This window comes from Pinus tabuliformis, chromosome 4_1 (assembly GCF_031772625.1).
Source record: "Pinus tabuliformis cultivar Carrire ecotype Pingquan chromosome 4_1, CPIR1, whole genome shotgun sequence".
NCBI lineage: Eukaryota > Viridiplantae > Streptophyta > Pinopsida > Pinales > Pinaceae > Pinus > Pinus tabuliformis.
The window spans coordinates 772,995,129-773,139,307 of NC_142303.1; positions in this window are offsets into that span (position 1 = coordinate 772,995,129).

A 144,179-nucleotide genomic window follows, 5' to 3' on the forward strand; every position below is an offset into this window, starting at 1 on the left:
CAACACAGTTACCCCTGACCAAGGCTGCACTGGTCTCCCAAGGAAGCATTTCAACAAGGTTTCAAGCTAGGAAACTTTCATGGATGGAAGCATTCAATTTGATGACTTGTCTAGGGCATGTAACAATTGATCTAAGGTTTGATGAGCCCTAATTGTACTGATCTAATCATCGAGAGTGATGTGCCCAAATAGACTTATAAAAATCAATCAATTTTTTAGGCTTTTCAACTATGGGAAATTTGAATGCCTTATGAATTAATTATGTTATGGTTTCAAGAATATTTTCTCCAGATGAAGATATGATGAAATTTCTCCGAAGTGCTAGGAAATATGTAAGCCAACTTGTGAATTTAGGAAAATTATAAATATTCAGCCCATTGGTATGGTAGAGACGTGATTGAACAAAGTGGAGGAGATCATTGGACTCATTAAAATGGTTAAGGGCATACTGAAGGATTTCTAGGAGGTCAAAAGGACAGTGAGGGTCATCAATTTTAGCCTCTTAGTCCATTAACGGAGTAGGACCAGGTGGGGAAGTGGTTACAGGGATTTTAGAAAACATTTGAGCTTTCTTCATGTTTACAACTCAAAGGAAAGGTAGGACCAAGATATGAGAAATTATGAATTACCCGATAAGTAAAGGCATGACGTGTGAGTATTGATGTGGAACTCGCAATAGATGACTTATATGCCTACTGTTATGAACCTGCGAACAAAACTAAAATGAAGGGGGGTCGAGAGAATACATTTTTAACTTCCATGGGAGAGGCAGGAAAAACAAAAAGTTTGATGATGTCGCAGGGTTGAGGTAAACTAACACATCAATGGGTGGCAGCTAACTTAGTAAAGTGACATGGGCTTACTCGCTTAATTAGATCACTTGCATGGATTTCTGGTTGGTGTTGCTTTCATGAAAATATTAATTTTCGGCATTCTATTTGAATATGTGGATTTTAAAAATCATTTTCTTCTTTGCGATGGGTGCCTCTGACAGTTTTTGGAAATGTGGGGGTAGCCGTTGCATTGAATAATGGTCGTAGATCTTTAGCTGGGTGGTTTCATTATTTATCTTTGTGACATGTACCTCTCATTTAAAATTCAATGGTGAAGACTCGTCAAAAACCATTCAATTCGCTCCTTTGTACTAATGTACTGTGATCCCACCATAACATGCATGCACTTAAACTTTTTAACTTTTGGGTGGGCCTCGACCCTCTATTCTATAGTTTAAGGTGTTGGCTTATATGGGCCTGACCCAGGTTCAGAAGAATTATTAGGCCAAACAAATCCCGCAGCTACCAGCCCTTTCGGCAATAGTCCGCGGAACACAAACTGAGGTCTCACCCGAGGTAGCAGGGGAGGGTGCTGGAACCAAGTTTTTGCACCCTTGGGATGTTTGGATGTGGTTTGGAGGGTTCGCGCTCCATTCTGTAGCGTCGCGCTGCCCTGTTTCGTGCAGATCCGTTCCCAGAATAATCTTTACTAATTATTAGCACGTTGTTTACAGATCTAACCTATTTGATGAAGTATTGCAACTCAAATCTACTTTAAAATGGTCTTTAAGCAAACATTTATCACTTTTATTCAGTTCGTGTATTAAGACTAAGCCAGATTCACAAGTATTTAATAATCAATGCGCATAGACCAAAATAGCTTTATTCACCATACAAATTGCCAGATTCGTGATAATTCAGAGAACACAAATATATTTCAGAATGAACTTATCTTTATTTCCACTTCACACTAGTACAACCAACTCTGCCCTGTGCACTCAGCTGCAGGGGTCCGCGCACATAGCTGTGGACTCTTCCAGGCCTCTACGCACACAGCTGCAGAGCCTCTATCCTCTACCCAAACCCTCGACTCAGACTTACAGATGCTTTCAAACTGATTCTCTCAAAAACCCATTACATATCAGATCTCAAGATTATCCAACAAAACTTAGCTTCTCTACCCATAGAGCCTCGCTCTATTTATACCTTTCCATGGACCGCCATCCATGGGTGGGCTGACTCAACTTACATTTCTTTACATTATTTTTGGGTGGACTACCCCTTTTACTTTGACTCATTACAAATCGCACTCCGCACATCCTGCGGAGTCTTTACCCTCTCTTTCCCAAAAAAGCGGGCTTCGTGCCTCATGACCGTTGCGCAGGGCTTCCCCCCTACCCAATAGTCCCCCAACATAATCATCATGACTCGTCCCAAGTCACTCAGCTGGTGCGGCCAACTTTGCACGGAGATCGGTGAGCATCTTATGTGCGTCGCTTGTGCTAGTACCAATTTCTTCCGCCAGGCACTACATCTGTTCTACGTGTGTCGTCGACACCTCTATCCCTGTCTTTTCTATCTCCATAGTGGCATACTTAGCCTGCATGTGGGCTACCTTGTGCTCGAAGGTGGTGGAAACCCAAATGCCTCATCCAGCCATGGTGAGAGATGGGCTTTAACCACTGCTTCCTTCTATCTAGCGGTATCGGCTTTGATTTTCAGGTCCTGTGCCTCCCGCATCTTATCCAAGCGCTACGTAATAGAAATGGTCTGCGCGGTTCTTCTGAGATGATCGTAAGCTTGGTGGAGTTCCCAGGCCTCGGTTTCCAATCAGCGAAGTGTTGGATCCTCCTGAAGGGCGGTGAGCATAATAATTGACTGAGTTAGCAACTCAGTACATTCCACCATTGAACGTGTGAGCATCGCGTGCCCCATAGTAATAATGTTCCTGCGTTGCTTTAGGATCTCTGGTGGCATTGGTGGTGGAACCTGTAGTTGTAATTCCGCGATCTGTGAACTGAGCTCCCGCTAGATCCGCGCGGCCTCCTCCTTTGTCTTTTAGAACCAAGTAGCCACTTTATGGATCTATGTCTCAATAGGCAAATCCTCCACAATTTCTAACTCTTGGGCACTCGAACAGGCTTCCGCTACTAGCTTCTCCATCTGCTGCTTTTGTGTGACTGCCTCGTCGCGTTGGAACCGCAGTTGTTCAATATTAATTTTCTACTCCTCGAGTACTTGATCGGCATGGCCGGCCCTGGCATGGAGTTCGATTGTGGCGCTGTCGTGGAGTTGTTGCAAACTTTCGCGTGGTAGAGCAGCCACGTTTAGTCCCAGCCCTGTAAGTCGTTCTAGCACAGCTCGGTCCTCCGCCTATGTGGTGATCAATGCTCCTGCTGGAATCGGGATAGAATGAGCCATTTGGGCTTTTAACAATAGTGTCATAGTTTTCATACTAGAGACCCCTGGAGTAGCGCTGGTGCGGTGTGATTCTTGTTCCCAGTTCATGTAGCTATGTGCAGAGTTCCCCCAACACAATTTACTGCTCCGACATGGCTTCATCGAATGCCTCCCGAGCGATGTCCCAAACAGTTTTTTCTATATCATTTAGGTCCCCCTCAGTTAAGCTGGTCACTCCATTGTTCGTTTTGGACGCCTATGCCTTCTTTTGTGGCTTCGACCGTTCTTGTTGCATTGTCTGCTTCAAAGTTGAATCTGTGCCAGTTGCTGGTGGCTCGTCCACGGCCATCTTTCTGGGTGGCTTCTGACTGCTTTTGGCTGTTGTTAATGTAGCCCCTCCTAGTGGTGTCTTTCCTACTGCCGCCAATGTCGCCTCCCAAGCTGCCTGAACTTCTGCGCCGATTTGTTCATTTCGCTTTTGTTACATGGCACGGTTAGCTTCCTCCTTTTGCCGTCGAATAGTGGCCTCGTTGCGCTCTACTACCTCTAGTCCGCGCCACGCTGGTGACCAGGTATCCACAACCCCATCGACAATGTCATCAACGGAAATAAAGCGGTGTGAGGTCCATGCCTGTGTCGGGTCCTTGCGTGCCCGGATGTAGATACGATGCATGTCTTTTTTAAACTAGGCAATATGCTTCATGCTTTCATAGATCCCGTCGGATAGGCAAGGTAGCACATTAATCCATTAGCGCATAGTCGCGTCCATCAATATCCAAAAGATTTTTATGTTTCAAATTTGTCCCGTGTCCCTTGTTTCCCAGAGGGAAGCATATCGGGCGGCTTTAGCCATTCCGAGTCCAAGACCAGAAACTAGCTTTCATTGGGTAAGTCAGTGGCGACCTGCATGATGGACAAGAGCAACCACACATAATGGAAAGTCTTGCCTTCCTCCTGCACTTCACTGTAGTTGGTCAAAAACTCTTCACAAAGCAACTATGACCAATTGAACCATACGCCGATTGTGCATTCCTCAACGAATGGAATAACTACGGCTAGAAACTCAGTGCCACGACATTTCCTTATTACTTTCCCTACCAGCAACTGAGTGGCGACATGGATGGTGTTATCCGAGATACTATCAATGATGTACCCTCATTGTCCCTTCACGAGCTGATACTTCTTTTTCAGTCGCTCTATCATTGTGACATCATTACTTCTATCAGTAATTTCCTAAGGGTCCCTTCCATCGCAGGGAAGGTGCGAGACCCGATGAACAAGTTTAGCTATGATACAGACGGGTTTGCCGACCCATAATATTTCCTCATGAACTAAATAGAGCAACTGCTTGATGACCAACATGGTGATAGGAGGCCGAAGGAAGTGAGGAATAGACAAAAGGCAGAGAAACCCGACTTTGTCCACCTTCCGCAGCCACTCCTTTGGCTATAGTGTTGTCACCGTCCCTTCTACATTCTGCTCCATCAATGCATCCGTCGCCAGGTGGGGAAATTTTACTATATCTGCGAGGTCCCAATCTTCGAATTTCATTGTCGCAACACGGCCAACCACCGAGTTTTCCACTGGGACTGCTTTTGGTAGAGTTGCGGTATCGAATGCAGTGTCGAGTTCATCTAGGTTTGCAGGTACCTTCACCTTCCCCTTGCTTGGAGGCACATACTTGGGTTGTCGCATTGGTTGTATGGGATTTTCCTCAGGGTTTACTTCTTCAATATATGTGGGAGACTCTTTTGCTTCCTCATCGCTGTCAATTGTAATAGTTTTACCCTTTTCCTCCATTGTGAACTTGCCAAAGTGCAGGTGTCGTGGCGACCTTCTCACTGATTCTGGAACCTGAGGGTCCTTCCTAGTCCTTGGTGTCTGGGGTGATTTAGGGAGCTCGACTACTTGCGGCGAAGTTTGCTATGGATTATTGGTGGTAGGGTTGTATGCTTTGAGGATTGCTTCTTGGTAGTGCTTCGGAAAGGCCTTGAACCACGAACTTTCTTCAAATTGCTTGTCGTTCATCTTGTGCTTTTTTCTAACCCAGGGTGGATTTCTTGTAGGATGGTAAGGCGAGGGGGGTGTGACCCTTACTATGCTTATATATGATAGGAAATTTAAAATCGGTTGTTTGCCCTTACGGCCACTCATCAGTGCGATTTTGGCAGTTATTATTCTATCTTAATTTCCCGCCGCCCACTCCATTGTGCTTTAAATGGGCCATCATATCATGAACAGTACCTACAACGGTCGCTTTCCGTCTTTCTTTCGTGGCAGCGAAACCCTAGGGTCGCAAGTGCGGTTTTTGTATGTATGCTGTGGCCATATCACACAGCTTCGCAGCAGCCTAGTTTATAGTCTCACGCCCTCTTTCAACTGCATGGGGTGCTAGGACTGGTCCTCCTACGGATAGTCAGGTGGGCAAACCCCTCATGTGGGTCTTCCGTTTCCCGACTAGCCCGGGCTGCGAGCACCTTCTACGTTCCCTTGATTCTGCTAACGGGTTGCGATGAGTGCGGTCTTGTTCTTTCTGGTGCCAGCACAACCATGCTAGCGGGGCCGCTGCTTGTGGCAGGGTAGGAGAGCTAGCCATGTTCGTTTCCTTCATTAGCTCCTTCGCATAATCTGTGTAGGTCTTGATACATATATAACAAAAAAATTATGATAGGGTTATTTCATAAAAAGTATTTCAAAAAAAATAAAAAAACCCATACACAAAATTGCCTTTTATTTTCTTTTTATTTTTCTCCCTCTTTTTTATTTTAAATTACTTTTACAAAACCAAGAAGAAACTTGTGACTACAATAGTTGCTAAGCTCAATGTGACTTATATGTGATCGTAGTTGATAATTAATGAGTATTCTCTAAACAAGTTTAATAGTAGACTAGGATGGTATAAATAGCTAGCATGCATTTTTGCTAAGTCATGAATGATGTGTGAATCAGTGTTGGGGATCATTCCCCTTTTAATGTCTCTGAGTCCATTTTCATTGAGGGTGAAGAGGTGCTCACTCTTATTTTTGTTGGTTATTCACCATCAGGTCTTTTGATCTTAGGTCCTTATTCTTTGATCTAGATATTTGAAGTTTAGCTTATTACTTTTTTGTAATCATTGTTGGTAAATGCAATTGATCTGTTTTTTGGGCCTGTAGCTGTGAGCACTCTAATTCAATTGGATTGAAGAGTAAATTTAAAGGAGCTAGTTCTAGTATGACATATGCATGGACCCAAACTCTCTAACCTAATTGGAAGTGGGGCATATATTGGAATGAGTCGAGGACAAGATGACGTGTGTGTATCTCAGGCTGTCAAATTAATCTCGGGAGATGCATGGTTAAAATAACTGTTAATGTTATGATGTATTCATAAGTGGCACCTTGCCACAATGACATTGGTGATCCTTGGTATTGCATCAAGAATGTTGCAACTCCCAAGGGTTACTCAACTCAAATTATCAACCCGGGGTTCATACAAACTTCGAGATGACAGTTCTATATGCACAGCAGATATGATTCCACTCATGCCACCCTCAGTTATGACATTAGATCAAAAGTACTCAGAGATCATTCCTCCTACTGAATTAGAATGAAATATTTCTCATAAGGTTATAATTAGAAATTACTTCTAGCTATGAAAGTGGAAATGCCATTGACTCAACTTGTAAATGCTAACTAATCAACTCATGAAAGGAAAAAGGTTAATCTACTTGCAGAAAGAAAGCTATTTTACCTTGCAAACTCCATCAAAATACCAAATCTACTTTCAGAAATGAAACTATTTTTTCTTGCATAATTCATCAAACTATCAATCAAAATTTCATGTACCATCTACCTATTTCACACTTGCTTGTAAATCATTAACATTCTTGCATCATACTTGTGATACAAAAAACTAAATCTACTATGTTTTTGCAGTGAAGACTCAAGTAATGCTTGAGTGGCCTACGAGCTTCCCCTGATCATAAAATCATAGTTGGGGGTCATCATTCATATAGACTAAGTCAAAGTTGCAATGGGGATCAAAGCTGATGAAGGAAAGTGATGTTACATGTTTACTACAGGCGATTTCTACAGGGGGCCAATAATGTTACTAGAAGGCATCCAAGTGGTTTTTAAAGGTGAAAATGATGTCTTGAGGGTATGGAGAGGTGGATGGAAGTTTAAGCAAATGGAGGGAGTTTGGTTTCAACCACTAGCCAAGCTCAGGACCTCTCAGAGGCCTGTCTTGCACTAGGATTAGTGCTCTCGGTATACTAGAAAAAATGACCTATAAATCAATGTTTTGGGCCAAAATCTAGAAGTGGAAAGAGAAGATGAATGATCTCAAGATGGAATTGGTAAAGGTTCCCTTCCCTGCAGATCAACCAACCCTACAATAAATCACATGCATGCATCCATTTATCATTAACAAAATTAAATAACTTATGATGGAAAAGATGAGTTGAATTTAAATAACATCTCATTTATGCCATAACATTGATATGATCACTAAACTAACTTCTAAGCTACAAAAATCAAATGTAAAATAGGACAACTAACGCTAATCTATTTCCAAGAAATAGTAAACACAATATTTTTGGAACATGGTTGTGAATGCTTCCACTCATTCTCCGACAAGAGACCTAATGTAGAGGCTTCAACCACATGATTTTATAGATTAATATCTACTAAAATTCAAGAAACTATGAACTTCTTTGAATCAACAAGAAACATAAATACAGGAAGAGGGACCAAATCCTCTGGGTTGGGCCTAAACCCAAGGGTTTCCGCCCTCTGAAACTAACTCATATGCATCTTAAAATCCAACTTCTCATTATCAAAAAGTGCAGGTCTAATACATCACATAAAAGTTTAAAGTAACAATGTCAAGCTTGAAGCAAAATAACTACACCTAGCTAAACAAAAACTTTGAATCCTAATGCACTCTTCTTCTAGTTTATTTATACAAAAGGGAAACTGAAGCATCTCCCTTGAAAGTAGGATTGGTTCCATCCTTGATCTTGAAAATGGTGGATCATGTCCCTCTTGGTCTTCACTTGGACTAGGAGTCACTCGGCTACTAATGAATTTGAACTGGTGAGACAGGATATTATGATCCCAAGTCGCATTTAGGGAGTTAAGGAGGTGGAAAAACCCCCTAGATTCTCTCCTAATTGTCTCCATCAATCCCTTGCATAATAATAGCCTTAAAAATGTGTCATTTCCTACAATTACACCATATTAGGACACATACTATGACAAGCACCTTTTACTCCTCTTACTAAGCATAATATAACAAAAAATGTGAATTAATGTAAGAGAAGGATAGTTTTAATGCTAGAGGATGGCATAATGATCTTCAAAATGTACCTATTTATGGGAGTCATCATTGCCCCACTACTGAAGGTGTTTCTCATCCTCTGAGCAACTTTTTCATCCATGTGAAGCTCTTTCATGGCCCTTGTGGCCTCCCTGACATCCCAAGGTTCCTCAAATGGCATGCCCTCTTGTGGGTGAAGACTTGTATTCCTCTCTATCTTTATCCACTCATTTATCTCTTCTACTTTATCTCTTCCTTCTTGTAATCATAGCAGCAAGGGTGGACTGAGTTTGAGACCTATCCACCTGATTTTCATCCTTTTCCCTATACTCTTGTACAATGGTGTTCTTTCCAACAAATTCCTTAGCCTTTCAAGAGAGTGATATTCTGTAATCTATAGGATGTGGGGTAAGGCATGCCATATTCTCTGGCAGGCTTGGATACTTTTTGTACCAAACATCCTAAATGTGCCTTCGAATTCTAGAATGTCTTGCTCCTGGGTAGCAATATATTTGGGTGCTAAAGTAGCATCATTAGATATGAGACTATGATTGCTAATGACATCCTTAGGGCTCACTAGCTAATGGTTCCTTCTCCTCTTTTTCCATTACCTTTTTCACTTCCTCGGTTCTTGTCTCCCCATGAGTCATATAGCATGCTAAAGCCATTAGTTGCATATCTCCCAATCTTGAATTGGGATCCTAGAAATTCATATTTCTCAAAATGAGGTTGTGATATAAAATTCATCCAATTTTTTTATTTCTTCCATGTTAATTTGGTTGCAAAATTCAATGAACTTCTTGTAGTCCTGAAAAGGCAGAGATCCATATTGTGACATAGTTTTGATTTGGAACTACAACCACTATTATTTCAGAAACAGGGCATAATAATTTGATGGTTGTTTTCATTGCAGGGCTTCCATGGAGAGACTTTCCATTGTGTAAAGTTGTGTTTCTTTCTCCTGGAGCCTCTCTCTCAATCTCATGTTTTATGCCTGTAGTTTCTTCTTCATCATAGACTCTATCATTCTCAAATCACTTAACTATTTTCCCATCTCAATGATTTCTCTTCAATGAGGCCTACATCCTCTACATTCTTAGATTTAGAAATTTGCATCCACCTGTGGGTTCTACCTCTTTCTATATCCAGCTCATAAAGGAGTGGGATTGCAAATGTTTCAGGGATAATCCTTCCTCCTTCAATGAATTTGTAGTAGGATCCAAAGCTAGGTTGTGGGCTAGGTTCTTGGAGCTCTTATATGTCTTTTCCAATATCATTTGAGGTGGTGGGTCCATTCTGTAACTCTTTTTTGTGCTCCTATAGCTTCCCTTGTCCTACCTATAGCAAACTATGACCCTCCTGTACAAAATATTGTGTCTCCTATAGCAAACCCTCATCCTCATCTAGTTTCTCCTTTTCTTCTTCCTCAAAGGTAGATTATGTCCTTGGCTTCTTGAAGGTGACAAAACTAGTGGTAGATGTTATCACCAAAAAATGATCACCCAACCATTTTTAACTAGGTGGATTGAAATACACCATGTAGGATAAATTTTACCATTAAAAAAAATCACTTTCACTATGGAAAATAATTTAGTAAACCGCTTTTATTAAAAATATTTTCTGATTAAAATAAATAAAAAACCCCATGAGAATAATTAGATAAATCATTCTTTATTTAATTTTCTCTAGGAATAATTATTAAATCATTGTTTAAATAATTATTCTTTGTCACATTTGACTAAATCCCATAGGAATAATTAAAGAAATTACTATTTATTTATTATTCCTTATTTCCATTATGGGAATAATTGTTAAATCACTATTTTATAATTGTTTCAATTTCACACCATTCTTAATCCTTGTGAGATAATTAATAAACCCTTTTATTTGTTAATTACTTCTTGTTGGCTTAGTGGGTCTTGACCCAGGTTCAGAGTTAGTTGCGCCAAACAAATCCCTACACTAATGGCCCTTTCGGCTTCAATCCGCAGAGTGCGGACTGAAGTCTCACCCAAAGCAATCTGGGGCATGGTGGAACCAAGTTTCCGCACCCAGAGATCAGTGTGATGACGTTTTATGCCCTAACTTCACCTTCGCGCAGATCGATGAGCCTTTATGTCTTATTGATATAACTCCCTTTAATCATCCTCTACACCTCCTCAAAGGTCTACGACTGTCTTTCGCGAACCTTGGATAGACTAATTAGCGACTTACGTGAATCAAATATTACTCTTAATCCAGCAATTACTCAGATCGGCCTAAGTGTTTGATAACTTTAGCATACAACAAGATAGTCTTCACGTAAACAGTCAACATCAATTCCGTTCACATAATAATATAAATCGTGTAAAGTCACAAATCAATACATCATTATTTCATAAACCCATCACAACATAAAGCGCATTCATATAAACAAAAGTAAAGAGATAAACATAGGTATTTTTGCAAAAATCTTCTTTATTAATACTCAGTTTAGCTTATAGACTCAAACTTCCCTGCACACTCAGCTGCAGGGGTTCACGCACTTAGTTGCAGACTCTACTCTAGGCCTCTGCACACATAGCTACAGAGCCTTCCTTCTACTCTAAGACTTCTATGATCTTCCTTCTACTAACGCATTACATTCATCTTCATCTTCTATTCCTTAGACATCCTAAGACACACCTATTTATACAATCCCATGGTCTGTGGACCATGGGTAGATCTTACAAGCTGTCTTAACTTACATAAAGAAGGGTAAACTCCTTTTTGACTCTCTAATTATCTACACACTCCATGGCCACAATTTGTAGAGACTTTACATATTTTTATATAAAACTTGTGCTTTTGCCCCAAAATTGACCCTAGGGGACCGCATAATAACAGGCCCCCAACTCAAAGACCGTGACTCGCCCTTGAGTCACTCGACTGGTGCAGAGATCTTACTAGGAAAATGCCCCAGCTCCACTTGTGCAACTACTACCTCAATCGCACTCTGCGTGGCTGCCTACTTGATCTGTTCCATCAACTACTCTGTGGTTGGTCCTACATTGTCCTGCTTGATTTTCTGTTGTGTACTCTAGAAGTTCACCAATTTCTCCTGAATATTGGTGGAGACGGTGTAGGCTTCATCCAACTAGGGCCCCAATCTATCCTTAAGAATGAGCTCTTTCTTTTGCGCTACTTTGACTTGTGTAAGCAGTTTCTTCACCTCCTACAGCTTGGCAAGGCGTTGTGTTGTAGCAACGGTGTGTGTCGTCACCCTCACGTCATCATATTGTTGTTGGAGCTCGTGGACTTCTGTATTTAAGACCTACAGGGTGGGACCTTCCTACAGGGCCATGACTACCTCCATAGCCTACACAAATAGCGCGGTGCAGTACACCACCACAGCATCCACCATCTTGACTTTATCCTTTACAGCGGCTTCATGTTGTTCCCTTACTTCTGGTCAGGGTGAAGGCTACGACTTGAGCTCCAGTATTGTTATCTTCAAGTTCAGCTCAAACTGGACTCAAGCCACCTCTGCCTTGGCATTGTGCACACCCATGGTAAGATTTCTGATCTTTTCCTCCAATAGTGCGTCCTCTGGGATATGCAGTTCTGGCACCGTTTTGCATGCTTCTGCCACTGCAGCCATGAGTTGGGTGCTTTGCGCCTGAATTTTCTCCTTGGCCTGCAATACCTTCAACTTCTCAATGAACATTTGTTCTTTGTTCACTCTATATTCACTTATGAGGCTGAGCGTGCACTGCTCCTGAGCTTTGAACTCTATTGTCACACCTGCCTATAGCATGTGAAGGTACTCATTGGGGAGCGCGGCCATGTTGAGGCTGATATTCTTCAAAGAACTTACGATGGCCTTTTCATCAGCCACCTCCATCCTCAAGGATCCATCTAGTGGTGTGACTGCCCGGAGATCCAGTGATTGAACCATCTCTACTACCTAAGTGGTCCCCAATGTGAAACTCATTGATGTAGTGTTGATCTACCTTGAACCTACCTAGATCCTACTCGTCTGAATTTGCATCTAGCGCAGATCCATCTGAATGGTACTCAACGCCTACTGATGCTACTGTTCGAACTACTAGAACAATTTTTCCATGGTATCACGCACCTTGTTGTTGATTTCATCTAGGTTGTCATCTATCAGAGTGATCAGATCTAGTGACGGCTTTGTCGCTTTTTATTTCTTCCACAGCCATTCCTTTCCTTGTTCCCTATACCTTTTGATCCGAAAGGGAGTGCTCCACTCCTCCTGACCACCGCTGCCCTACTTTGACTGTTCCTCCTCCTCTGTTTGGGGCAAAGGGGACTTAGCACTCCGCTCAGAGTCATGCTCTTCCTGTTTGGCCTACTGCTTCGTAACGCACTCTGCTTCCACCCATGCCTTCTCCTCAACCTCTTTTCTATGCTTCTTAGCCAACTGCTGGACCTTCTACTTGGCTGCTTTAATCTTCTTCTTTTATGTGGATTTTCCGGTGCCCACAGCTATATCAGATGGAGTATGTCAATATGTTAGCCACCACTTGATGACCTCCTGAATAGCGTCTTCTGTAACGAGGTAAGGTAGTTCAAACCATTTTTTTTTCGGATCCTTCCGCACCCAGATGTATATGCAACGGAAGTCATCTTTAAAGTCGGCATACTCTGAAAGCTTCTCAAACACTATTGGTGACAACTGTGGTTTCTGGTTGATGGCCATGCGAATGCTCGCCTCCATCAGCACCCAGAAGAATTTGGTCTCTGTAACGTGTGTGGCATCCTCTGTTGCCCAGAGGGATGCAAAATGTGTAGCCTCCAGCAAATCCTTATCCATGGCAGGAAACTGACTGTCCTACGACAGATCCCAAGTGACAAGCACAATGGAGAGAAAAAACCAAAAATAGTGGAGTGTTTTACTCTCATCCTTCACCTCTCGACATTTCACAAGGAAATTGGTACAAAGATAGCGCAACCAATTGAACTGCACAACCTCCGTGCACTGTGCAGCTAGTGAAATAACTGGCACCGGAACCTCATCCGCGCGGCATTTTCTCATGATTTTTCAAGCAAGGATCTACGTAGCAATTTTAACCATGGGGTCGGTGATTGAGTTAATAGAGTACCGGCGTGGCTTATTCATGACCTTGAATTTGTTGTTCATTTTCTTTGTGAGGTTGTGCTCGCTCATCTCTCTGCCAACCTCCTTGGTCAGATTCAACCCTAAGTGCGGCAAAAGTGTGATCTAATGGATCATCATATCAGTGATAGGGGTCGACGTGCTCAGCCATAAGAATCTGTCATGTACCAAGGTCAGCAACTGCTTGATAATAATAAGGTTGATATTGGAGTGGTGGTGGTGGGGCACCCACAACAGGTTCAGCAGCCCCGATTGATTCACTCTGCGAATCCACTCCATAGGCTCCAACATGATGACACCTTATTCTTTCTAAAACACCCTCTTCATATAGTTCTCTATTTCCAAGTGGGTGAACCTCTCATGTTCCGCCAGATCCCAGTCTTCCAGCTTGAAATGGGAAATCCGTGCCAATTGCAGACCTTCAAAAGTGATGTTTTCTAGTAATAAGGGTGTATTGAGGAGGAATTTTCCCACATCTAGGTCCATAGGGACCTTAACTTTTCCCTTGTGTGGAGGGATATAATTCAGAAACTTGGATATAGGATCCACCCCCTTGGTGTCTATGTCCTTTGCACCTTCTTCAACCTCCAAATCCAACACCTTCCCCTTATCCTTAGCGCTCAGTTTTTCTTTCTTCTGGGCCTGTAGAACAGCATGCTTCCTCAATGACTCATGCATCAACATGGGATTCTTCTTCTTGTCCTTCTTAGGTTTGGGCACTTCTCTCACTGGTGTAGGCTTCGGCCTAGGTGAGCTCGGTGTCGTAGGCATAGCAGCTGGAGCCTCCTTGCTCATTACCTCTAGAGCATCTCCTCTTAACCATCTCCTGGCAGTCAAATCAGAGCAGTGACTGTAACGGTCACTTTCTGGCTGTGCTGCACGGTCTCTTCCCTTATAGTGCAGTTCCCTTCACACTTCTTCTGGTACTGTGACATCATCCTATTTCGCGCATCCCCCCTGTCACGTAGCTCTACAACCCGAGCAATGTAGTTTATAGTCCTGTGCCTCCTTGTAGCTTCCTAGAGTGCTAAGACTGTGCTACCATCATGTATTCATTGGGTCAGATCCCTGGTGTATGGCTTCAATCGGCTTCCATTTACCCTTCATGGAAATGGATCTCCATTCAACTTCACGAGCTGAATCGCTCCACCATCTATAATCTCTTTGATAACATATGGCCCCAACCAATGCATCTAAAATTTTCCTGGAAAATTATCAAAATTACTGTCATATAATAAAACCAAATCATTTACCTTGAAGGTGCACAATTTGATGTGCCGATTGTGCCAAGATTTTTCACTTCCCTTTTGAACCTGCTAATAGAATCCAACCAAAAATTTATCTTCCTCACTCTCCATTAGTTGCGCGATCCTTTCTTCTAAGGTTGCGCGTTCCACCATTCCTATGAAAGCCAAGATGCGTAGAATAGGCATGATAGCTTCCACGCCATAGACCAACCTAAAAGGTTTCTGACCAATAAGATTTTTACAAGTAGTTCTGTAAGCCCATAACAAAGGTGGTACATGCACGTCCCAATCATTCATCTGTGTGTTGCAAACCTTCATCAACACATTCTCCAATATCTTATTAAAATCCTCAACCATTCGATTGGCCTGAGGATGATATGGTGTACTCTTCTGATGGTAAACCTGGAACTCATTTGTCAGTGCGCTAATCATGTAATTGAGAAAATGCATACCACAATCACTCATCAAAACCTTTGGGAAACCAAACCTGGTTAACACATATTCGAATAGGAATTTCACTGTTTTTTCCCATGTACAGTCCTTCACAGGCTGTGCCTCCGCCCACCTGGTCAAATATGCGGTCATGGTAATGATATACCGTGCACCTGTCTTCTTTCCTGGAGGCTGACTCAGTCCTACAAAATCAATTTCCCATTTCTCAAATGGTTGTAATGACACCTACATATTCAAAGGAAGCTCATCCCTCTACGATGGCCTACCCATTCTCTGACATGCATTCGTGTGCCCTACAATAGGCTTTAGAATCCTTATGCAGCATCGACCACCACAACCAAGAGCGCAAAATCTTCTCCGTTGTTGCTTTTCCTACATAATGCCCTCCGGCAGCTCCTCCATGAGCTTCAGCTAGGATACTGTTCTATTTAAAATTAGGCACATAACTTTGAAGTATCTCATCTGATCCTATCTTATACAAATTCCCTACAATTACAGAGAAATATGTCACGCGCACCACCAATTATTTCTTCTGCTGACTGGTGTATCCTTCTAGAGCTGTTCCTATGGTCAAGAAATGGATAATATCCATGAAGTGATTATCCACTATGCACATCGCGAAGAGCTGTCCGTCAAGCAGCCCTTCCTCCAAATTAGGCTCTTCTCCTATTTCAATGCATGACATATGGTCTTGTCCTGCATTCAGTCTTCCTGGCTTCACAATTACTTCAAAATCATATTCTTGAAACAACAACAGCCATTTGCATATTTCTCCCCCCAACACAGGGTTATTAACTAGATATTTTAATGCAAAATGGTGTGTGTACATCTTGAAATGTTCATCTAGCAGGTAATGTTTGAACTTCTGGAGTGCGTACACCATAACCAAGCCTTCACACTCTACCGTCGAATAATTCTTTTCAGCCTTAGACAACTTCCTACTCGCAAACGCTATAGGATGATCCAGTTCTCCTTCTTCAGCCTGTGTCAGCACTGCCCCCAATGCAATACACAAGGCATCCACATTCCTTCTTCCAATCCAAGAAGACTAGGACTGGTGTGGTGTCCATTTTCTCCTTGAGTACATCCAGGTTTCACTAGCATTCTTCATCCCAACAGGATGTCGCATCCCTCTTTAGTAGATTTTCCATAGGTGCGGTAATCTGAGCATAAATTTTTGTGGACTTCTGATAGTAACAACTGTGGCTCAGTGTTGCGAGAATTTGTTTAACACTTATTGGTGCCTCCAAATTAATTATTACCGCGATCTTAGCAGGGTCCACCATAAGTCCTTGCTTGCATACCATATGACCCAACAAGATTCTGAAAGGGACTCAGAACAAGCATTTCTTCAGGTTTGTCACAATTTGATACCTTTGGCATGTATCCAACATCAAGCACAAACTGGCTACATGGCGCTTTACTAGCCCAAACACTATCCAATCATCGAAATATACTTCCAAGAATTTTTTATTGAATTCCTTGAACGTCATGATGACTACACGCGAGAAGATCGTCGACGCATTCTTAAGTCCAAAAGGCATCATTGTATACTAGAAACATCCCCACTCTGTCGTGAACATGGTCTTACTCCTATCTTCTAACGCGATCTTAATATGATGGTATCTAGAGAACCCATCAGTGAATGACTAGGCCTCCTGCCCTCCAACATTATCTAGTACCTCATCTATGAACGGAGTTGGAAAAGGATCATAAACGCAAGCATCGTTAAACTTCCTGAGATCTATGAGAATCCTTATTTCATCCTTCTACTTCCTTTCTTGAACTACCATTGGACTCACCCAATCAGATTCCTCCACCAGCTCAATAATACCTGCTGCAAGCATCTTGTCCAACTCCAAGTGGACTTTTTCCTTGTATTTGGGATTAAGGTGATATGGCCTTTTCTTAACGGGCTTCGCGTACGGTTTAAAAGTTATTTTCATCACTCCCAAATCACCTATGATTCCTTTTAAGTCCAAAAATTTGGTAGGAAATAAGTCCTGGTATTCACGAAGCAACCCAATGACTTTATCTAATGTAGCATCATCCCAGTAATCTCCAATTTATTCAAACATCGGCTCTGCCTCCGTGCCAATGTTTACTTGCCTAGATTTCAGTGGCGTGATGATATCTAGATTCTCTATCTGTGGTCCTTCAACTTTGCAGTGGCTTTCTGCCTCTAGAATGTTAATATTCCTTGGATCCTCATCATCTCCTTCAGTGGTCACACTATAGCACTCTAGCGCATGGTGCAGTTAAATGCTCCAATCTGGTTGAATCAATTCTAAAGGATCTTGCGGTATTCTAAAGATTGTTGCCTTAACCTCCTGCAACGCTTCGTCGATGATTTCGAACCCATCCTCAAAGCCGAAGGTCATCAAAAATCCTTCTCTTAATATGTCCCACTCTACGGTACCGTGGCGGAGCTCTGTTTCCAAGAACCAGTTCATAGGAATCATGTCCAAAGTGTGACAAAAAATATGCACCCACTCTAGATACGCCTCCATTCCATAGAACTTAGTCCATTTTTCTAAATGATCATGCTGATCATTTTTCCATCATTGTTATAGACAATTTTTGGGCACTGCAACCCCAATCACATATGTCAATAAACCAAGGGCTCTCAAACCCCTAAAAGTGTTGTTTCATACCCTAAGGGATCAAGGTCAACTGATTACATTATTTCCCAGAATTTATCCCTAAAAAACTACTCAGAATTGGTCAAAATTGGACCATACAGACTGCTCCATGCTGAGGGTGCGATGCATCTCACCTGCTACACACAAAAGGTGTGATGCATACTGAAAATCCCTTCTGTAGGGTGTGATGAGCGAGAGCAGACAAATGGTAGAGGCAGTTTGCTAGGTGGAAACTCAAAAAATCTTCTAGAAACTGCTCATATGACACTTGCCTCTCTGAATTCGCCCAGGGATGAGTAAGATGTCATGAAATATCCAAGTGGAACCAAGAACTATCAGTGAAATGACACTAATCAAAATCCCAGAAGCTAACTCACTCCCCTGCAAACATCTATATATGGATCCCTCATCCTAGAGATCCAAAGGGACTAGAATTTTGTAATTTGTAAGGAAGTGTTGTTCGTTTCTCTTTGAGACATTGTATTGTTAGGTGATCTTGCTTTTTGTGAGGTGAAGAGGGCTTTCATGTTGGGAGGATGATGCTGGATCAAACAGCTGGGTTGTAATCCTCTCTTCTACTACTTCTATCAGTAAAGCTATTTGATTTTTCTCCATATACTTCTATATTTCTGAATCTTGTATTTGTGTATGCATGTGTATGGTTAATGTACATCTGATTTTGCATTGTTTATGGTTATAGATCTCTATGCTTTGATGGTATTTTGCTGCTTTGATTCTATAGGTGTTCTTTGAAGCGAGACAAGTGAGAAAGGAGTGGCGAAGCTCTATCAAAGGAGAGAGGAAACAAGTAAGGAGCCAAACAAAAGACTAAGGTTGGTACTCTCAACTTCTCTCTCATCTATCTCTCATAAAGGAAAACACAAGTTACTTTGAATTTTTTGTTTCTAAGATAGCTACCCATCTTAGTGGGACTAGCAACTCTAAATAGACAATAGTTTTCCCGATAACAAAATGGCGACTCCGCTGGGAGCGAATAGTTTGTTTGTTTGTTACTGTTGTTTGCTTTATTAACTACAAACGGAGCCTGAAGTTAAGACAGCTAGCCTTCGAACTACTTTTTCTATGCAACTGAAAAGTAGATCAACGCTGCTTCAGTCAATCTCCGAGTTGGTTTATGAACTAAACATCCAACTTGCAAACATCCTAAGTGCCCTAGTGGTAGCTTAATAACCTTATTAGATCAGCCCCTATACTTTGTGTTTACTGTGTATCATTAGCTCAGCCTAAATCCCTGAACTTAGCTGCAAACTGTGGGTGAAAACCAAGCTCAGTCTCATCCCTGGACCATCGCTCTGTCTCTCATTGGCAGTCTGGATGCATCGCACCTCTCGTGTGTTGCAGGTGAGATGCATCCCCGCTTCCCTTAAGGACAGGTGTGATGATTGAATGAGACTATCTCTGCCTCCAGATTTTGGTTTCTTCTTCATTATTTTCAGCTCTATTCAGTAGTTTTGTTGTCTATGATCAATATATCACTGTTGAAACCTTATTCCTTTACATTATTTAGCCTCCATTGATAAGGAATTGTGAATGTTTTTTAATGTATTTTTCATCATTTACAGTCCTCCTTTGCAAACAGTAGCTTAATCGAACTGTCGTCTTTTGATTCGAAAGTGTCGCAACTGTCGTTTTCAGTCAAGAAAAAGTGTGTCATAAAGTCTTCCTCTTTTGGATAGTCAATTACACTTTTTCCATTGTACTTGATTTTGAAATTATTAGTATTTCAGGTGTTGAAAGCAGTTTTAAATTCGAAATCGCAAAGTGTCGTCTTAGTCTTCCTTTCATTTCGAAAAGAGAAAATTGTTAGTATTGTCACTTTGAAAGAAAGTAGTTCAGATCTGTACTTAGCCTTCTTTTTTTCATTCACACATTAAGAAAGTGGAAAACAAATACATGCATGTGCATTTTCATTTAGACTGCATGGAAAAATTGATTTAGGAGAAGTGCATTTAGTGTGTGCTCTCTGCTGTATGTTGAAAGAATCATATTTCTATTTCCTTAGTAGCTAGGATTTTCATTGCTAAAAGAAAATAAACAACTGTTTATCATTTTATATTACATATTTAGGAGTTGTACATCTACATCACGTGGTGAACCTTGAAAGGAAAACTTCTTAAGAAAGATCAACTATAAAATAAACCTCAATGAACATAAAAACGCTTTGGAACCTAATGCACAACACCTAAAAGTCTAGGCTAGAGACATATTCCACGTCGTAAAGCCTAGTAACTATCGTTTTTCATCCTAGGTTGGGTGATTCCTCCTCTTTGATACGATAAGTGCCAGTATGGAATTGTGCTTCCACGTACCGTCGAGTATATATTGGGAGACCACAATAGGCTGATATCCTTTATCCTTAGGAAGTCGTGTCTTCCACCCTATCGATCGCAATCCACTGAACACAACATTTAGGAAGATTGACTGCCGTATGTAAAGTCCTCGATAATTTCTTTATAATTCACCACTGAGGTGTATATTGCAGTTTTGCGATTGGTTTGGTAATCCATCTGTCTAGATTTCCAGAGTAGTCACTTTGGTTCCTTTTCAAACTCCTTAAAAGAAAAGGTCCATCTAAGCACTTGTCACTTCAGTTTCATTAAAAATCGAAGGCAACTAGAGTCATCTTTAGCTTTTTCTCGACTCTTAAAAATTGGAAAAGAAAGTTGTGTCAAAGCATCATAAAATTCATTTAAATCAGAATAACATTTTTCCCTTTTAATTTTTGAGTTGATCAAGTAATCCGCAATCATGGAAGAATGTCAAACAAAACCCCGTCATTCGCGGAGACTAGAGAGTCAACCATCTTTGACCCTAGAAATGAAACCATCCTCGGCAAAGTGTTCTCATTTAACTAAGTCGAATTCGCCTGATTTATTTGAAACCTGTGTTTCAACATCGTCAGAGACTACAGTTACCCCAATTATTTCTGGTACATCTACCTTTACAGAAGAATTTTTGCAGTTACAAGAGGACATTAGAACTGATCCTAGTGTAACGGTAGACACCTCTATCCCTGAAGCAACTCCACCTAGGACTGATCCAGAAACTGAAGTTCACTTGCCTGAACATCTGGAAGTTGAATTCCAGAATTCAGAAGGTGTCACCCCTCCAGTATCTGTTACTGCAGAAGCTACACTTTCTTCGGCTCCAGAAATATTTTACGGACCTGACGGTCTACCTCTTCCACCTAGATTGATTGCTATAGAAGAGATAGCAGAGGATATTCCACCCAGTACTCCAGTGTATTTTGGAACTGGGATCCACTTACATCCTTCTATTAAAGAAGTTAGTTCTTTTTCATTGCAAGTTCCTGTTGAATCACTGGGAAATCTTTTGGATAGACTAAACATGTCTGAACAACCATCAACATCTAGGACTGTTTCAACTGGCACAGCTACGACGGAGCTTCCTGCTGCCATTCCTACAATGATTTCTGGTATACCATATGTCCCGGCTAGTTATCAACAACAAGCCAGAGTCCAATCAAGGACTGTTTCGACGACATGGTCAGTTCCCATTTCTTCATCCAGACTCTCATCTGGTATTTGTTATGTTGAAACTCAACAAGTTAATCTAATGTGTCTTCAAAGGCCAATCTACCCTTTAAGTACTGGATTACCACCATATGGTGGGCAGTATGGCTTTTCATTGTTCCCTCCTAGAGAAAAACCATATGGGAGTTTACAACAAAGTTCAGGTCAAACTAGAATTAAATCAAGCGATTGGGTACCAATACTGCCTCAACAACCAAGGGTTGTATATTCAATGCAACCAGTCCATCCTGTGTCGAATATTCCCACTACACCTGCTATTGTGACTGTATCGCAAGTACAAGCACTACCTGTTGTATGTCAACCTCAAGTTTCTCAGGTTGCAATACAATAGCCTCTCGTCTCAGCGATTCAATCACAACCTCCGGTTAGCGCCTCCTCATCTAGAGTGACTCAGGCTCAAATAGGTACTATGACTCCACATCTTGGTCAATCATCCAGTATTGGACAACAGCAAATGGTCCAATAACCATGGCTGGTTCAATATCAACAACCGCAATTCCAGCAATCATACTAAGGACCTGAGCAACAAGTCTTTGTAAGTAATGGGAAACCGCATTTCCAAAGCAGTTATCAACAACCATATTATAATGGTTATGCCCATCAACCTTATTAAAGTTATCAGCATCAAATGCATTATGCTGGTATGCAAAGACCCACTGCTCAGGCGATCCCATCTTATCCTGGGTATGCTTCACCAAACCTAAATCAACAATTGCCCTTCGTAGCAACTTTAGAATTACCAAATCTGAATCGGCTAACAAATGATCCAATTGCTTATGCCCCTTGGTGGCCAGCGATTCCTCATAAACTTCTGTCAGATATTCCTAAATTCAATGGAAATCCGGGTGAAGATCCATCGAATCATGTGATGACATTTCATCTGTGGTGTTCGTCCAACACCTTCAATGATGATTCGATTAGGCTTCGCCTTTTTCAGCGAATCCTAACTGGTCTGATAGTGAAATGGCACATCGAATTGCCTAGAGCTTCATTTGATAAATTCAACGCCCTTGCCACCAACTTTTTAACCCATTTTTAGTTACCCATAAGGTACGAAATAGGGATAGAACTCCTTACCAACTTTAAACAGACAACAGCTACTCACATATCTGATCATATTCATGAATGGTGACATCGTCGAAGAATGGTGAAGACGTACATTCATGATCAACTTTTAGCTTAATGGTTTATAAAGTCATTGTTACCCTCTATTATAGAGGATGTGGCTAAGGGAGGAGTTGTCATAGAAGAGCAAGTCATTGCTCATGCGCAATATTTAGACTTGATCTATACTCAGTCTGGCACGCTCTACCACAAATTTCCTAACGCTCCTAGATCATAATTTTTTGTTCCTCCTCCTCCTAAATCAAATAAAGACTCTCATGTCGGTGATGGCGTGATAGGTATGACAAGCATGAAAGCCACAAAGGCCACATCTAAAAAATCCCGTACGATTTCTATTCAAAAAGCAGATGAAGAACCTCTCGCCTCGGAGGTTAATGCCGTGTCAACCGACGAAGGAAAAAATCCTAAGCAACCAGGGGGCAAGAACAAAGGGACAAACAAAAAAAAGAAACAGGAGGATTCAACTCCTGAGAAATCTTCTGAAAAACCTATCGGGCAAAAGAAACCTCGTTATCCATGTTACATATGCGACGATGAGCATTTCACGAAAGATTTTCCACATAAAGCTAATGTTATGAAATTTTTAAAAACTTCAAATACCCCAGCAGTGTTGACTAATCCATTTCCGAGCCCAGAAACAAACCTGGTTGCTATCGATCATGCTTCCCCATCCCAAGTGCTTATGCTATCCATCTCAAAATAAAAAAATTATGCTTTGATATCGATAAGGAACAAGGATTATGGAAATCCACAATTATCGAATGGCAAGGCTATAGATCAACCAAGCAGTTTGACAACAACTTCTTCGGAAGTTGTTCCACCAATCATTCCTGAATTAACAATAAAACCACCTAAGGGAGTAGTACATAAATTGACATTTAATCCTCGTGCTTGAGCAGCACAAAATTATAATATAGTGGAGGATCTGACCCAATCGCCATCTGCCATGTCGAAACTTGAAGTACTACAAAATTGTCCATCCCAAAAACATGCTTTGTTATCAGCAATAGATGGGATTGACCCAGCGGATTCCAATCTAGTGGCCTTTAATCATAAAGGATATGAACCTCAGTTACCAGCACAGTTCGCTTTCCTCATACAGGTAAAAGCCCTCAATAAACTGTTCATCGAACAACAATTGATGAGGGAGCATCTACCTGTATTATGTCAATGATTTGCTGGAAAAATTTAGGCTCTCCACCCTTGTCATGATCATCAACGACATTAAAATCATTTGATGGAAGAACATACATGCCATATGGGATATTAAGTAACTTGAAAATTGAACTGGGGGGCAAGATAGTAGAAATTGAAGTTGAGGTCATTGATGGAAACCTTGACTACAATATCTTGCTAGGAAGGCCCTGGATTTATGCTATGGTCGTCGTTGTGTCAACATATTTTAGAAAGATTGCATTTCCCTATCAAGGTGGAATAACAATCATTGACCAACTAACCTTCCTCCCCAACAGTTCCCAAGTTACTGGAAGCATTCCATTGATCCATGGAAGCTCTCAATCATTTCAAAATATCGGAGTAGGCCTCCTGAAAGACCCTTCCTTAATGGGTACTTTTTCCCTACCGCCTTCGAGTAATCTGGTGGAAGTGGCCACGGTGGAAACCTATCACATGATATCTTCTACATCAACAAAGATGAAGAAGAACTCTAAACATTTTGTTAGTGTGGATCATCGCGAGGTATTGCCTCCAAACCCTACCATACCTACATCATCTAACGATCAATTCAGTGATGTTGTACATTGTGTACTAGGGGCATGGGAACCAGATCTTTCCTTCATGACCCCTTAAGAGTTGTGATCAAAGGTCACTAGAGGATAGTTTGTTGGCTGGTGTCAACCTCGTTAAAAAATGAAACTAAGGATCTGAGCAGAATTCCTTGTCTTGTTTCAAAGCTTGTTAAAAAATGAAACAAGGCTGAGGAAAGTTCCAAATCAAGTCTTTCACTTGATCTCATAAAGGAACCTTCATTCCATCCACCTAATTACCAAGTAGTCTGGTGAATGTAGCGAAGCTTAGGGGGCATGCACCCTTGTCTATTTTGCGGACAAACCCAGCTATAGAGATAATTTCCCTTGTAAGTTATGTGATCAGTCCGAGTGACCTTTCACCTTTGTCTATTTGTCAGACAAAGGGCAGGAAGTGTTTTGTCTAAGTATTGACAGAAAATCATCCTGCTTAACCACTGTAAGTTTCCATATGGTTACTGAAGATTTTTTATGTTGGGGGCATGCAAACCTTTTTTATACAAGCAAAAATGACCAATTTCATTTTTAGCTTTTTGGCGTTTTTTTTTCTTTTTAGCTTTATAGTTTGCTCATTCCTAGCTTACATAAAAAGGAAATACGAGTAGGTTTACGCGAAGTTCAAGCTAATTAAAAAATAAACCTAGCAATGAGCATATGTTTCCCCAGAGTTCAAGCTCATTAAAAAATGAACCCACCTTCAGTAAATAAACTTTGTGAATGCATAGCTATCAGCGTTTGAGCTTTGGTCGTGTTCTTACCATCACCTCCACTCTTTCTAGCCAATCATACGCCTCCAGTTGATTGTTTACCCTTTTGAGGAACAACTGTGACGAGTGATTCTATTGGCCACCTTCTTTACACTTCCGTGATTGAAAAGTTCCAAACATACCTGGAACCAGTTGCTATCCGAAAACATCACTCGTTCCTCAGGAAACGAGTCTCCTTTAAGCTCTTTTTAGACTCGCAAAATATGAAAAGATAGCCAAGCAATTGGCCTCTCCAGCTCATTAAAGTGATTGGAAGTGCCATCCCTCCTCTATATTTTAATATTTTTGGACCTGAGGGATCATTACACAAAAAGATGGAGCACTTGTCTTTTTCGGCTCGCTAAAGTGATCAAAAAAGTCATCCGTTTCATATTATTTTATACTTTTTCGAACTTAAGGGATTATACTACAAAAAAGGACTACTGGAGTTTCCTTTCTATCTCTTTTCAGACTCTCTAAAACTGAAAAGGACCGAGTTATCTTGCGACAAACTTGTCCATACGGACAAGAGCGAGTTTCACTGTCACTAGGCTCACTAAAACATAACGACAGGTTTGCCCCAAGGGCAAATTATAGAACAAGCATATGTTATCCTCCTCAAGCTGGACAAAAATAAAGAGGTACTAGTCAACAATGACTGGGGAAAATGGGACGAAAACTTGAAGAACTTCATTGTAGCAGGTCGCTCTTGAACATGACACTTTCACTCCATCACCATGATTGAGTCACGTTGGGTTATTCTGTTCATCGGTCATATCACCATTGGTCCTCCATACCATCCATTTTGGGGTTAATGCTATCGATCCATTCCAGTGTTGCTGATATGCTCAAGAGAAGTCGCTCAAAGAATTCACCGACCCAGCTAACACCTCATCCACTGCAATACCTTCACTCTCCATTTTTCACGACCACCACCCTAAACCTTGTATCATCAAATCGTTTTCACCTCCACAAAATCATTTCCTCCGTTCCATGTTGTAGATGTGGGATTCATTAAGGCCCTCCTACAACGGGTCACTTCTTGTCGACATCAACTCATTATCCAAGAAGTTGACTTAGGAACAACCCTTTCAGTACTTTGAATCTTGCATTCCTCAATGGCAAGTTTCTCACTTCTGGCGATAGGTTTACATCAATGGCCTTTGACCAAAAGATTTTGCATGGTGTTCGACATCAACTCATGTATTCACACCACGTGAATTGTACTGCAGTACCTTGAGGGTCATTATCATTATCGGTGATTCCTCTCGCACCTGTTAACAGCTTACATCATTGGCTGGTAATCAGGTGATGTCTTTCCATGTTCGACATCAGAACATCTTCTCACATGGATCGACTTGTACTTCGGGCAAAGATTGAACGAGTTTGAAGACCCCGGATCTAGTTTCATCCATCCGGGCTACGATATATTCAGGAAAATAAAGACATCAAATGTACACCATAGCTGCATAGATAATCATCCAAGCTAAGGGATGATGGCTCTACCAGAATCATCAGTCTGCCACATAGATGGTTGTCTGTCCTATGTACATGAAAATGAATTTATAAAGCTGAGCATGGGAATGCCCACCTTAGCTAGATCATGAAAATATTATGAAGATAGTGTATTGTATTGTATCTTATTACAGGTCACCTTCCAGTTCGAAAAACCTCGAATCCTCATGATAAATCATTTCACCCGACATCAGAGGATTTACGACCTCATGCTTTAGGGGGCAACTGTTATAGACATATTTGGGCATTGCAACCCCAATCACATATGTCAATAGACCAAGGGCTCTCAAACCCCTAAAAGTGTTGTTTCATACCCTAAGGGATCAAATTCAACTGATTACATCATTTCGTAGAAGTTCTCCCTAAAAACTGCTCATAACTGGTCAAAACTGGACCATACAGACTGCTCCATACTGAGGGTGTGATGCATCTCACCTGCTACACACAAAGGGTGAAATGCATACTGAAAAGCCTTTCTGTAGGGTAGGATGAGCGAGAGCAGACAAATGGTAGAGGCAGTTTGCTAGGTGGAAACTCAAAGAATCTTCTAGAAACTGCTCATATGACACTTGCCTCTCTGAATTCGCCCAGGGATGAGTAAGAGATCATGAAATCTCCAAGTGGAACCAAGAACTATCAGTGAAATGACACTAATCAAAATCCCAGAAGCTAACTCACTCCCCTGCAAACATCTATATATGGATCCCTCATCCTAGAGATCCAAAGGGACTGTAATTTTGTAATTTGTAAGGAAGTGTTGTTGGTTTCTCTTTGAGACATTGTATTGCTGGGTGATCTTTCTTTTTATGAGGTGAAGAGGGCTTTCTTGCTGGGAGGATGATGCTGGATCAGACAACTGGGTTGTAATCCTCTCTTCTACTACTTCTATCAATAAAGCTATTTGAGTTTTCCTCCATATACTTCTATATTTCTGAATCTTGTATTTGTGTATGCATTTGTATGGTTAATGTAAATCTGATTCTGCATTGTTTATGGTTATAGATCTCTATGCTTTGATGGTATTTTGCTGCTTTTATTCTACGGGTGTTCTTTGAAGCGAGACAAGTGAGAAAGGAGTGGCGAAGCTCTATCAAAGGAGAGAGGAAACAAGTAAGAAGCCAAGTGAAAGACTGAGGTTGGTACTCTCTACTTCTCTCTCATCTATCTCTCATAAAGGAAAACACAAGTTACTTCGAATTGTTTGTTTCTAAGATAGCTACCCGTCTTAGTGGGACTAGCAGCTCTGAATAGACACTAGTTTTCCCAATAACAATCATATTTTTTAGTTAGCTGGAATTTCAAGCGACCAAACAAAAATATCATCATTCTTTTGTACTTACATCATTCATCAAAATTGTCTTTATGCATACCCCACCAATGTGCAGGCATAGCACGCAGCGCAAAATCTAGCCCTTAGAAGCGATGCTTCTTAGGCACTTCCCTTTCAATTGCATCCAGAAATTTATCTACATCAGTTAGACCATCATAATAAGGAAAAATTCTTACCTCAGATGATACACACCACAACAACTTAGTCGTCATATTATAGTGCAATGTAGATAGTTCGTGCAACCTATTCTGCCAGTGTTCCAATTCCTCATCAGAATCTGATGTACAGAAACTTTCGCAATCCCATGTAATGTGTCTATCAGATATCGGATTAACCCAATCTTGGTCCCACGTTGTTATTTTACAGATCTGAACCAAATCATCAACGCTTTCCTCATAGTCACCAACTGGTTCAGTATAACATGGTCCTTCTATAGGGTCCAATGGTGCTACTACATGGAGCGATTTCCTTTCAAATGACAACGTCCACTTCTTCAAATTGATTACCCTATTCATGTCGATATCCCAATCAATTCCCAAGATCATAAGGTATGGATTCTTGTCATCAACAATCTCGATCACTTCAAAATCATCCAACGTGCTAGCACCTTCTATATCTACGGTCACTCCATGTAATCTCCCCATAGGAATAATCTTCTGTTGATTTTCCATTCTCAGTTTAATCAGAGACCACTGCAGTGCAAGTCTCCCCATTCTTTCCCATGTATTTTTAGGCAAAACATTCACATCCAACCCCAGATACAAAATAACTTGATCCATCTCCAACTCTCCTATTTGTGCAGTAAGCCTCATCTCACGCCCTGTTCTTGTATTGTGTTTTCCTATCTTTCTAACTATGCGCTGTCCTTCAGGAGCACATTCCTTACCAGAACACTTATTTATCAGTTCTTGAATCCCTTTCACAGCCTTTTATCGTGTAGTAGCTTCATACAAATCTCCAAGAATGTGGTAAACATGGAGGGGTCAACTTCTTTATATAGCTTGTCCTATGTTCCTGAGGTAGAGGCCTTAGTGAAGCTTTTCTTTGATTCCATAAACGTTTCCTTCGCAGGCTCTAGATCAAACCCAATATCCTTTTCTGGAGCCTTTTGAACCCACTCACTTTATTCAGGTTTCTTTCCTTTATTATCACCAGTCATCATTTTGCTTCGCAGCACAATATTCACATTGGGATCCTCTTCGCGGGGCTTGGCCCCCATCATCTATAGATTTTTGGTAGGCTAATAAGGCTACACCTTTTTCTCCTGCATCTTAGCTATTAGTATAGGGAATTACTCTATCACATGGTCAAACTGAGTACAGTATTGGCATGACGGGCATGTCTGTATTGTACACTCCCACGCGTAGTGTCCTGGCACTTCGCAATTATATCAAATAACTTGCCCTCAAACTCTACCAAGTCATCCTCCTCCTCGGCCTCATCTGCACCCTTGATCTCCTCTGCGCACTCCCCCAGCACCTTGTTCCGGAGGTCGAGTTTCTATTTGCATTCGATACGTGGGCATTCTTTCCATCATCAAATCATAGACACGACAATTACGCTCATCGTGTCCCACCGATTTATAGAAATTGCAAAATAGTTGTTGTGGCGTTTGTACAAATTTCTATAGCAAATGACAATTATCTGTAACATGTTTTCTAGCCACCTGACAGATAGCACACCATAGTGCAAGCCCTGTACTTGGTGCTATGGTAGCCTCCTGTCTCAAGGGAATTAGCCCTCCCCCTGTAATATAATTTGCAAAAACAGGGTAGTGATCTTTATCATGCCCCTGGCTTTTACATTTTAGGCACCAAACTTCTTCGCATACGTACGGTTGAGCAGCTTTTTCCTTCTTCAAGCTCTGCAACTCCAACCAGAGGTTCTACAACTCCGCATGGATCTACTGAACTCCCAAAGCAGCGTCCTAAATAGGTGTGTTGGCTTGATGGGGCCTGAACCAGGTTCGGAGTTAATTATCCAAACAAATCCCTACACTACTGGCCCTTTCGGCATCAGCCCGTGGTGCGCAGAATGAAGTCTCACCCGAATCAGTATGGGGGGATGCTGGAACCAAGTTTCTGCAACTTGGAGATGTCTGGGGAGTTGATTTAGTCCAACTATGCCTACCTTTGCACAGGTTACTTCACACAATTTTCTAGCCTATGAGACCTTCGCGATCTGTTATAATCGCCTGCGCACAACCCTAACCAAGAGCTAAGGGGCTTTTGCGCTGCTATGGTAGTGATCTGCGCTATTTCCCTAAATTACACTGCGTATCTTACTTATATTCTTACATATGTTAGTTAACTTCATGTAAACAAATATTATATCTCACGTTTACTTAATTAACACAATCATATATGTTCGTGCATCATATAAATAACATAAATGTAATTTATACCCAATGCATTCAATGTAGAAAATAGTAAATGAATACACAGGAATGGTATAAAACTTCTCTTTATTAATGATTCAATAGTTACATACTCAACCTGCCCTATGCACACAACTGCAGGGGTCCGCGCACTCAGCTGCGGACTACTAGGCCTCTGCACACTCAGCTGCAGAGCCTTCTCCTACTCTACGACCCAAAGACTCGACTCTACACTTAGATCTTCCACTATCCTTCTATTCCATCATCATTCTAACTCTTCTATTGACTGATTTACAACTTAGAGCCTCGCTCTATTTATACAATCCCATGGTCCGCAAACCATGGGTAGATCTCTAAAGCCGACATTACATTACAAAATTGAGGGCGGACAACCCTATGACTCATTTACAACTTCGCGCTCTGTGCCCACAAAATGTGGAGTCTTTACATCGGATTTACACTTTTTAGCCAAAATCTGGGATTTTAGCCCCAAACTTCCCTTGGGGAATCCCGTGCCCAATAGGCCCCCAACACAAACATCGTGACTCACCGTCGAGTCACTCTATTGGTGCAGAGATATTCGCACGGAGACCTCTCAACACTGCCTAGACTAGTCAGATGGTCGAGCCACTTGTGTATAACTTCAAACGACTGCCATTTATTTTTCCTTGGAAGAGTTTGCCATTCAGTTTTACCAACTTCACCGCGCCACCATCTGTGATCTCCTTAATAACATACAGTCCCAACCAATGCATTCTGAGCTTCCTCAAGAATTGATCAAACTTACTATCATATAGCAAATCCAAATCATCGACCTTAAAGGTGCACAACATAATATGTCGATTGTGACAGGCCTTTTCATGCTACTTTTGCACCTACTAATGGAATCCAACCAAAAATTGTTCTTCTTCAAGTTCCTCCAACTGCGTGAGCCTCTCCTCCAGGGCGCTATGATCCATCATACCTGTGAGTGCCGCTATGCGCAGACTAGGTACGATGTATTCCATAGGCATTATAGCTTCCACTCCATAGACCAGTCGAAAAGGTGTCTGTCCCGTCAGTTTCTTTCATGTCATCCTATAAGCCCATAATACTACATGTACATGCAGGTCCCAATCACTTCGTTGTACATTGCATACCGTGGTCAGTGCAGTCTCTAGTACTTTGTTAAACTCTTCTACTGTCTCGTTATCTTGTGGGTGATACGGTGTGCTTTTCTAATGATACACCTGAAACTCTTCTGTCAGCATGCTGACTGTCTCGTTCAGGAACTGTGTATGGCGATCGCTCATCAAGATCTTCAAACATCCGAATCGGGTCAATATGTGTTCAAACAGAAACTTTGTGGTTGTTGTGGCTATGCAATCTTTTACTTGTTGTGCTTTTGCCCAACGAGTCAGGTACTCTGTCGCAGTGATAATATATCTCGCGCCCATTTTTCCTTAAGGTTGGATAGGTCCTACGAAGTTGATCGCCCACTTTTAAAAGGGCTTCAACATCATTCGTAGATTCAAAGGCATCTCGTCCCTCCACGATTTTTACCTGTTCTTTGACATACATCGCAGGCCTTGCAATGTGCTTTTGAATCCTAATGAAGGGTCGGCCACCATAACCCTGCGCGGAGAATCTTCTGCACAGTCGCTCTTCCTGCATAATTTCCTCCCGCAGTGCCCCCATGAGCATCCACGAGGATATTGCTTCGTTCAAATTCAGGTACATACCTTCACAATATCTCATCATTCCCCATCTTATATAGGTGCCCTGCAATGACAGAGAAATCTGCCACGCGCACCACTAGTTCCTTCTTCTGCTGGATGGATTACTCTTTCGGCGCAATTCTAGTCATGAGAAAGTGGATTATATATTCAAAATGTCCATCCACTACGCACATAACAAAGAGTTGTGCGTTAGGTAATCCTTCCTCCAAACTAGTAGGTTCCTCTCCTATCTCAATGAGTGACAGGTGATCTGGTCCTGCATTCAATCGTCCAGGTTTCACAACAACTTCAAAATCATATTATTGGAACAATAAAATCCATTTTCATATGCGGCCCTCCCAACACAGCCTTATTGACCAAGTATTTCAGCACGAAATGATCTGTATACATTTTGAAGTGTCCCCCTAGCAAGTAGTGCTGATATTTATGGAGCGCATACACCATAGCTAGTCCCTCGTGTTCAGTTGTGGAATAATTCTTTTCTGCTTTAGATAATCTCCGACTTGCGAATGCTATAGGGTGATCCAAGTGTTCTCCACCCTCCTAGGTTAATACTACCCCCAGTGCTATACTTGACACGTCAACATGGACATGAAACTCTTCCTCCCAATTTGGGAAGACCATAATCGGTGCAGTGGCCATCTTTTCTTTCAATACATCCAGGCTTTTCTTACTGTCATCGTTCCAGCAGAACGTGACATCCTTTTTTAACAACTTTTCCATCAGCACGGTGATCTGGTCATAGCTTTTGATGAACTTCTTGTAGTACCTCGTATGCCCCAGAGTAGCACACAGCTGTTTCGCACTTCGCAGAGCTTGCAAATTCAGAATCACGGTGATTTTCATGGGGTCTACCATCAACCCTTGTCTACAAACCACATGCCCCAACAGGTTCCCAAAAGGAACGAGGAACATACACTTCTTGAGGTTTAGCACAATTTGGTATCTTCAACATGTATCCAGTATCAAGCGCAGGTTCGCTACATGGTACTTAGTTGAATTCCAATGATACGACATCAGACATCTCTATGCGGATTTTGGCCTCGGAAACAGAACCATTTGTTGGCTTGATGGGACCTAACCCAGGTACGGAGTTAATTAGCCAAACAAATCCCTACACTACTGGCCCTTTCAGCATTAGCTCGCAATGCACGAATTGAAGTCTCACCCGAAGCAGTATGGGGGGATGCTGGAACCATGTTTCTGCACCCTGGAGATGTCTGAGGAGTCGATTTAGTCCAACTTTGCCTACCTGCCCATAGGTTACTTCGCGCATTGTTCTGACCTATGAGACCTTCGCGATCTGTTATAATTTCCTGCACACAGCCCTAACCAGGAGCTGAGGGGCTTTCACATTGTTATGGCAGCAATCTGCGCTATTTCCCCAAATTACACTGTGTATCTTACTTATCTTCTTACAGATGTTAGTTAACTTCACGTAAACAGATAATTTATCTCACATTTACTTAATCAACACAATCATATATGTTCGCACATCATATAAACAGCAGAAATGTAATTTATACCCAATACATTCAATGCAGAAAACAATAAATGAATACATAGAAATGGTATAAAACTTCTCTTTATTAATGCTTCAACGGTTACAGACTCAACCTGCCCTGCAAACTTAGCTGCAGGGGTCCGTGCACTTAGCTGCGGACTACTAGGCCTCTGCACACTCAACTGCAGAGCCTTCTCCTACTCTACGACCCAAAGACTCGACTCTACACTTAGATCTTCTGCTATCCTTCTATTCCATCATCATTCTAACTCTTCTATTGACTGATTTACAACTTAGAGCCTCGCTCTATTTATACAATCCAATGGTCCGCAAACCATGGGTAGATCTCTAAAGCAAACATTACATTACAAAATTGAGGGTGGACAACCCTATGACTCATTTACAACTTCATGCTCCGCACCCACAAAATGCGGAGTCTTTACATTGGATTTACACCTTTTAGCCAAAATCTGGGATATTTGCCCCAAAACTTCCCTTGGGGGATCCCATGCCCAACAAGGTGTTTCATGCAATGTTTCATGCAATCTCATCGTAATCTCCAATGCTTTCGCCTGGGTTCCTATATTTTTTTGTGATAAAGAAACCCTAAGGTGGGGCTGAAGCGAGGCTACAAACCATTCGCAGTGCTGGCTATCCGTGAGATTCATGTTAGCTTCACGGATCTGGCACTTTAGTCTCTGATCTAGCTCCCAGGGTGTTTTTCCAGGCCTCATCATGATTTCCTTGAATCCAATGACTGATTGCGATTCAGACTTGGACCTACCAAATTCCTTATTTAGAGCAGTCTGAGTGTCCGCTAATGATGCCAACGGGTTATCGATGCAGTACTTAATGTACCATGTTAACACACTATCTTGCAGAGCAGTAACCAACTGTGCCTTCTTTATATGATCATCTGTAATATTCTGTTTCATCCATACAGCCTTCACAATGAACCAAAACTGATCCGGGTCCTCACTTCCCAAGCCCTTGAAAACAACAAACTTCATGGTATTCGACATATTGAATGGTGGTGGAGGTGGCAGTGGTGTGGGCGAAGGTGTATGTTGTGGAGGTGAAGGTGGAGGTGGTGTGGGTGGATGAGGTATTCATGGAAAAACCTGCTTTATCAACTGTACAGTGCTTCATGGTGAGGCCTATACCGCTCCCTCATCGTCACTCAAAGGAGGTTCTATCAATGGGCTATATTCAGGACCCATTCTCTCTAGATTTCTAAAGAATCGTCTACTTCATGTAGATCCAAACATCAAGGCAGTGGCATAACCTACTTTTCACACAAGAGAATTTTAATCCAAGTATTCAAAGATTTCAAATACTTACCTCGCAGTCCTTTGAAAAAGCGTCGCTCTGCTTCACTGTAGCTGACTGAGGTATTGACCGTGAATTCTGTCACAAATCCTCCTATGACTCGATCAAGCCAGTGATTGACAGCGCGCACGATCTTATCTTCATAAGCTTCCAACCTTCGCACTAGCTCCGGGGTCCACACTATCGGACCGTCAAGCCTCCACCTTCCTTGACCGTCTGCCAATTTAATGATCCACTTGTACGGATCGATCGGGAAGGTACATAAGAATATTTCATGTATTTCTATGTATAGATACTTATCCAACCACTATTCTTTTGTCAAGTGCGTATTTCTGTTTTCTTGCGCCGCGAATTCGTGGATTTTTCTATCCAACCACTTATAAATTTCTTTCTTTGTAGGCTTACAGTGATGCGAAATCACACATCTCTTTATGCAGATCTCAGTCCCGGTAACGAAACCATTTGTTGGCTTAGTGGGTCCTAACCGAAGTTCAGATTTAGTTGTGCCAAACAAATCCCTACACTACTAGGCCTTTCGGCATCAATCCACAAAGCGCGGACTGAAGTCTCACCTGAAGAAGTATGGGGGGATGCTGGAACCATGTTTCCACACCCAGAGGTCAGCGTGATGTCATTTTATGCCCTAACTCCACCTTCACGCAGATTGATAAGCCTTTATGGCTTATCGATATAACTCCCTTTAATCAACCTCTAGACCTCTGCAAATGTCTACGACTGTCTTTCGCGGACCTTGGATAGACTAATCAACTACTTACGCGCATCAAAGATTACTCTTAATCTAGCAATTACTCATATCAGCCTAATTTTTTGATAACTTCAGCATACAACAAGATAATCTTCGCGTAAATAGTCAACATCAATTGCGTTCACATAACAATATAAATCATGTAAAATCACGCATCAATACATCATTATTTCATTAACCCATCACAACATAAAGCACATTCATATAAAAAGAAGTAAAGAGATAAACACAGGTATTTCTGCAACAATCTTCTGTATTAATACTCAGTTCAGCTTACAGACTCAAACTTCCCTGCACACTTAGTTGTAGGGGTCTGCACACTCAGCTGTGGACTCTACTCTAGGCCTCTGCACACACAACTGCAGAGCCTTCCTTCTACTCTAAGACCTCTACGATCTTCCTTCTACTAACCCATTACATTCATATTCATCTTCTATTCCTTAGACATCCTAAGACACACCTATTTATACAATCCCATGGTCCGTGGACCATGGGTAAATCTTACAAGATGACTTAACTTACATAAAGAAGGGTAAAACCCTTTTTGACTCTCTACTTATCTACACGCTCTGCGACCACAATTTGCGGAGACTTTACATCTTTTGTACATAAAAGTTGGGCTTTTGCCCCAAAATTAACTCGAGGGGACCCCATCCCAACACTTCTAAATAAATGTATTTTACCATTTTAAATGTCTTTTCCCAGTCCAATGAATAGTAAATTATTTCAAGCGGTTAGATCTTGATTTGGTCAATATTATTTTATTATTCTCCATTTTCGAGATTAACTCAATACTTTGTTATAAATAGGAGGCATTTTCGTTCATTCTTTGGCATGATCATTATCATTGTCACCATTATCGTCTCTTTTCTTTTGATCTCCCATTTGATTTCTTCACATTATTTGGGTTTTTCACATATTGAGAGAGAATATCGATTACTGAAGCATCAAGGACATCAAAGGACCCATCCATGGAGCGGGATTTGCAGACCCTTTTTGTAGATCTCCTTCACCAAGTGTTATCAATAAGGAATTTATTCAATTAAAGTATTTCCATTTGGGTTATTGCATTGGATATCTTTACTATTTTTTGCTATTCGGGATCGTATATGTTATTATTGTTACAAGTTTTTCCACTTTTTATTGTAGATCTGAATCGTAAGCAACCATAAATTGTTTGTAGGGTCACTTTTCACCTAGTGACTTAAGTGAAGTGTTTTTGGTACACCTTCCAAGAAATTTCACACTAACAATAGGCCTACTCATAGGTGTTATAGCTGACTTGGTTTTGGTTTTAGGAGGAGTGAGCTCCTCTATATTTCCTTCACGGGGTCCTATTTCTTCATTTTTTCTTTATGACTTATCAATAATTATAGGAACCTTTGTAGGAGTTTGTGGCTTCCCTTGTCTAATTCTAGTGCTCTTCCTGGTTCTGAAATACATTTGACTTGGTCTTGATTGCTTCCTCTTGGGCTTGACAGGAGTGCCCAATGTAGCTAATGTTGCAGCTACTTCCTATTCAGTATCTTCTACCCCTTGGGGTGGAGAAGTCTCCTTAGGGCTTACTCTTTCTTCTCCTTTCTTCTCCTTTCTTCTCCTTTCATCTCTGCTTCTCTTTTCTTCTCCCCCTCTTCTCCTTTCATCTCTGCTTCTCCTTCTTCTGTCTTTGTTGGCTCTTTTTCCTCTATTTTTCTTTCTTCTTCTTCTCTTCTTGCTACATCTTCCTCCTCTGTCTTTGTTCCTTCTTCTTCCTTTATTTTTTCTTCTCTTCATCCAATACTAGAGGATGGAGTCTCTCCTGGTGTGAGGGCTTGTGTTTTCGTGAAATTATCCCTATCCATGTCCACAAATTTGTTCCATGTGAAAAGGATTCTCAAGTGGTTCATAGAATCCACCACTATCAACTTGATGAGGCCATGGTGAGATAAATGTTGGTGTTTTCCTTCACTTACCTTCTGACTCATCTCCATGATTGACTATGAGAGGCAATGAGGGACACTGCCTTTGAGAAAGGGGTAACTCTAATTTGAATCTTAGCTCTTGGAGCAACATGATGTGGTAGGCATAAACCACACTTAATCTCCCTTCACAAGATATGTATTTAAGGATATGGTAAGATACCTCATCCCAAGGGTAAGGAAGACTTTCTCTTCTCATTCCATTCTTGTCTTCTACAAGCTTCTCTTTTGAAAGGAAGAAGTTTTTCCTAGTTGTGATACTTGCTTGTCTTCTTTGCTCCATCTAATTCCTAGAGGCAAGACGGTCACTTTGCTAATGGTTTCAGGACTGAGAGAGATGGCCAACCGTCTTACTATAGTTATGGCACTATTTTCCTCTTGAGATTTTAATTCCATGGAAAATTAATGAGCAATATCATCATCATACCCCTTTAAAAACTCAAAGAAACTCAACCATTAATGTCTTTTGAAGATCTAAACTATAGGAGGATGTTGGTGAACTCTCCTGGTGTCTAAGGGTTCCCTTCTGTTAAATCCTCCACCCATTTCTTCTCTATAATTCCTTGATGCTATGTAGGTGTGGAATTTAGAAAATATCTAAATAGTCTCAGTGGTGAAACAGTGGTAAAGTGCTTAGTAGGAGTGAGGAAGAAGGGTGGCTCAAATTGATATCAACCAAACTATTTGCTCTTCTCTTAACCACAAAAAACTTTAAAAAGGCCTCTTACTTATCAATTGATTGTTATAGGCTCTTAATTTCAAGCCTAATTGTCATGCAATTGGGTGTAGAAACAAAGGAGGGTGTCACTTATTTCTTTTCAGAGAAATTATGGGTGTGCATGAATATTTTGAGACAATATTGAGCTACTATGACTCCTTTTTCGCCTCCCAACTCCTCCTGTAGCTACTCTCTGACCTCCTATAGCGATTGCAAGCCTGCATGTATCTTTCTCCTGTAGCACTTGCAAACAGGGTTTAAAAATCCTCAGTGGCACTCTAGGTTGCTCAATACACTAGCTCGTTCTTCCTCTACCTATTTTTGGAATGAATGATGGTGAAAATGAATTCAAGCGAGCACATAATACCCTCTTTTGGTTAAAATATTGGAGCACTCTAGTGACTTGGCATTAACACAAGTTTCCTATTTTGGACCGTTGTCCCCACTAATTGTAATCATTTCTCACTCCTCATGATTATCGCCCCACTCTTCAAGGACACCACTTTATTTTTATTTGAAATTTCCACGTTGCATGGGTGACTTAATTCACACTTGAGTTTACTATTCGAGGGTGGCCAAGTTCACTGGCCACCTCTAGCCTATTAAAACACCTTTTCTCGCTCAAAACACATTTTTTTCATTTTTATGTAGAGGGAGGAGGTTAGGGTTACCATACCTGATCCTACCTATGGATCGAACTAATGCAAAGGCTCCCATGCTAGATTTGGATCGCATATCATTATGATCAAGAGAGTTGACTTCGTTGACTTATTTCATGTGCATGTCTTAATTATTGGTGATACCTTGACTGTTGTTTTTCTTGTGTGTTTGTAGGTTCCTCTTCTGATATCCAAGTTGTTGCTGCTAGTGGAAAGCCTCTCTGAGAATGAGGTGTCTCTTCATATCTGCAAACAAAGCTTCATCATCCCTTCTGGTGGTGGAAAAAAATAATATTATTGATTGTTGTGTGGCTACATGGGTTGCTGCAGGAAGATATTCTTCTTGTAGCAGTCTCTTGAACTCCCCCTGAAGTCTTTAGTGTGCATGAGGGAGATGAGGGACATGATGATAAGCTATGAGGATAGGGTTAGAGTCATGAAGGAGTAGTGTAGACACTATAGAAATAGAGGATAGTAGCTTCTATGTTTTTTTTTTTAAGGTAGGATAGAGTGGAAAATTTGAGCAAATTCTTGGTGAAATGGAGTGGATGGGTGATGGATGGATGATGGAAAAATCATAAGAGGACCCTATTTATCATTTCTCAGAGTTAGAATGGTCTTTTTGTATTCCCTCCTCCTCGGATCTCCCTCGTGTAGCTCCACAAGCTCCTCCTGTAGCATTACAGGACCCTACAGTAGTAATACAGGTCCTTCTTGTAGCATTACAGAGAGGAGGTGAAATTTGGATTTCTTGGTGATGGGATGGTGGATAGAGATATTAATATGAATGGAGAGAATGGATATGATATGTATGGATGGAGGGATGGATGATAGCTTGTAGGTTTTTTCCTGTAGCCATGAAATCTGCCACTATGTACAATTTTGAAAAACAAAAGAAAGGTTAGCAAGCATGATATAAGATTCTTCCTTGTTCTCGTTTTCTTCTCTCTTTTTTTTTTTTTTTTCTCTTTTTCTTGAGACACGCAGGCTGCTTCAGAGGAGGTTTTCAACCTGCATGCCTTTCCTAGGTGCCTTAAGGGAGGTTTTCAACTAGGGATCTTTATTATTTATTATTTTCTTTTTTTCTTTCTCATGGGTTGCCTCAGAGAGGTTTTCAACCCTAGGGTTGGCCTCAGATGCCTCATAGAGGTTTTCATCAAGACCTTTATATTTTTTATTTTATTTTTCAAATATCTAGGAACGATATGGATTGTAAGCTATGAAACTCTCAATCACATTTAATTCTTTACTGGCTGTATTGATAAATTATTCCTTGGAAAGAGGTCTTTTATATAACTTCAACTTATAACCATTTACAAGGGAATCCCTTCCTCATCAATCATTCTAATCTATACATAACCATTTTCATGACACTTTTCTACTAGGTATGGACCCAACCATCTTGTCATTAGCTTCCCTTTAAAATATTTGAACCTAGAATCATATATAAGGGCCCAATACCCTTCTTGAAAAGTATTTTCCTTGATATTCTTGTCATGCTAGAACTTCCTTTGCAGTTGTATGACTTCAATGTGTAGGAGATCTTACATTCTAAACTCATCTAAGCCATTTAGTTGGAGCATCCTTTCTTGTTTTGTTGTGGTGACATGTAAGTCCAACTTAGCGTCCATTCTCAAAGTGTTATATTCAAACTCAATAGAAAGCAAAGACTTCTTCCCATAAACCAAATCATATGTAGTGAAACCAGTGGTGGTCTTCCCAGTAGTGTTGTAGGCCGAAGTGGCCTATACTATTCTCTCTACCCAATCTTTCCTGTTATTGATAACAACCTTGTTGAGGATGCTCTCCAATGCTCTTTTGTGACCACTACTTTATCATTGGCTTTATGGTGATAGGCAGTGCTTGTCTTGTGCTTGATATGGTGTTGCCTCATGAGATATTCAATCAAATTAGATGTGAATTATGCTCCTTTATCGGTGACTACCTCCCTTGGATACCCAAACTTGTAGAATATTTTTTTTCTTAAAAATCTTGCCACTTTTTTCTCAATTGTTTCTTTGACTTCCTTTGTCTCAACCCACTTTGTAAAGTAATCATTGCACACAATGATCCACATTTTTTGTCCTGATGGTGGATCAATTGGCCCAATGAAATCCATGCCCCACTTGTCAAATGGCTCTAAGGCCACTTGAGGTTGTAGTGGCATTTCATCCCTGGGTGTGGCTTTTCCCATTATTTGGCACTGATCACATCTAGTGGTGTATCTCCTTGCATCTTGATGTAAAGTGGGCCAATAGTAACCAGCCTATAAAACTTTAAAGGTTGTCCTTTTTGCCGAAAAATAAACTCCACAAGGTCCATCATGACATCCCGAGAGGATTTAAAATACCTCCTCTTCTCTTACACATCTCCTCAAGATCTGATCTGTTCCCAATCAAAGAAGATTTCCCCCAATCCAAGTGAATTGAGAGATTTTCCTTACAATCTTTCTTCTCTCCCTCGATGATATATTAGGAGGGAACCTCCTAGAAACCAAATAGTTTTCTATGTCAACAAACTAAGGAGAAAGCACTGAGATGGAAAATAGGTGCTCATATGGCAGTTGACCATACACCATCTCTTCATTACTTATAGGTAAGGTTAACCTGGACAAAAAATCTGCAACTACATTTTCTTTCCCCGGTTTGTCAATAATAGTCAAATAACATTGTTGTAACAATAACAACCATATAATTATCCTATAATTAACATCAAGCTCATTGTTGGGAATTTGTCCCCTAGGGGTCAATTTTGGGGTTAAACACCGAATTTTGGGGCAAAAGGCCCGAATTTTGTGTAAAGAAATATAAAGTCTCCACATTTTGTGGTCGCGAAGCATGAAGATGTCTAAAGTTAAAAGGGTTTTCCGCCCTTAGTATAGATAAGTTGTATCAGTTTTGGAGATTTACCCATGCTCCGCGGATCATGGGATTGTATAAAAAGGGAAGCCTTAGAAGATCTAATAGTACAATAAGTGAGTTGGGAGTCACGAGTCATTGATAAGTTTGGGTGAGCTAAGAGCGGGAGTCTTAGCATAGAAAGAGGCTTTACAGCTGAGTGTACAGAGGCCTAAGGCAGAAGTCCGCAGCTGAGTGCGCAGACCCCTGCAGCTGTGTGCGCGGGGCAGATAGAGTCTATACTTGGAACTTGAATCATAAATAAAGAGAAGTATTCTGGAATCACTGTGTTTTTTGTCTCTGATTATTGCATGCGATTATGATATGTTAAGTTCTGGGTTTAGATTATAATGTCAAATTGATGTGCGAATGTATCTATTTCTATCTGGTATTTGAACGCAAGTAATAATGTATGTTTACCTTAGGGTAATCTTAATTGCATGATAAAGTTGGCTAACCACTAAGATAATTAGTGAACGAGATAGTAACATAGTCACAGGGGCACGTAAGTTCTTGAATCATTGTTTAGGGGTGCGTGAAGGACAGTTGGATACCTTCACGGAGGTTCGGAAAGATGAAAGAGGAAATAGAGCGATAAGCCCTAAAAGGGTTATCGATCTACGTGAAGGCGGGAATTTAGATAGAAAACCGACATCACAACCATATAAGGGTGTGGTAATTTGGTTCCTGCATCCACCCATACTGCTTCGGGTGATACTTCGGTCTGCACTTCGTGGACTGATGCCGAAAAGGCCAGTAGTGTATGGATTTGCTTGCTTGCCTAACATTGAACCTGGGTTAGGGCCCATCAAGCCAACACTCATTCATAAAATATTTAATGGATGCATGATCAGTATGAACAAAAGTTTGGTACCCAGTGATATAGTGTCTAAATTTGTTTAAAGAATGTACTACCGTTAAGAGTTCTTTTTCAATGACAGTGTAATTCAGCTCAACTTTAGACAAATTCTTACTAATGAATAAATAGCATAAGGAAAAATTATCCTCTACATGTACCAAGGCTCCCCCCACAACTTTATATGATGCATCAGTATGGATGTGGAAGGGCAATGCCCAGTTGGGACCCCGTAGGATGGGTGCAGTGGTCAAATTTTCTTTCAACACTTCAAGGGCCTCTTGATAATTTTTGGTCCAACTGAAATCTAAATCTTTTGCCAGAAAACCAAATAAAGGTGAAGCCACTTTACTAAAGTGTTTGATGAATCTCCTATAATACCCAGATAGTCCAAAGAAGCTCCTAAACTCTCTTTGCTTCTGAGGGGTAGGGACCCTTTTGATGATGGAAATTTTGTTTGGGTCCACTAGTATCCCTTCCTTGGATATGGAATGGCCAAGGACAATCCCCTCATTCATCAAGAACTCACATTTATCAGGGCTTAGAGAGAGATTCATTTCAATGAATTTCTTCAAAACCTTTCACAAATTGGAGAGAGCTTCATGGAAGTCATAGCCATAAGGAGTGAAATCATGCATGTATATTTCAACATAGTCATGAAACAATTCAGCAAATATACTCAAAACTACCCTCTATAAAGTAGTAGGGAATTGCAGAAACCAAATGGAAGAAATCTATAAGAAACGGTACCCCAAGTACATGTGAATGTGGTATTATCTTGGTCTTTAGGGCTGATCTGGAATTGGTTATATCCATTAAATCCATCCAGGAAGGAGAAGAATTTATTCCCTACAAGTCCATCTAGGACTTGGTCAATGAAGGGCAAGGGAAAATGATCCTTGTTGTAGCCTCTTTGAGTTCCCGATAATCCACATAGATTCTCCACTTCCCATTCTTATTAGGAACTAACACAAGAGTTGACACCCACCCACTATCTGAAATGGGGTATATGAACCCTACATCTAATAGTTTTTGCAATTCTTATTTCACAATGTCCTTAAGAGTTGGGTTCATCCTTCTTTTGAGTTGGCACACAAGCTTGTATCCCTCCTTGATGTTAATATGGTGAGTACAAATTTTGGGATGCACACCTTTCATTTCCTTATAGTCCCAAGCAAAAGTATCGAGGTGTTGCCTCAAAACATTTCACAATTGTTCTTCATGTTTGGCCAAGAGAAAAGGGTTGATCTTTAAGGTTCTATATGGGAAAAACTCTACAATATTGACATAGTATAGACTTGAGTCAACTAAGGGCATAATTCATCCCAAGGATTACTCCCAAATTCTTTCATCAACTCATCGATTGGTATGGGAGTGGGAGGTCTATTGTGAAGGATATGATCAATAAGGTCATATTCATCAGGTTGCCCCCCTCCTGTAATGGTATCTAGAGTATAGATTGGGTGGGGGGTGGTGTGATACAATTTATATTCTTCCTCCTCTTCTAACTACAAGGGTAAGTCATTCTCAATAGAAGGTTGAGCAGAAGGATACAATACCAACTATATAGACAAATGCCCATTCTTAATGGTCATGTTCCCAGCGCTACAACCAATGTAAGCATCATTAGTGGCTAACCACAACCTTCACAAGATGAGAGGATAGCCATTAAACTTGGTTTTGGGCTAGAAAACCAAGAAATCAATAAGATACTCCCAAGATTCAATGGAGACCATAAAATCTTCAACAACTCCCTCAAGAGCTACTGTCGATCTGTCTACAAGATGCAACACTATGGTGGTCTTTCTCAAAACCCCTTGCAGATTTAAATTTAACACGGTTTCCTTAGTAATCACATTGATTGTAGCCCCAAGATCAATCAGGTTATTAGGGACTATAAGGCCATCAATGTGCACATCTACTACTTGGCTTCCAGGGTCTAGATATTTCGAGAAGATCGCCTCCCAAGCATCAAATCAGATAATTTCCCAAAAACATTTATGGTGGGGGTGTCTCTTTCTCTTCTCCCAGGATTTTTGAAACATTTCTCCTTGATGAGCTTATTATAGATGAGAACTTCTTTAATAGCCTGGAGAAGGGGTATCTTAACACACAAATTCTTCAATTCTCCCAAAAGTTCAACCTCTTGTGGGGTGTTGGCTAGGGTGGATCAACCTCTCAGGAAAAGGAGGTGGATTGACTTTAGGAACACTATCTTCCTTCTCTTCTTCAATCTCTTCAGGTGGAGAAGGTGGGTGGTAATCTAGAAGCACTCTCCCAAACCAAAGGTTGATCTCCTAGATTTCCACATCATAAGCAGGATAAGAAGTCTCTCTATTGTAGACATGTTGTGCTTGCTTGTTGTTCGGGTTTGGATTTGGTTGAATAAGAATTTGAGGTTGCTTAGGTGGAGTAGGATGAGTGAGCTATGATTGAGGTTGGGGTGGAGGCAGTAATGCAGGAGGTTGGTTAACTTGAGGCTTGCACCCTTATGATGGGTTGCCCCATTAAGAAGATTGAGGTGGATATGGTTGAAAAGGATGGTTGACAGGTTGAGGAGGATATGGAGGAGCATCAGGCCAAGAAGGAGGTGTGGACTAGGATGGATGAGTGGAAGAGTACCAATTTTGCAAAGGTGCATTATGATTTGGAATGTAATAAGAGTAGTGTGCACCTTGCATACCATGTTGATATGGTTGAGGTCCCTAAGTATTCTTTGATTAATGAAGCAAATTTTCTCTAACCCCCCTTCTTCCCCTTGATATACAAATTTTAGTCCTATCAAAGAAGGGAATTTGTCTATTGCATGATTTTCTTCACAGACTAGGTAGACCTCTATGAAATTCAATGGGCACTCATTCCTAGTTTGTCTTTTGGTGCATCTAGGGAAGAAAATGGTTAGTACCATTTTTGCTTCCCCCTGTTTTCTTTTGATTTGAATGATATCCATTTTAAATGCAAAGGTATGCAACATTTCACTCTTGAAATCCTTCAAAATGTTACCTATCTCATTCATAATGGATGTTGTGGAGGAAGAGGAATTGACTAAGCATTGACTAGCCCTACCCTTCTTTCTGGTAGCCCTAGAGTGATTTTTGAACATATTTTCTTATGTCATTGTAGGATAACTAATATATATCTCCTCCAGACAGCATATTGAGGGTTTCCAACATATCCTCCTTGATCCATCGGAGAACAACTAGTTTGAGTGATTCAGATCAAGGGTGCAATTGGCCCTCCTATAACTAAGTTGAAATCTCTCCTCATAATCTTCTAGGGATTCATCAGGTCCAAGAGTCATCCTAAATATTTTGTCCTTGGTTTCTTTGGACCTACAGTAGTCCTTATACTTTCTATTAAAGGCTTGTTGTATTTGGGCCTAGGTAGTGATGCTACCCCCAGACAGACCCATAAACCAGCACAAGGCTGCATCTTTAAGGGTAGAAGAGAATAAATTCAGCTTCTTCTCATTAAAGGCATAGTCATAGGTCCTACAGATAATAATAAATTCATACATGAAGGCATCAGGGTCCTCAGAGGTTAAGCCATGGAAGTATGGAAGGGACGTAGGGCTTATGTTCTTCATTCTAGCCTCTCCATTGGTCTCTCGGATTAGGAAAACCTCATTGTCCATGTTTTTGGTTTGGGTAGGTGAAGTGGGTTCTTCTTCTTCCCTAATAGGTTCTTCAAAAAATTTAGGTTGCTCATCTAGAGGGTCTTCTAACTCCCCTATAGTCAGAGAAGGAAGTTCACAATCACCGAAGAAGAGTGAAGGTTTACTGTTTGAGGGTGTGGGGGGTTTTGGGAGGGATTTTCCATTATTATCCCTACTCCTACGAGGCATGAAAGAATAATATTTTTTTATTTTTATGTTTTTCAAAAAATGTATGCAAAACAGAAAACAATGCTTAAGCAGAAACAACATCTACTTAGACACCTCTGTTGGCATTATGGCACTGATTTAAAGCTATGGCATAGGTGTTGTCCTTGATGGCAACTCACTTTGATGACAGATCTCAGTACAGGCTCTCAGAATGAAGGAAAAATATATATATGCAGGTTCACCTAGACGAAGGCGTGTATACACGCGGGTTAGACGTTACAAAGGCGCGTATGCGTATACACGCACTTTCACGCAAGGAAAAGCGCGTATATGTTGGAGAACTTACTTTTGGTCCGTGGTAGTTAGTCCTTGGTATTTGAACCTATGGTTTTGGACCATGGTATCTCGTCATAAGTATTGATCCCAAGTATTGGGTCCATGGTATTGTTTTATTATGGTTTTGGACCGTGGTATTGTGAAAGGCCTAAGACTATAAAAGAGGAAGGAGATCATTTGGCAAAGGATCATCTGAATTAATTGAATATCTAATAAGTGCTAGATCTGAAATATTGGTGATTGGGGTTATGGTGCAGATCTGGATCTGAATGAAGGAGGAACCTTAGCGCAAAGAGAAGGATAAGTTCTATTGATGGGTCATAATCTTTAGGCTTGAATGATAGTATCTTTGTATGATTTTGATCTGTTATATGTGGCGCATGCTTGATCTATAAATCTGATAATATGGGTTAATTAGTGTCTGAATATCTGAAAGAGTGAATTATCCTTTATAGATCTGTACGCAAGTTCAGTGAAGCAAAGGCACGTATACACATTGGTTCAGTGAATAAAAACAGCGTATACGCAGGTTGGTCCAAACACAGAAGCGTATGCACGCAGGTTTCAGGTTATTGAAGTAGCGTATATCTTTTGAGTTGTGATCTAGCTGCTTCTGTTTATTGCTGCAGTGTTTTGGGTTCAGAATTTGGTGTGTGGTTATTGTTACTGTGTTTTGGGTACAGCCGTCAGAGAAGTATCTACTTGATTCAATTCTAATTGGTGAAAAGGAGATTATTTGATGCAGAAATTTTTGATGATTGATTGATGTTCATGGATCCAGTCTGAAAATTTATGAAACATGGTCCCTGGAAGAAAGAGAAGGTTGTAGCCTTCTGTAGGCCAGCACCTACGTACTTGTATCTTGGCTAGTGCAAGTGCTAAGGGGGTTGTAGCTCCCTTCCAGGAGAAGCTGGAGAACTAGAGAGGGTTGTAGCTCTCTACAGGTTACAGCCTGCGTACTCGTAAAGGACTGCACCAGTACATTGTAAAAAGAAGTTTCTAATTAAAAGAAGATAGAGACAAATTGCAGCAGGTGGTTTTCACCCACATTGGGTTTCCACCTTATATCTTGTGTTCTTGTGTGTGATTGTCTTCAGATCTGCTTTACTATTTTTGGTTACTGTTTATTTGATTCTAATACACAGATTAATGATCAACATCTGTAAGATAAATTAAATTATAAGTCTGCATTGCATACGTGGGTTTTCTTCTCTGTAGTTGCGTATATACGTGGTTTTATCTAACTGAAGTAGCGTATATGATCTGGGTTTGAAAAAGAAAATAAGTAACTTGATAATACTGATTCACCCCCCCCCTCAGTATTATTTCCAACAATTGGTATCAGAGCAGGTCCTTCTGAAGAAGCTTGATCGCTTGAAGGAAGATCCATCATCATGAGCAACTACGAGAGAGAAGCATCAATCAAGCCACCAATTTTTGATGGGACCAACTTCGTCTATTGGAAGGTAAGAGTTACAGCCTATCTTTAATCTCTTGGTACTGAAGTCTGAGATATCATAGATATAGGGTACACTTTTCCTTCAGCAACTCCTACAGATCCAGCTGGTAAGAAGCAATATGAAACAAATGCAAAGGCTATCAATACTATATTAGGATGTCTATCTCAATCAGAATTTGTCAAGGTTATGCAGTATAAATCCGCAAAAGAAATATGGGACAAGATTGTTCTGAGATATGAAGGAGATGAACAGGTAAAATGAGCAAAACTTCAAACCCTTAGAATTTAGTATGAAAATCTCAGAATGCACAATGATGAAAGTGCGGCTAACTATTTCCTTCGTGTAGATGAGATTGTTAATTGTATGAAAAACTTGGGTGAAGAAATAAAAGAGGTTGTTGTGGTTGAAAAGGTTCTAAGATCTTTATCCCTTAGGTTTGAATCTAAAGTTTCTGCAATAGAAGAAAAAGAGAATCTACGAAACCTTACCATGTCACAGCTGCACGGAATTCTAACTGCTTATGAAATGAGGAAAGGAGGACCATCTGACAGGAGAGAAGCTGCTTTCAAGGCTTCAGGCAAAGGAGATTACTATGAGTCAGGACACGTGTCAGAAGAAGAGGAAGAGTCAAATTTTGTCAAGAACCTTCAACGGGGTGCTGGAAGATTCAAAGGTAAGTTACCTTTCGAATGCTCTGCTTGTGGAAGAGTCGGTCACTATGCTGCCAAATGTCCTCATAAGGATAAGATTGAAAAGGGTAAGGAACCTGTTAGATGGAACAAGAAACAGAATGTAAATAAGAAAAGCTATTACACTCATGAAGATAGTGATGGACTTTCAAATAGTGACGAAGATGAACAAGGTAATAAATATAAACTCTTAATGGATTTTGAAGATGATGATTTTTTGGATGCTATAGATGAAGAAAGTCTTTATGAAGAGATTTCTAGACTCAAAACTTGTTTAGAAGAAAAGAATTTGATCATAGATACTCTACAATTTCAACTTGCTGAAAAGGAAAAACATCATGAAAAGTTAGAATGTGAAATTGTGGGACTGAGAAAAGAGATTGAGAAAACAAAAGCTCTTAATCTTAGATTTGTTAAAGGATATGACACGTTAGATGAGATTATCAAAGTGCAGCGCTCTCCACTAATCAAGACAGGTCTGGCATATAATGAAGAAACAACTCAAGCGTAGAAACCATCTACCTCCAAGAGTTATCTTGATGCCGCAAGGAGAAGTGAACAAAGACCCAATGAAAATCACCAGGTAAATCAGGGACAATTTACCTCAAGAATGAACAAAGACTACCAGGTAAATCGGGGGCAATCTACTTTAAGGACAAACAGAAGCTACACCTAGCCACAGGTAAAACCTTCTCAATTTGCCTTAAGAATGGATGTCGATAGGAACTACAATCATTTGGCTGGCAGATTTGATAATCACAGGAGTTTCTTCAATGGAAAATGTTTTTCTTGTCATAACTTTGGTCACAAAGCAGCTCAATGTGTTGCCTATAAGACAATCATGACTAGAGAAGCTCATAAATAAAGGAGTATGACTGGGATCATGAAAAGGACTTAGAACAACTTCTCTGCTCTTGAAAATGAAATAGAATGTTCTATTTGTAACAATTTTGGTCATAAAGATTCTGAATGCAGGAGTAGGTTTCGGCAGACAACTCAGAAGGAACAAGCCTCAAGTGCCAAATCATGGAGAATAAAAGAACCCCAACCAGAAAGATGTGGTATAGCCTTATATGCGAAAGGGCAGGAAAATCAATGGTACATCGACAGTGGATGTTTGAAACATATGACAGGTGATAAAGAAAAACTTCAGTCATATAGTGCCTTAGAGAAGGAGAAGAAGGTTTCTTTTGGAAATGACAACCCTGCTCTCATAAAAGGTAAAGGTTTTGTTCAGTTGAAAGAAAGGGTCAAAGCTGGAAATGTCATGTATGTTGATGGATTAAAGCATAATCTATTAAGTGTCAGCCAGATGTGTGATCAAGGAACTGAGGTAATATTTCGATCAAATGGATGTAGTGTTCATGATCTTGTTACAGGAAAAACAGTGATCAAAGGCGTAAGGACTCCAAATAATTTATACATATTCAAAGAAGGACAACATCAATGCTATCTCAACAAGAATGATGAACACTGGCTATGGCACAGAAGATTGGGGCATCTTAGTTTCTCACATATAAGGAAAGCATGCAAATACCAGGCAGTTCGTGGTCTTCCAGACATCAGAATCCTAGACAATACAATATGCAAATCATGTCAGTTTGGTAAGAAAACCAGAACTAACTTCCCTAAAAAGGAAGGATCAACCAACAAGCCACTTGAACTTGTCCATACTGATGTATGTGGTCCAACTAGGAAAAGGTCACCTCGAGGAGAAGAATACTTTATATTATTCATTGATGACTATTCCAGGATGTGTTGGATAGGACTTATGAAGCACAAAGACGAAGCCTTTGAAAATTTCAAATCATTCAAAGCCTTGGTGGAGAATGAATCATATCTCAGAATCAAATGCCTCAGGTCTGATCGAGGACGCGAATTTACCTCGAATGAATTTTTCAATTTTTGTGAAGAAAATGGAATAAGAAGGGAATTCTCTACAGCTAGGACTCCTCAGCAAAATGGAGTAGTGGAAAGGATGAATAGAATAGTTCAACAAATGGCTTGTGCAATTCTTGATGAGTCTGGAACTCCCGCAACTTTCTGGGGTGAAGCCGCATTTGCTGCAGTTGTTATTCTTAACAAGACAAATGTCCGGGTGAACAGCACTCAAACTCCTCATGAGCTCTGGTATGGTGAGACTCCTTCGGTAAAATATTTCAAAAATTTTGGAAGCAAATGCTATATTAAAATTAATGATGAAAATATTGGCAAGTTTGAACCTAGAACAGATGAAGGCATTCTCCTTGGTTATTCTCCCCACAGCAAAGCATATAAGTGTTACAACAAAATACTTAGAAGAATTGTTGACAGCATTGATATAGTGGTTGATGAAGAAGGAAACATTCCTAGGCAAGTGAATTCCGAAGATTTCAAAGATGATGAGGACTATCCTTCCACATCAAATCAGAACTATGATGAAGAAGAAGCTCAAGAGGTACCAGAAGAATAGATAAGGATAGAAGATAAGACTCCATCCAGGTACGTTCAAAAGAATCATCCAGAATCTCAAATTTTGGGGTAGAAAGAGGCAGGTATACAAACAAGAAGAACAATTGCAGAAGCCTCAAGCTATTTGGCTTTTCTCTCCTCCACTGAACCACAAAATCTAAAAGAAGCATGCAAAGATGAATGTTGGGTCAAGGCAATGGATGAAGAACTTGAGCAGATCGAAAAGAATAACACTTGGGAGTTGGTTCCTAGACCACAAGATAAGAATGTCATAGGGACAAAATGGATCTTCAAAAACAAGTTGAATGAAAATGGGGAAGTGATTAGAAACAAGGCCAGACTTGTCTGTAAAGGGTATGCTCAACAAGAAGGAATAGACTTTGAAGAAACCTTTGCTCCCATTGCTAGACTTGAGGCCATTAGAATGTTCCTTGCTCTCTCTAGCTTTCAGAAGTTCAAAGTATTTCAAATGGACGTGAAATCAACCTTTCTAAATGGAGACTTAGAAGAAGAAGTGTACATTGAGCAACCAGATGGTTTCATTCTTGGGAATGATCCAAATCTTGTATGTAGACTAAAAAAGGCTTTCTATGGTCTTAAACAGGCTCCAAGGGCTTGGTACTACCATTTGGACAAATATCTTCATCAACAAGGTTTTTCAAAAGGATCAACAGATAGCAATCTTTATATAAAAATTGAAAATGACAAATTGCTAATACTTGTTGTGTATGTAGATGATATTATCTTTGGAAGCAATGAAGAAGCTATGAGTCAAAGCTTTGCGTTGGTGATGCAGAAAGAATTCGAAATATCTTTTCTTGGAGAACTGACATATTTTCTTGGATTGCAAATCCAACAAAATGAAGGCAGTATCTTTTTGTCTAAAACCAAGTATCTCAAGCAGATCTTAAAGAAATATGGCATGGAAGATGCAAAACCAGTATGTACCCCAATGGTTACAGGATGCAGCCTCAGTGCAAATGATGAATCAGCAACAGTGCATCAACCAACCTATAGATCCATGATTGGAAGTTTGCTTTATTTGACAGGTACCCGACCAGACATGATGCATGCAGTGGGAATGGTTGGAAGATTTTAGGCAAATCCAAAGGAAACTCATCTTCAAGCAGGGAAGAGAATTTTCAAGTATCTTCAAGGAACTCAAAACTATGGCTTATGGTATCCTAGAGATACAGATCTCACTCTTCATGCTTATACAGATGCAGATTGGGCTGGAAGCGTGGATGACAGAAAGAGCACAAGTGGTGGTGCATTCTTTATGGGTTCCAGATTAGTATCTTGGTTCAGCAAGAAACAAAGTTCGATTGCTTTATCTATAGCTGAAGCGGAATATGTGGTTGTTGCATCTTGCTGCACTCAACTCCTTTGGATGATGCAAACCTTGCAGGATTTTCAAATCACTTGTACACCACCTATCTCCATCTTATGTGATAATACAAGTGCAATCAGCATTTCAAAGAACCCAGTCATGCATTCAAAGACCAAGCACATACCTATCAAATATCATTTTCTCCGGGAACAAGTGCTGGAACAAAAGGTCAAGCTGGAGTATGTTCCCTCTAAGGAACAAGTTGCTGATATACTCACCAAACCACTGCCCAGGGAAACTTTTGAATACCTCAGACAGAAGCTGGGAGTAGTTGATGCATCATCTTGCTGTTAAAACTTGTCTGTTTCAGAGAAAAATGGGTGTACGCGAGTTGCCTGAGGAGGATCCGCGTACATACGCCGGTTTGTGCAGAGACAGTCGCATATATGGAGGCTTGATGGATATCAATAGGGACAGGCTCTGGTTGAAGATAGTCTGATATGGGTCTGACAGAGACCATCTGGCACAGGTTCAGGGGGAGCGGATAAACTTCTAATGATGCATTGTTGGCATTATCTTAGAAGCTTTTGGTTCTAGTTCATAGCTGTTGTTGGTTTCAGGTGGAACAAAGGCAGAGGGAGAACAGAAGGAAATCTTGGTTGCTGATCTGAATGGTGATTGACAGATGCTGCTGATATCAGTTATTGGTGACTTTCATAAGTCTTGCTCTAGATATTTCGTCTCTATGTCATGTATCTCTTTTGTGGTGTCAAGGTCATGTAACGGCCTATTTTAGTTTCCCCACTATGCCTGGGATGAAGATGTAATGTACTTGGTTGTCATATGTAAATCTCTGATGTATCCCCACTTGGTTGGGTGAAGGATGTATGTATTGAGTCTTTTAGTGATAGGAAGGTCCTTTATGATGTATAAGTCATGATTCTTCTTGAAGAACATCTTTTTGCAGATCTTGCCTACAGTCAGGGGGAGCATGGTCAGCACAGCAGGGCAGAGATTTCAGCATGTACTCAGGGGGAGAACAACCCTTTTCCCTTGATGACAAAGGGGGAGAATGACTTTGAGGATCTTGGGGTTGCCATCAAGTCCAAAGGGGGAGATTGTTGGCATTGTGGCATTGATTTAGAGCTATGGAATAGGTGTTGTCCTTGATGGCAACTCACTTTGATGACAGAAATCAGTACAGGCTCTCAAAATGAAGGAAAAAGATATATATGCAGGTTCACCTAGACGAAGGCGTGTATACACGCGGGTTAGACGTTACAAAGCGCGTATGCGTATACACTCACTTTCACGCAAGGAAAAGCGTGTATATGTTGGAGAACTTACTTTTGGTCCGTGGTAGTTAGTCCTTGGTATTTGAACCTATGGTTTTGGACCATGGTATCTCGTCATAAGTATTGATCCCAAGTATTGGGTCCATGGTATTGTTTTATTATGGTTTTGGACCGTGGTATTGTGAAAGGCCTAAGACTATAAAAGAGGAAGGAGATCATTTGGCAAAGGACCATCTGAATTAATTGAATATCTAATAAGTGCTAGATCTAAAATATTGGTGATTGCGGTTATGGTGCAGATATGGATCTGAATGAAGGAGGAACCTTAGCGCAAAGAGAAGGATAAGTTCTATTGATGGGTCATAATCTTTAGGCTTGAATGATAGTATCTTTGTATGATTTTGATCTGTTACATGTGGCGCATGCTTGATCTATAAATCTGATAATATGGATTAATTAGGTTCTGAATATCTGAAAGAGTGAATTATCCTTTATAGATCTGTACGCAAGTTCAGTGAAGCAAAGGCATGTATACACGTTGGTTCAGTGAATAAAAACAGCGTATACGCAGGTTGGTCCAAACACAGAAGCGTATGCACGCAGGTTTCAGGTTATTGAAGTAGCGTATATCTTTTGAGTTGTGATCTAGCTGCTTCTGTTTATTGTTGCAGTGTTCTGGGTTCAGAATTTGGTGTGTGGTTACTGTTACTGTGTTTTGGGTACAGCCGTCAGAGAAGTATCTACTTGATTCAGTTCTAATTGGTGAAAAGGAGATTGTTTGATGCAAAAATTTTTGATGATTGATTGATGTTCATGGATCCAGTCTAAAAATTTATGAAACGTGGTCCCTGGAAGAAAGAGAAGGTTGTAGCCTTCTGTAGGCTAGCACCTACGTACTAGTATCTTGGCTAGTGCAAGAGATAAGGGGGTTGTAGCTCCCTTCCAGGAGAAGCTGGAGAATGAGAGAGGGTTGTAGCTCTCTGCAGGTTGCAGCCTGCGTACTCGTAAAGGACTGCACCAGTACATTGTAAAAAGAAGTTTCTAATTAAAAGAAGATAGAGATGAATTGCAGCAGGTGGTTTTCACCCACATTGGGTTTCCACCTTATATCTTTTGTTCTTGTGTGTGATTGTCTTCAAATCTACTTTACTGTTTTTGGTTACTGTTTATTTGATTCTAATACACAGATTAATGATCAACATCTGTAAGATAAATTAAATTATAAGTCTGCATTGCATACGCGGGTTTCCTTCTCTGTAGTTGCGTATATACGCGGTTTTATCTAACTGAAGTAGCGTATATGATTTGGGTTTGAAAAAGAAAATAAGTGACTTGATAATACTAATTCACCCCCCCTCTCAGTATTATTTCCAACAACCTCCCCGACAACGGCGCCAAAAAGTGGTGAGCCCTAGTATTGCACCAAGAATGTTGCAACTCCCAAGGGCTCCTCAACTCAAATTATCAACTCGGGGTTCATACAAACTTCGAGGTGACAATGCTATATGCATAGCAAATACGATTCCACTCATGCCACCCTCAATTATGACATTAGATCAAAAGTGCTTAGAGACCATTCCTCCTACTGAATTAGAATGAAATCTTACTGATAAATGTAGAATTGGAAATTTCTTGTAGCTATGAAGGTGGAAATTGTATTGACTCAACTTGTAAATGATAACTTACCAACTGATGAAAGGACAAAGGCTAATCTACTTGCAAAAAGAAATCTATTTATCTTGAAAACTCCATCAAACTACCAAATCTACTTATAGAAAGGAAACTATTTTTTCTTTCATAATTCATCAAACTATCAATCATAGTTTCATGTACCATCTACCTAGTTCACACTTGCTTGTAAATCATTAACCTACTTGCATCATACTTGTGATAAAAAAAAATTAACTCTACTCTATTTTTGGAGTGAAGAAAAGGAATACCATTGGAGTGGCCTAGGATCCTCCCCTAATCATAAAATCATATTTGGGGGTCATCATTCATCTAGACTAATTCAAAGTTGCAGTGGGTTTCAAAATTGATGAAGGAAACTGATACTACAGGTTTGCTACAGACAATTGCTACAGGAGTCTTGTAATGCTACATGAAGGCATCCAAGTGGTTTTTGAAGGTGAAAATGTTGTCTTGAGGGTATGGAAAGGTGGATGGAAGTTGAAGAAAATGGAGGGAGGTTGGTTTGAACCCCTAGCCAAGCTCGGGACCTCTCATAGGATTGTCTAGCACTAGGATGACTGCTCTCATTATATTAAGCAAAATGACTTATAAAAAAGTGTTTTGGGACAAAATTTGGAAGTGGAAAGAGAAGATGAAGGAGCTCAAGATGAAAGTAGTAAAGGTTCCCTGCCTTACAGATCAACCAGCCCTGCAATCAATCACATGCATGCATCCATTTATCATTAATAAAATGAAAAAACTTATGATGGAAAAGATGAGTTGAATTTAAATAACATCTGATTTATGCCATAACACTGATCTAATCACTAAATTGACTTCTAAGCTATAGAAAGAAAATGTAAAACAAGACAACTAATGTTGATCTCTTTCCAAGAAATCATAAACACAATATTTTTGGACTGTGGGTGTGAATCCTTCCACTCTTTCTCCCACAAGAGACCTGATGTAAAGGTTGCAACCACATAATTTTATAGATTAATCACTACTAAAATGCAAGAAACTATGAGCTGCTTGGAATCAAGAAGAAACATAAGTACAAGAAGAGGGACCAAAACCTCTAGGTTGGGCCCAAACCCAAGGGTTTCATCCCTATGAAATTAACTCAAATGCAGCTTAAAATCCAACTTCTCATTATCAAAATGTGGAGGTCTAATACTTCACATAAAAGTTTTAAGTAACAATTCCAAGCACGAAGCTCAATAGATACACCTAGATGAACCAAAAAATTGAATCCTAATGAGCTCTTCTTCTAGTTTGTTTATACAAAAGGGAAGCTGAATCATCTCCCTCGAAAGTAGGAGTGGTTCCTTCCTTGATCTCAAAAATGGTGGATCTTGTCCCTCTTGGTCTTTACTTGGACTAGGAGTCACTCGGCTTCCAATGAATTCAAATTGGTGAGAAAGATATTGTGATCCCAAGCTAAGTTTAGGGAGTTAAGGAGGTGGGCAAATCCCCTATATTCTCTCCTACTTGTCTCCATCAAGCCCCTACATATTAATAGCCTAAAAAATGCTTCAATTTCCTGCAATTAAACCACATTAGGCCACATACTATGACAAACACATTTTACTCCTCTTACTGAGCTTAATATAACAAAAAAATGTAAATTAATGTAAGAGAAGGATAGTTTTTAAGGTTGGAGGATGGCATAATTATCTTTAAAATGTACCTATTGATGGGACTCATCAGACATATGCATGGGTGGGAACTCCCACCATGTCCTTTGGCCTACGAGTATTTTGGAAGGATCACAACAATGATGACATGTGCAAAGGAAGGACACACAGAATTCTTTCCTATAGGTTTGTTGAAGGATATTAATTAAGGTGTGTGGTTGGTATTAGTCTTAATCCCCTACTACAAGGCCCCCAGTGTGTGAGGTTTTCAATTTCTAGGATGAGTGAGGGACCCAGGACTAGGATGATATGGTTATATGAATCGATATTAATAAATAATTGTTGCAGTCATGATATGAACGAGCTAGTGGAGCCACAACCCTAAATCCATGTGGAAGGTTCCAATGGGAGTAGAGGACATTTGTGTGGATGCCACATAGAAATATTTAGAAGTGCGTGATGGACATGGATGACATGGCAAGTCGATGTGGATGCCACATGGAAGTTCTTTGTTGACATTGCACAATCTAGTTGATCAAACTTAAATTGGCCATAACTTTTGATTAAAGAGTCATATTTAGATAAAATATATATTGTCACAAAGCTTTTGACAAGTTGAATGTTTTGTTGCTATCGTAATTTAGTTATGCTAACTTTGGAGTAAAAGGGTATTTGTGACCTCATCTTCATAATAGACCATGGAGGGCAAGTTAATTAATAAGTAACACCTCCCATAGCCAAAGAAGGGAAATGGGGTGGGAAGGAGCATTAGAACATGATTGCTTTTTGTATGCAAATGTGGTGCCCACCCAACCCCCAAGTGAGTCACCATTACACTATTTCAGAATAGTGGTCGCACATGGTGGGATAGAAGTGTCTAATGAGGATGAGGGAGAAGAGAAAAATGAGCTTCATGAGTTCACATGCAATGTGGAGTAGCTTACTATTGGGATACAACCATTGTCATTGATGACATCCCTCCAAAAATTTACAGGCACGCCATGGGGATTCAATCTTCTTGTCATCAAGGCCTCCTTTAGTATATATTTTATGCCTTATTGTGTTATCACCAACATGGAGATTATTAGCTTCTTCATATGACTATTCCTAGGATAGTTCATTAGCATGCATAGTGGCTTATCATCCTAGGCCATATATTCCTATTTTTGAACTTATGTACCCAAACATTTTGTGATTTAAAAAAACATTTGTATATGATTGTATACATATATGGTGATTGTGATGGCATTCATATCTGTTGTACTTATAATTTTTACTCGTATGTCCATTGTGATGTTTGTTTATAAGCATGTTTATAAGACTTAAAATGAGTCAAATGCCAATCTAATACATAATTATCCAACAAATTAGCCAGTGTGCTAGAGTCTTGAGAAAAGTGAAGGAGGGTATGAAATTATATCAAAATATCATTCAAAGAGACATACTATTAAGTAATGATGAAATAGAACAAGATTCCTCACATAATATACATGATTCAGCTAAGATACTATGAGTTGTGAGTCAATTTTGACAACAGAGTGACAAATACTAATGGTAATGGTATCAGAAAAGAGCTCAATAATGGCACTATATTCTGCCATATTGTTGGTCTCAAGGCCAAGACAATGCCCCCTAAACTCACAAGCTCATCGGTTGTTGAAAATAGAACCCAAGAAATGAAAGTAATGTTCTAAGAACTAATCTAACACTATTCACAAATCATATGTAGATCGAAGAGGGACTTGACATTTTTTAATCAATCACCATGCATAAGTGAAAAACTAAGGCAACGAGTGCACAAAAGCAAAAGGAAAGAACATACAACATCCAAACATATATACACTATGTACAAGCACCACACAATGGTATGACTCACACAAAGTAATTTTTTAGGTAGAGATCATTGTGAGACTCTTTTAAAAGGTTTCCATCATAATCCATTAACTTGTATGCCCCTTTTCTGAACAGGTTTAACAACATAAGGTCCATTCTAGAGAGGCTCTAATTTACCTACACAAAATTTTTCATGCCCCAAATAATAAACCAGAACCATATCTCCTTCCAATAAAATGTGAGGTTGAATAGACTTGTCATATTGGGCTTTGACATGTTTCTTATCGGTATCATTGGATATTGTAGCATGTCAATGTTGTTCATCAATGTTGGCCAAATAAAGGAGGCATCCTACCTCGACTAAAGTGTCAAGTAGTACTTCTACAAATATTTTCAAAGATGGAATTTCACATTCAATAGGCAATACAACCTCAACCCCATAAACCAACTAGAAAGGAGTGAAGCCTATGGTAGTTTTGACCACGGTTTGATAACCCATAACTCAAAGATGAGCATAAGATGCCAATTTCACTTATGGATCCTACCGTCCTTTGGAGCATATTTTTAGAGACATAATTAATAGTCTCTACTTTCTTGTTATCTTGGGGACAATGCGAGGTTGTGTTCTTAAGAAAAACCCAACTTGGCAATAAGTTTTTTCATCCTATGGTTGAAAACCTGAGAACCATGATTAGTCACAATTGTTTTGGGTACCCAAAACATATAAATAATGTGATTGAATATGAAGTGTTCGAATTGTGACATTGTTAGAGAATGTACACATAGCCTTAGCCCATTTATTAAAGTATTCCATTGCCAAGATGATGTAACAATTTACATTGGTTGAAGTCGGCTTATATTACATGAAACCAATGCCCCATTTTGCAAAGGGTCTAATGGAAGTTATAGGGTGAAGTGGAGTAGAGCGAGCACACAAATTTTTAGTAAATATTTAATAGGGATGGTATTTATGGACTGCCATGATACAACCTTTAAAGAGAAAAGGTCAAAAGTACCTAGTGCGAATGATTTTTTGGGTAGTGGTTGTTGTAGCTCCCAGAGACAACCTTGGATTGCTTACAAGACCAGTGCCTGGGCACATCTAGATTTTGTGTGTCTCAAATGATTCTTAGTAAAATGGAGACCTCACATATATTCTATATGTATATATAAAATGGAGTGGGTTGGTTCATTCATCTAAAGGAGTAAGACATGAATTTCTGGTACTTCTTCACATGTACAAATCTCATAAATATATGCATAAAATAGTGGAGGCCGAGTTGTTCAAGTACTTAGAGTTTAATAAACTTTTATAGAGAAATGAGAGAGGATAAGAAGAAATATCAACTCATGACATAGAGCTTAAAGCATCAAGAATTCTACCTTCAATGCATAGAGCTTCGAGCATTAAGGATTTCTACACTTATCTGAGTTATGGGTAGAAATAATGGATAAAAGAGGGACTGAATGCTATGATTCATGCAGCGTATATTTAAAGATATAATTTCAATTATCCATATAGGCACATGCATTAACAATGTCGATACAAATGAATTTGTGAGGAAGTTACAAGCACATGTATTAACATATCGATACAAATGAATCTGTGAGGAAGTTTGAAATAATTCTAACAACTATGATTGCATGAATTCAGAGAAGAAACATGAACATAAAATGGGTTTTAACAAAGGGATAACATACTCTAATACTTGAAGGGGGAATCACCACCATTTTCTTGATATTCTAAAAGATCAGTATTATAAATCCATACAATCTGAAAATAACATGTAGTGTTCTCTTTAGAAATTTTGAACCTTTTTGAAGTGTTTCTTCCCCCTATTTATCTAGAGAGGATGGGCGTTGAACATTCATTACATGAAAATATCTTCGATCGAGTCTTAGCTGTCAGGTTGACTAGCTGTCTCGGCCAAGGATGGATCTGTGGCCCAAAATCATTACAAAATATTAATTGCCTCATTAAATGGTGGCACCTTATAGGATAACAAATCAGTCAATCAATCAAATGAAAAATCCTATCAAAATATCTTCATGCCCATCCCTATGATCGCTTCTGCTTCAAGTTGTAGTTTGCCCATGGTATGGCCCCCTGTGTTGCTCAGTCGTCTCCCGTCATTTCTGCTTTTACTACTTGAACCACTCATCCCTAAAAGTTTGGAATGGGCACTAGAAATTTCATGTCGTAGTACTGAAGTCAAGGATCTCTGGGTGGTACTTCGTCCTCCCTTTGTATGGGGAGCACCACACTGGATCATCAAGTCTTCCCAAGTTACCAAGTCCACGTTTACTTCTATCAGTGTCAACCCTGGTTCCATGTCACAGAGAGCCTTTCTAGATCAGCGCATGCCGGGTTTGAATGCTACCTCTTCCTTATCAAATGCCACAGCTACCGACCCACCGCACCTTTAAATTCCTTCCATACCAAGTCGCGTGATTCTCATATCGGGATTTTTATTTACTGAAAATCTTTTACATAACAGGGCTTTTAGATCCACTCTAGCCCCTTTTGCTTCATGTGACCAGGGCTATGAACAGCCGCTTAGTCCTCTAGCGCTAGGGCCTTTAGACTCTTGTTCGGGGACCTTTTTCCTTTGTTACTAGGAATCCTGCATACCGGTGATTTATACACTTTACCTTTGGAATTTCCCCTTGATACTTGTGATCATCAATCTGCGGGATCGAGCCCACCTAGGATATCACAATCGCACTGCGGAAGAGAGTGTTGAGGATGAGTTGTTTTCAGAGGGGGGCATGAGCGGTAAGTGGTAAGTGGGGGGGGGCTGTGAAATGATATGAGAGGGACACATAGTGGAGGGGCTTGGCGGGGAAATCACTTCTTGGACACCCCACCCCGTTGATAAAGAGAAACATGGCAGGGGGGACCGAAAAGGCTTGGGAGCCATTGATTTGGGCAGAGTCAATCTGGGTCGTTCAGAGATGGGGGGTGTTAAATGAGCATGTAACCTTTGAAAGGGACAGACCTATCAGCTATTAAACTCCATTGTATAAAATATTTCGTCCGGGGTGTTTCCGCATATCGCAATCACAAGCTGGGAGGGACTTCAGCAGAGGAGGAACCTTTGCTTTGTGCGAATCACCGATTGTAGGATTGATGGCATCATTAGCACCACATGGCACTTCCTGGGTGGTGACACGTGTCACCCGTATATGCATCCATAGGACCCCCAAAAATTCCAAATCCGCGTGCCACGTGTCCTCCGTACTGCCACATGATGCTGACACCAACCACCCTGTGGATTCTTAGGACCAATAGGATTGTGCCACATGGCCCCCTGGAGGAGAGAGAAAAGTGCCCATCCACCCTTGGATTTTCCTTGGATTTATTTGTTAAATAAAATTTTCCCCTCCCAACGCTTTAACACTGGAGCTCATTTTTTGGCGATTTTCGTGATATCGACGTTCGACGATTTTCCTGACCAAGTGCTTGTGTGCTTCTACTTTGTACTTGTGATCGCCAATATGTGATATCGGTGCTCTATGTCATGAACCGCCGATGCGTTATGTGCCCTGGGCCTCCAATCGCCGACTTGCGATTTGCGATATCGATGATTGGCCAATCGCAGGTTTCGTTGCCTTCCACTGTTGTTGTTCCATAAAAGTGATGAGCCTCATAAATGGGTAATTATATGGTCTCATTTTACCTCCTAACCTAGTCAAATCAACCATTATCTTAGCTTATTGCATGATTTTCTGATTATCTTTATGGTTATGGAGTGAGTTGAGTTAGTTATGATGCCACGTGGTCTAACATGTGTTTAATGCAGATTATTGATGAATTTCGAGGTCAAAGTCAAGGATCTAGTGGACAAATGGCAGCAATAACTCAAATTGGACAAACGATAGGACTTATAGGATGGAATCCCCATCATTTATTACACCTCACTTCGAATTCCCCTTCATTCAACTTAGAGTACAAGCAGCCGAATCATGCACTAGAAGGCAGTCGAGCGAGTGGAGGATGGTTGATGCTTATCTAAAGTTTTGGGAGCCAAGCCTCCCTGAATTTAAGGAAGTTGTTGGTAGCTTCATTTTTATAAGTAGAGAGGCCTAGGGCTTCACTAGGGTCGGATTTTTGTTGGATTTTTTCTTATGTAAACTCTGCTCCAACTTTGAGCTTATTATTTTGTGACAGTTTCATGTAATCTTGCTATTGTTTGATAATAAAGATGGAATCATTTTTGAGCTAGCGCTGAGTTACCTCAGAGGGATGAATCTCTTGGGTTAGGGCCCAATCCAAGCAGCTAAGTTCCTCTTTACTTGTATTTTTATGTTTTATTTTAGTTTGTAGATCAGGTTGTTGTTAGATGTATTTCTTTTATGGTTAAGAATAGGATTCTTTTGATGATTCAGTAGTTTGCTTCCATTTGTGCTTTCTATAGCAAGTTAAGCAGAGATAAATAGAAGATTAAAAAGGCTATAAATAGTCCAATGGCCTCTCTTCCTCCCTTTGGGACCATGATTTGAGGCAAAGACCTTCTTGCTGCCCCAAAAACACAAATTTTCCTCCTTCATAGGACTTCTAGTGTTTGCAACTTTTTAGTAAGTTAATAGTCCAATTTTTCTTTGCTTCAAATATTATTCATCGTTTTCACTTCTTTATTTTTGATAGTCTTATTTCATGCTTTCCTTTATCGCAGCATTTCTCAGCATTTCCTTTCATATTTAGACTATTTTGATGCAAAACTTTGTTTTTCTAGATGCACTCACTTCATTGCTTACTTGATTTCCTTTGTTGACTGACAGTTTTTATGCAGAAGATCTCTTCTAACAATAGGCCAGCCTATCATGATTTCATCCTCCATCTAATCCATGCCCCACAGGTCTTCCAAGTCTCACCTCAATTCTGCCTTAGTTTCCTGCATTTTCCATAGAACTTCTTCCTCTCTCCTTGAGAAAACCCAATCATCTTCCTCTCTCCTGGTGATTCTTGGTACACCCTAAGCACCCTAAAACCTCATTCCAACCTTCATCCACATTTTTCACCCACTCTCACACCATCAAAATAGTGAAAAATACTCTCGGCCTCCTCCTGTAGGCCTCCTGTAGTTGCCCTATTTTCCTCCTATAGATTTCTTATGTCCTCCTGTAGATTTTCTTGTAGGCTTTCTTTTGAAGGCTGAGTGTGGGAAAATCCTCCAGAAGGCCACCTGAGACCTCCTAGAACCCATCCACACCATCCTACATCTTCTCAAGTCACAAAACCACCCTCCAATGCCACCTATTCGCTCCCACAGTCACACACAATAAATTACATGCATGTCAAATTCACATAAAAATCCAAAAAGATGTTTTTTTGCTTATTTACTTCCAGAAATAGGTTAGTTAGATGTTGTTTACTTCCTTTAGTAGGTAATGGCATTCCTTTCATGGTTTTCATAGTGCTTTCTGCAAAAGTAGGATTAGTTGGTTAATTAGGGTTTACTAGGTTTGCTTTACATTTCAGTCTTTCTCCTTTCTGCAGTTAGAGTAGCATATGTAGAGTAATATTTCTTTCCTTTCATCACATATAGAGCTTCTTTTGGAATCCATAGAAGTTGGCTTGAGCTCCTAGTGATATTGTGCCGGCTGACCAAGTGACAACCTGCAGTGAGAACTAGTACTTGTGCATACAGCACCGCCGCTTCCAAGTTTGTTACGAACTACCATGTTGATAAGAGTAAAGTAGGCAGCCCAAGAGTTGCAGCATTATTGCTGCAATACTGGTGCTCACCAAAAAGCCATGATTGTGATGAGCCATTTTTCTTTGTTTTCAGGCTTTGAAAGAATATCTTCAATCTTCTCTAACTTCTAATCCAGGAGTCCATTTTTGGACTTCCACCTACAGTTGGAAATCTTGTTCTGAGCACTATGTAATGGAGAGGGTCCTATTTGGATTTGAGTGCTTATGTGGCCTAGAATATGGCTTCAAAATTCACTACTCTTTGGAAATTTTTATCAACTGAAAACTCATAATGAAGTGAGTGACAACATTGGCTCCAATTGGGGAGAGTGCCTTGCTCGCAGGGTGTTGAGAACCTGCAGACCAGTAGCCTTCCTTCCATTGGGAATGGAGTTATTTCTAAACAAATTATCATTCTGTGAAAGTGAACATTTTCAACATAAACTAGAAATTTCATATAACAATTACAATACACACACTAGTATTTTCAATGAGTGCAAGACAGGTACCTCTAGTTTTGGAAAAAAAGTTTGAGGAACTGAACATTTACCAGCAGTTCCAGAGATTCACCATCAATATTTTCAAGAATCTACGCGTTATTTCCTTTTTCTTCTGTAATCTTGAAAGGGTCAAACCATAGTGGATTAGATTTTCCGTGTTTGTCTCTATCTTCCCGTCGGACATCCTAGCTAAGCACTAAATCTCCTGGTTGAACAGGTCGATCCTTAACCTTCATGTTAAATAGGGATTTCATCTTTTGTTGGTAATTTGACAATTTTTCCCTCACCTATTCTCTATTCTCATGAAGCTCGATCAACTGATTTATCGTTCACGTTAAGGAACTTGGCTCTTCCTCTGATTCTTGTAGTAACCTCACCACCGACATCACTAATTGGATCGGGAAGACTGCAACCTTACCATACACTAGCTCAAAAAGGTGATTTACCCATGGATCGTTTAGATGTTACCCGGTTGGCCCATAGGGAAAACTTCAGTTAGGAGTCCCAGTTCCTCTGATTCTCGGCGATGGTCTTCTTCAACACCCTCACCACAGTTTTGTTTCAGGACTCAGCCAAGCCATTACCTTGAGGATAGTAGGTAGTGGAGTGCCCGATGATGATGTTGAATTTATGGCAGAAGCTAGTGAACTTGGAAAATTTGAAGACCTTAGAATTATTAGTGATAATTTTGAAGGGACAATTGAAGCAAGATAGTATGTTCTCCTCCATAAATTTGATTACCACTGAGTCTATAGAATTTCTAGTTGAGATGGCCTCTACCCACTTGGTGAAATAATTCATGGTCGTCAATATCGTCTTGCGTTGTCCACTGGATGGTGTGTTTATTTCTCCTATGAAATCTAGTCCCCATTGTCTGAAAGGTTCTTCCACGTGTACTTGGATCAGGGGAGAGGTTAAATATTTTGCCTCTCAGCAAACAATTGGCACTTCTGACATGACCTGACCTAGAAATGAACATTCCCAAATAGTGTAGGCCAATAGAATCCTGCCTTGAGGATTTTATGTGTTGTGGTCTTCCAGTTGTAGTGTCCTCCACAAACTCCTCCATGAAAATACTCAATCACCCTATTGGTTTCGCCCTCTACCAAACATAGAAGCAATACTCCCACTGGGTCCTTCCAGTAGAGTAGACCATTGGATATGATATATTTTTGCACTTGAAATATCAAAATTTGGTACTTGGATTTATCCAGCCCCAACAAGCACCTCAGGAATAAGAGATAATGAATGGTGTTCTTATACCAAGGTGATCCCTCATATTTGGCATAGATTTTCTACTCAGATGTTTTAATCCTGCTCTGATGATCCTATGTTCTACCTTCCTCTGTGATCAGGTTTATCACTGAGGATTGGCAATTAGATTCAGATGAAACCTTAGCCAACACCTGGCCTTTTATGAGCTTGGTAGGCTTTATTTCTAGCTTATATTTTATATCTTAGATATCCACCTACCCCTTTTTCCTTCGTTGTCTCCTTACACCATGATGTCATTAACTGCTGTCATTGGGAAAAACGCTCTAATTTCCAATTGTACCACATACATACGAAATGCCTTCAAAGCCTTGACTAGTGCATAACCTTGTTTCTCCAAAGATGTTATATTTTAGCTCAGCGTCCCTCAGGACTTGGCTGAAGAAGGTGATGAATTTTTCATAACCATCTTTATTTTTCTGTAGCAACAATGCAGCAGTAGTATGTGGATAGGCGAAAGAAAAGATGTAGAAAGGAACTGAATAGTTGGGGTTTCAATATCGGGGCTTCAGCCAAAGCTTCTTTAATTCTAATGAAAGAATTCCTGGGGGCAATGATCCACTTGAATTCATTTTCCTTCTTAAGCATGTCCATGATACCCTTGACTATCTCTGCATAGTTGGGTATGAACCTCCTTAAGAAATTTATTCTACCCAAAAAGGCTTGGACCTATTTCTTATTTCTGGGTAGAGAAACATGGTTGATGGCTTCAACTCATTTAGGATCGATCTTCAAACCTTCCTACGCTAGTACGTAACCTAGTAGCTTCCCCTCATTCAGGGTGAAATGAGATTTCTTAGGATTCAAAGAAACACCATACCTCATGCACTTCTTAAAGGTGAGCTTTAAGTGGAGGATGTGTTCTTCATTAGTCTTAGAAAAGACTGTGATATCGTCTAAATAAACCACCACGAATTTGTCTTGCTCTCCTATGAAGGCTATGTCCATGGCTCTCTGAAATGTGGCCCCTGCATTAATAAGACTGAAGGGCATGTGAGTGTACATGAATGTTCCCCACGGGGTGGTGAAAGCAATTTTCTTTTGATCATCAGGGTGGACTACCACCTGGTTGTAACTAGAGAACCCATCCATCATGGACATTTTGGCTGAGCCAACCACCTTCTGCAATATATAATCCATCTTAGGCAGTGGGTAGTTTTCTTTCAGCGACGCCCTGTTTAGATTCTGAAAATCTACACATAGCCTTATTTCTCCGCTCTTTTTCTGGACAGGGACTAGGTTGGCCACCCACTCAGAGTACCTTAAAGGCACTATGATCTTTGCCTGTAGCATCTTTCTCACTTCTTTTTCAATAGAGGGGAGTAAGAGTGGATTTATTTTCCTGAGTTTCTTCTTGCATGGCTTTATTCAACTATTCAAAGGAATCTTATGCTGAATGATGTTAGTATCAAATTCTTTCAAATCCTCATAAGACCAAGAAAAAACATCCTTGTAGATTTTGAATAGATTTAAATACCTTTTTCTGTATTGCAAGGGGATTCCTTTTGATAGCCTGAACATCTAGGGTTCCTCCTCGAAGCCAATATTACAGTCTTCTACTTGATCATTTATCTCTGGAGCCATTGGTTTGGGGACTATGTCATCCTAATTAAAAATCCTTTCTAGTGGGACTAGTCCGCGAGGGGTAGTATTCCCTTTCAGTTGCAAAATTTTTCGCCCAGCCACTGTGTCTTTCCATGAAGTTGCGTCTTGATCTTATTCTTCTTATTCTTAATCGATGGTGGAGTGGGTGAACTCCCCAATGACTTCTATGGATATTTTCACCTGCTTGTCATCCCCGAATACCTACAAGTGCTTGACTTTATTAGGTATTGAGGGTAAGTATCTGACTTCTACCTCATACCCGAGGAGTGGATTTTAAGGGGGCCTGAAATGGCTTGTAGCTACGACAAGAGAGTGAGCCATTTTGTTTCCTTCTCTGGGAAAAAAATTGATATTAAATTCCAGGAAGAAGTAATCAATTAGATCCCACACTTCATTCTGGTAAGTCCTTAGTCTAGGGTGTTTGGCCTGGCATTGATTTTTGGTCTACCTTACGACCAGCTCAGAGTCTCCATAGATCGTTAGGAATTCAATATTCATATTTTTTTTCCGTTTGTAACCCAAGCAACAATGCTTCATACTCTTCCATGTTGTTTGTAGCCTCAAACTCCATCTTGAAAGAGAGGGGTATCAGACTGCCCTCAGGAGATACCAACAATACTCCAACTCCATTTCCCTCTTTTGAGTTTGCTCCGTCAAAGTATAATTTCCATACTTTGTTTTCATTTGCGTGCTGGTGTTTTGATTTCCTTGTTTGATGTAATGATGCTTCCTATAATATGGTCTCATCTTCTTCGAGGAACATGCGGGAGTGGTCGCTTTCTTTCCCATGCACTTGGAAGTTTTCTAAGAATTTAGCTAGGGTCACAGTTTTTACAAACATAGACTCTCTATACAACCTCATTTTCTCGCCTCCAAAAGTGGGAATAGTGGCATAAGTTAGATCTAACTTGATAGATCCTCCCACCTCGGAACCCCAAGATCTAGATAGGAGCATGTTGAACGAAGGGGGAATGTTTTATAGACATTTTTGGGCACTGCGATCCCAATCATATATGTCCATAAACCAAGGGCTCCTAAGTCCCTAAAAGTGTTGTTTCACACCCTAAAGGAACAAGGTCAGCTGATTACATCATCTCCTAGAAGTTCTCCACAAAAAACTACTCAGAACTGGTCAAAGCTGGACCATCTCACCTGCTCCATGGTCAAAGTGCGATGCATCCCACCTAAATGCACACGGGAGGTGCGATGCATACTGAAAAGCCCTTCAATGGGGTGTGATGGGCGAGAGTGGACAAATGGCAGAGTCAATTTGCGAGGTGGATGATCATGGAATCTTTCAGAAACTTCTCTTGTGACACTTGCCTCTCTGAATTCACCCAGGGATGAGTAAGAGATCATCAATCTCCAAGTGGAATCAAGAACTATCAGAGAGAGGACACTAATCAAATCTCAGAAGCTGACTCACCTCCCTGCAATCATCTATATATGGATCCCTCATCCCAGAGATCCAGGGGCTGGAATTTTGTATCTTGTAAGGAAGTGTTGCTGGTTTCTTGGTGTAACATCATAGTGTTTAGTGATCTAAGCTTTTCATGAGGTGAAGAAGGGCTTTCTTGCTGAGAGGATGACGCTGGGTCAGAACAATTGGTTGTAATCCTCTTTGCTATTCTTGATATTAATAAAGCTATTCAAGTTTTCCTCCACATTCTTGTATGATTGATGATATATGCATTTGTGTGGTCAATATATATCTGGTCCTATATTGTTTGTGATAGTAGATCTCTGTTCTTGGATAGGTTATGTTGCTTTGATTCCACAGGTGCTCTTTGAAGCTCAGTAGACGAGGAAGTGAGTGGCAAAGATCTATCAGAAGGGAGAGGAATCAAGCAAGGAACCAAGCGCAAGACAGAGGTTGGTCTTCTTTGTTCCCCTCTTATCTACTTCTCATAAAGGAAAACGAAAGTAGTTTTAGTTTATTTGTTTCTAAGATAGCTACCAGTCTTAGTGGGACTAGCAGCTCTGCATGGACACTAGATTTCCCGATAACAAAATGGCGAATCCACTAGGGAGTGAATAGCTTGTTTGCTTTTCTATACTTGTTTGTTTTATAAACTTACAGACGGAGCTTGAAGTCAAGCCAGCTAGCCTTCGAACTGCATTTGCTATGCAAGTGCAAAGTAGATCAATGTTGCTTCAGTCTATCTCCGGGTTTTGTTTATAAACTAAACAATTGATTTGTAAACATCCTAATTGCCCTTGTGGTGGCTCTAGTAACCTCCTTCGATCTACCCTTGTGATTTATTTACTGATTATCACTTGCTCGGCCTAAATCCCTGAACTGTGATGCAAACTGTGATCAAGAACTGGATCAAAAGTTTCGCACTGTACCATCGCACCCTCTCTTCAAGGATATCAGTATGCATCGCACTTCCCGTGTGCTGTAGGTGGGATGCATACTGGAATACCTGTGTAACAGGTGCGATGGTCAGAGAAGGCTAATTTTTCCTCCAAACTTTGGTTTTTCTTCACTCTTTTCAGCTCTATTCAGGAGTTTTGCTATCTGTAGTCAGTATACCTCTATGGAAACCCCCTTCCTTGCCATTATTCTGCCTCCATCGTGCAAATAACTGTAAATTTTTTTATGTATTGTGAGCCATTTTCAGTTCTCTTTTACAAAGAAGTAGCGTAATTGAACTGTCGTTTCTTGATTTGGAAGTGTCGCAAGTGTCGTTTTGAGTCATAGAAGAGAATATGATTGTTCTTGATAGTCGATTACACTGTTACTCTTGTATTTGATTTGAATTAGTAGTTTTTCAAGTGTCTAAAGCAAGTTTTCAATTCCAAATCGCAAAGTGTAGTCATTGTCTTCATTTTGTCTTGAAAAGAAGCTTGTTAGTAATGTCGCTTTGAAAAATAATTCAGATTTGCGCTTAGCTTTCTTTTTATCATTCACACATTAAGAAGGCTGAAAAAAATACATGCATGTGCATTTGCATTTAGACTGTTTGTTGGTTTGATTTAGGACAGTGCATATAGTGTGTGCTCTTTGCTCTATGTTGAAAGAATATCATCTCTCTTTCTTTAGTAGCTAGGATTTTCATTGCAAAAAGAATATTAAACGATTGTTTATCATCTTAGATTGCATTTTAGGAATTGTATATCTACATCACACAGTGAACCTAAAAGGAAAATTTCTTAAACAAGATCAACTGTAAAATAAATTTAATGAATCTAAAAACACTTTGGAACCTAACGCACAACATTTTGAAGTCTAGGCTAGAGACGTATTCCGGCGTCGTAAAGCCTGGTAACTGTTGTTTTCATTGCTGGTTGGGTGATTCCTCCACTTTGAGACGACAAGTGCCAGTACGGACTTGTGCTCCCACGTACCGTCGAGTATATATTGGGAGACCACAATAGGCTATATACTTTTTCCATAGGAAGCCGTGTCTGCCGCCCTATCGATCACAATGCACTGAACACAACATTCAGGAAGATTGACTGCCGTACCGTAAAAAGTATTCTGCAGTTTTGCGATTGGTTTGGTAATCCCTCTGTCTAGACTTCCAGAGTAGTCTCTTTCGTTCCTTTTCAGACTCCTTAAAGGAAAAGGTCCATCTGAGCACTTGTCACTTCAAGCTCATTAAAAATCGAAGGCGACTAGAGTCATCTTTTTTTTTTCTCAACTCTTAAAAATTGAAAAAACAAGTTGTGTCAAAGCGTCTAAAATTCATTTAAATCAGAAACATATTTCCCCTTGATTTTTAGTTGATCGAGTAATCCGCAATCGTGGAAGAAATTCAATTGAAACCCTGTCGTTCGCGGAGGCTTACGAGTCAACCGTCTTTGTCTCCAGAATCAAAACTGTTACGGACGAAGCGAACTCGTTTAACCGGTTCAAAATCCCCTGGTAAAGTTGGAACAAGTGTTCCGACACCATCGAAGACTCCGGTTACTCCAAACATTTCTGGTATCCCTACCTTTATAGAAGAAGTTCCGCAGCCACCAAAGGACAGTAGAGCTGATCCTAGTGTGAAGGTAAACACTTGTATTACTGAACCAACTCCATCTACAGTTGATTCGGAAGGTGTTATTCCCCAAACATCTGTCGCTACAGAATCTATACCTTCTTCGACACCAAAAATATTTTACGGACCTGATGGTCTACCTCTTCCACCTGGTCTGATTGCTATAGAAGAGATTGTGGAGGATCCTCCATCTAGTACTCCATCGCAATTTGGAGTCGGGATCACCCTATATCCTTCTTCATCAGAAATTAGTCCACCGTTATCAGAAGCTCCTGTAGAATCGCTAGGAAATCTTTTGGATAGACTAGAAATGTCTGAACAACCGTCGACATCTAGGACTGTGTCATCTGACATAGCGACGGCAGAACCTGCTACTGTCACTCCAACAATGTTTGTCAGCATACCATCTATCCCAAATAGCTCTCAATCGCTAGATGGGGCCCACTCAGGGGCTATTTTGAAAGTATGGTCCGTTCCTGTTTGTTCATCCGGAATAATATCGGGAGCTCTTATGTTGAGTCTCAGCAAATTGATCCTTCACGGTGTCAATTTGGGCAGTCCGGTCCTCAAGGGCAAATCATTCCTTTGAGTACCGGATTACCGCTGTATGGGGGACAATATGCCCTTTCATTGTCTCCTCCGGGAGGAAACCCATACGAGAGTTCACAACAAAATTCAGGTTATGCTGGAATTACATCTAACGGTTGGGTGCCAATACTGCCTCAACAACCAAGAGTTGTATACTCGATGCAAAAATGTTTACCTATGTCAAATATACCAACTACGCTGGCTATTGTGACAGTGTCGCAAGTACAAGCATTGCCTGTTGTATGCCAACCTTAGGTTTCTCAGGTCGTAATGCAACAGCCTCTTATCCCTACGACTCAACCACAATCGCCAACTAGTGGAATGAAACAGGCCCAAACGGGTACAATTACCCCTCATCTTGGTCAAAAAGCCAGTATTGGACAACATCACATGGCTTCACAACCATGGCTGGTGCAATATCAACAACCGCAATTCCAACAAGCTTACCAAGGATTTGAGCAACAAATCTTTGCAAATAATGGGCAACCGTATATTCAAAACAGTCAATATCAACCATTCCGTAATGGTTATGCCCATCAACCTTACCAAAATTACCAGCATCAATTGCATTATGCTGGTATGCAAAGACCAACTTCTCAGGAAATTCCATCTTATCCTGGGTATGCTTCGCCAAACCTGAATCAACAGTTACCCTTCGTGGCGACTTTAGAGTTACCGGATCTAAATCGACTAACGAACGATCCAATTGCTTACGCCCTTTGGTGGCCAGCGATTCCGCATAAACTTCCGTCAGATATTCCTAAATTTAATGGAAATCCGGGTGAATACCCATTGAATCATGTGATGACCTTTCATCTGTGGTGTTCATCAAACACCCTAAACGATGATTTGACTAGGCTTCGCCTTTTTCAGAGAACGTTGACTAGTCCGGCAGCAAAATGGTATATCAAATTACCTAGAGCTTCGTTTGATAACTTCAGTACCCTAGCCACAACCTTTTTAACCCATTTTCAGTTACCCATAAGATACGAAATGGGAACAAAACTACTTACCAATTTCAAGCAAACAATGGCCACTCACATATCCGATCATATTCATGAGTGGCAACATCGTCGTAGAATGGTAAAAACGTACGTTCCTGATCAGCTTTTAGCTGAATGGTTTATTAAGTCATTATTACCTTCCATTACAGAAGATGTGGCAAAGGGAGGAGTCGTCACTAAAGAGCAAGCTATTGCTTGTGCGCAATATTTAGACTTGATTTATACTCAGTTTGGCATGCTCTACGATAAAATCCCTGACACTCCCAGACCGGAATTTTCCGTTCCTCCTCCTAAATCGAACAATGACTCTCATGCCGGCGATGGCGTGATTGGTACGACAGACACGAAATCAACAAAGGCTACATCTAAAAGGCCCGTAAGATTTCTAGTCAAAATGCAAATGAGGAACTTCTCACCTCAGAAGTAAATGTCGTCTCAACTGACAAAGGCAAAGAAACCAAGCAACCAGGAGGTGAGAGAAAAACAAAGGGAAGAAGAAGAAATAGGAGGAACCATCACCTGAAAAATCTTCTGCAAACCCTTTTGGAGATAAGAAACCAAATCGTCCATGTCTTATATGTGATGAGGATCATTGGATAAGAGATTGTCCATATAAAGCTGAGCTTAAAAAATTCTTCAAGAATTCAAAAACCTCGGCGGTATTAACTGATCCGTTTCCAAATCCAGGAACAAATCTGGTTGCTAGTGACAATGCTTCCCTATCCCAAGTGCTGATGTTGTCGGTTTCGAAGCAGCAAAATGATGCTTTGATAACGACAAGGAATAAAGATTACGGGAATCCACAGCTGTCGAACAACAAGGATAAAGATCAACCTAGTAGTTCGACAACAACTTCGACAGAAGTTGTGCCACCCATCATTCTATAGCTAACAATAAAACCGCCAAAGGGAGTAGTACACAAGTCGACATTTAATCCTCGTGCCAGAGTAGCACAACATTATAATATAGTGGAAGATCTGGCCCAATCGCCATCCGCTATGTCGACACTTGAGGTACTACAAAATTGCCCCTCCCAAAAGCAAGCTTTATTATTAGCAATAGGTGGGATTGACCCAAAGGATTCTAATCTTGTGTCCTTTAATCACAAAGGATATGATCCTCACTTACCAACTCAATTAGCTTTCCTCATTCAAGTGAAAGCCCTCAACAAAACTGTTCGTTGAACAATTATTGATGAGGGGGTATCTACATGTATTATGTCGATGAGTTGCTGAAAAACTTTAGGATCTCCAACCTTGTCACGATCTTCGATGACATTAAAAGCATTTGATGGATGAACATATACCCCATATTGGATTTTAAGTAACTTGCAAGTTGAACTAGGGGGGAAAACAGTAGAAATAGATGTTGAAGTAATCAACGGAAACCTCTATTACAACATCATATTGGGAAGGCCCTGGATATATGCTATGGTTGCGGTTGTGTCGACCTACTTCAGGAAGATTGCATTTCCCTTTCAAGGGGGAATTACAATTGTCGACCAACAAACATTTCTCCCCAATAGTTCCCAAGTTACGGGAAGCATTCCGATGATACATGGAAGCCCCCATTCGCTTCAATATATTGGAGTAGGCCTACTAAAAGACCTGATATTAATGGGGACTTTTTCCCTCCCACCTCCAATCAATCTGGCGGAAGTGGCGATGGTAGGAACCTGAAATATGATATCTTCTATTCAAAAGATCTCAAAAAACGATATTAGCATGGATCATCTGCAGGTATTGCCTCCAAGCCCAATAGAAATATTGTAGCAATCAATGTTTTTGGCATGGGAGGCAAACCCAAATCAACGCTCAACAAGCGTTTGGATAGATAGGTCTAAGGAATATGGCACCCCTTCAGATCCTTGGTTGCAAGTACATTACACAGACGAAGGAATTGTTCAGTCAATGATAATTGATGGGGCACCATGGGAAGATTACCACCATTGCTCCCATCTTCCGGATTGTCAAGAAGATACTCCTGATGACCTTCATCATCCTTCAGCATTTGATTTCCTATCAAATACTGTAAACATGGTGGATTCCGAGCGAAACTTGTCCAATATCGAAGAGACTATCGCCATAAATATCTCGACCAAAACAGATGTTGTAGAGAATATTTATGTTGGCAAATTTTGTTCTCCTTCAGAACTGGAAATATATGAAGTTCTTTTTCGCGAATTCAGAGATGTCTTTGCGTGGTCATATGATGAAATTCCAGGCATTGACTCGAGTATAGTTGAACACAAAATAAATATGTATCCAGATGTCAAACCAGTATGACAATGGCTATGGCAGGTGCACCCCAAGAAAGTCGTTGTCATCAAGGCAGAAGTTGAAAAACTTCTCCATGCTGGTTTTATTTACCCGGTTCCTCTAACCGATTGGGTATCGAACATTGTTCCTGTAATGAAAAAGCAAGGAACGATTAGAGTGTGCATTGATTATAGGGATGTAAATCAAGCTTGTCCAAAAGACAACTACCCTACACCGTTTATTGACCAGATAATTGATGAATGCGCCGGATGTGAAATATTTTCATTTATGGATGGATTCTCCGGGTATAATAAAATAAATATCCGCCCACAGGACCAGTCAAAGACTGCATTTATTTGTACGTGGGGCACATTTGCATATCACAAGTTACCCTTTGGTTTAAAGAACGCAGGGGAAACATTTCAGAGGGCAATGAATTATGCCTTCCATGACATCAAAAACATCATTCAACCATATCTCGACAATCTTCTGGCTCATTCGCGAAAGCGGACCGATCATCCGCAACATTTGAGAGTGATATTTCTACGTTGCCGACACTACAAGATACGACTCAATCCACACAAATGTGTGTTCTATGTCAGTTCTAGTCGTTTGCTTGGCTTTGTAGTCTCAAAGGACGGGATTCATCTCGACCCATGTAAGGTTCAGGCAATCATAAATTTGCCTCCACCTTCAAATTTGCTTCACATTCAGAAACTCCAAGGGAAAGAAAACTTCTGAGGAGGTTCATTCCAAATTACGCCAAACTTGCTAAAGGTTATACACGTCTATTGAAAAAATAAGTACCCTTCATCTGGGATCAGGTCGCGCAAGCTTCCTTTGATGCTTTAAAGGAATCTCTAATAAAAGCATCATTAATGTACTGTTACACTAAAAAATGTCACCATGGCTATTTACAGTTAGTATGGCTCTATCAACAGTCATGCTATCCTCCTGGGCAAGTCTTATGCCTCTGCTCTCCATGTCAAACTCCAAAAAGAGAGAAAGTCTTAGTAAATGTGTTTATCTCTAGGTACGCAGATTCTCTCGACCTTACCTGCGTATACGCACCTAATGTTCACAAAAACTGCGTACTTGTACGCTCTGTATGTAAAGGGGCAGGTGTGTACCCCTGTAAAGGTCAAAAGGCGCAAGTTTCACTCCAAAAAAGTTACTTGTGGTCATTTCTAGAGGCTTCTAGAAGTATGTTTGACGTGTATGAAGCGCCTCCAGATGGTTCATATATCCCTACCAAAGAGGAACTTATCCCATCAATACGGGAGCTATCCCATCCAAAGAGGGACTTATCCCATTGATGGTGGACCTGAATAACTTCCTCTAGAGCACTATAAATACAGGCATTGGGCCAGAAGGAGGGGAGGTTGAAAGCTAAACATTTCTAAGGGTAGATGCTGCTGGAATTAGGACTCCCATTTAGAAGCTTGTGAGGAGAGATTACCATCTTTGCTTGTTCTATTTGGAAGTGGGTGAGCTTTGTCAAAGTAAAGGAGAACTCTTGATGGACCCTGGGAGGGACTTGCACAACACCAAGGCTCAGGTTGTAATTGTTCCTTTTGTTTCCTATTAATGCAAATGAGTCCATTCTTCTCAATAACTTGTTATTTATGAGTTGTTTCATGTACTCCTTGGTCTATATGTTAAATATGTTTTATTTTATGAGATTATCAAGTGCTATTTAATCGTTTGATTGTTAGTGAATGCAGGTTTCGAAGTGAAGGAGGAGCTCATCCGGATTAGCGAGGCTGGACTGCTACAACAGCGTTGGACTACAGGTAGGATCTAAACACTTGATTTCTCGTATAGTAAATGCATGTTTAGAGAAGGATTGCTCTTGTTTGTCTTGTTTGTCACTAGAGAGTCTTAGGCTCCTAGGGAGGTTGGTTGTGTCCGCACTATCGACTCTTTCCGCCTGACAAAATGGCGACTCCGCTGGGGACTCCATTGATGTGAAAGTTTTTTCCTTTGTATGCAACTTTGATCTGAGAAAAGTCATTTATTTTCTGGTTTTTGGCTCTATGACTTTGTATTTGGGTGGGCTAGCTTAGGGTTAGATTGAACTTAGTTTTTCTTGGTTTTTCCAGTAGTACGCACCCTCTGAGTATTGCACAGTGCGTACTTGTACGCACTGTTGCTGTGTGCACAGAGCGGGCCCGCACCTGTCTTAACAGGTTGCCTGCGTACCCTGCTAAAAATTAAGAAATTTCCATTTTTTACATATTTCCTCTTAGATTTTGCTTTTTCTTAGTTTTTACTGCCCAGATCCATTAGTCTCCTGTCAAAGATCTTCACCTGAACTTGTTTCGATAGCATTGAGTGTTTTAGTGGATTTCATAGAAGTTTAAGCCCTAGGGTTTGATTTTTGAGTAGGTCCTGTAGTGACTTTGGCGGTAGAAGTTGTCAAGCCTTAGATCTCTCTGGTTTTGTCAGCCTTCTTAGGAGTCGGACCTGTCATAAAGTCTACCTGTGAGAGCAACTTACCTTTGAGTTGTCTCTTTGGCGAATTTCGAAGTGCTTGTTGATTGAGTATTGAATTCCATTTTACAAAAAGAACAAAAAGATTTGAGTTTTGTTTTGACTGGTTTTTTGATTCTGCATTAGCTGGTCCTTGGCTTGATTGTGGTCAAGTAAAACAACCTAGAATCATCGTTGTAGGCTTTTGCCTCGTTAGGTTTGCTTTAGAGTAAATTTCTTTTTGATTTGCTTGTAAGTCAATTTTTCATAGCTTTTATAGATTTTGAGATTGATTTTCGTTAAAATAGATTTATATGCTTTATTAAATAAGAAAAAATACAAAATCATCTCCTTTGAAAAGTTTTGTTTCAAGTAGCTTTGGAGTATTTTGAAAGAAAAGGAATTTTTCGTGCACGTAAGGAGTGGTCATGTTTGTATGCTTGGAAAGATAAAGAGAATTGTTTCTTTGATTGTCTTTACTAAGAAAGTTGTTTTCTATAAAATTTGCATTTTCCAACTCTCTTAGTTAGGAGTTTCATTGAAAGAGAAAAGTAGCGTAAATCATCTTAGGTGCATCTTTGTAGTGGTTGCGAGTCGAGTCTACACACCATTGGTTTCATTTCCGCTACCTTTTGTCTTTAAGAAAAACCATAAAATTAATGCTTAAAGTAAAATCAACTTAGTAACTTTTATTTACTAGGGCTCTGAAACACCAATTTAGATCAGGCTAGTGTCTTGGAGTAGGAGAGTAATTAACTCTCCAAGACAACAAAACCAAACAAGTAGCTTATCTTGTGATAGAATAAATCCAATTGTCTCATTTGTACTCTGGGAAAGCTCCTCTTAAAGGAGAAGCACGAGCTCGTGTTTGAACCAGTGAGGGGATCAATCCTCCCTCGTTGGGAACGACGCCAGACACGCACGTATTACAAACGGTAAACCTCGGATTAACCATTGTCGAGGAGCCAGGGGTCACTTGTCGGTAAACCTTGGATTATTGTCAAGGAACCGGCAAGGGGATTGAGCTTGATACTCTGCCCTTGCGTGCTGTCGGAGTGTAGACTGTTCCCCCAGGTGCATTTGTTGCGATTGGTAACCTTAGTGACCATTATCTTTAGGATTCTACCGAGGTGACGGTGGAGGGAAGATCCCACTGTACCTGGAGCAGACGTCGGCTAGACTCACTTGGATTTTCCGGGGGGTTCACTTCACTCGAGACGGTTAAAGTGGAGGAACTTGTGCCGGTCTATTCATTAAGCAGGTTGTCGGGGTAACTGTTCCACCCGCCACTTCTGTACTGAATCCAGCGATGTTGGGTTTCATCTCCAACTAGCGTTTTCGGTCTGGAAGGCTACTGTTTGTGTTTGGTTTGACGCCCTAGATTCTTTAGGCGTATGATTCAAATTTGTTTGGTTCTTTGGAGACTTTAGGTGGTTTGATTTGAGATTTCACTTTGTTTTCGTGTGTAGTAGTTAAAAGTTTTTAGCTGTGGCGGAATTACCGAGACAGTCCCGTAGACTTCGGGGCAAGTCACCTGAGATTGTTACCGGAAATGATTTGTTGAGGAAACTCCGTAGATCACGGGGTGGACCTCCTGAAGACGTCCCGGGTCAGTACGAAGGATTGAAGGTCCTTGTAACCCCTCCTAGTGGCAGTAGAGTAGGTTCACCTGAAGAAGGAGAGTCTTCCTTGGTAGTCCATCCAGATTACCAAAGTCTAGAGACAGGTTATAATCCCGAAGCTGTTACAGTTTCCGAGCTTGCTGGTAGCTTTTCATCTACTAGTGATATAGGTGAAGAACCTGAAATATCTGAACCTGTTACTCCAACTTCTAGTGTTCCAGATTCACCAAGAGTAGAACGAGTTATCACCGAAAATCTTCCTACTGGTTTGATTGCTATTGAAGAACTTGCTCCAGAGGAAGAAATAGGCGTCTCTAACCTTGAAGATCGACCTACTATTGATCTAAGGGAGCGTGAATCTATCTTTTACAGTCCTCCTAGAAGTACTACTTGGTACCTCTCGTTAACCAATTATTTAGACAACTCAGGGGTAGGTTTTTCTCCACCTCGTACTCCTTTTCCACCTAGAGGTATTTATACTCCTGTAAATATGTCTGGTCAGTCGTCCGTGTTCACTCAATCTCCTGAATCTTTCTTACACGGCGGTCCTTCTGTTCCCACCGGGTATCAGTCACTTTCTGGTATCTTTGCGGGGGCATCTCCTCAACCCGTTGATCATGGGTTATTAGCTGGAAACAATGGTAATAAACCGTTGGGTGTAGGAGACATTTACATGATGTCAGGTTCAGTTCCCGTTTCTCAACCTCAAGGTGGTCAATTACCGCCTGGGGGGCAGCCTCAATTAACGCCTGGGGGGCAACCTCAAGGTACACAAATTGTGTCTGGGGGGCAGCCTCAAGGTCAGTATGTACCTATGGTACAATACATGCCTCAAGGTCAACCCCAGCCTCAATATGTACCCCAGGGTCAACCTCAGTATCAATATTTACCTCAAGGGTATCAACCTCAAGGGTATCAACCTCAAGCCCAAGGTCAACCCCAGTATCAGTATTTACCCCAAGGTTATCAACCTCAAGGTCAATACTCGAGTCAAGGTTATCAACCACCTCAAGGTCAGTCATATGTTCAAGGTATGGGAACTGTACCTTTCAGTTATCAATCCTATCCTCAATCCGGTTATGGATCTCAGTATCCTCAACCTGTTACGGGTCAATACCCTGGAATGATAGTGTGGGATCCATCACAAGGTCAACAGGTGTTGCAGCCAAGTATACAGTTGTTACCTCAAGCTGGACAACCCGTAGTTTCTGGTCCACCCCAGCAACCGCAACCTGTCCAGTCAAATGTTCAAACTTCTGTAACTTCGGTAGTTACTCAGCCGCCAATTGCACCTAGTACTCCATCTCAAACGGCTGCTGCAACTACCGCAACATCTGCCGCACTTACTTCTGGAGTATCGACAGCTCCTATTTCTACTGTCTCTGTAACTACTCCTCAGACATCTTTACCCTTATCTGGATCTACGATTCAAACTACGGTTCAGATGCCTGTAGGGCAGCCTGGTATAAGTACGGTTGTCACTACTCAACCACAATTTGTTCATCAACCGTACCAGGGACAGTACCAATATGGGCAAGCTGTCCAGCAGCCGGTTTACCAGTATCAACCGTATCCTGGGTACACTTATCAACAACCCCAGTATGGTCCGGTTAATCCTGGTTTTCCAGGAGGATATAATATCCCTAATGCGATTCCTGTTCCTAGTTATCCTGGATATCCTCCTCCTGGGACTGGTCTTGTGACCCAGAGTTTTAGAGATCCTAACCGGCAATTACCGTTTATCGCAACTTTGGATTTACCAGACTTGACGTGCCTAACGAACGATCCAATTCAATATCTTCCGTTCTGGTCGCCAATGCCAAATAAGTTGCCCATTGATATACCCAAGTTCGAAGGTAAGTCTGGAGAGGATCCGTCCAATCACGTGATGACTTACCACCTCTGGTGTGCTTCAAATTCTATCTCGGATGATTCGATCCGCTTACGTCTTTTCCAGCGTACACTCATTGGTCTCGCGGCCAAGTGGTACATTGAGTTACCACGAGCCTCTTTTTACAATTTTAGCCAGTTAGTTACCTCGTTCTTAACTCACTTTCAGTTGCCGGTCAGATACGATAACGGCACGGAGTTGTTAACTTCACTAAAACAATCGACGTCCACGTATATTTCTGATCACATTCATGAGTGGAGACGTCGAAGAAGGTTAGTGAAAGTTTTTATTCCGGACCAAATCTTAGCTGAATGGTTTGTTAAATCATTATTGCCGAAGATTACTGAAGATGTAGCTAAGGCCGGAGTAGTTACTGAGGAGCAAGTCATTGCTCAGGCGCAGTACCTTGACTTAGTTTATACTCAGTCGGGTACGTTACACGAGAAGATCCCAGATCTTCCAAAATCGAATCAAATCGCTGCTGCTCCTTCGGGATCTCATGCCGCTGATGGTATGATTGGCACGGTGAACACAAAGAGCAAGAAGAAATATTCCAAGAATTCTACTACTCCTATAATCACCTTGCCTAATTCCCCGACAGGAGAGTCTTCTCCTGAACTTTCCGCCGATATTCACGCTGTAGAGTCATCTACGGCCAAATCAAAAAACGGGGGAAAGAAGAAAGGAAAGAAGAAGGCTAAAGCAGACAAGGCTCCGAAGGAGAAAACAGAAAAGTCGGAAACCAATGACGAAAAGCGCAAACCTCGATATCCTTGTCTTATTTGTGAAGAGGATCATTTTACAAGAGATTGCCCTCATCGGGCCGAGGTTGTGAAAATAGTCAAAGGTTCTCCCACTCCTGCTGTGTTGAAAGATCCATTTCCAAAGCAGGAGAGTAAGATGATAGGTTCTTCCTCGACTGCCAGTGAAGAACCCATTTTGATGATGTCTCATGTGAGGATTGTGACTCGGTCGCAAGATTATGGTAGTAAGAATCCTGTTGATGGTAAGGAAGCAGAATCTTCTCATTCTAATCCATCAACCTCAGCTCCTGGTTCCGATCCACTACAGATCGAAAAACCTAACCCGGACTTAGTAATCAAACGCCCGCCAAGGGTGTTCTTCGAAGGTCTGCTTTCAATCCACATGAGAGAGCGGCCCAGAATTACAACATTGTTGAGGACTTAGCTGTTTTACCCTCAGCAATGTCGGCTTTAGAAGTGTTGCAATCATGCCAAGCACAACGAAAATTACTTTTGTCGGCTATCGGAGCTGTTGATGTTCAGGACCCGAATCTGATAATCTTCGATCTAGAAAATAGTACACCGCGCCTTCCCCATCAAATGGCTTTCCAGATTCCAGTGATAGTCAAAAACAGGCCTATTCATCGGACTGTAATTGATGAGGGAGCTTCCATGTGTATTATGTCGATTCAGTGTTGGAGATCGCTTGGTTCTCCTTCGCTGAACCAATCCCCGACCATCCTTAAGGCCTTTGATGGCCGTGGGTTCCGTCCGTTTGGTATTCTACAGGAATTGCCTATAGGGGTAGAAGGTAAAACCGTTAGTCTGGATGTGGAGGTGGTTGATGCCCCTCTAGACTACAACCTTCTTTTGGGTCGAAGTTGGTCATATGCTATGACAGCGGTTGTTTCATCGGTCTTCAGAGTAATAAAGTTTCCACATAACGGCAAGATCGTGACAATTGATCAGCTGACATACTTTTCATCCGACCCAGCCTCCTCAGAAAGTATCCAGCATGTCGGTAAGACGACAATCCCTTACAGGGACGTTGGCATAGGTTTAGTTAAAGATTCCGGTTTACTGGGAACTTTTCCTTTCTCTCCAATCAACGCAGACCCTTCATTTGCATCAATTCATATGATTACATCAGACACCATTATTTACGACGATCCTTGGATTGTCCCACCTGAATCTGAGATAGACTCATTCGGTGATGCTATGCCTTTGAGTCCATATGAAATTGCTTATGAAGCCGTCATGTCTTTTACCGACTCGCGTTCAACCCAAATCGACCAAATGAATGTGGTCAGTGTGGAATCACTTTTCACATCAACCTCAGAACGGATAGCATTTCACGAAGTCGTGTCATCTGACGAGCAACTTCTCGAAATCCTAAGTGTAGACGATCTACCATGGGAAGATCTCCATCATAGATCTTCGTTTTTACCTGAGGATGATGCTTTTGAAAACGATTTTTCATCTATTTTTACCGCTGAATATGTCAAAGACACTCAGAATCCAACGAAACATTCTGATTCAGAGTTGAATTTAGGGAATATTTCTCGCACTATTCCCATTGACATTTCAGTGAAGCCCGGAATTGAAGAGAACATTCATATAGGTGCCTCATGTACAAAAGATGAAATTCAAACTTACAAGGCCCTATTCCAAGAATTCCGCGATGTGTTCGCCTGGTCTTACGAGGAAATGCCAGGAATCGATCCTGCCATTGTTGTTCATGAAATAAAGACCTACCCGGACGCTAAACCCGTCCGGCAACGGTTGCGTCAGATTCACCCTAGAAAAGCGGCTGCGATTAAAGCAGAAGTCGAGAAGCTGTTGAAAGCAGGTTTCATTTATCCAATCCCGTTAACGGATTGGGTATCGAATATTGTTCCGGTTAACAAGAAACAAGGAACAATAAGAATATGTATCGACTATAGGGATATAAATCGAGCTTGTCCAAAAGACAACTATCCTACGCCTTATATCGATCAAATCATTGATGATTGTGCCGGAAGTGAAATGTTTTCCTTTATGGATGGTTTTTCGGGCTATAATCAAATCAATATTCTACCTGCCGATCAACCAAAAACGACATTCATTTGTCCATGGGGGACATTTGCTTACTGCAAATTATCTTTTGGGCTTAAGAATGCCGGAGCCACTTTTCAACGGGCGATGTCTTATGCATTTCATGACATCAAGCACATTGTGCAACCGTACCTCGATGATTTTCCTGCTCATTCTTTACATCGAGCTGATCACCTTGTCCACTTACGAGCAATCTTCATGAGGTGTAGGCATTATCGTATTCGGTTGAATCCCCACAAGTGTGTCTTCTGTATAGAAACGGGTCGATTGCTGGGATTTGTTGTTTCAAAAGCTGGCATTCGCGTCAATCTCTCGAAGGTCGAAGCTATCATCAAATTGCCTCCTCCTTCGAGTTTGCGCCAACTCCAAAGTTTGCAAGGGAAAGCAAACTTTTTACGCCGATTCATTCCAAACTACGCCGAGGTCACTAAGGGTTTTACATGGTTGTTGAAACAGAATGCTCAATTCTTTTGGGACGAGATTGCCCAACAATCTTTTGATGCACTTAAGCACGCGTTGACCCATGCACCGTTGTTGCATCCTCCCAACTACAACCAGGACTACTTCTTATACCTCGCAGCTTCGCATTCCACTATTGGAATGGTGTTAGTCCAAGAAGATGAATTCGGAACGGAACATGTGATATATTATCTTAGTAGGACGTTAAACCCCACTGAGCTAAAATATTCGCATGTGGAGAAATTGGCCCTGGTAGCCGTTCAAGCTGTCCAGCGTTTTCGTCACTACATTCTTCTCCGTAAAACTACAGTTATTTCGGATTGCAACCCTATGATTTATATTTTGACAAAACAACTGCTAGGGGGAAAGTACTCTAAATGGATCGTTATCCTGCAAGAGTTCGACTTGGAGTTCGAGAAGTCTAAGTCTAAGAAATCCTTAGTTTCTGCGGAATTGATGTGTGATTTCCCGCATGCTGACACAGAAACTGTGGCAGAAGAGTCCATTGCGGACAAATCTTTGTTTCTTATCAGTACTTTAGATCCGTGGTATGGGGATATAATCATCTATCTCCAAACCCAAACCTTTCGGCCTGAAGCTTCAAAGTCGGAACGTCGAAAAATTCGGTTTCAATCCCAGCAATACAGAATTATTGGAGATACACTTTATCGCCAGGGGGCAGACTTAGTTTTTCGACGTTGTTTAACTCACGAAGAGGCTGAGAGGGTTTTGAATGATTGCCACTCTGGAGCATGTGGCGGTCATATGTCTGGGTATGCCACAGCTCAGAAGGTGTTGCGCGCTGGCTATTTCTGGCCGTCCATGTTTAAAGATTGTATCATTGCGGTCCAAAAGTGCCACAACTGTCAAGTGTCTGATCGCAAGATGCGCGCACCACCTGCTCCTCTCCATCCTATAATTGTCGTTGGTCCTTTCGCCAAATGGGGTATCGATTTTATTACTTGTAACCCTCCCTCGGCCGGGGGGCATGCGTATATCATCCTCGCGGTTGATTATTTTACTAAATGGGCTGAGGCGATGCCTACATTCGACGCAAGCGGCAAAACAGCTGCAGTTTTCGTATTCAATCACATTATAACTAGGTTTGGTGTCCCGCAAGCAATCATCACTGACCATGGGAGCCATTTTCGAAACATCATGATGACTGAGCTTACAAGCCAGCTTGGTTTACGCCACGATAGCTCTACTCCTTATTATCCGCAAGCCAACGGTTTGGTTGAGTCTATCAACAAAGTTCTGGTTATCATGATCCGACGAATCATTGGTATTCATCGGTCAAATTGGCACAACATGTTATTTTCAGCGCTATGGGCATACCGAACTTCAGTGAAAACTTCAACAGGGTTCACTCCTTTCCAGCTAGTTTATGGTTTGGAAGCTGTGTTACCCATTGAATGCGAAATCCCATCACTTCAAATGGCTGTCGAATTACTCCCAGCTACTTCCGAAGAGGAGAAACTTTTATTATACTTAGCTCAATTAGATGAGACTCGACGTGACGCTGCATTGGCAATCGAGACTCATGCCAAGCGAATGAAAGCTCAGTATGATAGAAATGTGACCCCTCGAAGTTTTTCGGAGGGAGACCTAGTGCTATTATATGATCAAGCTAACGATAAGCTAGGTGCTGGAAAATTCGTTCCTATGTGGCATGGACCCTACATTGTAAAGCGAAAGCTAGCAAAAGGGGCCTATGAGCTGGTAGATTTTGATGGGGACTCTTTGGGTAAACCCAGAAATGGACTTTACCTAAAGAGGTATTATGCTTAAATGATGGGTATGGAGAATTTTTAGTTAGGTTAGGTTTTCTTTCTAGCTAGTATGTTTGTTAGTTTAGATAGTGTGCTTAGCTTAGAAAGTGTGTTTTTCGTCGTTATTCTGGCTTATCTTGGTTTTACTCTTGATATTGCAGATGTCGATGCCTCTCCAAACGTACATTGGATTTGCCGATGGTGCTTGTCATAGTACACGGAATATCTCTTCCGCAGCTTGGGTTATCTATTCGCCCTCTAACAAGTTAGTTTCTATGCATGGGGTGAGCCTCGGTCAAACGACGAACAACATTGCAGAATACAGTGCAGTGGTTGAATTATTGTCTGAATCCAATTCATTTGGAATTCGACGTTTGATAGTGAGGTTAGATTCTGAACTCGTTGTATTACAGCTTAATAGAGTATATGCCATTAGAAATCCTGTGTTATTAAGGTTGTTTTTGAGAGTGCGCCTCTTGGAACGTGAATTTGATTACATTGAATATCAGCATATTCCAAGGTCTTTAAATACATTAGCAGATGCAATTGCTTCTCGAATGTTGGACAGATATTTGTGATAATCATGCAAGTAAATTTAAAAAACATTTCATCACATATGTTAAAACAAGATAAGCCGGTAATAATGATATATATATATATAGATAGAAGTGTGTCAAAAATATACATCGTCTTCGATCATAGGTTGAAAAATACCTTATGATCGGAAAAATGATAAGTACAAAAAACCAAAAAATGTCATATGTGTCTACAAAAGTGACTAGCCAATCACTGGTGGTGCTCTCTATACAAGACCACTGCCCACGCTACCCTACACAGGAACCTCCTAAAAGGTCCTGGGACTGTGACCACATAGCGCTGAAGTCGAATGGGAATGTCATCTATGGTGGTCTCTGGTATACCCGCCGTCAGACGCTCTAGATCCTGTTCCAGCTCGGCTAAGGTCTTTGCGGCCGCATCCTGTGGGGCTAGTGCTGGTACAGCTGGTACTCTCCTCTCAAAAGCCCGGAGGTTGGCCGGACGCCATGGACCTACATCTGCATTTTGAAAATTTGTGCTGTCAGTTTTGAGGCGATATATATAAAAACAAAAAAAAATACATAATTTAAAAACTTGTGAAGAATGAAATACCTCTGTCGTCCCACTGTTCTCCCTGTGGAAGAACCATGTCCGGATCATTCCAAAAATCCATTCCGGCATAAGGAAAATCCTGAATAGCAAAGACCTGGCTCTCTAGCCAGTGAAAGTAACCATCAGGAAATCGAACAACTGTCGCGCCCTCATCAGGATGTCGGGCCATTACCGCAACCCATCTCGTCAACTTAGGCTCCCGAGGAGCCCCAACTGGAACAGTAAGATGCTGGGGGATCAGCATTGGAACTCTCTCTAAGGCAAAGCTCACAACTAAAGGCCCATATCCAAAAGTCTTCAGTTGTCCGTTCTTTGCCCTGGTTAGTTGGCCCTCGGTAGCAATCTATCGCCATCCGCATTTGGGACCTGGTGGCAATGTGTAAGGCGGCTACGCCGCAGAGTCTGGTAACAGTAAAGGCTATCACCATAAGTTCGGGCAGGGATATGTACTTGATTTCTATCCCTTTCTCCTGGTTCTGATTGTTGCACCACTCTAGCCGGAGGCTAGCAAGGGATTGGCCACCCGGCCTAGTCCCGGACAGAGTCAGTTGCTTGCCCCTATTTGGCAAGCCAGAGAGAAAGTATATTTCGGAGGGCTCTATCTCGAGCTGGTTCTCTCCGATGTAGAAGCATTGATCCTGAATGTTCCACCTTTCAACCAGCCACTCAAGGAATGGCACCTAGCCCCTCATGCCAGGTATGGCCCAGTATTTGTACAAACCGCATGCTTTTAACGCATCAATAGAAGGTTGATGACCAATTGCGACCAAATCAACGTCCTTGTGTTCTCTTTCTCTCCAATCTAGCATGGTGAATGCCCTACACACCAAAAAACAATAGTTAGAATTCATTAGAAGAAATTTGATTGGTTGAATTTGGAGTTTGGGGTTTCAAAATGCGTGTTTCACGGGGTACGCACCCCGCGTTCAGAACACAGAGCGGCGGTACGCAGCTGGTCTGAAGGCGGGCTGCGTACCCCGACCTTTTTCCTATATACAAAAAAGGTCGGGGTACGCAGGTCGCCCATGGGGCACCTGCGTACCCCAAGAAACATATCCTAAAACCCTAAACCCCCTAAAAAATCAAACTAAAACCTAAAAATGAATTTTAAACGGATGAAATTGAAGAGGAGGATGTTGTGGAATACCTAAAAGAGACGGCACTCGATTCTGACGGTCGGATTCTCCGCAATGTCCACAGGAAGTTTTCTTGTCAAAAGCCCTTTTCTCAACCTCAAAAGTAAAATGGTAAAATGACATGGTAAAAAGTCTTTTTATAGGTTTTTTGGATGAATGAATGCTAAGTTTGTTTATTTTTCACCATGGAAAGATGTTTTTCAATGAATTTTTGCCCATCTTAAACAGGTATGAGTAATGTGTTGTTTTTGTGCAGGGCAAAGGGACTTTAGGGTAAATTATCATTTTTCACGAACCAAAACATCAGAGTCATCTTTTAAGCTCTTTTCTGACTCCTAAAATATGAAAAGATTGCCGAGCGTTTCTTTTACACTCGTTAAAACGGAATTAGAAGACGGTCCCCTTATAGCTCTTTTCTAACCGTAAAAAACAGGAAAAGATTGTCGGGTTTTTGTCGTTTCAAACTCGATACGGAAATAAAACGACGTGTCCTTGATCGCTTTTTACTTTTCAGGTCAGTGGCACTAATCATGAAAGTACTCCTTGGTTGCAAGATCAAGCGGTTCTCCCAGGTATTATTTTATACTTTTTCGGGCTTGGGGGACACAAATTTATGAAAACGTTCAACCTAGAGTCTTCTTAAGTTTTTCAGACTCTCTAAAATTGAAAAACGCCGAGTTTCTCCTATACTAGGCTCATTAAAATTTCACAGTAAAGGACCTGTTCAATTACAAACAGGAACGAACCACTCCTTCCTAGGGTTCGAATCAAAACTAGGTTGGACTCATCCGAAGGATGAGCTTATAATCAAGCATATGTTATCCTCCTCAAGCTTGTTAAAAATAAAGAGGTACTTGCCAGAAATGGTGGGGGAAAAGAGAGAAGAATGAACCAATTTGTCATCCTTTGTTACAGAAGAACCTTATCACCGCTCTTGGACACGACACTTTCCGTTCACCGGGGTTGGGAAATCCTTTGCCTTAAAAGTTGATCAAACCACTTTGAAAGTCTTCAACCATTTCCGGGTATTAACTTTGGGTCAATCGTCACCAAACCATATGTCGTGTCGTTATGTGTTCAAGAGGTCTCTGCAAATAAACCATTCATATGCAAAATACTTGTCATCCATTTGACCATCCCTGAGTCAGTCCTTACAGCAACATTTCTTCAACTTGAACAATGATTTCGTGTTGTGGGCTTGCCTACAACGGGTCGCTTTCTATCGACATCAGCACATTATCTGGAAAGATGACTTAGAAATCGACAGTACCTTGAAGTCTGCATGCATCAATGGCAGGTTTCTCGCCTTTGACGACGGTTTACATCATTGACTTTCGATCAGAGGATTCCGTGACGTGTTCGACATCAACTCATTTTTTCACATTTCATGGATTGTACTGGGTACTTTGAGAACCATTGACATCATTGGTGGTCTCTCTCACACTTGTTAACGGTTTACATCATTGACTGGTAATCAAGTGGTTTCTACCATGCTCGACATCAACTCATTTATTCGCATGGCTAGAATCGTACCAATTCGGGAAGTAGAAATGAAGACCCTGGATCTAGTTCCCACCATCCAGGCTGTGAGGAGTTTTGTATTCATTATATAGTAGACCAATTATAAACAGATGGCTGCGTCCATACTGTGTCTACGCAAGTCTATGATTATGATGTACTGCAAGATCATTCCTGTATCAGAGTAGTTAGTCTGTTAGTTAAAGTTTTGATCTGAGTATGGGAATTCCTACCTCAGCAATGATATAATATTATACATGTATTTTGTGTTGAAAATTGCAGGTTCTGACCAGGCTCTCCACGAGATAATCCTTGAAATGATAAAGCGCTTCACCCTTCCTAGATAATACAAAACCCTAATCTACTACAGGCTTCGCACTTTAGGGGGCAATCTGTTACACTAAAAAATGTCACCATGGCTATTTACAGTTAGTATGGCTCTATCAACAGTCATGCTATCCTCTTGGGCAAGTCTTATGCCTCTGCTCTCCATGTCAAACTCCAAAAAGAGAGAAAGTCTTAGTAAATGTGTTTATCTCTGGGTACGCAGATTCTCTCGACCTTACCTGCATATACGCACCTAATGTTCACAAAAACTGCGTACTTGTACGCTCTGTATGTAAAGGGGCAGGTGCGTACCCCTGTAAAGGTCAAAAGGCGCAAGTTTCACTCCAAAAAAGTTACTTGTGGTCATTTCTAGAGGCTTCTAGAAGTATGTTTGACGTGTATGAAGCGCCTCCAGATGGTTCATATATCCCTACCAAAGAGGAACTTATCCCATCAATAAGGGAGCTATCCCATCCAAAGAGGGACTTATCCCATTGATGGTGGACCTGAATAACTTCCTCTAGAGCACTATAAATACAGGCATTGGGCCAGAAGGAGGGGAGGTTGAAAGCTAAACATTTCTAAGGGTAGATGCTGCTGGAATTAGGACTCCCATTTAGAAACTTGTGAGGAGAGATTACCATCTTTGCTTGTTCTATTTGGAAGTGGGTGAGCTTTGTCAAAGTAAAGGAGAACTCTTGATGGACCCTGGGAGGGACTTGCACAACACCAAGGCTCAGGTTGTAATTGTTCCTTTTGTTTCCTATTAATGCAAATGAGTCCATTCTTCTCAATAACTTGTTATTTATGAGTTGTTTCATGTACTCCTTGGTCTATATGTTAAATATGTTTTATTTTATGAGATTATCAAGTGCTATTTAATCATTTGATTGTTAGTGAATGCAGGTTTCGAAGTGAAGGAGGAGCTCATCCGGATCAGCGAGGCTGGACTGCTACAACAGCGTTGGACTACAGGTAGGATCTAAACACTTGATTTCTCGTATAGTAAATTCATGTTTAGAGAAGGATTGCTCTTGTTTGTCTTGTTTGTCACTAGAGAGTCTTAGGCTCCTAGGGAGGTTAGTTGTGTCCGCACTATCGACTCTTTCCGCCTGACATGTACGCTCCTGATTATCAAAAAGACTTTCACCTGTATCTCGCTGCAGCAGATACAACCATCGCAATGGTTTTAGTTCAAGAAGACAATGGAATTGAACATCCTATATATTATTTGAGTAGAAACTTAAATGATACAGAAAGAAAGTATTCCTACGTTGAAAAGCTGGCTCTCGCAGCTGTTCAAGCAATACAAAGATTTCGACACTATGTCCTCTTTCGAAAAACTACCATTTTGTTAGACTGCAACCCCATGACTTATATCTTGTCGCGACAGTTGCTGGGGGGCAAATATTCAAAATGGATAGAAATTCTTCAAGAGTTTGATCTGGAATTTGTAAAATCCAAATCAAAGAAATCCCTGGTTTTCGCGGAATTAATATGCGATCTCCCATCGTCGTCCAACGATGAAACATCTGAAGAAACCATCGTGGATGAATCTTTGTTTCTAATATCTTCAAGCAATCAGTGGTATGGAGATATAATCATCTATCTCCAAACCCAAAAATATAGGTCTAATACCTATCGCTCGGAACAAAGACGTAGATACCAATCAAAAGACTACATGATCGTCAGTGATACGCTTTACCGTCGTGGTGTGGATACAGTTCTGAGGAGGTGCCTCACCCATGAGGAGGTAGAAAAAGTCCTGAATGATTGCCATTCAGGCACGTGTGGGGGGCATCAATCTGGTTACGCTACGACGCAAAAAAATTTACGAGAAGGACCAGAAGAACACCCACACCCCTGCAACCAGTAGTTGTTGTTGGGCCATTCGCCAAATGGGGCATAGATTTCATGACATGTAACCCCACCTCGACCGGGGGGCATGGGTATATCATAGTCGCGGTAGACTATTTTACCAAATGGGCCGAGGCGATGCCTACATTAAACAACACAGGCGAAACGGCTGCCCTTTTCTTTTTCAATCATGTAGTCGCCATATTCGGCGTTCCACAGGCCATAGTCACAGATCATGGATCGCATTTTCACAATCACATGATGGTTGAATTGGCTGCCAAATTGGGGTTGTCCTACGACAGCTCTACTCCATATTACTCGCAGGCCAACGAACAAGTTGAAGCAATCAACAAGGTCCTGAAGCGAATGCTGCAAAGGATGATTGGAGTCCACAAAAGGAGTTGGCACCTAATCCTGTACTCAGCCTTGTGGGCATACCAAACATCGGTAAGGAATGCAACCGGGTTTACACCCTTGAAACTGGTGTATGGCCTAGAAGCAATCTTACCAGTTCAGTGTGAAATCTCGTCCCTCAAACTCGCAGTCGACCTTCTCCCCGGAACTTCAGAAGAGGAGGCTCGTTTCTTGGAACTAATCCAATTGGATGAAACCCATCGTGATGCCGCTTTGGCTAATGAAGCCCATAAGAAACGAGTCAAGGTGCAGTTCGACAAGAATGTCAAACCCCGTGTCTTCTCAGAAGGTGACTTGGTTTTACTTTACGACCAGGAATTTGATAAATTGGGAGCAGGTAAATTCAAGTCTTTTTGGATGGGCCCCTATATTGTTAAACGTGTATTAGCAAAAGGGGCCTACGAGTTAGTGGATTATGATGGGATTCCACTGGCGCAACCCCGTAACGGGTTGTACCTTAAGCGTTACTACACATGATTCAGTGTAGTCACCCCTATGCTTTTGTTACATTTTTGTTTTCGATAAGGGTAATTGTTTTGGTCAAGTAATCCACTTTTTACATTTGTTGCAGATGTCGAACCTATTGGAATCATTTGTTGGATATGCTGACGGAGCGAGTCGTAGTTCGCGGAACCTATCTTCTGCGGCCTGGGCCATTTTTGATCCAAGCGGTGAGTTAGTAAGTTTCAGAGGGGTATGTATTGGTCGGTCAACAAATAACATCGCTGAATATAGTGCGTTGATAGAACTCCTCTCTGATGCCATCACACATGGCATACGCTGAATTGTCATCAGGCTAGACTCACAACTCATCATCCTACAACTCACTGGTATCTACTCCATCCGAAATCCAGCTATCTATCGCATGTTCCTAAGGGTCAAGATTTTGGAAAGGCAGTTTGATTCTATTCAATATCAGCATATTTCCAGAAACTTAAACACATTAACAGACTCATTGGAAAATTATGTGTTAGATAGACATTTGCAACATTTATAAAAAGAATCATTTCATCAATATTTGCATCAGGATCATGTAACTTAACCAAAATAAAACTCCGAAAATCAAAAATATATATATAACTGTTTGTGGTTTACACATAATGTTCTTTAACCAAGACAAAATTGGTCAGATGACCCAAAACTCAAAATGCTAGGGGGCACCCTAGTCTAATGGTGTTGATGATAACAAGTCATCGCCTGTGCAATCATGCGTAAAAGCCGAGTCCATCGACTTGGCATGCCAATAGTATGTCACTGCAGCCTAAGAGGTAGCTCATCGGTCCTCACATCCGGAATACCAAGAGTGAGACCCTCGACCTGATCCTATAATGCTAAAAGAGTCTCGGCCACATCAAGGTCGCGAAGGATAGCCCTCCCCACAGCCTCTCCTGCCGAAGCGGCAGCTGGCACTCTCGGACGTACTGCTGGTCGAACTGGTCCAATGTCTACATGAGCGCATGAGTTTTGATTAGTCTTGAGTAAAGAAAATATAAGAACATTATGAAAAGCAATAAACAGGAATATGGTCAAAGAATTTACCTATGACACCCCACTGCTCACCAGCCGGTAGTGCCAAATCCGGATCACCCCAGAAATCCATACCAGCATATGGACACTCGGCAAAAACCATCTGCTGATGGTTGAACCACTCAAAGAAGGTATCAAAGAAAGAAATCTGGGACTGACCCGCATGTCGGGCCATGAAGTCAACCCATCTCTGCATCCGTGGCTCAGTCGGTGGAGGTAAACCAAGTGAAATATACTGTGGCTGCATCAGTGGGATATTTTCCAAGGTGAAAGCTGTCAAAATAGAACCATAACAAAAGTTCTTCAATCTTCCGTTTTTTACCTTGGTCATTTGTTCTTTCATCACAGAGAGTACTGCATCACACCAGTTGAACACCTTTGGTTCAAGGCATTCCAAGGCATACTGCATATAAGACCTATTGGCCACATGAAGAGCCGCACTACCAGCCAGTCTAGCGAAATTGAACAGAATGGTTCTCAAGGACCTGTCAGTGACGTCTCAGATATTGATCTTGTCGTCCTTACTCGGCTAAGATCCCTCTCTGCAATACCGGCGAATATAATCTCTCACGGATTCACCCCCACGGGCCGAACTTGATAATGAGATAGGGTCACCACGCCTTGATAAGCCGGTCAAAAAATAGATGTCCACGACAGTCAAGGGGATGGCTTTGCCCCTAATCTGGAACACCTGGTTGGTAGGATCCCATGCATCGAGAAAATATTGTAGCAAGTTGATTTGTTGTCTCATGCTAGAGATGCGAAAAAACTTCAGCAGGCCACAGTTCCACAGTGCAGTTACCATACCTGGATCATGTAAAGCAAGCATTTCCTCTTCTTCATGCTCACGTTCTCGCCATGTAACAAGCATTTTGCTCCAATGAATCTCTGAAAACAAACAAGAGAAGAGTCAGGATCCTGATTTGGTGAAAAACAGGCAAAAATTCCATGAAAAAATTGTGCACAAGTTTCCCTCCTTGCGCCCATCGCACCCCCAGCAGTGTACTGGGTGGGATGCATACTGACTGGCCAATGGCCAGGCCAGTATGCATCGCACTTTTCGATGTAGGAAAGGTGCGATGGAGCCAGGGCAAATTTTTCAAACCCCAGGGGCTCAGAAAAACCAGGAAACATGCTCAGAATTCAAAAAAGAAAGAATGAAACTGAAGATCTTAGGTTTAGCTCTTACCTGGTCCAGACGATGCCAAGAATCTTCCACAGAATCTCCCGGAATCAGCTAGTGAAAATCAAGGGGAAAAGCACCTCCAAAGCTCCAACAAACCAACGTTAAAATGAAATGGTAAAATGAGAGGTAAAAACCACTTTTAAATTACTTTTCACGTAATTCAAGTAAAATATTAGTGTTTTGACTCATTTTTCAAGCATATATTATTGGTTTCTAACTAGTTTGATGAAGCAATTGAATAGGCAGTACAACCTTTGAAGGAGCAAAGTTGTCAATGTAAAATCAAGGTAATCAATGACCATTATATCGAGTAGTTTTTATGTGGAGTTCAAGCTCATTAAAAATTAAACATACGCAATGAGCAAATGTTTCCCCTAGAGTTTAAGCTCATTCATTAAAAAGTGAACCAATTTCCGGTAAATAACCATCGTGAATACATTATCATCAGCCTTTGAAGCCTTGGTCGTGTTCTCATCATCACCTCCACTCTGTATTGGTCGATCATTCACCTCCATTTGATTGTTTACCCTTTTTGAGGAATAGCTGCAAAGAGTGATCCTATTAGCCATCCTTGTGACACTACCGTGATTGGAAAATTCCAAACCTTACCTGGCATCAGCTGCTACCCAAATTTATCACTTGTTCCTCGAAAAACGAGTCTCCTTTAAACTCTTTTCATCTGACTCGTAAAATATGAAAATATTGCCGAGCAATTAGCCTCTCCAGCTCGTTAAAGTGACCGGAAGTGCTATCCCTCCTTTAGATTTTAATCTTTTTGGACCTGAGCGATTATTACACAAAAAGATCGAGCGCTTGTTTTGTTCGGCTCGTTAAAAATACCGAAAATTCATCCCTTTTGTATTATTTTATACTTTTTCGGACTTAAGGGATTATATGACGAAAAAGGATTATTGGAGTTTTCTTTACGTCCCTTTCAGACTCTCTAAAATTGAAAAGGACCGAGCTATCTTTGTCGTTAAACTCGTTAAAACCTAATAGCGACAAACTTGTCTATACAGACAAGAACGACTTTCACTATCGCTAGGCTCGTTAAAACATAGCGATGGGTTTGCCCGAAGGGCAAAGTATAGAACAAGCATACGTTATCCTCCTCAAGCTTGAAAAAAATAAAGAGGTACTGGTCAGCAATGACTGGGGAAAAATTGGGAAGAAAACTTGAAGAAACTTTAATGGTAGCAAGGCGCTCTTGAACATGACACTTTCACTCCGCATCCAAGTCGAGTTGGGTTGTTTCATTCACTGGTCATATCACCATTGGTCCATCACACCATCCACATTTGGGGTTAACGCTACCAATCCATCATGTCAGTGTTGTCGATATGTTCAAGAGAAGTCGCTCAGAGAATTCACCTGTGTCTCATCCACTACAATACATTCATGCTCCATTATTTCATGACCGCCACCCTGAACCTTATATCATCAGATCGTTTTCACCTCCATTAAAATCATTTGCTCCATTCCGTGTCGTAGATGTGGGATTCATTAAGGCCCTCCTGCGAAGGATCGCTTCTTGTCGACATCAGCTCATTATCCAGGAAGTCGATCTAGGAACAACCCTTTCAGTACTTTGAAGCTTGCATGCCTCAATGGCAAGTTTCTCACTTCCGGCGATAGGTTTACATCGATGGCCTTCGACCGAAAGATTTTGTGTGGTGTTCGACACCAAGTCCCTTTTTCACACCACGTGAATTGTACTGTCGTACCTTGAGGGTCATCATCATTATTGGTGATTCCTCTCAGGCCTGTTAACAGCTTACATCACTGGCTGGTAATCAGGCGGTGTCTTTCCATGTTCGACTCCAGAACATCTCTCACATAGATCGGCTTGTACTTTGAGTGAAGATCAAATGAGATTGAAGAACCCGGATCTAGTTTCATCCATCCGATCTGTGATATATATTCAGGAAAATAAAGACATAAAATTTACATCATTGCTGCACAGATAATCATCCAATCTAAGGGATGATGGCTCTACCAGAATCATCAGTCTGCACACAGATGACTGTTTGTCTTATGTACATGAAAATGAATTTATAAAGCTGAGCACGGGAATGCCTGCCTTAGCTAGATCATGAAAATATTATGAAGATAATGTATTGTATTGTATCTTATTATAGGTCGCCTTCCAGCTCGAAAAAACTTCGGATCCTCATGATAAAGCATTTCACCCGACATCAAAAGATTAACGACCTCATGCTTTAAGGGGCAACTGTTATAGAAATTTTTTGGCACTGCAATCCCAGTCATATATGTCCATAAACCAAGGGCTCCTAAGTCCCTAAAAGTGTTGTTTCACACCCTAAAGGAACAAGGTCAGCTGATTACATCATCTCCTAGAAGTTCTCTACAAAAAACTACTCAAAACTGGTCAAAGCTGGACCATCTCACCTGCTCCATGGTCAAAGTGCGATGCATCCCACCTAAATGCACACGGGAGGTGCGATGCATACTGAAAAGCCCTTATATGGGGTGTGATGGGCGAGAGTGGACAAATGGCAGAGTCAATTTGCGAGGTGGATGATCATGGAATCTTCCAGAAACTTCTCCTGTGACACTTGCCTCTCTGAATTCGCCCAGGGATGAGTAAGAGATCATCAATCTCCAAGTGGAATCAAGAACTATCAGAGAGAGGACACTAATCAAATCTCAGAAGCTAACTCACCTCCCTGCAATCATCTATATATGGATCCCTCATCCCAGAGATCCAGGGGCTGGAATTTTGTATCTTGTAAGGAAGTGCTACTGGTTTCTTGGTGTAACATCATAGTGTTGGGTGATCTAAGCTTTTCATGAGGTGAAGAAGGGCTTTCTTGTTGAGAGGATGACGTTGGGTCAAAACAATTGGTTGTAATCCTCTTTGCTATTCTTGATATTAATAAAGATATTCAAGTTTTCCTCCACATTCTTGTATGATTGATGATATATGCATTTGTGTGGTCAATATATATCTGGTCCTATATTGTTTGTGATAGTAGATCTATGTTCTTGGATAGTGTTATGCTGCTTTGATTCCACAAGTGCTCTTTGAAGCTGGGTAGACAAGGAAGCGAGTGGCAAAGATCTATCAGAAGGGAGAGGAATCAAGCAAGGAACCAAGCGCAAGACAGAGGTTGGTCTCATTTGTTCCCCTCTTATCTACTTCTCATAAAGGAAAACAAAAGTAGTTTTAGTTTGTTTGTTTCTAAGATAGCTACCAGTCTTAGTGGGACTAGCAGCTCTGCATGGACACTAGATTTCTCGATAACAAAATGTTTGCCACTACTATGTCCATTACCACGCACTTCACAGGGATCTAAGATAGGTTTACCACTAGATCCTTTATCATTCCCAAGCATTTGACCCTCATAGAGTCAAAGGAATATAGGTCCTTGTAGGGCCTGGTGAACTGCAAGCCCAGTTCTTCCATCATTGTTAATGGCATGAGGTTGTGTGAGGCTCCAGAATCCAACATGTAATTATGCAGTAAGAGGTTGTGGATTACTAGGGTCACGTAGAAGGGTGCAGTAGAAGTGTTAGTGTCAGTATCTTCATCCCTCCATCAGTGATCAAAATTATCTTGTTGCATGCATTTTTAGGTGTCTCGTCCGATTAGCTACATTCCACTAGGATCATGGATCATCTGATGACAGTGGCATATTATCAATTTTATCTCATGGTCTTTACCTGCTGGCCTATTTTCACACATTTAGGTCATTTACAGTCATTTTATTTCTTTACACTTGTAAAAGCCATTTTTAGGGTTTTAGGTCTCATTAGGTCTAGGGTTTGTCATCAAAGTCTTGTAAAAGCTCAATAATGATCAGCAGGCACATGAGGAGGTCTAATAAGGTTTTAGCATCAAAAAATTCAATAATCACATGCTCAGTGATTGATTTTTCCTCAAAACCCTATTTTGAGGAAAAACGGAGTTTTTATGTTTTATGTATAAAATTTCATGTAATTTTAATTTTCCTATATGTAATAAGTCCGAAAATGCAACCCTGGGTCACCTTGCCAAACTCCTACACTCCAGCTCCTGCAAAAGAGACAATAAATTCAAAGCATTAGTCCATCAAAGTCAAAAAGAAAGTCAAACTGCAAAACAGAGTTTTTAAAGGACAAAGTGAAAAAGCAAACATTAGAAAGTGGGTTTTTTGTAAATGAAAAATTAAACTCACTTGGATATAAAGTGTTTTTTTTGTGTTAAAGAGTTCATTTGTGCCTAAAGAAAGAGAGAACAAGGCGAAATCACTTTTTTTGAGGCAGAGAGAGAAAAAACGTAGCAAAAGTTGAAAATCTTCCTGGCGTGGCGCACCTGCGTAGTGGCACGGCGCACAAAGTGAAAAAAAAACTCTGGGAACTAAACGGGTGCGGTGCACCTATGTTTTGGCGCGGCACACCGGTCCTCCAAGCCTAAAATTCACCCAAACTATCTTTCCAAGCTCCAAATCTTGCAAACTTCATTCTTCCAAGTAAGTGGAAACTCCCATTGTGCCATTACAAGAGATTTGACCATCTTTCATGGTGTTTTAATAGGTGAAAGATAAAACCCTAGTTTGCTGCACAGTTGCACTACAAAAAACTGTCTATGGTTTGCAATTGTCATTCTTGCTGTTACTCCCCTGCAATCATTTTCACATTCCTCACACTAAAATTTCCCTCATTTCATTTCCCTTTTTCCCTCTCTCATTTCCACTCATCCTACCCCCCTATCCCCAAAACCCTAAAACCCTAACAAATTTCCACTATTCCCTAAACCCTAATTTTCATTCCCAAACCCTATCACTCCCTAATAACCCTACATCTAGCATCAAATCCCTCATTCATTAGTCCCACTCATCAATCCCATTCATCAAACAACAAACACCTATTCTTGATATAAAATCTCTCCATACTCATCATTTTACACCATACAGTGACAAATATGGAAACAGATTCAGCTTATGAAAGGGATGAGGAAACTGTGGCTGATTCCTCCCAAGAAATTCATGCACCAAGAAAACCACATAAGGGAGGAAAACACATCCAGGAGGAGCCCACTATACTGACAGAATTGTTGGCTTGTCCTCTTGCAGTAGCATGTTTCAAACATCAGTCTTGCTACCAGTTTTGTGAGATGGTGGAAAGAGTGAAATACCACCATGAGCTTGCTAGACTATTTGTCCTTCATCTTCACAATGGCCAGGTCACTTTAGCAAGTGTTACCTTCACTTTGACACCTGAAACTATAGCTGAAGCAACAGGTATTCCGAATGTGGGTGAACAGTGGAACAAATGACAACTTGTGGACAAAGAGCATTATGAGCCTTATATCAAGGCTAGCTATCAAAAGAAAATCAGTAGGGTCTTTCCTTTCAGATACCTACAGGACACATATGCTCCACTCGTGAAGCTCGTTATCAAATACTTCAGCTGTGAAGGGATATTTTCTCGCTCGTACACTTATCATGTCGGATTATTAATGCATTTCACTAGAGTGATGATGATGAACCTCCCCTATTTCATATGCAGGAATATTGAGAAAATGACCACATTAGTGTAAAGAAAACCTCCTCATCAATAATACAACAGCATTTATCACTTTGCATTGATCAAGATTGTGGTTTTGCATCAGCTGAGTTTGCTAAATGTTTCATGGGATGATTTCATTTCACATGAGGTTTCAAAAGCCCTCAAGTTTCCCCATCAGTATTTCATGAGGTAGGAGGGCCTTCAAATCAGCAAGAAGTGCATGAGACTCAAACTATCAGTGTGCCAGTATTTTTCACTTAGCAGAAGGGCACAAGGAGATTATTTGCAGCTGCCAAACGAGTATTATCTCCACCTGGGGTGGAAAGGGTCTTGTTTCCTTCATCAGATCATAGGCAAATGCTATCTTCACCCAGGGTGAAAGGGGCTTTGCCTTCTTCTTCAAAAAAGCAGGTACAGGACAAAGGGAAACAACCATTGCATGATGAAGGGCCTTCTGAAGGTCAAGAGAGAGATTTCATTTTGATTCAAGATGAGGATATTGATTTGGGCTCTCAAAGCTCAAAACTCAAGGAGATCATCAAAGAATAAGAAGCTGACATTCATGACTTACCTCTTAACCTTGAAAGAGCTAAGTGGATCATAAACTACCTTGAGCAATGGAACAAACAGTTGGAGGACAAGCAGACAATCATGGAGCTGCAAAACATAAGAGAAAATAGGCAAGCAGCAAAGAGGAGGAAAGTCAAGTTGACACCGCTTGAGTAAGAGGTTGATGCTGACCGGGAATCTTGGCTAGAGAGGGAAAATATGCACTTGGAGAAGTTGCTTGAAAAATCCAACAAGGAGAAAAATATGTTGAGGCTCATGGCTTTTCATTATTTGGCAAGAAACAAGATTTGCAAAGCAAGGATAAGGACCTTAAAGGCCAAGTTGAGGAAAACTTTGAGGAGAAAGAAAGAGCAAGACAAGCTCAAGATCTTGGCTGAAGCTTCCTTGGCCCAACATAGTACTTGATGCAGGTCACTCATCCCAAATTTCAAGAAATTTGGCACACATTTTGACAATTTTGAAATTTTGAAGGAAAAAACAAGTTCTTCTGCCTGGTGCGTAGTGCCACCCGGCACTCGCTTTTGCTAGGGACCTCCTCTGGAGGAAAACCCTAAATTTTTGGATTCCTTGTGAAAAAGCATGCATACCCAGAAATTATTAAAAAAATTTGTCAAGTTTTAGGCCTCCAAAAGGGTCAAAAACACCTCAAAAATGCCCTCTCTGCCTCTTTTTGGCCACACAGGAAGCAATGATTGGGAGAACTAATTTTTTTTTTTTTTTGGGGGGGGGGGGGGGGGGGAATGGACACCAAATTTAGAAATTCCACTTGCTATAGAAAGTAGACAGATAGACCTTTCAAAAAATCCCACTTGGATTAAATTTGGTCCACGGGAAGGCTTCCAAAATGAGCTGCAAAAAAATTGTTATGCACAGGATGAAAAAAGTGCCTTTTTTGCCAAAAAAACTCTGTTTTTCGCCTAGTTTTTCCTCAGTTTGACTTTTTTCTCTCTCATGGTCAAACTTATGATGTAAATTGATGTAAATTGGTGGAATTTTATGTAAAAATGATGAAAATTCACTCATGTAGGTAGATACATCATGTATAGGTGGTTTTGAATTGAATGAATCAATTTCCTAAGTTTTAGAGGCAAGCTGCTACACTGCCTACTTTTCAGTTGTTAGTTTAGATCTTGTTGAAACAACTCCTAAACTCGTGAATTCAACCCCTAAAGGCTAGCATGATTTTTTTTTTTGCCTATATCTAGTACTTTTCAGTCATTTGTAAAGGTTGGACTCTTGTGAATGCTTTGAGCATTATTGTACATTCATCTCCACGGTTTGGCAAGGAAGTAGACCAGGGTTTGCAGCATTTTGTGGGATTCTTGTGGCAAGGTGATTTAGTATTGTTTTTCCTTCTGTGATTCAAGTTTACATGTTTTTATGTATGCCATCATCTCTCTCTGTTCAGCTTAACTAAATAAATCAAGGATAAAGGTAGAAATCATTGATGTTGCAGTGCTCTACCTAGGGTTTGTTTAGCTATTCATGTTTTCAACTGTTTGAAGAGGATTCCTAAGACTTTCATGCCCTCTCCAACTCCTCACCAGCCTTAAGACTCTCCATTTCACTCAATTAAAAGTACTAAATCATTTGTCTACCTCGCCCCACAAAAACCTCTGTAAGATTGAGTTCATTCCCCGAACCCAAATCTACCTTTCACATTTGATCCAGCAAACCAACATTAAATTCAATCAAATTCCTCTGAGCATATACCTAGCCTAAAATTAGTCTTTATATCAATCATCTCAAGCCTCACTTGCTATATTTTCCTAAGATTGACAAAGAGAGAGCCCTATCCCAACCTGGTAGGGCTAGCTACCAAATTAAGCATGGTTTGATGTTAGCCTAGACCTGCCTTTCTTAGCCTGAGGTAGATTTAGGCCATAACATGTTGGCGGCCATACTGGGGAAGAAAAGTTTGTTTATCATTATTTTCTTTGTAGACTACAGACAAAGCCTGAAGTTAGCCAGGTAGCCTTCGAAATTCTCTTGCTTTACAAGTGCAAAAGTAGATGAATGCTGCTTCAGTCAACCTCTAGTTTAGTTTATAAACTGAACATCTGATCTAAATGATTACCCCAGTATCTTAAAGAAATTATAGACTTTGGATGATGAGTTTATAATTTGATAGGCTGAACAAATTAATAATTTCCATTTGATTTTTTGGAATAATTCAACACACTGACTTCCAGACGATACACCAGAGCCAATCCTGATCCTGATCCTCCTCCTGTGTATGAAAACCCAAATCTCATCCCAAGAATTATTCAACAAGAAAGTTCTGTGATTCTCATGTTCAGATCTCATTCATGTCCAGTTGTTTTTGAATACCTTGAAGATCTTGAGTTTGATGAACATTTTGATCTATCTTTGTTTGAAACTAAGTCTGAAAGTGTTGTTGGTTCTACTGTCCCAAATCCAGAATTTGTCAAAGATCTTGAAACTGAAAAGGCTAATAGATCAATTGATGATTATATCTTGAATCCTATTGTTGTTTCAACTCCTCCTACATCACCAAGTCTAGTTTCAAATCTACCTAGAGCAATCGTTGCACGATATGCACCTCTTGTTTTGTCAGAAAACTTGGATGCCATGCCTATTGATTATCAAAGAAAAATTTCATTGTTTGATGGTACCCAAGGAATCACAACGCAGCAGCATGGGGATAAGATGACCAATTTCTTTGACCTTCATGAGATAGATGAAGAAAATGTGACCATGAGATTATTTGTGCAAACTTTTGGAGGCGAAGTGTGAAAGTGGTTCAGAGCTTTGCTGGCTACGACTATCACTACATTGGTTGTTCTTCAGAGACAATTCTTAGATCACTGGGAGGTAAAGAAAAATCCTCTTCAAATTCTTTCTGAATATGAAAACATAAAGAGGAATGTTGGTGAGAGTGTCCAAGATTATTGTGTTAGATTCAATACTTTTTATAATGCAATTCCTGCTGATATAAAGCCACCAATGGGGCTGGCTTTGATTAAATTTCCTGATGGCTTTGATCCTGACATGGCATATCAATTGAGAGAAAGAGATCCGACCACATTGGAGGACATGTAGAAAATTGCAGTTAGCATAGAGGAAAATCTGCTTGCCAAGAGAGCTAGAGCAAAGGCCGAGAAGAAGGTGACCATAAAGGAGGAAGCTTCTTCCTCAGATCATTTGCTTCGCAATATCAAGAAGATGTTTGATAGAATCACTATTGCAGATAAGTCAGAGACACAGATCATAAATTGAAACTTCCATGGTCAGTAGCAACCACAGTTCAGAATCAAACAACGGGAACAAAGAGCACAAGATTAAGCAACACAGCAGCAAGTTAAGACACCCTTACAGTAGAATTTTGTACATGGTCCGGAATCAGATGATGATGAGAACATAATAGGAGAGAAAAATCATTTCTTTACACCTGATGATTTGCAAATTTATATCACAGAGGATGAAGAGTATTCAGAAATCCCAGCTGTGCAAAAGGATGAAGATTTCATCTTAACAAATGAAACAATTCTAGAAGAAGAATCTGATGAATATCAGAGGGGATACATGAATTCCTTGACAGCCCAGCAGCAACAATATTCACTCGGGAGTAGAGAGGTTCCCATCAATCCAATTCAAAAGAGGAAGAAGTGACACCACCAAAGAACGATTCTCCAATTGTGCAGAAAAAGGGAAAGGAGGTAGCAGATCCTACCACCAACAAAACACAATCAGGAAATGAAAATCAAATCAGCCAAATGTATCAAAGGAAAAGACTGAAAAGAAGGATGCTACAGTCAAAGAGGTAGAGAAAACTACAGCCTTTAGCTTAGAAAATGAGATTGCTAAGTTAAAAGTGTGAATACCTTTGACTGAATTAATGAAGAATAGCAGCTATAAAGGTCATGTATCAAAGATTTTGAATTTAGATCCGTTATCTAATATGTTTAATGTGGAGGATGACCAGCCCGAGCTTATCTTTGGTCTGGCATTAGAAGGCCAATCTGAGGATAGTGATGTAGCTCCTTTTTACATCAGCCTTAGATTGCATGATTATGTCTTGCACAACACCATGTTTGATTCAAGAGCCTCTCATAATTTAATGCCTAAGGCAATTATGGAAAAATTGGGTTTAGATATCACTCGCAAGTACCATGATCTTTATTACTTTGATTCTGGTAGGTGTTATCGGGAAAACTAGTGTCCATTCAGAGCTGCTAGTTCCACTAAGACGGGTAGATATCTTAGAAAAAAACAAACTAAAGTCACTTGTGTTTTCCTTTATGAGAGATAGATGAGAGAGAAGCAGAGAGTACCAACCTCAGTCTTTCACTAGTCTCCTTGCTCGTTTCCTCTCTCCCTTGATATAGCTTTTGTCGCTCCTTTCTCACTTGTCCCGCTTCAAAGAACACCTATAGAGTCAAGGCAACAAAATACCATCAAAGCATAGAGATCTATAACCATAAATAATGTAGCATCAGATGTACATTAACCATATAAATGCATATACAAATACAAGATTCAGAGATATACAAGCATATGGAGGAAAACTCAAATAGCTTTATTGATAGAAGTAGTAGAAGAGAGGATTACAACCAGGCTATCTGATCCAGCATCATCCTCCTAGCATGAAAGCCCTCTTCACCTCAGACAAAGCGAGATCACCCAACAATGTCTTCAAAGAGAAACCAACAACACTTCCTTGCAAATTACAAAATTCCAGCCTCTGGATCTCTAGGATGAGGGATCCATATACAGATGTTTACAGGAGAGTGAGTCAGCTTCTGGGATTTTTATTAGTGTCATTTCACTGATATTTCTTGGTTCCACTTGGAGATTTTAGATCCCTGACTCATCCCTGGGCGAATTCAGAGAGGCAAGTGTCATATGAGCAATTTCTAGAAGATTCTCTAGGTTTCCACCTAGAAAACTGCTTCTGCCATTTGTCTTCTCTCGCTCATCACACCCTATAAAAGGGCTTTCCAGTATGCATCACACCCCCCGTGTGTAATAGGTGAGATGCATCACACCCTATGCATGGAGCAGTCTGTATGGTCCTGTTTTGACCAGTTCTGAGTAGTTTATCATGGAGAACTTTTGGGAGATGATGTAATCAGCTGACCTTGTTCCTTTAGGGTATGAAACAACACTTTTAGGGGTTTATAAGCCCTTGGTTTATGGACATATGTGATTGGGGTTGCAGTGCCCAAATATGTCTATAACAGTTGCCCCCTAAAGCATGAGGTCGTAAATCTTTTGATGTCGGGTGAAATGCTTTATAATGAGGATCTGAGGTTTTTCAAACTGGAAGGTGACTTGTAATAAGATACAATACAATACATTATCTTCATAATATTTTCATGATCTAGCTGAGGCGAGCATTCCCATGCTCAGCTTTATAAATTCATATTCATGTATATAAGACAGACAATCGTCTGTGTGGCAGACTGATGATTCTAGTAGATCCATCATCCTTTAGTTTGGATGATTATCTATGCAGCAGTTATGTACATTTGATGTCTTTATTTTCCTGAATATATCACAGCCTGAATGGATGAAACTAGATCCGGGGTCTTCAAACTCATTCAATCTTCACCCGAAGTACAAGTCGATCCATGTGAAAAGATGTTCTGATGTCATACATGGAAAGACATCGCCTGATTACCAGCCAATGATGTAAGTTGTTAACAGGTGCGAGAGGAATCACCGATAATGATGATGACCCTCAAGGTACTGTAGTACAATTCATGTGCTGTGAATACATGAGATGATGTCGAACACCACGTAAAATCTTTCAGTCAAAGGCCATTGAGGTAAACCTGTCGCCAGAAGTGAGAAACTTGCCATTGAGGCATGCAAGCTTCAAAGTACTGAAAGGGTTGTTCCTAAGTCAACTTCTTGGATAATGAGCTGATGTCAACAAGAAGTGACCCATCGTAGGAGGACCTTAATGAATCCCACATCTACGACACGGAATGGAGCAAATGATTTTGTGGAGGTGAAAATTATCTAATGATATAAGGTTCATGGTGCCAGTCATGAAAAATGGAGAGTGAAGGTATTGCAGTGAATGAGGCGTTAGCTAGGTTGGTGAATTCTCTGAACGACTTCTCTTGAACATATCGGCAACACTGAAATGGATTGGTAGCATAAACCCCAAAAATGGATGGTACGAAAGACCAATGGTGATATGACCGGTGAACGAAATAACCCAACCCGACTCAATCATGGTGATGGAGTGAAAGTGTCATGTTTAAGAGCGACTTGCTACCAATAAAGTTTCTTCAAGTTTTCTTCCCAATTTTTCCCCAGTCATTTCTGACCAATACCTCTTTATTTTTGTCAAGCTTGAGGAGGATAACATATGCTTGTTCTATAATTTTCCCTTTGGGCAAACCTATCGCTATGTTTTAGCAAGCTTAGCGACAGTGAAACTCGCTCTTGTCTGTAATGGACAAGTTTGTCGCTATTGTTTTAACGAGTTTAATGACAAAGATAACTTGGTCCTTTTCAATTTTCTAGAGTCTAAAAAGATACCTAAAGGCAACTCCAGTAGTCCTTTTTCGTAATATAATCCCTTAAGTCCGAAAAGTATAAAATAATACGAAAGGGATGACTTTTCTATAGTTTTAACAAGCCGAACAAGACAAGCGGTCGATATTTTTGTGTAATGATCCCTCAGGTCCAAAAAGATTAAAATCTAGAGAAGGGATGGCACTTCCGATCGCTTTAACGAGCTGGAGAGGCCAATTTATCGGCAATCTTTTCATATTTTATGAGTCAAATGAAAAGAGCTTAAAGGAGACTCGTTTTTTGAGGAACAAGTGATGTTTTTGGATAGCAATTGGTTCCAAGTAAGGTTGGAACTTTTCAATCACGGCAGTGTAAAGAAGGTGGCTAATAGAATCACTCGTCGCAGTTGTTCCTCAAAAGGGTAAACAATCAAATGGAGGCATATGATCGGCTAAAAAAGAGTGGAGGTGATGGTAAGAACACGACCAAGGTTCAAAAGCTGATAATTATGCGTTCGCAAAGATTATTTACTGAAGGTGGGGTTCATTTTTTAACGAGCTTAAACTCTGGGGGAACATTTGTTCATTGCTAGGCTTATTTTTTAACGAGCTTGAACTTTGCGTAAAACTGCTCATGGTTAGGTTTATTTTTTAACGAGCTTGAAATTCACGTAAAACTACTCGTGCCAGTTGTATAATAAGTATGTCTCATCAGTAGGTTCATTTTTTAGGGAGCTTGCCCCATGCGCAACTTTGCTCCTGAGCCTTTCATTATGCAAGCTAGGAACGACCAAAATACGAGTTTAAAGGGTTAAGAGCCTACAAACTAAGAAAATAAATGGTCGCTTTTCACTTGAATGCAAAATGGTTTGCATGCCCCCAGGTATAAAGTAGAGTTTCTAGGTCACCATATGAAAGTTCTTGCATTAGCAAGACTGTTCCATCTCCGTCGCAGACAAAACACTTCCTTGGCGATGTCCATTGAAATGGACAAAGGTGACTGTTGTCAGTGCCAATCACATAACCTTTGACGGGGGAATCCTTTTCCAGTCCAAATCCATTTTCCTAAAAGGACAGGGGTATCAGACTAGTCATATTCCTACGTAGAAACCTACCTTATATCTGGGGTTTTCCTGCCAAAGCAGACCAGGGCACATGCCTCCTGGGTTTCAGTAACAATCACCAAATCACTCACGATCATCAGGTGGACGGACTAGAGATTGATGAGACATTCCTTATGCAGAAAGACCAGTTAGGGATAGCATTTGACTAATAGTTGTGTTTGAACCAGGGAATGAAAGCTAGTCAACTAGGTGGACCACTCTGCCTCATGTGGGAAACACATCACTCGGAAGAGTGAGGAAACAATGGATCCCATGCTATAAATGTAGTCACATCCGAGGAATAGATTGTAATCTAAAGGCCCTTGGACTACCATCACGTTTAGATGAGCGTTTTCCTTCTCAAAGTTGTAGGCAAATTTGGAAGGATCCCTAACGGTCGACTGGTTCCTTTGTTGAAGCCTGTCAGATTTTGAATCTTAGGCAGAAGCGGTGGCGAACCAAGCGCTTTCCAAGCAGTTAAGGAAAGGATACTCACAGAAGCCCCTTCATCTATGATAGTACCAACCATGATCATTTTGTAAGCTTGTACTATGATTTGGATTGGTACATTAGATGGTAGGCAGGGTCTGCCTAGTAGATTCCAATCGAAGGAAATGACTAGATTGCTTGGAGGTGGGACCGAATAAACGGCCGGATAAACCTCTGACGAACTTCCTTCCTGTGGTAAAAGAATGGGTAGATTGCCCCCATGTTCATCGGAGTTTGTGTTTACGAAAAGAATTTGAATGGTGTCGTTCTCATTCTCTTTGGTGACAGTATCATCTGAAGGTGGACCGTCTGAAGACAAGATTGGGTCGACTGCCGTCTCAACCTGTTGACTTTGGTCCGGTGTCGACTCAGAGCGTTTATCTTCAATGATAGGTGCTTCGATCGAAAACAACAGTGTATCAGTCGGATTTTCAACTAGCGATGGACTTGGCAAGAGTTCGCTGCGGTGAAGCAGGACGGTTATCTAAGACTCTATTAGCTTCGTCTAGGAAGGGACAATAGTGGAGGGCATGATCGCCTTCACACAGTCTACAAGGAAATTTGGATCTTCCTCTTTGTCCATTGACTTCATTTTCACTAGTTGATGGTGTGCTCTCAACATGATTGTCAGCGGTTGAAGACATCGGCTTGTGCAAACGGGGAGACCAATCCCTTAAGATCCATGGGATGCAAGGACAATCTCAATGATAGTGGTCTCCCTTGCAAATGACACATGGAGATTTAGGTTTGGAAGGTGCAGTGTGTGTATTTTTTCCAGACCATGCACATTTTCCCCATTTCGTCGTTGGATTCTTCTTCTTCTTCTCCTTCCCTTTCTTCTTCTTCTTAGTTACTTGGTTTTTAGTGTTACTAGCTTCACCAAGCGAAGAGGAAGAAGGAGAGGGAGAAACAAACGAAGTAGAAGGTGGGGGGGAGACTTCAAGGTCATCTGGTTGCTTATTTGATTGCTGAGGAATTATGGTGTTTTGAACGACAAAGATCGAGAAAAGCCATACTGGCAGGCCAATTGTGAGTCCTGGAAGGGACAATGTAGCCATGTGTGGAGCACCAACATCCCCCCAAGAGGAGAAGGGACTAGGATTTCCCCCAAGGGGAAATCCTTGATTGGTAGAGCCCATTTTCTCAACACAAAGACCAACAAGGGAACAGTGAATTTATTCTGATTAAAATAAATTTTATGACGCTTTGACACAACTTGCTTTTTCAATTTTTAAGAGTCGAGAAAAAGCTAAAGATGACTCTAGTCGCCTTTGATTTTTAATGAGCCTGAAGTGACAAGTGCTCAGATGGACCTTTTCTTTTAAGGAGTCTAAAAAGCAACGAAAGTCACTACTCTGGGAATCTAGACAGAGGGATTACCAAACCAATCGCAAAAATGCAGAATACTTTTTATGGTACGAAAGTCAATCTTCCTGAATGTTATGTTCAGTGCATTGCGATCGATAGGGCAACAGACACAGCTTCCTAAGGATAAAGGATGTATCCTATTGTGGTCTCCCAATATATACTCGATGGTACGTGGGGCACAAGTCTTTACTGGCACTTTTTCATCTCAAAGAGGAGGAATTACCCAACCTATGATGAAAGCGATAGTTACCAGGCTTTACGATGCGAAATACGTCTCTAGCCTATACTTCTAAATGTTGTGCGTTAGGTTCCAAAGCATTTTTATGTTCATTGAAGTTTATTTTACAGTTGTTCTTTCTTAAGAAGTTTGCCTTTAAGGTTCACCGCGTGATGTAGATATACAATTCCTAGCTATGAAATATAAGATGACAAACAGTAGTTTACTTCATTTACTTTCTTTTTGCAATGAAAACCCTAGCTACTAAGGAAAGAGAAATGAAATTCTTTCAACATAGAGCAGAGAGCACACACTAGATGCACTTTTCCTAAATCAATTCCAACATGCAGTCTAAATGCAAATGCACATGCATGTATTGTTTTTCAGTTTCGTTAATGTGAGAATGACAAAAGGAAAACCAAGTATAGATCTAAACTATCTTCTTTCAAAGCGACAGTACTAACAATTTTCTTTCCAAAAAACGAAAGTATGGCCAAGACGACACTTCGTGATTTTGAATTTAAAATTGCTTTCGACACTTGAAATGCTATTAATTAAAATCAAATACAATGGAAAAAGTGTAATCGACTATCTAAAATAGGAATGCTTTGTGACACTCTTTTTCTTGACTGAAAATGACACTTGCGACACTTTCAAATCAAAAGACGACAGTTCGATTAAGCTACTATTTGCAAAGGAGAACTGTAAATGAAGAAAAATACATAAATAAACATTCACAATTCCTTCTGATGGAGGCCGAATAATGCAAAGGAAGATGGTTTCAACAGAGATATACTGATCATAGACAGCAAAACTATTGAATAAAGCTGAAGACAATGAAGAAAAAACCAAAATCTAGAGGCAGAAACAGTCTCATTCAATCATCGCACCTGTAACACAGGGAAATAGGGATGCATCTCACCTGCAACACATGGGAGGTGCGATGCATCCAGGTTGCCAAGAAGAGACAGTGCGATGGACCAAGGACGAGACTGAGCTTGGTTTTCACTCACAGTTTGCAGCTAAGTTCAGGGATTTAGGCTGAGCTAATGATTGTCAGTAAACACAAAGTATAGGGGCTGATCTAATGAGGTTATTTGAGCTACCACCAGGGCACTTAGGATGTTTACAAGCTAGATTTTCAATTCATAAACCAACCCAGAGATTGACCGAAGCAGCATTGATCTACTTTACAGTTGCATAGCGAAAGCAGTTCGAAGGCTAGTTGGCTTAACTTCAGGCTCCGTCTATGGTTTATAAAGAAAACAACAGTAAAAAAACAAACAAACTATTCGCTCCCCAGTGGAGTCGCCATTTTGTTATTGAGAAAGCAAGTGTCCATTCGGAGCTGCAAGTCCCACTAAGACGGGTAGCTATCTTAGAAACAAATAAACTAAAGTCACTTGTGCTTTCCTTTATGAGAGATAGATGAGAGAAGCAGAGACTACCAACCTCAGTCTTTCACTAGTCTCCTTGCTCGTTTCCTCTCTCCCTTGATAGAGCTTTCACCGCTCCTTTCTCACTTGTCCTGCTTCAAAGAACACCTGTAGAGTCAAGGCAGCAAAATACCATCAAAGCATAGAGATCTGTAACTATAAAGAATGTAGGATCAGATGTACATTAACCATATAAATGCATATACAAATACAAGATTCAGAGATATACAAGCATATGGAGGAAAACTCAAATAGCTTTATTGATAGAAGTAGTAGAAGAGAGGATTACAACCAGGCTGTCTGATCCAGCATCATCCTCCCAGCATGAAAGCCCTCTTCACCTCATACAAAGCAAGATCACCCAACAATGTCTTCAAAGAGAAACCAACAGCACTTCCTTGCAAATTACAAAATTCCAGCCTCTAGATCTCTAGGATGAGGGATCCATATATAGATGTTTACACGACAGTGAGTTAGCTTCTAGGATTTTGATTAGTGTCATTTCACTGATAGTTCTTGGTTCCACTTGGAGATTTCATATCTCTGACTCATCCCTGGGTGAATTCAGAGAGGCAAGTGTCATATGAGCAGTTTCTAGAAGATTCTCTAGGTTTCCACCTAGTAAACTGCTTCTGTCATTTGTCTGCTCTCGCTCATCACACCCTATAGAAGGGCTTTCCAGTATGCATCGCACCCCCCGTGTGTAAAAGGTGAGATGCATCGCACCCTATGCATGGAGCAGTCTGTATGGTCCTGTTTTGACCAGTTCTGAGTAGTTTTTCATGGAGAACTTCTGGGAGATGATGTAATCACTTGACCTTGTTCCTTTAGGGTATGAAACAACACTTTTAGGGGTTTAGAAGCCCTTGTTTTATGGACATATGTGATTGGGGTTGCAGCACCCAAATATGTTTATAACATTAGGGTCAGATGTATTGGTATCATTAAAGATTTGGTTGTCACTTTAGATCAGATTCCTGTGAAGAATGTTCTTATGGATGTGGTTGTGGCTGATATTCCTCCTAGATTTGGCATGCTTCTATCCAGATCTTGGGGAGAAAAACTCAAAGGGACATTGCAACTAGATTTCTCCTATGCCACTATTCCCGTGTTTGGTCAGTTGAGGAAATTATATCGGGAGAAAAAGATGAAGTACATGATCACAAGCAAGGAGAAACCTTTAAATCATCCAATCAATTATGTACATACTGATTTGGAATCTTTTGTTCTTTATTCTGATAGTTTTAATGATGTAAATAGTCAATTAGTTGAAATAGAAGATATTCCAAAGATCACGAAAAATTTCAGAGCTGTACTTGATCAAGAAAGACAAAGGTTTGATAGTACCACTGAACAATCAGCTTTCCGACGGTAGTAGAAAATTGATGGACAACAAGAAAAGGTAGAAGAGCAAACAGAATTTCAGCACTTGGAGGACAAAGCCGATTTGTGGAGTATGGATTTTGATGGAGCAGTAGGTGAGGATGGTGCTGGAATTGATATTTAGATACGCAGCCCTACATTTCTACCAAACAAAGTTCCAAGTAATGTAAGAGTTTGTTCGTATAAATTGGCTTTTGATTGTTCCAATAATGAAGCTGAATATGAGGCTTTAATTGTTGGTTTGAAAATCCTAAAAAAGTTGAATGCAAAAAGAATTTCAGTTTATGGTGACTCTGAATTAGTAATCAAGCAAGTCAAGGGTGAATACCAAGCTAAACATCCTCAAATGTGGGCTTATCGTAATGCGGTATTAGATATTTTGAGGTTGTTTCCAGATTATACTTTGACATGTGTCACTCGTGTACAAAATGTTATTGTAGATTCCCTTGCAACAGTTGCAAGTAATTTGCAAATCTTGATGAATTCAAACAATAAGTTTGAAATTCATGTGAAACATCGCCCAGCTGTCTCTGATAATCAAAGATATTGGCAGGTGTTTCAAGATGACAAAGTGTTGGAAATAATACTGAGAGGGGGGGGGGTGAATCAGTATTATCAAGTCAAATATTCCTTTTTCAAAATCAAATGATATACGCTACTTCAGTTAATTAAACCCGCGTATATACGCAACTATGCAGAAGAAAATCCACGTATATAATGCAAAATTTTAATTTACTTTATCTTTCTGATGTTGATTATTAATCTGTGATTCAGAAGCAAATAACCAGTAACCAGAAACAGTAAAACAAAGCAGAAAGACAATCGCACACAAGAACACAAGATATAAGGTGGAAACCCAATGTGGGTGAAAACCACCTGCTGCAATTCGTCTCTATCTTCTCTTTAATTAGAAACTTATTTTTACAATTGTACTGGTGCAGTCCTTTACCAGTACGCAGGCTGCAACCTGCAGAGAGCTACAACCCTCTCTCGTTTTCCAGCTTCTCCTGGAAGGGAGCTACAACCCCCTTAGCTCTTGCACTAGCCAAGATACTAGTACGTAGGCCTAATGGTTAAGAGCATGTGTTTCCTCGTAGGAGGTCACAGGTTCAAAACCAAAGGGGGTAGAGTATGTATGCCTTCGTAGACTTAGCAGCGAAATCGCTGCGCGGAGGTGGGTCCCTTGTCCCACAAACAGGGGGGTCTCATACGCCAATTTGGTGTCTGGCTTGGCTGTGACCTTAAAAATAGATAGTATTATTATTATTATTATTATTAGGTGCTGGCCTACAGAAGGCTACAACCTTCTCTTTCTTTCAGGGACCACGTTTCATAAATTTTCAGACTGGATCCACAAATAACATCAATCAAACATCAATAATTTCAGCATCAACCAATCACCTTTTCACCAATCAAAACTGAATCAACATAAACACTTCTTCGACGACTGTACCCAGATCACAGTAACAGTACCACACACCAAATCTGAACCCAGAACACTACAGCAATAAACAGAAATAGCAAGATCACAACTCAAAATATATACGCTACTTTAATAGCCTGAAACCTGCGTGCATACACTTCTGCGTATGGAACAACCTGCGTATACGCTATTTTCCTTCAATGAACCAGCATATATACGCGCCTTTGCTTCTCTGAACCTGCGTACAGAACTATAAAGGATAATTCGCTCTTTTAGATATAAATAACCCAGATTGTCAGTTTTATAGATCAAGCAAGCGCCACAAATAACAGATCAAAATCATACGAAGATACTATCATTCAAGCTTAAAGATTATGATCCAACAATAGAACTTATCCTTCTCTTTGCACTAAGGTTCCTCCTTCATCCAGATCTGCACCATAACCCAATTTCCAGTATTCCAGATCTAGCACTTTATCAGATATTCAATAATAATTCAGATGATACCTTGCCACATGATCTCCTTCCTCTTTTATAGTTTTAGCCCTTCCACAATACCACGGTCCAAAACCATAATAAACCAATACCACCAACCCAATACTTGGGATCAACACGTCTGATGAGGTACCATGGTCCAAAACCATAGGTTCAAATACAAAGGACTAACTACCACGAACCAAAGGTAAGTTCTCCAACATATACGCGCTTTTCCTTGCATGAAAGTGCGTGTATACGCATACGCGCCTTTGAAACGTATAACCCGCGTGTATACGTGCCTTCGTCTAGATGAACCTGCGTATATGACATTTCCTTCATTCTGAAAGCCTGAACAGAGATCTGTTACCAAATAGAGTTGCCATCAAGGACAACACCTGTGCCATAGCTCCAATCCTGTGCCATAATGCCAACAATCTCCCCCTTTGGACTTGATGGCAACCCAAAATCCTCAATCATTCTCCCCCTTTGACATCAAGGGCAAAGGGTTGTGCTCCCCCTGAGTACATGCTGAAAAATCTGCCCTGTTGTGCTGACCATGCTCCCCCTGACTGTAGGCAAGATCTGCAAAAGATGTTCTTCAAGAGGAACCAAGACATATACATCATGAAAGACCTTCCTATCACCAAAAGACTCAATACATACATCCATCACCCAATCAAGTGGGGATACATCAGAAATTTACATATGACAACCAAGTTCATTACATGTTCATCCCAGGCATAGTGGGGAAACCAAAATAGGCCTTTACATGACCTTGACACCATAAACGAGATACCACAAAAGAGATACATGACATAGAGACGAAATATCTAGAACAAGACTTATGAAAGCCATTGATAGCAGTAGCATCAGTCAATCACCATTCAGATCAGCAACCAAGATTTCCTTCTGTTCTCCCTCTGCCTTTGTTCCACCTGAAACCAACAATAGTTGTGATCTAGAACCAAAAGCTTCTAAGATAATGCCAACAATGCATTATTTAGAAGATTATCTGCTCCCCCTGAACCTGTGCCAAATTGGTCTCTGTCAGACCCATATTAGAATATCTTCAACCAGAGCCTGTCCCTACTGATATCCATCAAACCTCCATATACGCGACTGTCTCTGCACAAACTGGCGTATGTACGTGGATCCTCCTCAAGAAACTCGCGTACACCCATTTTTCTCTGAAATAGACAAGTTTTAACAGCAAGATGATGCATCAACTACTCCCAGCTTCTGTCTGAGGTATTCAAATGTCTCCCTGGGTAGTGGTTTGGTGAGAATATCAGCAACTTGTTCCTTAGAAGAAACATACTCCAATTTGACCTTTTGTTCCAACAACTGTTCCCAGAGAAAGTGATACTTGATCGGTATGTGTTTGGTCTTTGAATGCATGACTGGGTTCTTTGAAATGTTGATTGCACTTGTATTATCACATAAGATGAAGATAGGTGGTGTACAAGTAATTTGAAAGTCTTGCAAGGTTTTCATCATCCGAAGAAGTTGAGTGCAACAATATGCAGCAGCCACATATTCCGCTTTAGCTGTAGATAAAGCAATCGAACTCTGTTTCTTGCTGAACCAAGATACTAATCTGGAACCCATAAAGAATGCACCACCACTTGTGCTCTTCCTGTCATCCACGCTTCCGGCCCAATCTGCATCTGTATAAGCATGAAGTGTGAGATCTGTATCTCTAGGATACCATAAGCCATAGTTTTGAGTTCCTTGAAGATACTTGAAAATTCTCTTCACTGCCTGAAGATGAGTTTCCTTTGGATTTGCCTGAAATCTTCCAACTATTCCCACTGCATGCATGATGTCTGGTCGGGTACCTGTCAAAAAAAGTACACTTCCAATCATATATCTATAGGTTGGTTGATGCACTATTGTTGATTCATCATTTGCACTGAGACTGCATCCTGTAACCATAGGGGTACATACTGGTTTCGAATCTTCCATGCCATACTTCTTCAGAATCTGCTTGGGGTACTTGGTTTGAGACAAGAAGATACCGCCTTCATTTTGTTGGATTTGCAATCCAAGAAAGTATGTCAGTTCTCCAAGCAAGGACATTTCGAATCCTTTCTGCATCACCAAGGCAAAGCTTTGACTCATAGCTTCTTCATTGCTTCCAAAGATAATATCGTCTACATACACAACAAGTATTAGCAATTTTTCATTTTCAATTTTTATATAGAGATTGCTATCTGGTGATCCTTTTGAAAAACCTTGTTGATGAAGATATTTGTCCAAATGGTAGTACCAAGCCCTTGGAGCTTGTTTAAGACCATAGAGAGCCTTTTTTAGTCTCCATACAAGATTTGGATCATTCCCAAGAATGAAACCATCTGGTTGCTCAATGTACACTTCTTCTTCTAAGTCTTCATTTAGAAAGGCTGATTTCACATCCATTTGAAATACTTTGAACTTTTGAAAGCTTGAGAGATCAAGGAACATTTGGATGGCCTCAAGTCTAGCAACGGGAGCAAAAGTTTCTTCAAAGTCTATTCCTTCTTGTTGAGCATACCCTTTACACACAAGTCTGGCCTTGTTTCTGATTACTTCTCCATTTTCATTCAACTTATTTTTAAAGATCCATTTTGTCCCTATGACATTCTTATCTTTTGGTCTAGGAACCAACTCCCAAGTGTTGTTCTTTTCGATCTGCTCAAGTTCTTCATCCATTGCTTTGACCCAGCATTCATCTTTGCATGCCTCTTTTTTATTTTGTGGCTCAGTGGAGGAGAGCAATGCCAAATAGCTTGAGGCTTCTGCGATTGTTCTTCTTGTTTGTATACCTGCCTCTTTCTGCCCCAAAATTTGAGATTCAGGATGATTCTTCTGAACATACCTGGATGGAGTCTTCTCTTCTATCCTTATCTCTTCCTCTAGTGCCTCTTGAGGTTCTTCTTCATTATCAGTCTGATTTGGAGAGTAGTCTTCATCCTCTTCGATATTTTCATAATTTACTTGCCTGGGAATGTATCCTTTTTCATCAACCACTACATCAATGCTGTCAACAATTCTTCCAAGTCTTTTATTGTAACACTTATATGCTTTGCTGTGGGGAGAGTAACCAAGAAGAATGCCTTCATCTGCTCTAGGTTCAAGTTTGCTAAGTTGTTGATCATTATTCTTAATGTAGCATTTGCTTCCAAAAATTTTGAAATGCTTTACCGAAGGAGTCTCACCATACCAGAGCTCATGAGGAGTTTGAGTGTTGTTCACTCAGACATTTGTTTTGTTGATAATAACCACCGCAGCAAATGCAGCTTCACCCCAGAAGGTTGCGGGAGTTCCAGACTCATCAAGCATAGCACGAGCCATTTGTTGAACCGTTCTGTTCATTCTTTCCACCACTCCATTTTGCTAAGGAGTCCTAGCTGTAGAGAATTCCATTCTTATTCCATGTTCTTCACAGAAATCGAAAAATTCATTTGAGGTAAACTCCCCACCTCTGTCGGACCTGAGGCACTTAATTTTGTGATCTGATTTGTTTTCAGCCAAGGCTTTGAAAGATTTGAATTTTTCGAATGCTTCGTCCTTGTGCTTCATAAGTCCCAACCAAACCATCATGGAGAAGTCGTGAATGAATAATATAAAGCATTCTTCTTCTCGAGGTGACCTTGTCCTAAATGGACCACATACATTTGTATGGACTAGTTCAAGAGGCCTGCTAGCTGATCCTTCCTTCTCAGGGAAGTTAGTTCTAGTTTGCTTACCAAACTAACATGATTTGCATATGGTGTTGTTTGGAATTTTGATATCTAGAAGACCACGAACTGCCTCGTATTTGCATGCTTTCCTTATTTGTGAAAAGCTTAGATGCCCCAACCTCCGGTGCCATAACCAATGTTCATCATCCTTGCTCAAATAGCATTGTTGTTGTCCTTCTTCAAATATGTATAGATTATTTGGAGTTCTTCTGCCTTTGATCACTGTTTTTCCTGTATCAAGATCACGAACACTACATCCATTTGATTGAAATATTACCTCGGTTCCTTGATCGCACATCTGACTGACACTCAGTAGATTATGCTTCAAGCCATCAACATACAAAACATTTCCATCTTTGACCTTTTCTTTCAACTAAGCAGTGCCTTTTACTTTTATGGCTGCAGGGGTATCATTTCCAAAAGAAAATTTCTTACCCTTTTCTAAAGCAGTATATGATTCAAGTTTTTCTTTATCACCTGTCATATGCTTCAAACATCTGCTATCGATGTACCATAGATTTTCCTGTCCTTCTGCATAAAAAGCTATCCCACATCTTTCTGGTTGTGGTTCCTTTATTTTCCATGTTCGGGTGCTTGAGGCTTGTTCCTTTGTCTGCCGAAACCTGCTCCGGCATTCAGAATCTTCATGACCGAAGTTATTACAAATAGAACATTCAATTTCATTTTCAAGGGCCGAAAAGTTGTTATAGGTCCTTTTCGTAATCCCGGTCATACTTCTTTGTTTTTGAGCTTCTCTAGTCATGATTGTATTATAGGCAACACATTGAGCTGCTTTGTGACCAAAGTTATGGCAAGAGAAACATTGGCCTTTGAAGAAACTTCTGCGATTATCAAATCTACCAGCCAAATGATTGTAATTTCTATTATCATCCATTCTTGAAGCAAATTGAGAAGTTTTTACCTGTGGCTGGTTGTAGCTTTTGTTCACCCTTAAGATGGATTGCCCCTAGTTTACCTGGTAGTCTCTGTTTGTTCTTGATGTAATTCGTCCCTGCTTTACCTGATGATCTCCATTGGGATTTTGCTCATTCCTCCTTGCTGCATCAAGATAACTCTTTGAGGTGGATGCTTGAGATGTTTCTCCATTATAACCCAGACCTGTCTTGATTAGTGGAGAACGCTGTGCATTGATAATCTCATCCAGAGTTTCATATCCTTTAACAAACTTAAGATTAAGAACCTTTGTTTTCTCAATTTCTTTTCTAAGGCCAACAATTTCACATTCTAACTTCTCAAGAGATTTTTATTTTTCATCAAGTTGAAATTGCAGAGTATCAATGATCACATTCTTTTCTTCTAAACATGTCTTGAGTCTAGACATCTCTTCATAAAAGCCATCCACATCTATAGCATCCATGTAATCATCATCTTCAAAAGCCATTAAAAGTTTATAACCATTACCTCGTTCATCTTCGTCAATATTTGATAGGCCATCACTGTCTTCATGAGTGTAGTAACTTTTATTAGTTGCATTCTGTTTCTTGTTCCATCTAACAGGTTCCTTCCCTTTGTCAATCTTATCCTTGTGATGACATTTGGCAGCATAGTGACCGACTCTTCCACAAGCAAAGAATTTGAAAGGTAACTTACCTCGGAACCGTCCAGTACCCCGTTGAAGATTTCTGACAAAATTTGATTCTTCTTCTTCTTCTGACACGTGTCCTGACTCGTAGTACTCACCTTTGCCTGAAGCCTTGAAGGCAACTTCTCTCCTGTCTGATGGACCTCCTTTCCTCATTTCATAAGCAGTTAGAATTCCATGCAGCTGTGACATTTTAAGGCTTTGTAGATTCTCTTTTTCTTCTATTGCAGAAACTTTAGATTCAAACCTAGGGGACAAAGATATTAGAACTTTTTCAACCACAACAGCCTCTTTTATTTCTTCACCCAAATTTTTCATACAATTAACAATCTCATCTACACAAAGAAAATAGATAGCCACACTTTCATCATTATACATCCTGAGATTTTCATACTGAATCCTAAGGGTTTGAAGTTTTGCTCGTTTTACCTGATCATCTCCTTCATAGCTCAAAACAATCTTGTCCCATATCTCTTTTGCAGATTTAAACTGCATTACCTTGACAAATTCTGATTGAGATAGGCATCCTAATAGAGTATTGACCACCTTTGCATTTGTTTCATATTTCTTCTTCTCAGCCGGATCTGTAGGAGTTGCTGATGGAAAAGTATACCTTGTATCTATGATATCCCAGACTTTTGTACCAAGAGATTGAAGATAGGCAGTAACTCTTACCTTCCAATAAACAAAGTTTGTCCCATCAAAAATCGGTGGCCTGATTGATGCTTCCCTCTCGTAGTTGCTCATGATGCAAGATCTTTCTTCAAGCGATCAAGCTTCTTCTAAAGAACCTGCTCTGATACCAATTGTTGGAAATAATACTGAGAGGGGGGGTGAATCAGTATTATCAAGTCAAATATTCCTTTTTCAAAATAAAATGATATACGCTACTTCAGTTAATTAAACCCGCGTATATACGCAACTATGCAGAAGAAAACCCGTGTATATAATGCAAACTTTTAATTTACTTTATCTTTCTGATGTTGATTGTTAATATGTGATTCAGAAGCAAATAACCAGTAACCAGAAACAGTAAAACAGAGCAGAAAGACAATCGCACACAAGAACACAAGATATAAGGTGGAAACCCAATGTGGGTGAAAACCACCTGTTGCAATTCGTCTCTATCTTCTCTTTAATTAGAAACTTCTTTTTACAATTGTACTGGTGCAGTCCTTTACCAGTACGCAGGCTACAACCTGCAGAGAGCTACAACCCTCTCTCGTTTTCCAGCTTCTCCTGGAAGGGAGCTACAACCCCCTTAGCTCTTGCACTAGCCAAGATACTAGTACGTAGGTGCTGGCCTACAGAAGGCTACAACCTTCTCTTTCTTTCAGGGACCACGTTTCATAAATTTTCAGACTGGATCCACAAATAACATCAATCAAACATCAAGAATTTCTGCATCAACCAATCACCTTTTCACCAATCAAAACTGAATCAACATAAACACTTCTCTGACAACTGTACCCAGATCACAGTAACAGTACCACACACCAAATCTGAACCCAGAACACTGCAGCAATAAACAGAAGCAGCAAGATCACAACTCAAAATATATACGCTACTTTAATAGCTTGAAACCTGCGTGCATATGCTTATGTGTATGGAACAACCTACATATACGCTGTTTTCCTTCAATGAACCAGCGTATATACGCGCCTTCGCTTCTCTGAACCTGCGTACAGATCTATAAAGGATAATTCGCTCTTTCAGATATAAATAACCCAGATTGTCAGTTTTATAGATCAAGCAAGCGCCACAAATAACAGATCAAAATCATACAAAGATACTATCATTCAAGCTTAAAGATTATGATCCATCAATAGAACTTATCCTTCTCTTTGCACTAAGGTTCCTCCTTCATCCAGATCTGCACCATAACCCAATTTCCAGTATTCCAGATCTAGCACTTTATCAGATATTCAATAATAATTCAGATGATACCTTGCCACATGATCTCCTTCCTCTTTTATAGTTTTAGGCCTTCCACAATACCACGGTCCAAAACCATAATAAACCAATACCACGGACCCAATACTTGGGATCAACACATCTGACGAGTGTTACACTAAAAAATGTCACCTTGACTACTTACAGTTAGTATGGCTCAAATCAACAGTCATGCTACCCTCTTAGGCAAGTCTCATGCCTCTGTTATCCATCTCAAACTCAAAGAAGAGAGAAAGTCTTGTAAAAACTATGTTTATCTCTGGGGTCGCAGGTTCTCTCTAGTCTTACATGCGGGGACGCTGACCTTGTTCACAAAATATGCGTCCATGGACGCTCTGTATGTTAAGGGACAGGTGCGTCCCTCTGTAAAAGGCAAAATGCGCGAGTTTTATCTTGAAAAAGTTACTTGTGGTTACTTCTAGAACATTCTAGAGGTCGGTTTGATGAAATGGATGCGCCTCCAGTTGGTTCATGTATCTCTATTAAGGGGGAACTTATCCCATCAATAAGGGAGCTATCCCACCCAAAGAGGGGGATGATCCCATTGATAGTGGACCTGAATAACCTCTTTACAGCACTATAAATAAAGGCATTGAGCCAGAAGGAGAGGAGGTTGGAGCTATACATTTTCTTTGGGTAAATGCTGCAGGATTTAGGTCTTCCATTAGAGCCTTTGTGAGGAGAGATTGTCTTCACTTGATTCTACTTGGGAGAGGGTGAGCTTTGTCAAAGTAGAGGAAAACCCTTGATGGACCCTGGGAGGAACTTGCACAACACCAAGGCCAGGTTGTAAGAGTTTCTTTGTTTCGTTATTAATACAAACTGGTTTATTTTTCTCAATAGCTTGTGTTAATGAGTTATTTCATGTGTTCCTTGGTCTGCATGTTGAATATATGTTTTATTATATGAAATGCAAGTGCTTGGTAATTGTTTGATTGTTTGTGGTTGCAGGAATTGACTTGAAGGAGGAGCTCATCCGGATCGTCAAGAACGGACTTCAACAACAGCGTTTTGGAATAAGGTAAGCCTAAACACTTGTAGTTTTCATGTTGTAAAAGGTGTATTTAGAGAAAGATCACTCCATTTTGTCTTGTTTGTCATTAGAATGTCTTAGACTTCTAGGAAGGTCAGTCGTGTCCGCACCCTTGACAGATTCCGTGTGACAAATTGGCGACTCCACTGGGGAATCCATTAATGAGAGAGTCTTTTCCTTTATATGAACTTTGCTTTGAGAAAATCATTTTTATTTTCTGGTTTTTGACTGTGAGAATTAGTATTTGGGTGGCTTAGCTTTAGATTTAGTTAGATTTGGTTTTTCTTCATTTTTCCAGAAGGACGCACCCTCTGAGTACTGCACAGTGCGTCTTTGGACGCGCTGTTGCCGTCTGCACAGAGCGGGGCCGCACCTGTGACAACGGGTTGCCTGCGTCTTCCTGTAAAACTTAAGAAAATTCCATTTTTGCTTTAAATTGCTTTTAGATTTTGTTTTTCCTTAGTGTTTTCTGCCCAGATCCTTTAGTACCCTGTCAAGAATTTTCACCTGAACTAGTTTTGTGAGCTTTGAGTGTTTTAGTGGTTTTCAACGAAGTTTAGACCTAGGGTTTGATTTTTGGAAAGGCTTTGTAGTGACTTTGATAGTAGAAAGTTGTCCAGCCTTAGATCTCTCTGGTTAGTCAACCTTCTTAGAAGTCGGGCCTGTCGTAAAGTCTCCTTTTGTGAGCAACTTGCCATTTGAGTTGTTTTGGGTCAAATTTCGAATTACTTGTTTATAAAGTATTGATTTCCATTTTACAAAAAGAACAAAAAGATTAGAGTTTTGTTTTGGCTAGTTTTTGATTCTGCAATAAGCTAGTCCTTGATTTGATTGTGATCAAGTAAAACACCTTAGAAATAATCATTGTTAGTTTTGGCCTCGTTAAGATTGCTTAGAGTAAATTTGCCTTTAGTTTGCTTATGAGTGCATTTTCATAGATTTTAAGAGTTGTTAAGATTGATTTTTGGTTATATTAGATTTATTTGTTTTATTAAAAGAAAAATACAAAAACATCTTCTTAAAAAGTCTTGTTTCAAGTAGCTTTTTGTTTTCGAAAGAAGAAAAGAGTTTTTTCGTGCATGTAAAGAGAGGTTATGTTTTTATGCTTGGAAAAGACAAACGAATTGTTTCTTTGATTGTCTTCAATTAAGAAGTTGCTTTTATAAAGATTGCATTCTCTCAACTTTTTAGTTAAGCAATTCATCGAAAAAGTAAAGTAGTGGATAAATCATTCTAGGTGCATTTTGTAGTGGTTTCGAGTCGAGTCAACACACCACTAGTTTCACTTCCATCACCTTTTGACTTAAGAAACAACCTTAAAAGTAACGCTTAAATTAAAATCAATCTAGTAATCTTTATTTTTCTAGGGCTCTGAAGCACCAACATAGCTTAGGCTAGGGTCTTGGAGTAGGTGAGTACTTAACTCTCCAAGACTACAAAACCAAACAGATAGTCTATCTTGAGTAGAACAAATCCAATTGTTTCAGTTACATTCTGGGAAAGCTCCTCTTAAAGGAGAAGCACGAGCTCGTGTCCGAACCAGTGAGGGGATCATTCCTCCCTCGTTGGGAACGACGCCAGGCAGTACGTATTACAAACGGTAAACCTCGGATTAACCATTGTCGAGGAGCCAGGGGTCACTTATCGGTAAACCTTGGATTGTTGTCAAGGAGCCGGTAAGGGGATTGGAGCTTGCTACTCTGCCCTTGCGTGCTGTCGGAGTTTAGACTGTTCCCCCAGGTGTAATTGTTGTGATTGGTAACCTTAGTGGCCATAATATCTAGGATTCTACCCAAGGTGACGGTGGAGGGAAGGTCCCACTGTACCTGGAGCAGACGTCGGTTATACTCACTTGGATTTTCTGGGGGGTTCGCTTCACTTCGAGACGGTTAAAGTGGAGGAACTTGGTCCAGTCTATTCATTAAGCAGGTTGCCGGGGTAACTGTTCCACCCACCATTTCTGTACTGAATCCTGCGAGGTTGGGCCTAATCACCAACTAGCGCTTTTGGTCCGGAAGACTACTGTTTGTGTGTGGTTTGACGCTCTAGATTATTTAGGCGTGTGCTTCAAATTTGTTTGCTTCTTTAGAAGACTTTAGGTGGTTTGATTTGAAATTTTTTACTTTGTTTTCGTGTGTTGTAGTTAAAATCTTTAATTGTGGCGGAATTACCGAGACAGTCCCGTAGACTTCGGGGCAAGTCTCCTGAGATTGTTACCGGAATAGATTTGTTAAGAAAACTCCGTAAATCGCGGGGTGAATCTCCTGAAGACATTCCGGGTCATTTAGAAGGGTTAAAGGTCCTTGTAACTCCTCCTAGTGGCAGTAGAGTAGGATCACCTGAAGAAGGAGAATTTTCCTTGGTAGTCCATCCAGATTACCAAAGTTTAGAAACAGGTTACAATCCCGAAGCTGTTACAGTTTCCGAGCTTGCTGGTAGTTTTTCATCTGCCAGTGAAACAGGCGAAGAACCTGAAATTTCCGAACCTGTTACTCCAACTCCTAGTGTTCCTGATTCACCAAGAATAGAAAGAATTATCACCGAAAATCTTCCTGTTGGATTAATTGCTATAGAAGAACTTGTTCCAGAGGAAGAAATAGGCGTTTCTGATTCTGAAGATCTAATTACCCTTGATCTAAGGGAGCGTGAATCCATCTTTTACAGTCCTCCTAGAAGTGAATCTTGGTACCTTGCATTAACCAATTTTTTAGACAACTCAGTAGGTTTTTCTACACCTCGTACTCCGGTTCCACCTAGAGGAATTCATTCTCCTGTAAATATGTCTGGTCAGTCATCTGTGTTTTCACAAAGTCCTGAATCATTTTTACATGGCGGTCCTTCTGTTCCTACTGGGTATCAATCACTTTCTGGTACCTTTGCGGGAGCATCTCCTCAACCCGTTGATCATGGGTTATTAGTTGGAAACAGTGGTAATGTACCATTGAGTATAGGTGACGTTTATATGATGTCAGGTTCAACTCCCATTAACCAACCTCAAGGTGGCCAATTACCGCCTGGGGGGCAACCTTCGTTAATGCCTGGGGGGCAACCTCAAGGTACTTCATTCGTGACTGGGGGGCAACCTCAAGGGTATCAACCCCAAGGGTATCAACCCCAGCCTCAATATGTACCCCAAAGTCAACCTCAGTATCAATATCAACCTCAAGGATGGCAACCTCAAGGATGGCAACCCCAAGGGTATCAACCCCAAGGGTATCAACCTCAAGGATACCAACCTCAAGGTCAAGGTCAACCCCAGTATTCGTATTTACCTCAAGGTTATCAACCTACGGGTCAATACCCTGGTCAAGGTTATCAACCACCTCAAGGGCAATCATATGGGACTGCACCTTACAGTTATCAACCCTATCCTCAATACGGCTATGGATCTCAGTATCCTCAACCTGTTACGAGTCAATACCCTGGAATGTTAACATGGGATCCGTCACAGGGTCAACAGATGTCGCAACCAAGTATACAGTCGGTACCTCAAGCAGGACAACCTGCAGTTCCTGGTCCACCCCAGCAACCGCAACCTGTCCAGTCAAGTGTTCAGACCCCTGTAACTTCCGTAGTTACTCAGCCGCCAATTGCACCTGGTACTCCACCTCACACGGCTGCAGCAACTACCGCTTCATCTACCATGCTTACTTCTGGAGTATCGGCAGCTCCGGTTTCTACTGTCCCTGTAACCACTCCTCAGACATCTGTACCGTTGTCTGGACCCACGGTTCAAACCACAGTCCAGATGCCTGCAGGCCAACCTGGTACAAGTACGGTTGTTACTACTCAACCTCAATTTGTTCAACCTCCGTACCAGGGACAGTATCAACCTGGGCAAGCTGCCCAACAACCGGTTTACCAGTATCAACCGTATCCTGGGTACACTTATCAACCACCTCAGCAACCCCAGTACGGTCCGGTTAATCCTGGTTTTCCAGGAGGATATAATATCCCAAATGCGACTCCTGTTCCTAGTTATCCTGGATATCCTCCTCCTGGGGCTGGTATTGTGACTCAGAGTTTTAGAGATCCTAACCGGCAGTTACCGTTTATTGCGACTTTAGATTTACCCGACTTGACGCGCCTAACGAACGATCCAATTCAATATCTTCAGTTCTGGCCGCCAATGCCAAATAAGTTGCCCAGCGATATACCCAAGTTCGAAGGTAAGTCTGGAGAGGATCCGTCTAATCACGTGATGACTTACCACCTCTGGTGTGCATCAAATTCCATCTCAGATGATTCCATCCGCTTACGTCTTTTCCAGCGTACACTCATTGGTCTCGCAGCCAAGTGGTACATTGAGTTACCACGGGCCTCTTTTTACAACTTTAGCCAGTTAGCTACCTCGTTCTTAACTCATTTTCAGTTACCAGTCAGATACGATAATGGTACAGAATTATTAACTTCGCTAAAACAATCGACATCCACGTACATTTCTGATCACATTCATGAGTGGAGACGTCGAAGGAGATTAGTGAAAGTTTTTATCCCGGACCAAATCTTAGCTGAATGGTTTGTCAAATCATTATTACCAAGAATTACTGAAGATGTAGCTAAGGCCGGAGTAGTTACTGAGGAGCAAGTCATTGCTCAGGCACAATACCTTGACTTAGTTTACACTCAGTCGGGTACGTTACACGAGAAAATTCCGGATCTTCCAAAGTCAAACCAAATCGCTGCTGCTCCTTCGGGATCTCATGCCGCTGATGGTATGATTGGTATCGTGACTACGAAGAGTAAGAAGAAGTCTTCCAAGACCTCCAATACTCCAATTATCACTTTGCCTGATTCTCCGACAGGAGAGTCTTCTCCTCCTGAACTTACCGCCGACATTCACGCTGTAGAGTCATCTACGGCCAAATCCAAAAACGGTGGAAAGAAGAAAGGAAAGAAGAAGGCTAAAGCAGACAAGGCTCCAAAGGAGAAAACGGAAAAGTCGGAAACCAATGACGAAAAACGCAAACCTCGATATCCTTGTCTTATTTGTGAAGAAGATCATTTTACGAGAGACTGCCCTCATCGGGCCGAGGTAGTGAAAATAGTCAAAGGTTCTCCCACTCCTGCTGTGTTAAAAAATCCATTTCCAGAGCAGGAGAATAAGATGATAGGTTCTTCTTCGAATGCCAGTGAAGAACCCATTTTGATGATGTCTCATGTCAGGATTGCGACTCGATCGCAAGATTATGGTAGTAAGGCTCCTGTTGATGGTAAGGAAGCAGAATCTTCTCACTCTAACCCATCAACCTCAGCTCCTGGTTCCGATCCACTACAGATCGAAAAACCTAACCCAGACTTAGTGATTAAGCCGCCCGCCAAGGGTGTACTTCGAAGGTCTGCTTTCAATCCACATGCGAGAGCAGCCCAGAATTACAACATTGTTGAAGACTTAGCTGTTTCACCTTCAGCAATGTCGGCACTCGAAGTGCTGCAATCATGTCCAGCGCAACGAAAATTGCTTTTGTCGGCTATTGGAGCTGTCGATGTTCAGGACCCGAACCTAATGATCTTTGATCTAGAAAGTAGTACACCGCGTCTCCCCCATCAAATGGCTTTCCAAATTCCAGTGATAGTCAAAAACAGGCCTATTCATCGGACTGTGATTGATGAGGGAGCTTCTACGTGTATTATGTCGATTCAATGTTGGAGATCGCTTGGTTCTCCTTCGTTGAACCAATCCCCCACCATCCTTAAGGCCTTTGATGGCCGTGGGTTCCGTCCGTTTGGTATTCTACAAGAATTGCCTATAGGGGTCGAAGGTAAAACCGTTAGTCTGGATGTGGAAGTGGTTGATGCCCCTCTAGACTACAACCTTCTTTTGGGTCGAAGTTGGTCATATGCTATGACAGCGGTCGTTTCATCGGTCTTCAGAGTCATTAAGTTTCCACATAACGGTAAGATCGTGACTATTGATCAGCTGACATACTTTTCATCCGACCCAACCTCTTTAGAAACTATCCAGCATGTTGGTAAAACGACAATCCCTTATAGGGACATTGGTGTAGGTTTAGTTAAGGATTCCGGTTTACTGGGAACTTTTCCTCTCCCTCCACTCAATGCAGACCCTTCGTTTGCAACAATTCATATGATCACGTCAGAAAACATTATTTATGATGATCCTTGGTATGTTCCCTCTGACTCTGAGCTAGACTCACTCGGTGATGTTATGCCGTTGAGTCCGTATGAGATTGCTTATGAAGCTCTTATGTCTTTTACCGACTTTCATTCAACCGAAACCGACCAAATGAATGTGGTCAGTGAAGAGTCACTTTTCACCTCACCCTTAGAACGGATAACGTTTCCCGAAGAAGTGTCATCTGACGAACAACTTCGCGAAATCCTAAGTGTAGATGATCTACCATGGGAAGATCTCCATCACAGATCTTCGTTTTTACCTAAGGATGATGCATTTGAAAATGATTTTTCATCTATCTTTACCGCTGAATATGTCAAAGACGCTCAGGATCCAACGAAACATTCTGATTCAGAGCTGAATTTAGGGAATATTTCTCGTACTATTCCCATTGATATTTCAGTGAAGCCCGGAATCGAGGAGAACATTCATATAGGTGCCGCATGTACTGAAGAAGAAATCCAAACTTACAAGGCCCTATTCCAAGAATTCCGCGACGTGTTTGCCTGGTCTTACGAGGAAATGCCGGGAATTGATCCTGCCATTGTTGTTCATGAAATCAAAACCTACCCGGATGCTAAACCCATTCGGCAACGGTTGCGTCAGATTCACCCTCGAAAAGCGGCTGCGATTAAAGCAGAAGTCGAAAAGCTGTTGAAAGCAGGTTTCATTTATCCGATCCCGTTAACGGATTGGGTATCGAATATTGTTCCCGTCAATAAAAAACAAGGAACAATAAGAATCTGTATCGACTATAGGGATATCAATCGAGCTTGTCCAAAAGACAACTATCCTACGCCTTATATCGATCAAATTATTGATGATTGTGCCGGAAGTGAGATGTTTTCCTTCATGGATGGTTTCTCAGGCTATAATCAAATCAATATTCTACCTGCCGATCAACCAAAAACGGCATTCATTTGTCCATGGGGGACATTTGCTTATTGCAAATTACCTTTTGGGCTTAAGAATGCCGGCGCTACTTTTCAACGGGCAATGTCTTATGCATTTCATGACATCAAGCACATTGTGCAACCCTATCTCGATGATTTGCCTGCTCATTCTTTACAACGAGCTGATCACCTTGTCCACCTACGAGCAATCTTTATGAGGTGTAGGCATTATCGAATTCGGTTGAATCCCCACAAGTGTGTTTTCTGTATAGAAACAGGTCGATTGCTGGGATTTGTTGTTTCAAAAGCCGGCATTCGCGTCGATCCCTCGAAAGTCGAGGCTATCATCAAATTGCCTCCTCCTTCGAGTTTGCGCCAACTCCAAAGTTTGCAAGGGAAAGCGAACTTTTTACGCCGATTCATCCCAAACTACGCCGAGGTCACTAAAGGTTTTACACGGTTGTTGAAACAGAACGCACAATTCTTTTGGGACGAGATTGCCCAACAATCTTTTGATGCACTGAAACACGCGTTGACCCATGCACCGTTATTGCATCCTCCCAACTACAACCAGGACTACTTCTTATACCTCGCAGCTTCGCATTCCACCATTGGAATGGTGTTAGTTCAAGAAGATGAATTCAAAGCAGAGCATGTGATATATTATCTTAGTAGAACCTTAAATCCCACTGAGTTAAAATATTCGCATGTGGAGAAATTGGCCCTGGCAGCCGTTCAAGCTGTCCAGCGTTTTCGTCACTACATTCTTCTCCGCAAGACTACAGTTATTTCGGATTGCAACCCTATGATTTATATTTTGACAAAACAACTGCTAGGGGGCAAGTACTCTAAATGGATTGTTATCCTGCAAGAGTTCGACTTGGAGTTCGAGAAGTCCAAGTCTAAGAAATCTTTAGTTTTTGCGGAATTGATGTGTGATTTCCCGAGTGCTGACACAGAGACTGTGGCAGAGGAGTCCATTGCGGACGAATCTTTGTTTCTTATTAGCACTTTAGATCCGTGGTATGGGGATATAATCATCTATCTCCAAACCCAAACCTTTCGGCCTGAAGCTTCCAAGGAAGACCGTCGAAAAATTCGGTTTCGATCCCAGCAATACAGAATTATTGGAGATACACTTTATCGCCGGGGGGCAGACTTAGTTTTTCGACGTTGTTTAACTCACGAAGAGGCTGAGAGAGTTTTGAATGATTGTCACTCTGGAGCATGTGGCGGTCATATGTCTGGGTATGCCACAGCTCAGAAGGTGTTGCGCGCTGGCTATTTCTGGCCGTCTATGTTTAAAGATTGTATCCTTGCTGTCAGAACATGCCACAACTGTCAAGTGTTTGATCGAAAGATGCGCGCTCCACCTGCTCCTCTCCACCCTATAATTGCCGCTGGTCCATTCGCCAAATGGGGCATTGACTTTATTACTTGTAACCCTCACTCGGCCGGGGGGCATGCGTATATCATCCTCGCGGTTGATTATTTTACAAAATGGGCCGAGGCGATGCCTACATTCGACGCAAGCGGCAAGACAGCTGCAGTTTTCGTATTCAATCATATCATAACTAGGTTTGGTGTCCCACAAGCAATCATTACTGACCATGGGAGCCATTTTCGAAACGTCATGATGACTGAGCTTACAAGCCAGCTTGGTTTGCGCCACGATAGCTCTACTCCTTATTATCCGCAAGCCAACGGTTTGGTTGAGTCAATCAACAAAGTTCTAGTCATCATGATTCGACGGATCATTGGTATCCATCGAACGAATTGGCATAACATGTTATTTTCGGCGCTATGGGCATATCGAACTTCAGTGAAAAATTCAACAGGTTTCACCCCTTTCCAGCTAGTTTATGGCTTAGAAGCTGTGTTACCTATTGAATGCGAAATCCCATCACTTCAAATGGCTGTCGAATTACTTCCAGCTACTTCCGAAGAGGAGAAACGGTTATTATACTTGGCTAAATTAGATGAGACTCGACGTGACGCTACTTTAGCTATCGAGACTCACGCGAAACGAATGAAAGCTCAGTACGATAAAAATGTAACCCCTCGAAGTTTTTCGGAAGGAGACCTAGTACTATTATATGATCAAGCTAACGATAAGCTAGGTGCCGGAAAATTCGTTCCCATGTGGCATGGGCCCTACATTGTAAAGCGAAAGCTAGCAAAAGGGGCTTATGAGTTAGTTGATTTTGATGGGGACTCTTTGGGTAAACCCAGAAATGGACTTTACCTAAAGAGGTATTATGCTTAAAATGATGGGTATGGAGAAATTTTTAGATAGGTTAGATTTCCTTTCTAGCTAGCAAGTGTGTTAGTTTAGTCAGTGTGCTTAGCTTAGCGAGTGTGGTTTTTCGTCATTATTCTGGCTTATCTTGGTTTTACTCTTGATATTGTAGATGTCGACGCCTCTCCAAACATACATTGGATTTGCTGATGGTGCTTGTCGTAATACACGGAATATCTCTTCCGCAGCTTGGGTTATCTATTCGCCCTCTGACGAGTTAGTTTCTATGCATGGGGTAAGCCTCGGTCAAACAACGAATAACATTGCAGAATACAGTGCAGTGGTTGAATTATTATCCGAATCTATTTCATTTGGAATTCGACGTTTGATAGTGAGGTTAGATTCTGAACTTGTTGTATTACAGCTTAATAGAGTTTATGCCATTAGAAATCCTGTGTTATTAAGGTTGTTTTTGAGAGTGCGTCTCTTGGAACGTGAATTTGATTACATTGAATATCAACATATTCCAAGGTCTTTGAATACATTAGCAGATGCAATTGCTTCTCGAATGTTGGACAGACATTTACGATAATCATGCAAGTAAATTTAAAAACATTTCATCACATATGTTAAACAAGATAAGCCGGTAATAGTGATATATATAGATAGAAGTGTGTCAAAAAATATATACATCGTCTTCGATCATAGGTTTAAAACACCTTATGATCGGCAAAATGATAGTACAAAAAGTCAAAAATGTCACATGTGACTACAAAAGTGACTAGTCAATCACTGGTGGTGCTCTCTGTACGACACCACTGCGCGGGCTACCTTACGCAAAAATCTCCTAAACGGTCCAGGGACCGCGACTACGAAGCGCTGAAGCCTGATAGGAATGTCGTCCATAGTAGTCTCAGGTATATCTGCCGTGAGACGCTCTAGATCATGCTCCAACTCAGCTAGTACTTCTGCTGTCGCGTCCTGTGGGGCCGGTACCGGTGCAGCTGGATGTAGTCTATCATAAGGCCGGAGGTTGGCTGGACGCTGTGGACCAACATCTGCATTTTGAAAAAGTTTACTATTAGTTTTGAGACGATATATATAAAAAATACAAAAAATACATAACTAGAAAACTTGTGAAAATAAAAAGTACCTCTGTCGTCCCATTGTTCTCCCTGTGGAAGAACCATGTCCGGATCACCTCTGAAATCCATTCCGGCATACGGAAAGTCCTGTATCACAAAAAGCTGGCCCTCTAACCAGTCAAAATAACTATCTGAGAATCGAACTACTGTCGCGCCCTCGTCAGGATGCCGGGCCATCACCGCAACCCATCGTATCAGCTTTGGCTGCTGAGGACCCAAGATATCAACAGTGAGTTGCTGAGGGATCAGCATTGGAATTCTCTCCAAGGCAAAGCTCACGACTATAGGCCCATATCCAAAAGTCTTTAGTCGTCCGTTCTTTGCCTTGGTCAGTTGGCTCTTCATATGAGCCGACACAGCTTCACACCAGTTGAAAATGGTGCCTTGGTAACAGTCAATTGCCATCCGCATTTGGGATCCGGAAGCAATGTGTAAAGCGGCCGCGCCGCAAATTCTGGTAACCGTGAACGCTATGACTTTGAGTTCCGGTAGAGTGATGTGTTTTATCTCTATGCCTTTTGAATGGTGAGCCCCACGTGTGCACCAATCCTCGCGGAGACTATCAAGGGATTGGCCACCCGGCCTAGTCCCCGCAAGACTGAGTTGCTCACCTCTGTTTGGCAAGCCAGTGAGAAAGTATACATCCGAGGGCTCTATCTCGAGCTGGTGCCCTCCTATGTAAAAGCATTGTTCTTGTACGTTCCATCGCTCAACCAGCCATTCCAAGAATCTTACCTGGCCCCTCATGCCCGGTATGGTCCAATATTTGTATAATCCGCATGCTCTTAGGGCATCCAGGGAAGGTTGATGATTTATTGCAGCTTCATCTTCCTCTACATGCTCTCTTTCTCTCCAGTCTAACATGATTAATGCCCTGCATATCAAAAATAGCAATTAGAAATTGATTTGGGAATTTTTGGTGGTTTTTTGAGAGAGTTGGGGTTTTGAAATGCGCGTTTCTCGGAGGACGCACCCCGGCTTTGTAGCACAGGGCGCCCGGACGCAGCTGGCCTGAAGGCGGGCTGCGTCTTCCGACCGTTTTCCCGTATGAGAAAAAGTCGGGGGACGCAGGTCACCCGAAGGGCACCTGCGTCCGCCGAGAGGCGCATTCCAAAACCAAAACCCCCCCAAAAAATGAAACTAAAACCTAAAAATTGATTCTAAACGGATAGAAATGCAGAGTAGGATGTGTAAAATACCTGGATGAGACGGCGTTCGATTCCGACGGTCAGATTTTCCGCAGCGACCACGGGAAGTTTCTTGTCAAAAGCTCCTTTTTCAACCTCAACAGTGAAACGGTAAAAATGACATGGTAAAAGGTCTTTTTATAGGTTTTTTGGATGAATTAGTTCATTTTTTACCATGAAAAGATGTTTTTGAATGTATTTTTGCCTATTTTAAACAGGTATGAGTAATGTGTTGCTTTTGTGCAGGACAAAGGGATTTCGAGGGAAATTGTAATTTTTCACAAACAAAAATATCAGAGTCATCTTTTAAGCCCTTTTCTGACTCCTAAAACATGAAAAGATCGCCGAGTGTTTCTTTTTCACTCGTTAAAACGGAATTAAAAGACGGTCCCCTTTTAGCTCTTTTCTGACCGCAAAATCAGGAAAAGATTGCCGGGTTTTTGTCGTTTCGAACTCGATAAGGAAATAAAACGACGTGTCCTTGATCGCTTTTTACTTTTCAGGTTAACGACACTATTATGAAAGTACTCCTTGGTCGCAAGATCAAGCGGTTCCCCCAGGTATTATTTTATACTTTTTCGGGCTTGAGGGACACAAATATACGAAAAAGTTCAACGTGGAGTCTCCTTTAGTTTTTTCAGACTCTCTAAAATTGAAAAACGCCGAGTTTCTCCTATACTGGGCTCGTTAAACTTTTACAGTAGAGGACCTGTTCAATTACAAACAGGAACGAACCACTCCTTCCTAGGGTTCGAATTTAAACTAGGTTGGACTCGTCCGAAGGATGAGCTTATAATCAAGCATATGTTATCCTCCTCAAGCTTGTTAAAAATAAAGAGGTACTTGCCAGAAATGGTGGGGGAAAAGAGAGAAGAATGAACCTGTTTGTCACCTTTTGTCTCAGAAGAAACTTTATTACCACTCTTGAACACGACACTTTTCATTCACCTGGGTTGGGAAATCTTTTACCTCACAGTTGACCAAATCACTTTGAAAGTCTTTAACCGGGTTCCAGGGGTTAACTTTGAGTTATTCGTCACCAAGCCATCTGTTGTGTCGTTATGTGTTCAAGAGGTCTGCAAGCAAAAACTTTCATCTGCAAAATACTTGTCATCCATTTGACCATCCCTGAGTCAGTCCTTACAGCAACATTTCTTCAACTTGAACAATGATTTCGTGTTGCAGGCTTGCCTGCAACGGGTCGCTTTCTATCGACATCGACACATTATCTAGAAAGATGACTTAGGAATCGACAGTACCTTGAAGTCTGCATGCATCAATGGCAGGTTTCTCGCCTTTGACGTCAGTTTACATCATTGACTTTCGATCAGAGGATTCCGTGAAGTGTTCGACATCAAAACATCTATTCACATTTCACGGGTTGTGCTTGGTACTTTGAGAACCATTGACATTACTGGTGGTTTCTCTCACGCTTGTTAACAGTTTACATCATTGACTGGTAATCAAGTGGTTTCTACCATGTTCGACATCGAATCATTTAATCACATGGCTAGAATCGTACCAATTCGGGAAGTAGAAGTGAAGACCCTGGATCTAGTTTCTACCATCCAGGCTGCGAGGAGTTTTGTATTCATTATCTATGTAGACTAATCATAAACAGATGGCTGCGTCCATACTGTGTCTACAAAAGTCTATAAAAATGATGTACTGCAAGATCATTCCTGTATCAGAATAGTTAGTCCATTAGTTAAAGTTTTGAATCTGAGTATGGGAATGCCTACCTCAGTGATGATATAATCTTATCCATGTATTTTGTGTTGAAAATTGCAGGTTCCAACCAGGCCATCCACAAGGCAATCCTTGAAATGATAAAGCGCTTCACCCTTCCTAGAATTACAAAACCCTATTCTATTCCAGGCTTCGCACTTTAGGGGGCAATCTGTTACACTAAAAAATGTCACCTTGACTACTTACAGTTAGTATGGCTCAAATCAACAGTCATGCTACCCTCTTAGGCAAGTCTCATGCCTCTGTTATCCATCTCAAACTCAAAGAAGAGAGAAAGTCTTGTAAAAACTATGTTTATCTCTGGGGTCGCAGGTTCTCTCTAGCCTTACCTGCGGGGACGCTGACCTTGTTCACAAAATATGCGTCCATGGACGCTCTGTATGTTAAGGGACAGGTGCGTCCCTCTGTAAAAGGAAAAATGCGCGAGTTTTATCTTGAAAAAGTTACTTGTGGTTACTTCTAGAACATTCTAGAGGTCGGTTTGATGAAATGGATGCGCCTCCAGTTGGTTCATGTATCTCTATTAAGGGGGAACTTATCCCATCAATAAGGGAGCTATCCCACCCAAAGAGGGGGATGATCCCATTGATAGTGGACCTGAATAACCTCTTTACAGCACTATAAATAAAGGCATTGAGCCAGAAGGAGAGGAGGTTGGAGCTATACATTTTCTTTGGGTAAATGCTGCAGGATTTAGGTCTTCCATTAGAGCCTTTGTGAGGAGAGATTGTCTTCACTTGATTCTACTTGGGAGAGGGTGAGCTTTGTCAAAGTAGAGGAAAACCCTTGATGGACCCTGGGAGGAACTTGCACAACACCAAGGCCAGGTTGTAAGAGTTTCTTTGTTTCGTTATTAATACAAACTGGTTTATTTTTCTCAATAGCTTGTGTTAATGAGTTATTTCATGTGTTCCTTGGTCTGCATGTTGAATATATGTTTTATTATATGAAATGCAAGTGCTTGGTAATTGTTTGATTGTTTGTGGTTGCAGGAATTGACTTGAAGGAGGAGCTCATCCGGATCGTCAAGAACGGACTTCAACAACAGCGTTTTGGAATAAGGTAAGCCTAAACACTTGTAGTTTTCATGTTGTAAAAGGTGTATTTAGAGAAAGATCACTCCATTTTGTCTTGTTTGTCATTAGAATGTCTTAGACTTCTAGGAAGGTCAGTCGTGTCTGCACCCTTGACAGATTCCTCATGACAACGAGGTACCATGGTCCAAAACCATAGGTTCAAATGCCAAGGACTAACTACAACGGACCAAAGGTAAGTTCTCCAACATATACGCGCTTTTCCTTGCATGAAAGTGCGTGTATACGCATACGCGCCTTTGAAACATATAACCCGCGTGTATACGTGCCTTCGTCTAGATGAACTTGCGTATATGACATTTCCTTCATTTTGAAAGCCTGAACAGAGATATGTTACCAAAGAGAGTTGCCATCAAGGACAACACCTGTGCCATAGCTCCAATCCTGTGCCATAATGCCAACACAAAGAGATTGAAGAATTTCTGCAAAATGAAGGCAAGTACAAAGACACTTCTATCGATGGAGAGCAAGATGATGGTGAAGCAGATATAGAGGTAAATCAGATGGAAGTTTTGCAGCTGAAGGACAATGTCATTCCTAAAGGTCTAATACCTTTAGAGGAATTGCTTGATCAAGATGATGTAGCCCGGAAACGAAGCTTGGTGCCAACCGAGAAGGGAGTTGAGGATGTGAATATTGGAACAGCGGAAAGATGGTGAAGTTTTCAAAAGCATTGCCTCCTTAGGTAAAGGCAAAATACATCAGATTATTGTCCTCATTTATGTATTTGCATGGGACTATTCAGATTTGAAGGCATACGATAAGAGTATAATTCATCACATCATTCCAATCAAACCAAACCAAAAGCCATTTCAACAAAAGCTAAGAAGGATAAATCCAAAGTTGCTGCCATCAATAGAGAAAGAGGTGAATCAATTATACAAAGCTGGTATAACCGTTCCAATAAGATTTTCAGATTGGATTTCCAATTTGGTTCCCGTGCAGAAGAAAGCAGGTGAGATTAGATTGTGTATTGATTTCAAAAAACTAAATAAGGTGTCTCTAAAAGATAATTATCCATTGCCAAAAATGGACCACATAATTCAAAGAGTAGTTGGAGCATCTCGTATGTCACTGCTCGATGGGTATTCCGACTATAATCAAATTCTGGTCCATGAGGATGACAGGGACAAAACAGCATTCACCACTCCATGGGGGACTTTCCATTATGCCAAGATGCCATTTGGATTAAAGAATGCTAGTGCAACTTTTCAGCGGGCTATGGATATCGCCTTTGCAAACGAGAAAGATGTATTTTTAGTAGTTTATCTTGATGATTTGACAGTCTTTTCCAATTCAGATGAAGAGAATCTTTATCATTTGAAAAATGTTTTTCAGCGGTGTAGAAAGTATGGCATATCTCTTAATCCAAAAAAAAGCTTGTTTGCCATGGATGAAGGGAAGCTTCTTAGTCACATCATATCCAAGGAGGGCATCCACATCAATCCTGCTTGAGTGGAAGCCATTCAGAAGATTGATTTTCCACGAAGTAAAAAGGAGATCCAAGCATTCAACGGTAAGATGAACTTCTTACGTCGTTTTGTGCCAAATCTAGCTGAACATTTGAGGGAAATCACAAACATGTTAAAGAAAGATAGTGTAGTGAAGTGGAATGAAGAAGCTATCAAGTCTTTCAATTTGGTAAAGTTGGCCCTTTCTTCAGCTCCAATTTTGATCAGCACGGATTATTCCCAAGATTTCATTTTGTTTTCATTTGCTTCGGATCATACTATGGCAGCGGTCTTAATGCAGAAAAGAGACCAGCTTAAGAAGCCAATTGATTTTTTCAGCAGAACAATAAGAGATGCAGCCTTAAAGTATAGCATTATTGAAAAGCAAGCTCTTGCCTTGGTAAAAGCCTTGAAATATTTTCGAGTATATATTCTGCATTCTCATATTCTTGCCTTTGTCCCTAACGCAGACATTAAATATGTCTTAGTACAAACAGATCCGGAAGGGAGACGAGGCAAATGGATCGTAGCTTTGTTAGAATATGATGTGGAGATTAAGCAAAAAAGTCTCATCAAAGGTCAGGGGCTGGAAAAACTGATAGCGGAGTCTAATTTGCATGCCTTGGACATAAATCTGATTGCTGCTATGTCCGAAGAAGATGAAGAAAGTTCACTTGTTCAGGTATCTGAAATGTTTCTTCTTTCTCCTTAGTATTCGGATATTGTATATGTGCTCCAGCGTCTTTCACCACCATCGGGGATGGCTAGAAATAAAAGTATGACTTTGAAATTAAAAGCTTCCAAGTTTTGTATTATGAATAATGCACTCTATTGGAAAGATCTCGGCGGTGTCTTGCTGAATTGTTTGGTTGAGGAGGAAGCAAAACAGGTCATGGATGATTTTCAAAAGGGAGATTGTGGAGGTCACCTATTTTGGAAAAAAACAGCCAGTAAGATTTTGAGAGCAGGATATTATTGGCCTACCCTCTTTGCTGATGTGTATAAAATTGTTACAAGCTGCCACGAATGCCAGATTTTTCAAGGAGAAAGTTGCAGCCTTTACCACTCAAGCCGGTTGAAGTAAGTGCTCTGTTTCAGCAGTGGAGTTTAGATTTCATTGGTGAGATTCATCCTACATCTTCAGCTCAGCACAAGTGGATCCTCACAGCGACAGATTATTTCACAAAATGGATTGAGGCGATTCCCACTCGGCAGGCCACCGACTTGGTAATAATTCAGTTTCTTGAAAATAATATTTTGTCACGTTTTGGCTGTCCTAAAAAGTTGATTACAGATAATGTAGTAGCTTTCAAATCTAAAAAGATGATTTATTTTTGTAAATATCAAATTACCTTGTGGCACTCTACTGCATACTATCCACAAGGTAACGGATTGGTGAAATCTTCAAATAAATCATTGGTTAACATCATCAAAAAGCTGCTGGAAACAAACAAAAAGAGCTGGCATAAGAAATTGGTTAATGCACTATGGGAGGATAGAGTGAGTTAGAATAAATCAATAGGCATGTCTCCTTTCGAGATTGTATATGGTGTTGACACAGTGTCCCCGACATCTCTTGCAGTCCCAGTTGTTAAACTTCTACAGGAAGCTGGCAGCGAGAAAGATCATTTATAGAGAAGAATAAACCAAATGATCCATTTACAACAGACAAGAGAGGAAGTTTTTCAGAATACCTTCAGGCTGCAAGAGAGAATCAAGAAAATCTATGATCGGAAGGCAAAGGTGGACAAGTTTCAGATTGAAGACATAGTGTTGAAATGGGATGCTAGAAACGAAGACAAAGGCAAGCATGGAAAGTTCAAGAATCTATGGAAAAGACCATTCAGAATTGCCGCATATCGGGGCCAAAATGCTTTTCTGCTAAAAGAAATGAATGGAGAAGATTGTCTAGGTGGGTTGATCAATGGTCGGCTGCTAAAACAGTATTATCTTGGAAATGTTTTCTGTTGTCACATATGTCATTGTACATACCATTTTATTTCCTTCATTGCAAAGTGTGTACTGTCTTCATTCATTTGGTTTGGAGCCCAAAGTGAAGACTATAAAACTGGAGGTCTGATTTCAGTTTTAGTCTGGATTGTTTGAGTCAGATTTCAGTCTTGAAATTGAATCAGTTTTGAGTTAGATTTCAATCTTGAAATTGAGTCAAATTTCAGTCCTGAAATTGAGTCAGTTTTGAGTCAAGATATTAGTTTTGGTTTGTTGAAGATATTGACTCCATAGCCCAATGGAAGAGGCATTGTCTACTTTCCAGAGATCTGTAGTTCTTGGCACCTCCAAGGAGCTATCATCCCCATTGGATCCAATGTTAGTGTCGGTATCTTCATCCCTCCATCAGTGATCAAAATTATATTGTTGCATGCATTTTAAGGTGTCTCATCCAATCAGCTGCATTCCATTAGGATCATGGATCATCTAATGGCAGTGGCATATTATCAATTTTCCCTCATGGTCTTTACCTGCTGGCCTATTTTCACAAATTCAGGTCATTTACAGTCATTTTTTGTCTTTACACTTGAAAAAGTCATTTTTAGGGTTTTAGGTCTCATTAGGTCTAGGGTTTGTCATTAAAGTCTTGTAAAAGCTCAATAATGGTCAGCAGGCACATGAGGAGGTCTAATAAGGTCTCAACATCAAAAATTTCAATAATCACATGCTTAGTGATTGACTTTTCCTCAAAACAGAGATTTTATGTTTTATGTATAAAATTTCATGTAATTTTAATTTTCCTATATGTAATAAGTCCGGAAATGCAACCCTGGGTCACCTTGCCAAACTCCTACACTCCAGCTCCTACAAAAGAGACAAGAAATTCAAAGCATTAGTCCATCAAAGTCAAAAGAAAGTCAAACTGCAAAACAAAGTTTTTAAAGGACAAAGTGAAAAAGCAAACATTAGAAAGTGGGTTTTTTGTAAATGAAAAATTAAACTCACTTGTATATAAAGTGTTTTTTTTTGTGTTAAAGAGTTCATTTGTGCCTAAAGAAAGAGAGAACAAGGCGAAATCACATTTTTTGAGGCAAAGAGAGAAAAAATGCAGCAAAATTTGAAAATCTTCCTGGGCGGTGCACCTGATCGGCGAGGCGCACAGAGCGCAGAAAATACTCTAGGAACTGAATGGGC